This window comes from Larus michahellis, chromosome 1, assembly GCF_964199755.1.
Source record: "Larus michahellis chromosome 1, bLarMic1.1, whole genome shotgun sequence".
Classification (NCBI taxonomy): domain Eukaryota; kingdom Metazoa; phylum Chordata; class Aves; order Charadriiformes; family Laridae; genus Larus; species Larus michahellis.
In genome coordinates, this window is record NC_133896.1 from 139,758,807 (window position 1) to 139,880,932 (window position 122,126).

At 39.5% G+C, this 122,126-nt stretch overlaps 2 protein-coding genes across 5 annotated transcripts; one reads left to right on the top strand and one right to left on the bottom strand.

The window, feature by feature from the left end:
- Positions 1 to 64,790: 64,790 nt before the first annotated feature.
- MOSPD2 (motile sperm domain containing 2) lies at positions 64,791 to 103,818 on the bottom strand. Its single transcript, XM_074606013.1, has 15 exons — positions 103,668 to 103,818; positions 103,412 to 103,478; positions 94,345 to 94,500; positions 93,484 to 93,570; positions 91,503 to 91,657; positions 86,149 to 86,209; positions 84,874 to 84,912; positions 83,814 to 83,938; positions 78,440 to 78,610; positions 75,462 to 75,574; positions 71,056 to 71,152; positions 70,144 to 70,240; positions 69,351 to 69,480; positions 67,327 to 67,429; positions 64,791 to 66,860 (listed from the first exon to the last, which is right to left on the bottom strand). Exons 1-15 carry the CDS (start codon positions 103,674 to 103,676, stop codon positions 66,714 to 66,716), a joined length of 1,557 nt encoding a protein of 518 aa, XP_074462114.1. The 5' UTR covers positions 103,677 to 103,818; the 3' UTR covers positions 64,791 to 66,713.
- Positions 103,819 to 103,897: 79 nt separating this feature from the next.
- FANCB (FA complementation group B) lies at positions 103,898 to 119,265 on the top strand. 4 transcript variants are annotated; one of them, XM_074572888.1, is made up of 9 exons: positions 103,898 to 103,987; positions 104,873 to 105,909; positions 106,851 to 107,003; positions 107,508 to 107,600; positions 111,862 to 111,990; positions 112,877 to 113,043; positions 115,141 to 115,595; positions 116,458 to 116,695; positions 118,799 to 119,265. In XM_074572888.1, exons 2-9 carry the CDS (start codon positions 104,974 to 104,976, stop codon positions 119,217 to 119,219), a joined length of 2,592 nt encoding a protein of 863 aa, XP_074428989.1. In that variant the 5' UTR covers positions 103,898 to 103,987; positions 104,873 to 104,973; the 3' UTR covers positions 119,220 to 119,265. The 4 variants fall into 4 exon arrangements, 3 of the variants coding, with proteins under 3 accessions (XP_074428989.1, XP_074428987.1, XP_074428990.1); XR_012585267.1 differs by lacking the exon at positions 103,898 to 103,987 and adding an exon at positions 117,891 to 118,245 and having other exon boundaries at positions 104,712 to 105,909; positions 118,799 to 118,883; XM_074572886.1 differs by lacking the exon at positions 103,898 to 103,987 and having other exon boundaries at positions 104,712 to 105,909.
- The last annotated feature ends 2,861 nt before the right edge of the window (positions 119,266 to 122,126 follow it).

Consider the following 122,126-nt stretch of genomic DNA (forward strand, 5'->3'; position numbering starts at 1 on the left):
CAGTACTTTTTTTAACTCCCACTCTTCAGAAGTAGAAAAAAATCCCACAAATTGGATGCATCACACTTTCTTACTGTGAAATGTGGTCTCCATTTTGTTACCTGTAGAATCTATGATGAAATCAGATCTTTTCCTCAGAATACAAAAGAGATGCAGGATCAACTTATTTCTATCTATTGGATGTGAACATTGTCTAATATCTTACCAATGATCCACTTTAAACCACCGTCGTCTTTTAAAATCCTCTTTATTCAGATTACTGGACAAGCATGACAGAAAATAGAAGAAAGTAATTCTGAAATCCTTCTTTGATCTACTTTCAAAACCAATTTGCAGTAAGTTAGCTCCAAATTGATTTCTGGAGTAAATCATCAAATAGACAAACAACATCAATCGATACCAAGTATTAGAAAAACTTCCTAATCCAATTTATAAAAAGATTAAGAGTTCAGAAACACTACAATTTATTTTATATTTGTCACTATTAATAATAAATCATAATTAGAAATAAATTATAATTCCTAATTTCCTACTATAAAAAGGAAATTTTTATAATAAGGTTTTTAAGAGTTTGAACAGCAGAAGACTGCCAGTTGCTTTTAAAAAGGCTGCTTCTGGTTCTGCTTTCTGTTTTTCTGCTGCAGTGCTAATTAGAGTAAGTCAATTTTTTCCCCTTGATGACACACATAGTCATCCTGTTATATAGCATTACTTGGTTGGTTGTCCAAAAGGCTGCAAATGTAATGACACCAGCTACCATCAGACTGTTTTGTACCAATTTTGAGAGCGCTTGATTTATGTTTAGATTACATTTGTTCATATGAACAGGTTTTGTGACCCTGTGGTGTATTAATGTACCAGTAGCATCTGCAACTGCAGCATTATTAAAAAAAAAAAAAAAAAAAAGCAGCTCACATCATGAAGAGTTATCTTAGCAACAACAGATTGTGCACTAGAGTAATGCGACGTTATGTTGAGATAATGAGATGTCAGAGACTTTATCCAGCCACCCTGACATGGTACCAGTGAACTCATAGTTTTAAGCACCAGTCAAGCTTTCAGCTTGCATCTGTGAGACTCTTCCTTTGGCTCAGTTTTAAATAAGACAAGGGTTTGCTCTTCTACCTGTGATCTATGTTTTGTTATCTGCCCAGCTGATAGGCCAGAACTGCTCTGTCTATAGTCTAAAGAATCACTCCCTGCAAGGGGATGGCCTACCAAATGAGAATGTCTTGCATTACCGGGACATCATGCAGCATGATTTACAGCAGGTTATGCAATAAAAGTGAAGTAGAAAGAAACTGTATGTTAGTATCACACACCAAGTGTAGACTGGGTCTGTTGTGCCACATGTCGGTGTGGTTCTTAATAAGGAAACTAAGAAGAAGCTCCATCATGGCTACACATATTTCATGTTTTTTTATGATCATACAGTGTGTTCACAGCAATCCTTTACGCTTGGTCTACCAGAGCACTTGCAGGTGGCAGTGCTCAGCGCTCCACTGCCTGGCACTGCCTATCTCAGTACCTCAGGGAGCCCTCAGCCCTGCTCTGGGTGTCCGGAGTTCATAGGCAAACCACGGTATATCTGGTATCCTATGAGTAGGATCTGTCTCAGCTAGCAACTAACAAAATGAATGAGAAAACTGGCTGAAGCAAGAAATGTTACAGGGAGGGATGTGGCTCCTCAGGACTCAGATCCCAGCTACGGGGACTCATGGCTTTTTGCAACTCAACAGGAATCTGCACGTTATGCAGCCCTCATTCACAAAACACATCTGAAAGACAAGAAGATGCCACAATATTAACGCAAGATGTGAGGAAGCCAGCAGGATGTCTAGAAGATAACTAAAAGGATCAGAACCTCACCTTCATCCATAAGGGAGTCCAGGGTACCATGGCTGCAACTGTACCAATGAATAAAATTGTCCAAAACCTAACATAGCACAGCTTCTGATGCCACAGCTATGCTCTCCAACGTTTCCAAAGACAGGGGTGCTACATCCAAACTGCCTGTGGAAAAGGTCCTTGGAAGACTGACTCCCTGGCCCTGTTTAGTTTGTCAGTATAGCTCCAATCCAAGTGGCCAGGCATTCGGCACAAGCTAGTCCAAAACTTACCCTGCTAATGCTAATCTGCTGCTGTGGAGGTGGTTAACTGTTTTATAGGTCAGAGAGAAGGAACATGCAGATCCCGAAGACTGGCTGCTTGAAGACTCACATGGGAGACCTGGTTTACAGTCCCTCTCTCCTCTAAAGATTAAATGATTAAGATGTTATTATTAAGTGTGACTATTGCATACTAAATATTTATCTTAGCCAGGGCTGGATGCCAGATGTCACCTTTCCTAGTCAGGCACTCTCACTTTATGTCTTGTTAATAAAACAAAAGAGACAGGACTCAGGCAATTCCATGCATTAAACATGCAAGCTCTAAATAGGGCTCCTGAATATTATATACAGTACTTTTGAGGCATCTGTGAGCCTCAGGTGGAGGAATGAAAGTTTAAGTCACATAAATAATTAACAGAGTGGACATTAATAGAATTTACCACTACTGCAGTTGTGCAACAGAGTGGTTAATGAACAGTCTTGTGAAGGTGAATGTATTGGCATGACCTCTAAAACACAGCCTCAGCATTTCAAGGGATTAATGCATGCTACTTATGAGTTCTTTCTGTGTCGCATGTCCCTTTCACATCCTTATCATTGCCAACATGTAAGCAAAATGCACTCACTTTCCAGTCAGAATGTTCATTCTTGCCAAAATATTTTTATATGCTCAAAAAAGCACCCATCTATGCCCAAATTACTTGTTCTGGATGAAGGAAAAGCAACAAAACATAAAAGGCAAGAGTCCAGTCTCCAAGAGAGAGCTCTGTTTGTTTTCTCTACATGCTAACGATTTAGCTCAGCCAAATGGTGAAATGATGGCTATGTCAAACGGTTTGAGACCCAGAAAATGCAAAGGTGCAGAACACAAAAAACCAAATGTTTCTTAAGTTTCTTAGCACACACACACACACAGTACATTTGCCAATCTCTAAATTTTATTGCAGTGATTTATGGAACAAGAAGTAACTGCTTGTCTTCTTCATAGTTCCCTATCTTTAATATAGTTCTCTACTAGAACAGCTTTTCCCAAAGGTAGCTTGCTGGTGGGATGTACAGAGCTTGGATCATTATTTATGCCTATCTGCTTCTTACTAGATATGCAGTATGGTTTCAAAGCTCACTATAGGGTTTGATTTGTAAGGTGCCTCGCTGATGAGCAGTAACACCTCAGCTGCGGTGCAGGCAAGTCACAGGGCTGTGGGTGATTTGCTGTGCGGCTGACAAAGGATTTCCAAGTAATAACTGCCACCTCACTGCTCAGGGGAAGGGGAGTCCCTGCTTCTTTTTTGAAAGGTGGAAAACGTCTTGTCCCATGTTTTTCTGGAGAAAGAATAGGTGTCTTCTCTACTTACCTCTGTAACAGGGAGATCAGGCTGCGGTGCTTGGAGTGGGATGTGGAGGAGGCTGATAAGAATTTCTTTGTCCTCATGTGTCTTGCTATGGTCTGGATTTCCTGAGAAAAAGTGGTTAGGCACTTTCTACGTGGGATTCCATACCTCCATGAAACTGTGTTTCAGGACCTGATAATAAGAAGAAGTTGTAAAAACTACTCTTCCAGAGTACTGAGTAGGATGAGCCTGGCTTACAGGAGTGGTTTTAATCTCCTGTCTGTGGTTGTTCGTTCCCTTCACAGTTTTGGGGACTGGAGATCAAGGGGCTGATCACAACCTCATGGAAGACAAGGAAGTTTGTACTTCTCGCTCTGGCATATGCTGTTGGCCTCAGAAATGTTTAAGCCATAGTTCACAAACTTTCTGCTCTTGTGTCGCAGGCAGTGCTTCTCAGTAAACGTTCGTCTGAACTTCCTGAGTCTATGAGCGTTCAATAACTGCTTTGTTGGAAGCTTCCTTTCCTTATCTTTAAACACAGAGTGAGGACTCCAGTTATAAAAGAGGAGTACCTCATTGCAAAAATGTAAATGACAGCAGCAGCACTGACAACAGGAGGTGTTTCCAACATGCCACTCCTTCTATCTGATGGCCCTTGTCTGGCTGATAATATCAATGGGGCCATCCTCATGTTAATAACACAACGCCCCCTAATACTGGCATGTTCCTGTATGCTTGTTGTAACTACTATTTGGGATACTACTCTTTTTTATTTGACTTTTATAAACAAAGTGCTTCGGAACTCCTCCAAGCAAACATTCCAGTCATTTCACCCAACGTTTTAGGGACACACTCATCTCTGTTAAATTATAATATTATTAATCACAGTTGGTAATTCCTTAATGCCAATTTAAATATCCTCTTATGATGACTTTACCTTAAAAAAGAATCAGTAGCAATCTTCACTACTTCCTACCCTGTAAAGAGCTACTCCTTTCCGTGGAAGTATTGTATTTCAGGGCATGCATCTAGCCTTCATTTCTTGCCAGGAAAGTTCATACTACACAGAAATCTGTGAGATTTATTTTCTGAATCTCAACTTACTCAGCTCAGTGGATGTTCTAGCACATTTCAAATAGGACCTGTAGGATATAATGCAACAATAATATGCTGGTTTGCAGTTAGTAGGCATCTTACAAGGTCTCTAATTGCTTCTGGTTTAGCCTCTTTGGAAAATTGCAGATATTACCACTCTTTATGGGCTTTCTGTTGTGACTAAAAATGAAGAAAAGGGATAAGATAAGATTTCTAATACAACCCAGTAAATGTAATTTTGGCTACATCATTACGAAGGAAATTAACTAGAAGGAATAAGTACATTCTTCTTTTCTAATGTGTTTTCTAACACATGTTCAGTACATTTGAGAAGATCCAAACAAGATCCACAGAAGGTATTTATGCCCTAATCTCCATTACTTTAACCAGGGATCAGAACATGAAATAGGAATCCACTACTTTTGCATATTTATGAATCTGACTTATAGACCTGAGTATTTTGGGAGAAGTGTCCAGAGGTGGAGAGAAAATCCATGACCTATGGTGTAGAATTAAACACATAAGAACCCATTCACAGGGTTCTTCAGATTCCTTTCAGGTTTCTCCAACACCAAAGGCCAAAGCCATTCCCATTCTCAGTCACCTCCCACGAGCCTGTTTCCTATGGGTACTTTGCTTATTTGTTACCACAGGAAGGGCAATGCCGGTAATTTAGGCATTTTGAGGACTGCCATACACAGGAAATGTGGGTACTGGCCATTACCTTGCTAGCTGTGACAGGGCTGTCAGTGACCCGTCTCTCTTAACAGCAGTGGTGGGTTTGAGGCTGTTCTTTGGTTAGACTTCACCTTGGAAAAGCACATTATGGACCTTCCCTGATTAGCTGATACAACACAAAAGACAATTTCAGATATTTGTTCCTCAGCCATAGTTGATATCAGGACATTGATGCAATGATTAAATGCAAATTCTAAGGATGACAAAGATTTCAGATGTCATTTTTGAGGGACATTCATCTACTGTGGTATCCACGAGCAATCAGCTTGGTTTATACTGCACTCTTCTCCTGAAATTTCTCTGTGAATCAGCGTGCTTATTCAGCCTGAATAATTAGGAACATCAACCTTTGCCCATTCTCTGCCAGGTGAACTCAAAATAGTACTTAAAAACACATTTCCTTAATTAAAATGTTTCCTAATTAAACCCTAAATATTTGCAGGTCTTATCAGACTCCAATATAAATATTAATGAGGTGTAGCTTGTGAATGCACAGAATTTCAGAAAGCAGTTGTGACTTTCAAATTACCCAGTGCGTTATCTGGTACACAGTATTGATGTATTAATTTGCAGACACACCTCCCGGGTTTGCAGAGTTATTTCTGCCACTGATAAACCTTTAGAGGCTTAGACCATAAGAGCTCTGCAGCTTACGCTATATACATCTTCCGTCTTCTTGCTCAGCCTCACCTTCAGCCCATTATTACAATGCAAGGTTACTGCGCTGCCTCAAGATTACTTTTCATGATATATTCAAAGTAAAATGCAAAATCCTGAAGCCAAAAATTTCCTAATTATGTCTGGGAGAACCTAGCAGCATTTGACTTAAAATTAAAAACACTCAAACACATAAAATCATGAAGTTCTCTGAATTCATTAACTTGCCAAGTTCCTAAGGCACATTAGATCAGTTACCTGTTTTCCTACTGTTTCAAACACAACAGAGGAAAATAAAATCTATAATATGGAAAGCACGTTATAGACAAAACACTTTGGTTGATGAGAAAGCCCTTCTGCCTGAATGCTCTATTTTGGTACTTTTTCCCAAGACTTGAAGAGAAAAGAGGGGATACTGCAATCATAATCTAGTGGGAGTTGTCAGCTCATCTAATTTTTTTTCCACTGTCTGAAGGAAATTAAAAATAATAAAAAATTAAAAACCTGATTCTGTGTAATAGTAATCCTATTTGTATAAGTTCTTGATTCCAGAGGTAACCCTTTAAAGTACTATGCAGTTCCCACTGGCACTCTGTGGTGTGGTGTGAGCTCATGTTGTTTGGTCACGAAGCAATTCTGTTCCCATGAAATTCCACATTATTACATGCACATATTTATATGCTGATCATCGCATGCCACTGAAAATATGCTTTGTACTTTTCTCAGGTGCAGAACTGGATAAGCCCAACCTAGATATACAGGTTTAGCAATGTCCACCACGCACAAATGGAGCTGCACTGTGACATTTGGCACCCCGTAGCAGACACCCCACTTCCCCTCTCAACTCTGCCATTTCAGATGAGCTCCCTCTCTGCAATCCTTTCTGGGATCCCCTCCCCATGTCGCTTCCTTAACCTTGCATCCCTTTCCTGCGGGGAAGTTCCGCTGAGCCTCCCTGCCCTCCCAGAGGAGCACCTGGGGGCACTTCCACCGGGTCTCTGCTATCCCTGTGGGCAGGTGATGCAAGAAACGCAGGCAGCATCTTCAGTGATGGAGGATCTACGCCCAGATCCATTCACCCTAAGTTTTGGCACCTCAGTTAGAAAGGTGATCATCTCCAGCCTTCTCTGTAGCCAACAGAGAGAAACAGGCAGCTCCAGAGGGTGAATTAATTGACCTGAAAAGGAGGAAGCCTGAATTTAGATAGAAATTTAATCATATATTCTGTAGAGGAATTTGGCTTTAAATATGTGCTATAGGAATGATTAAATAAATTTCTAAAAAGGTCGGTTTGTTTTTATCCTTAGCCTGAAGAGATTAAAAACTGTAATTTCTAGTTAAGTTGTCCTAGGAGTCCACTGACTGGGGATTTCTGTGGGATGTCAAATCACAACAAGGTATCTTCAGTTCGACCTTTGGATATTTTGTCAAAAGAAGAAGAGCACACAAATGGAGAGAAGTAAATGGAAATTGTTGACATGAACATGCCCAGTACTCCGCTTTATTTCACTTTGTTTAGTACCCTTCCAATAAAAATATTTAAATCTTTTTAAAGAACAGGATGAAGCCAGTTACCCTGTGTGGCATATGCCAGCCACAGTCAACTGTTCAACTCTGTGGGAGCAAAAATGTCTTTTCAAGCAACTTAACCTCCCATGTCTGTTCTACAACCTCCAACTTGTAGCAGTATGACAGTGATATGGAAATTATGTAAAAATTTAAACCACCTAAAAAGTCTACCTTAAAATTCTAGGGCTATAAAATTCTTACTAAGTTGTACAATATAAATACTGGATATAGAAGAAATTTGTTTTGGAATAAGCTTTCAGAAGCTTATCCTCAGAAGGATGTAAGAAGGTATGAATATTGGCTTCAGGCTGACAAACCACATGCTTGTCACACATGCATTTAAGCTGCAGTAACATTTGTTCACTTCCCATGCCCAAAGCCAACGCGTGGTTACTTGGTCTAGTGTAGCCTCCAGTGAAAGGTTTAGCCTCCCATTACCGTATATTTTCCCTGCAATGTGCACAGGGAGGCAGGCAGTGGTTCAATGCAGGCACAGTAACTTCAGACCTGGAAGCTGGAAAATACATGGGTTTTTTCCTGGCAGTGGTACATCCTGGGTGAGGCTCTCACGACTCCCAGCAGCGGCTGATTGCAAAAGGCTCTTGCAAATCAGAGGTGATTGTCACAACTATGTCACTGAGGGGCATCCTGAGAAACTATACATGCCAAGTCAGAAAGCTTTTGCCTGTATAAAAGTTCCCTCCATGCTATCTTGGACGCTCACCCAAAGTCTATCTGTGCCTGTACAGCTTTATCATAAGCAGATCTTATCTTCTTCTCTTTTGTACCTTAAAAAGCAGCACTGATCACCGTTGGCTAAATAGACACACAGAAAATTGCAAGGAGAGGTTCACAGGATCGTTTATGTTTGGAGGGACTCTAAAGGCTGTGTATAGGTTCTGCTCTTAAGGGGTAGACTTAGATCAGGTTGCTGAGGCTCTTGTCTAGTCAAGTTTTAACAGTCTCTGTGGGTGAACATCCCTGCAAACCATCTGGGCAACTGGTTCCGGTGTCTGGCAACCCTTGTGGTGCAAAATGCTTCTTCCTACCGAATCAGAATTTCCCTTGCTGCAACTTGTGCTCGTTGCCTCTTGTCCCACTGCCACCCACCTCCACCACCCAGGCTCAGCCTTTCCTATAACCTCCCTTTAGACGGTTGAAGACAGCAATAAGATCTTCTCGCACCCTTTCCCCTTCTCTGATTAAGAATGAACAAACCCAGCTCTCCCAGATTCTCTCGTAACCACAGGTTCCCACTGGCCTAAAAAGAGAAACCTGCAGAAGTTACTGAAATACCTTGTTGGCTGCAAGCAGCGGCTGGGCACAGTAACACGCGATTCCCCACAGCAGCTGTAATTTCAGCCCAGCACCGCCTTCCTTTAAGCAAGATGTCACTGCAGTCAATGGATGTTTCTCCAGACGATGGAACGTGGAAATAATTCAGCCAAGCAAAAAACAAGCAGCAAACAAGATAAAAAGCAGGTATAAATAAAACAGAAATATGCAGCTGTCATTGGACACGCGGCTGAGGTCTCTATCAGGTCAATGCTTCAGGCCCAAGTCTGCCCAAGTCGTTACAGTTTAGATATATATGTCTTGTAGTGAAGTGGGGGTGGAATAAAAGCATAGCTGGGATTTGCCTGAGTAGATGGAAGCCTCTCATACCAGGTGCATCCATAGCCCAGCTGCGAGTGTTTATCAGCGCATCCGCTGCTGTGCGGTGCAAAGGTGATAAATTAGAGCACCAGCAGATGCAGGGATACCCTTGGTTTCCTGTTCAAACCCATACAAACGCTTGACAGGTTTTCTGCCCTATTTCCTTCCCCAGGCACAGCAATCCAGTAATGGTTTCTCGGTACTCAGGCTGGGTTTACGTTTGTACCTGTGGACACAGATGATGGCAGCCCTGTGCCTCAGCTCTGCCAGCAGTCTGAGGCTGCTGGAGAAGGAAAATGAGGAGTTGGCACAGCGGCCAGTTAAACCAGCACTTGCTCACCTCAGAAAGCCCAGGCAGGGGAAATGCAGTCATCTCCCTTTTCTTTTGCAGCACTGGTAGCTGCTGTGTTTAATGTGGAGAAAACTGTGTCTATCAGGGTATCAATACCACTTTCCGTGGGCTTATACAGCTGGCAAAGGAGGGCTTAGCTTTCTTATACAGCTGTAAGAAGGAGGCTGCAAAATATGTTTGACACTCAGTATGGAGAAACAACTATTTTAAGAGTTATAGCCATAAAAGCCTTTTAATACTAATAACCAGGCAAGTTGACTCACTGCTAGAAGCTCTCGAGTGATGTCCAGAGGAAGCATCATGAAAATCCGTCACCCTCCTGGATACCCATCCATGGTCCATGTCTGGCAGCAGCCCATTACTCTCAGGCTGTCCCTCTCAGCCCCAGCAGCGCCGGTCGCCTCTGCCCCGTGGCCAGCAGCCTGTGGCTCTGCTGCTCGCCCAGGGGCTGGGCAGGCGTGAGAGCCCCACACAACCACCGGCAAGGAGAGCAGCAGGCTGGGAGCCAGGACACTTCCACTTTAAATTTCAGCAAATTGCTTTCTCTGGAAGATTTGTCTACAGGGCCTGAATCTAAAATGGGAGGGGCTGATTTCAGGCTTTTTTCAATTTCTAGCCAGCCTTTATTCAGGACTGAATTCCTATCAAGCAATGAATAAGAGAGTGAGACGATGTGTTTTGCTCACATTTTCAAGAGTGAATTCCATATAGCCAGCAAAGGAGTATCTCAAGACCTTAAGTGTCAATTCATCCTCCAGATCTTCAAATCTGATTTTCCCCTAAAATCTGCATCACCTCATTAATCAAACATGTAACCTTTTACTGTCTTGTTTTAAACTAGATACTATAATAAATCCTAGATTTAGAGGATAAAATGAGCAGAAAGCCCCAAGACAGTAATTCCCTTACATGAAAGAGTGTGAAATTACCTTTAGCAGCAAAGATCTCTCATTACTGCACTGCTCTGCTGCAGCGCGCATCTAGATTTTAGGCCACAAGGAACAGTAAAGTGAATTGAGTATATTATCATCAAGACAGAATTATCATCAAATAAATACAGTGGGTTAACACAGCCAGGAATAGACCCGTGTCCCATCCAAGTGCAGGAACACCAGTATCTCTTTTCCAGGCTAATCTTCCATGCCCAACAAATGTGCAGTCCTGGTCACTGCAGGTGCTGGAGTCACCCTTTGCCAGTTCTCAGATACATCTTTTTGTGACCAGTGATGCTGATCTCTGAATGTCTGGGCAAAATAATCCTGACAGTCACCATCTGTATTGTTTTTTTCTCCCTCTTTCAGGCTGTAAAGCAATTTAGTGCAGCAATAGTGATTTTCAGTGAGGGCTGTCTAGCAAAGAGCTAAGTTTTTAAGTAGGTACCCAACAAGATTTTCAAAAGTGCGTATGCTCCAAACTCTCCAAGATGTCCATGGAAGTTAGGCATCCAAGGTCCTGAGCATTTTGAAAGCGAGACTTTGGTTTCACACAACTTTTAAACACTTTAAATACTTTAAAACATATTATTTAAAACACATTATTTAAACACATTTTCCTTCATTACCCCAAGTCCAACCTCCAGCCTCCAAATGGCTCCCAGGCACTCCTTGGCACAAGGTATTTGGAAATTTAGTTTTTTCTAACTAGGTTCCCAAAGGGCAGCTGATGTAATCCTCATTTCAGCCACACCGTTTGCTAATTCATCCCTTCTCTTCTGCAATTTTTAGTGATGTTGCTAGCTTGAATTTCTGTATGTGAAATCTTGGCTTCACTGAACTGAAAGAAAATTGTTTTGACTTGCAGACAGCAGGATTTCAGTCCATGTATCTATTTGCCACTTGACCCAATCTCAGCTGGGCTTCCCAGTTGCTATCAACGTTTTCAGCTACTGCTCCATGATCATCAGATTGGAAGAGAAGTAGGACTAAGAGGTGTATAAATCTCCACAGTCACATTGCTTTGAAGAATCACAAGCATACAACCCATGCCTGAGCATTACCTGTTTGAAATGGGAAAGCTGGCAGTCAGAGTTGGCTTGCTGAAAATGACTTGCCTATATTTTATGCAGGGCATTCATTCCAAGAGCTGCTTTGCCAGCATTTGCAATCAAGGATTATTATTTATGTAGCCCAAGTGTTTAGGAACACTGATCACAGAGGAGGACTCTGTTGTGGTAAATGCTATACAAAGATAGTAAAGACCTTATATCTAGCCCAAGGTCTTTGTAACACGGGACAAGTGATAATATAGAAATGCAGACAGTCTGGAGAATACAAAGACAAAATAAGTCAATATTGGTCAGCGTATCTGACAGCGATGCTAGCACACTGGTAGTCAAAAATCCATCAAGCATTTCTGTATAGTTCAGGACACAATGGAGAATTAAGGAGGGACTTCTAGGAGAACATGGCATGGCTTGGTACGGAGGGAGTATCCCACATTTGTAGAGTTGTGCAGGTAAAAGGAAAAAGTATTGTTTGAAAATATAACAATAATAACCAAATTATAGAAGCTCCGATATGGAAATCAGCTTTTTAATTCTCAGCGAGGGATAATACAGAAGTGAAGTAGGCCAGAAGGGACCTTGAACTTGTGGACAAAAATGCTGTTCTCTATATCTGAGAAAAAGTTACAGGAAGTGGAGCATGCCCCTCCCGTGCAGTAGCTACAACTTCATTCTGGCCCTCACCCAGATCCTGCCTAAGCCTGGCAGCCCCAGCTCCGTGCCTAACCTCGCGTTCCCAGCCAGCCCAATGCCTCAGCCCCACCTCTGTCCTCTGCACCCTGGCAGATACAAATGGTTGGGCAACAGGGTCAAAACCTGGGGTAAAATTATTTTTGCAACAGCATTTCTGTGTGCATACAGACAGAGCAAGGCTGGGCGTGCAAGAGCAAGCGGAGCATATTGCAGGTGCTGAGAAAGGAGAGCAGCGTTAGCCGTGTGCATGGGCAGCAGCAGACAGACTCAGATATCCTCTGCAGCAAGAGCCCATGATGCTGAAATAATGCTGGGAGTGGGAGCCTAGGGTGGGATTTGGCTTGGAGAAGTTAGTAGGTAACAGGAGTATCTGCTGTTCGTATGATCACTGAGAAAACAAATTGTGGAGGAGGACATAGGAGGAAGAGGGCCGAGGCTGATTTTTGCTGCGTTGAGCAATAACTAATAATTGAACCTCCAAAGGATCAGAGGAACCTCCAAAGGATCAGAGAGATAAACACTGGAGATGTTATTCATGCGTGTGAAGGCAAGTCTAAAGTTGAGGGCTAGTGATCAGACTACTGTTAAGCTACAAAACATGACTCATATCCAGGAAAAGTTCTTGAAAAATTAATTACATCTTTTCATTAGAAATTCAATAATTCCATTATTCCCTGGAAGTAAATTATCTTGGTGGAATTAATTTTCTGTATTGACTGTTCTTTCTTTCTGAGAATAGAAATACATGTATTTAAGCAGTTTGTATTCCAATGAAAATGATTCACCTACATCAAAATAAGGTTCTATAATCAAGTGTCCTGCTGTTACCAATTTCTATCTCAACAGTTGCTCATCTGATCCTCATCTTTTTATTTTCCTAAATTTAGTGAGCAGAGGGGATCAAACATCTTGTGTTTGATAAATAGAACATTGCTCACTGGAAGAAAGTCAGATTATGCTTTTTTATTAGACTTTCAAAATGAAGAGTGTATTTTGGTGTCCTTAGCCTCAATAGGTACATAGTGCTGTTGACTGACTTTCCTCTGAGTTAATAGAATTGTAAAATCGTAGAACAGCCCAGGCTGGAAGGGACCTTGAAATATCATCTGATCCAACCTTTCATGGGAAAGGGAGCCCAGATGAGATTATCTAGCACCCTGTCCAATCGCATCTCGAAAACCTCCAGTGACGGGGACTCTACCACATCCCTAAGGAGGTTGTTACAGTCAATGATTGTTCTCACTATAAGACATTTCTTTCTTATGTCAAGGTGAAACCTCCCTCTGTGAAACTTGTGCCTGTTGCCCCTTCTCTTTTCCGTGTGGCCCCTTGTGTAGAGAGCGCCTCCGTCCTCTGTGTAGACACCTTTAAGTACTGGAATCCTGTAGTGGTACTTAATAGGAAAGCAAAGAAAATAAAACTCTGCTTCTTATATTCATCCGTTTTGCAAAGAAGCAAGCTCTGGTTACTACTTTCCTCTTTCTTTTTAGGAATTTAAAAATAATTCATCTAGGCATTTTATAGTTAATAGATATACTGATAAAAAAAAATCTTTTGGAAAATCACTGTATGACTCTCGAGAGTATTTTTCTTCACATTCTCAAGTGGGTGAACAGACATTTTAGCTGTGTATTGTTCCTGTTGAGCAAGTGTTTTACCTGGATCCATAGAGTTGCCTCAGCAGTAGCCACAGGCATGTTCTTTGAAATATTTCTTTTGTATTTCTTGATAATATCTCATTCCAGATTTTTAACTGTTAGTATCAGTTAACTGCAGAAAACCTTCTTGATATTTCATTATATATCACATACACAGGATGTGTCAAATCGTCATCCCATCCTGCTCTCTCTACCTCTCAAAACACAAAGTAAATAGATATTTTACGAGTAACTATTCACAGGCAGGGAGATGCCAAAATCTATCATCTCAGCTAACAAGCAAGGTCAAAGGGTAAGTCTTCTGTAACCGTTTCACCACTTGAGTACCACAGTCACCAAAAGGCATTGCTGAAGGTCAGTGTCAGGTCTCATGATACACATTCCCATCCAGTCACCCACAGAACAGCTGATCGAGCCCATTTCAGATGCATGTTCATGCTTTAGGTCTGTGCACGCTGATCACGAAGTAAATGTGTGACAAGTAACAGGGAGGCTGTCTGCTGCCACAGCTCAACTGGGCTGATTACTAAGGAGTGGTGCTGGATGCTGCTAATGCCGACAGGCTAAGACAAACAAGAAGCCTATCATTCAGCTGAATCAAGTCTGCTCTGCAGATGGCCGTATATATTTTTGCAACTTATCAGAAAGATCAGAGATCGTTTGCAAACTGGTGTAGCTCTGGGAATGGCAAACACATGATGAAGATACAGGCGGTTATACAGGTAAGTGGATGTTTAAGACATCACTATGCATTAAATCATCAAATACTCAGTGAAATCATTTAAAATATATGTAACCGTTTCGCTGAGTGTATGTGTGGGTGTGCATCAATAAATCATGAAGTTATAGAAAGATTAATTTTGGAAGCAACCTCCTGAGGTGAACAAGTCCAGCCACCAGATTAAAGCAGGGCCAACTTCAAAGTTATGTCAGACTACTCAGGGCCTTGTCCAAGTGAGGTATGCAAATCTCCAGGGATGGAGATGGCACAACTCTTCTGTGTAAGCTGTTTCAGTGCTAAGCCATTGTAAACCCTTTTCTTCTTATCCAAGCAAGATTTCTCTTGCTGCAACCTGTGACTGTTACCTCTTGACCATGTACCACCATCTTTCCCCTTCAAGACTGCAACCAGTTGGCCCCTCAGCCTGCTCTTTTCCAGGCTACGCAAACCCATTTCCCTCAGCTTCTTCTCACACACATCATGTGCTCCAGTTCCCGACCAGTCTGCTGCTGGTCTCCATCCAGTTTGATGACGTACAGACATTGCATAGAAAGGCACTGTGCTGAGGGCATCTCAGGTTCCTGCCTCTGGAGAACGAAGCACCCCTTGTTGTTTGTGGCCGACAGTATGGTTGTGCTAACACCTTTGTCTTTGCCCAACTGCCTGGATAAAGGGAACTTGGGCAGTAGGTGAGGAACTGGGTTGGGTTTGTGACTAGAATGGTCAGAGGTCTGCGGTGATGAGCTGGCACATGGCGCACGTGTTGTTCACGTTCACTCTGCAGCCGTCACAGGACCCCTGTGAAAAGCACATCCCTTGTCCCCAAAGGGTGTCCTAATCAGAGCGTGTGCTAAGCACAGCATCCAGCCTACTGGGGATTTCAGGGTTTATCATTTACTCGACACAACAGGTGGCTGATTTGAGACAGCCTGGAGTCTATCTGATGAGACATAGCATCCTATTTCAGCTAAATCTGGTGCTGTTAATACCAAACAGATTAATTCAGTTTAATTATATTCTGAATTTCTTACCTCCTCAAGGGAGTGTAAAGTGAATCCAATTATGTTTCCTACATGGACCAGCTGTCGTGACACAGGGTGACTTCTGGTCGAAGCATTTATTTAGGATTTGTCGTTTTCTAAGGAGGGGAAGAGAGGAAAAACTATTAACTGCTGATAGAAGAACATACAGAGAGTTGCAACATTATGAACATATTTCAGGTCTTTGTACAAACCAGAGAGGGATTGAGGGATTTTTTTCCCTCTGCTAATCTGAATTTAAGCATTAAAGCAGACTGATGACAATATGCATCCATCTGCCAGACCTATTCTCAAAATAAACTCCTGCCACACAAAGTAACCCACAGCGAGATCAATCTCTGATCTGGATATAGATACAGATACCATGGATATGGAAAAGCTTAAAAATTTCCTCACATGTCATCTTTGGCTGTTTTTCAAGGCTTGAGTGATTCTCTGCAACTTGGAAGGGGGTGAATATGTCCCCTTTCAGTATCCTGAGAGTGAACTGGGTGATAATGGTCATTCAGCTGGAGAAGGTGATGCTTTATGGGCCAGTTCAGTCTGTACATGGAACCCACCTCACAGATGTCACGCATCCCACCCTGCCTTCGGATCAGATAAAGCATATCGTGGAAGTTGCCGCAGAGCAAAGAGGAAGGATCCCAGAGTAACAAGCGCAGATAGAGGGGAGTGGATCACCTACCTACACCTAGGCATCTAGTTCAGGTACTCTAGGGCATCTGAGACATCTCTGCTAGGCTAGCAGATGTGGCACAGGACCTACAGGGTGGTCTCCTGGGGCAGCAGCCCCAGGCCAGTCAGGACATGCTACAGCATTTCAGGTGGCATTGGACACCTTTGTGTCGGCAGCTGAATCTCATCCAGGATGGCACACAATTCTCAGACCACAGCATTTACACAGGTGTCACATGCGAGGAGGTACCAAGGGTAGTACATAGAGACACATGACACCTGCTCAGGAGTGCCCAAACTTGAGCCCCAGGTGACTGACATTCAGGCAGCTGAAGGCAGGCAAGAGGAACCTCATGCTATGTTAGCCCTGGTCATTTCAGGCCTGACCCAGCATCTCACTGACCACCTACAGCCCCTTCCAGGAGGCAAGCAGCTACTGCATCCTGCACCAGGGCCTGGAAGAGTGAGTTACCCAGAAGTCACTGTTTGCATTGCTGTGACAGTGGATATTTGCCAGAGATGCCAGGAAAGCTCAGGCTTGTGCAAAATGAATCTCAGTTGAAAGCCAGAGAGAAGAAAAACAGTCATTGCCGCTGGTGTGGATTTTCTGTGACTCCTGATCCTCATAGATAGCTTCAAAACCTGACGCTGCCTGAACGCGTCTGCTCTGTTGCCAATATTGAATTGACAGTTCTTGACCTTCTTTAATCCTTTAGGTTTAACTTTATTTACACTTCATTTAAATTTAATGGCTTCAGGCAACCATGGGCAGTCATGCCTTACTCTCTTTACAGTTTTTGTTATGTGCAAGGACTCTCTGTCTCCCACTGTCACCAGCCTTCCAGTCCCAGAGGCTCCTCAGAAGGATCACGAGTTCTGACTTCAGTCAGAGCCACTCATTGTAGCCACAGTCTGGAAAAACACGAAGTAGCTCCAACCAATTTAGCTTGCACGGATCCGCATTTGTTTTTTTAATGGACTCTCAAGCTTGACTACTCATCCTTCTCATTGACTACACATGAATAATACATCTCCCTCGAACTAGGTGAGATGAATTCCCAGCTGCATTCAGTCATCGTCTACCTGCCTCATGCCGGTGGAATACAAAGCATGCCCATCTATTTTTAACTATTAAAGACCAGGGCTGATAAACATATTCATGTAGGGACTCATGATTCATTTGCCATGGTAGCCTCTATTAATGGGAGGGGGGCTGCCACTACCGAATCAGCTATTATTGGGTGAGAGGAAAGTCAATGCCAAAACCATCCTGTATTGATAGCACATGAAATGCTGCTACTAGGCTGCTAATCCTTCAGCACATAAGAGCTGGTGTGCAAAGTCTCCAGCTTGAGACTTCCTGGGATGGCAGAGCCTTCAGCAGCATCAGGGTCCAGCTCCTGGGGGAGAATCCCTTGTGCCACTCCACAGGCCCATGTGATTTTGGGTATTATGAGTATTCCATATTGTATAGCACATGGTATATGTGTTTATATAGGCTACATTGGTATATATTGGTATATTCAGCTAGTGTGTGTGTATCCACGTATTTCCACGGCAGAAAGAGGGTAGTGAAGGGAGTACAAGAGGAATATTAGAAATCAATCCCCTCTTACAGATAGAAAAGGGTGATGCAGTGCTTCTGTCTTTTCAGGGATACACTGGGAAGTGTGATGGAAATTCAGAAATCACCCGTCCTTTTGGTTCCTCTGCAGCTTTCAGGTTGTCTGTCTTTGTTGCAGATCAACAAGGTTTTTTTCAGGACAAGAAGGCACTTACCTTTATACGTCTTCTGCACTTTTCCATTACTTTTCTGGATTGCCAGCATTAGGTTCATGCTATTATTTGCCAGTAGATGGGCTGGAGGCAGTACAAGTATTGTAAAATCCTCTGATTTATCCCAGGGGACACTCTTTCAGTGCAGCAACTACAAAAAATACCAGCAAAGCTGCCGTCACAGGGCCTTCTCCCAAACCCTGCCATAAGTTGGGGTTGGAGCCTCCAGCACTGTTAGAGAAAAAGTACAACAGCTCACAGGACCCTGTGGATTGCCAAAATAACACCAAAAGAAAGGCTATAGTCCTCAAAGGACAGGTCACGAATCTGACTACAAATTCTCTCTTTTTGCCCATACTCATGAACTGCAAGTTCTGTGCTGGGCATCTCAAAGGAAAACAAAAATATCATAAATAAATGATTACAATGATGGAGGAGGAATAAACAAGAGGAACAGACGAGTTCTTGAGAAAAATGTTTCCTACCAGCATGCAATGAAACGCTGCAGTGGGCACAAACACCTGCACGGCACCCAGCTCTCCCCAGTCTGGAGAGGACTTTCTACTCAAGTAACAGCAGAGGAGAGGAAAGCCGTGATTGTTTCATTAAAAGCAGGAAGATGTCTTCATTGTAAATAGCTTCCATCTCACAGCGCCGCTTCAAATGTCAGGGGCAGCGACGTGAGATCCCATGTGCCAGGCTGCACTGCCCTGGGAGCGCGGCGGGCATGGGTGCCACGGCAGAGGCAGGGTGAGCCATGCCATGCCTCAGACTGGTGTGCTCCACAGCAGTGCTCTCCTGGCACTGTGCAGCTGCTCCTGACGATACTAATTTATATCAGTACCCCATTTCCTAGCCAGTGTCCCTGCCTCACTAACAGGACCCCCTCACCAAGAGGCAGCAATGGGGAAGGGAGGGCTTGCATGCAAGGAAGGATGGTTTGCCAAGCAGAGACATTTTCCAGATGGCGGCGCTGTGAGGAGGTCCACAAGTTGAAGGCCTAATGACCTTATTACTGTTGCAAAACAAACATTTGCAGGTTATCAATAAATGAGGAGGTGAAACCTGTAAGCATACTGACCTAAATCCCCTGTGGGCACCCACTTCAGCTTTCTGCTCCCCTCCTCACCTGTGTCCTGTTGGCTCTGAAGCGCCCACCAAGTCAGACAGTGGACAGTTTGCAGGGGGTCCTTTCTGTGCTCCCTTTGTGCCAACCTATCTCCATCTTCTCAAAAGATACTTCATGTTGGAAATCACAGATGTCATTAGAGGCATTTTTGTGAATGTTATGGGTGTCATTATTAATTCACTTCAAGCTTGGAGTCCCTTTTCTGTAGCTAAATGCAAGTGATCATTATTTTCACAGGCTCTGCCAGTTATCTAGCAGCAGAGAGTTCTTTCATCTTCAAGGATCTCATTTTCTTGTATGATCAAAGGTATTTCAACTTCAAATTAAGAACATTCATTACTAACACTCTCCAACTCAGGTAATGTAGGTTCAGGAGAGCTTTTCCAGGGAAAATAAATTGACTGGTTTATGTACTGTGCTGCCACAGAAGAGGATTCACCCAATGCTATCATGCCTCTAAAAGCTCTGTATCTGTCTATCTATCTTATCTATCTGAATCTAGTTTTACAAACAGAATAATGCTGTTGTTTGGTGATATGCTTGCAGGCAATTTTCTTAGTATTGCTGGTGGTATAATGTGTGTGGTGCTGGAAAGTTCTGGCTCTACAAGAGCCTAAATTTCAACATAAATTAATATGATTTCAGTAATAACAGCTAATGAGATCTGACAAAGCAAAACCAAAATGCACAATGAAAGAGATGACAGGAGAAAGTGTGTCTGAAATAAACTTCAGCGTGACATAGTCATACTCACAGACTTTCGATGCAGTAAATTTGTGCAGCATCGTTTGTTCCAGTGGCTAAACTGCTGTACTGGGCATAGCTGACACAAAACTAATCTTGCTATCTGTACACTGTACTGCAGTGTGCGAGACGGATGGATCCAAAGAAAGAAATTCACTTAGATAAAATTAAACTGAATTTATGGATACCCCAGCTGAAAAAGTATTAATAGGAGAAAAAAAAAAAAAAAGAAAAAAAACCCAACTTAGAGTTTCTGAGAAAGAGATGAATGGTACGAGGTCTATTTTTCCGATGCTATGGAAGATTATCCATGCAATCTATAGAAATTAGGCATTTGGGTTAAAAGGGGAAGTGTTTGTCACTGGTGTGGAATTCCCCAAGGCGCAACACACAGGCTCTGGGGAGGTGCTCCCAGGTACCTCACCCGGCCTCAGTTAGGTTGCAAATCACCCAAGTTTCATATTTGCCTGAAGCCATTGCCCAAAGATTTCTGAATTTTCCTGCCGTGTGCTGTTCACGCAAAATAGTCCACTTTGGACAAGATGTTAACAGGTTGCTTAACTTCGTCGTTTGGAGCTCACTGAGTCTATTGGTCCTTATTGGAGTTGTTCTTCATATAAGGCATGATTTTGCTCTGGAGGTTAAATGATGAACCACTGGGCTTAAAAACACTCATCATTAAATAATCATTAATTTCTTTGCCTAGCTGAAGATTTGAGGAGAAAAAGAAAAGCTACAGAGAGGAGAAATAAATTCCCAGTGGCAGCCAGTAGCTTGCTGGGAGCTCAGCAATGAAGTCCAAGTCTTTCCCTCGTACTTTTGATAGGCCAGCCAGTCTCTATACCCTCATGTGTATGCATACACAATAGTAAATACTGTAATAAAAAGGTGGTCAAGGACCATATATGTCTTCTGTCCTCTTTTGAGAGAACATATCACAAGTGATAAAACGCACTTTTGTTTATTGCAAGCGCGCGTGTGTGTGTAGAAAAGCAGCAAGAAGTCTTTTTGAGGCTTCTTTGAAATTACATATATTCCCCTAATTTCCTCAGTTCTTCTCGCAGAATAGTAATGTGTCAGTTCCTAGCTCCGGCTGTCAGAAGAACAGAAAAATAAAGGGGGCTCTTTGCTTTTAAATCAGCAGATAATTCTTTTGGCAGTGTGCTACATGTTACCGTGCAAGCCACGAACATTTCTAAAGCTATCCAGTGTTTTAGAGGAAAAAGAGGCAAAGCACTGGTCTCTGTTTGGTGCTGCAACATCACTTCTCTGGAAGAGCCACATGAAGAATGCTGAGTATTTGCCCTGGTGAATGGGGACAGGAGTTCAGGTCGCCTGAGTCCCAGCCCAGGCTGTGCCACAGAGTCACTCCTCGCCCCCATCCTGCCCTTTGCCTCCCACAGTCTCTCTCCTCTTCACCACCAGTGGGAATTTCCTTGAGGTAGGAACCAACTCTAACATAGTTCAATGTTCAGCAAAATAAGCCTTTCAGTCCCAGGGACCCAGAGCTGTTGTATTACAAAAGCACAACATCACATCTCAATGCTGAGGCACATCTCCACGCCTGCCGCCACCTGCCCTGACATCCCTCAGGACCAGGGGCCTGCAGAGGGATGCCTGGCTCATTGCACCCTTCCACAGACCTCTGACAGGCACAAACTTGGGCTGGTGGGTCTGTTTCCTTTCCTTCTTCTGTACAGGAACCGGTAAGCCTCTATGCTGAGGAAGCCATTGTCATACAAAATTTTAGTATCATCTCGTCAGTGCTGGAGGTTTGAGGAGCTCCTGTTCCTACATAGCTTAGTGTTTTCTGATTTGGACACAGAAGGAACGCAGACACAGCTTTCACCAGTTCAGAAAACCCCATGTACAGACAGAAACCTTTGTACTGGAGGGCATCCTTTACCCCAGGCATGCTTGACGCTCAGTAGTAGACTCAATTAAGCTGTCTTAAAATCCCCTGTCAGAGACAGGAATTCGGAGCAGCTGGATATGCTGTTTAATTGATGTTATCCAGGGAAGCAGCACACCTCTATGGGTCCATCTTTCTCCTTAAGAAGTCGAGGAATCAAACATTCCTTGTGGATATATCAGCATTTTTAATAAACATGGTTTGAGAATAGTCAGCCTAATTTATGACATTTCCACAGCTGCCTTATTAGGAGGCTGTGGATCCATATCCGCATTCATCTTGAAGTAAAGATGCCTTTATCTCCGTGCCTCGTTAGCCTCAGGAGTAATGCCACTGAATTGCAACTGCGCAAAACCAGCATAAGCAAAACCAAGTGCAGAATGCAAAACAGCGTTGACTCACGAGCTGAGGGAGCAGATGCTTGTGTCAGCTGCAAAAACCTATACGGGATGAAGTACAATGCAAAGATACCCAAACCGGTTTGGGTGGTGGGAGCAGTTTACTGGAGCAGAGCAAATTGGCCAGAAGGGAGACCCATGCTGCACTGGCCGGGCTCTTTCTGGTACTCGGTGACCTTGCTTGGAGCAGGCTGGGGGGGTCCCTGGACAAGCCACTGCCATGGATATGCCACAACGGGAAAGCGTGAGGGGAAGCGAAGAAAGCTCCTCTCCAAGCTGGGATTCAGGACTTGGCTATTTCATCCATTTTTATAAATGTACCCAGAATGAATGATAAGACAAAGCACATTGCAGTCTTTAAGGCATCTGTTTTAAAGTATCTGCCAGAGTTTCTTCTGACCTAGAAAGTGAAAAAGACAAGAATAAGACTAACAATCCCCACTGCACAAGACTGTGGTTGAGTTGAAAGTATCTATGTTTTCAGGCATTCAGATGAGGATGATAATATATGAAGTAAGAGAAATAGGGAGAGAACACAGCTTCTCACATCTTTCATTATATGAAGCTCTGACATTTTCCACTATGGTTTTAATTATCTGTTTTTCAAATATTTATGTTTACCTTTAATGCCAGATCTGGATTTTGGAACAATTTATTTTCAAATGAGTCTGAAATTACCTCATAAAACAAATAGTGATGTAATATAAATTCTGCATCTCCCTGAAAGTTTATATAATTTCAGGGGGAAAAAAAATCATATTTTCTTGAAAAATGTAAAATGTATTTTCTTTTGGAAGGCAGAAATCCCCTCTGCTTATTAAGGGACCTTGTAGAAACACTTCAACAGTGCACGTGCTCCATTGATGGATTATGCCAGGGCATTATGAGTTCCGTGGCATTCTGATAATGGATTAGTAGTGTAAGTGACTGGTGCTTAAGTGCAAATTTTCCTTTATGAAAATGAAGGTGTGATATATTGCTCCAAAATATGGTACCAGGACAGATGTGCTAGTTACAATTGAAAGTACGGGAGGAAGAAAGCCCCTCGTGCTGTGCTAATATTTTCTGATATATGTTTAAAGGAAGTTCCTATTTTTAGCAAGCCTCCGGAAGCTGACAGTTTCCCTGAAGATATAATAATCGCATAACAGAGCCAACTCAAGGAAGAAAACACATTATTGCTCTTAGCTGGCATTGTTGATGTATTTCACAGCAAAGTAAGGAATTAAAATAAAGGACATCGCATGACCATATATGAAAAAGATCCATTGATTTCTATACAATCAATTCACGATCAGTACACCCAGACTGTGTGTTTAACAGAAAACACAGTGGGCAATGAGAGAAAATGACCACCGTGACTGTCTTTGTTGTTGCCCATGTTGAGTGTCTGCCTTTCGCTAGTGAGGTGGGTGCCTTTTACTTGGCTGAAGTGCTGGGATGTGATGGCTTCAGCAGCATCACCTCGTCCTGCCACCGGCTTCTTGCCTAGGCCAACAAACCTTCCCCCTGCATTCTTTGCTTGCTCTACTGGAGACTTTAGTCTCTTTAGGCAGATCTGAGCAGCTACGTTTTCTGCCAGGTTCATTTGCATCGAAGGCTAGAATCCACCAGCTGTTATATAGTAAAAAGGTCAGCGCAACTAACTTTGTTGAACTAAGTGTTTTCATGGGAGGCTTCCCCCTGAAGAGTTAGCACCGCAAAAATATCAAGGATACCAATCAGCTGCCCAGAGGGTTGTCTTAATGGCTAAGACACATGATGAGTATTTGGGAAATTGTTATCTCATCCTGAAATAACCTGTGTGGGACTACACGCTGATCTCACCCTGCTGAGGAATAACCCGAGGAATAGCACACGAACTAGACTCAGACCTATTTTCGCAAAAAGATAAAAATCCACCTGTGTAAGAATCAAGTCTGTCCCTCTTCCTTCAAGGTGGAGGTGGGTTTGAAGGCACACCTTCCCCGAGGCTAAGGAAACAGCAAGCATCCTTTGTTAGGAAGAACTAACACAGAATACGCTAGGACCATACGCATATGTGCAGCAGCAGTCTGACTAATGGCCGGCCCATGGCTTTTTTACCAGAGGGAGGAAAGGAGAATAATCTCATCAGTAGCCCCGTTTAGCACCAAATCATAACTGCTCGCTGGTGTGTCGGGAGAATATAAAGCAGCTGTGGATTCAGAGTCCAGTATAGCCAGCGCTTATGGTTGGAGGCAAATTCCAAATGCACAGCCGGCTGAGGTCTCTTTGTTGAGTTGTTGGATAAAAGGAGCAGCGCAGTGCATCTGTACAGACGGCTGACGCGCGGGCAGAGAAATGGACTCTGCCACGGACAACACACAGTGGCTCAAATAAACCAGCACTGTGATCCTGAAAGGTTTAGCAGTAGACAGCTAGTGTGCCTTGATCCCTGGGCCACAACAAGGCTTAGGTGTAAGTTGATAGAAGGGGGACCTTTCCTTCTGGCTGAATTGAGAAGAAATTAGGTACTTTTTCTCTTGTGGAGTCTGAACTGAAGAATAGTACTGCAGCCGTGAGAGTCTGAGCACCAAGTCTCTTGGGGAGAAGGGCAGGAACTTTCTCAAGCTCCAACTGCAAAGGCAGGGTTTGGGAACTGCATGGAGGAAGCCACATGCAGGGAAGCAGAGGGGTCACCAAGAGAGGATGGACTAAGCACTGGGAGAGGACCCAAAGAGGGTGACATGACAGAGCTCTTCCATACACTGGCTGCAGAGGTCGGCTCAGACCTAAGGAGCAAGGAAACCGTCCCTGCTTAGTTCTGTCATACTCAGGGGAAAGGATATTTTTTGCCAACTAATATACTTTCCCAAGAAATACCTTACTAGTGTTACCTTCCCAATAGAATCAGCCAGGACATACATACTGAATAAACAACAAAAATTAATTAGCTACAGCATCATAAAACTTGGTAAATTTTGTGCATTTTAGCAACCCTTACTACGCTAGCTTCTGTGTTTTCTAGACATGCCTTTGATGCCGCAGCTTCTGAAATGACGTAACCACTGACTGCTGTGACAACAGGCATACTTAGACCTTAATGCAGCTTGAGAAATAGTCATGGTGTCAGATTTTAGTTTGTACAAATTGACACCTTTCTATTAAAATTAATGGAGCTGCACAGCTTTGCATGAGTTGAAGATGCTGCCCATTAGTTTCAGTTTCTAAACAGAAAGAACAGTGCTCTGGTACAAAAAATGTCAGCCATGGGCTTTTTACATATTGCTTTCTAGTATTTTAGAATAATATGGTAAGGAAGAAGTGTTTTCTAGAATAACCAACATTATTTCTGTAGTCTAGCATTAAATATTAGGACAGTGCTGGACAATGCCATTTTTTCTATAGTAATCAAAATTGGTGCCTAAGACTTAAGGAAGAAAAATACATTGAAGAAGACATGCAAGTCCATTTGTACAATGAAGTCCTTCCATTTGCCGTAATAGATACCTTTTTAAACTTATCTGTATGCTGAGATCCTTTTTAACATTGCAAGCAGCTAATCAGAGAAACCATAGGGACGCTTTCTCAGTGAGTTTCTTATTGAAGAGTTATATTTTCAAAACCACGTTTTTTTTCAAACTCTGTTGGTATCTTCCTGACGATGCTGAGGCTTTGCAGAGAGAATTTGCTTTGGTGTTGCACCAAAGAGAAATATGGTCCACAAAGAGAAACACTTTTATAGTGTGCAGCTCAGCAATACCATGATATTTGTCCATACCTTACTGACTGTATCCAAAACCTTCTTTTTAACAACTTGCTATGTTCCTCACATGTGTTCCCCCTATATCAAGAAGCAAGACGTTGAGTTCTGAAGCAGTGCTCTGATAAGGCAAAAAAAGGTATATAAACCCTGAGCACTTCTTACAGGCATTATGAATAAGATTGGGAAATACCGCAAAAAGGTACATATTTTGTATTTCATGTATTTGCGTGTGGAAAGTTTAGCTGTCAAAGAATTAGGCTAAAATAGTAGACACATGGCAACTTTGTTCCCCAAGATACAAAAATATATTAGATATAGGAGCATATGTGTCGTGGGTCTTTCTACCCTACTACTTCAAGGTTATTTTTCTATAAACATTTTAGGATGGGGTATTTAAGAGTTGATATCTGCCTACCACCTTTCTACCCTATTTCGAAGTCATCTACTATGATGCTCAAGAACAACCCATCATAGCTATATTTCACAAGAGATAACCTGACAGGGTGGTATAAATTAGAACCAAGACCCCTTTGAAATGCCAGTGCACTGCTCCTTTTATCCAGATCAGTGGAAGAGCCTAATTAATTTGGCAGAATTTTTGGGTCCTCGATTACAACATCTGCTCTGATGTGGAATGATCCAGCACAACCATCTGTCTTTCACCATGCAAAGCAAGTGGCTGAGGGAAGATTTAATATTTTTCGACAGCAAAGGGTAGAAATAAACACGATATCAGATTTAAAGCTGTGTTCTTCAGACCGTCAAGGTTAACTACTGGAGTTATGCATAGACCAGCATATTGGATTGGGGAGAGGTGGTTTGTGCCAGAACATTATTAGAGAAGGACGAGCAGCAAATGCACTCTATTGGAGCTCATAGGGTTCATTACAATTTTTGTCTCGACTACCTAATCAGCATCAATCCCAATATTATGCCTGAGGCATGCCTTTTTGAGGCTCTCTTGAGCAAAATATAATCTTGCTATTCTAAATGTGGTCTTCACTGTGAAATTTGCCAACAGCTCAATATCAATGAAAACAGTGGGAAAAAAAATCTTCCTTCTCCCCATCATGACAGCCATGCCAGCAAAGCCCCCAGTGTGTATCTAATTATGCTGACAGAAGAGTACTTCTGTCAGCTTAAATAACCTTGTTCTGGGAGACAGCTTTACCTCTACCAATTTAGGGTGTTCCTCCTGTAGCAGCCAAGGTTGAATTACCCAGAAGAGCTGCAAGTCCAACGGAGAGGACATGCCTCGGAGATGAGCCTGCCACCATTTGTAGCCACGTCCCTCTACAGCAGGCTTCACTTTGGCTCCCTCGTCTCCAGGCACTAGTGGTCAGGTGTTGCGGCATCAGTGCATGTGGTTTAGTGGCCTGTGTCAGAATGAACAAGTGTGATTAGTCCTTCTTTTAGAGGCTCCTGGTTTCCAGAGGCTACCAAGATCTAACATTTCTAGTGGGAAAGGGTTGTTTGCACTTTGGCCAGAACATTTCCATTGTAAAATTACTGAAGAAAATTACCTCTCTGACTGAGGTGAAAACTTTTCCAACCTGTAGGGATAACTTCCAAGTACATCCATTCATTTCACTGATAAAAATGTTGACTATTCAAAGGGCAGCAGCATCACAGACAGGTGTTCTGCATTGATTTCATGACTTGCAGCTCCAGCTGCGCACTTGATAGCATATATAAAATGCATTAGCAATTTGGAAACTGCATCTTATTCTGCCTCTTCACTGAAGATGAGCAGTGGCTTTAACAATAGTGTTTAACATTAAGAATGGTATCTTCTTACCATCTGAAACCTTTGACAGCCAACAGTCAGGACACTGTGCTATGATGCCGAAACAAGAGGTAAGGTTGGGTTTAAGGTGAGGGAAAGCAATCCCACATTGCTCACTGGTGTATCAGTACCTACCATAACGTAAAGGTAGGGAAGCATTTGTTGTGGTTGTTGGAGGTTTTCTTTATTTTCTGTCTTTTCATAGTGCTAGCAGCTTTCCTAAGTGGCTGCTGGGGAAGCAACATGAGAAGATGAAGGCAGCAGCCTGCCACGGTGTGTTCACCGAAAGCCTTTGGGTTTTTTTCCTGTTCAGATACCCACTTTCTTGCATCTTGGCTCCAAAACAACGGATGTAGAAGCCAGTTGCTGCTGCACAGACCAAAGAAGACGACAGTAACTGCCATATACTGCGCCTTCTTAACGGCATTTTAGACATCACCCAAAGCCCATTGAAGTCAGCTCCTACTTACCCCATTGGCCTTTAGGGCACACAGCAAATTTTTCACACTCAACAGCAAGAGATAGTGTACATGTGCCCCCTACACACTCAGTCTCAACTTTCCCCTCCCCTTCCCAAAATAAGGGAGACCTTGCAGACCTTGCTGGTTCTTAAAGTGCTGGGTTAACATTCTGCGGTAATTTGTTTGGCCTGAAAGTCAGCTACAGTAAATGTGTTAGTGGGAACGTGCTCCTTTTATTCCTTCCCTCCCTAATGCCTCTGTAAAGCTGTGGTTTGCACGGACTTTAATTAGAAAAGAGGAATTTTGCATGCTTTCCAGCTGGGCTTTCTTGGATTTAATTGTTATTTTAGCTTTTATTTTTATTGATTTTGTAGCAAAACAAATTGGTATAATCCTCCAAGCCAAAATAGATATAATCCTCCAAGCCAGCAGGGAATATACTAATGGAAAGAGAGTTATGATAAAAATAACCTACTTCATCCTGGCAAATGTCTCCATCATTCAACAGAAGCTACCTGCTGTCGTGAAGACCAAAAATCCCTTATTTCCACAGCACTATTTTGATTTCATGAGCTCCAGAGTTTTCTAAAACTGACTGACACATTGTATTTATTTTTTATTTATTTTTTAAGAATGTAATTACACTGATTTCAGTCCAGACTTCAGGGTCGTTGCTGACTGCCACAGACTTCAGCAAGAACTGAGCTTAGCTGTTTTCTTCATTCTCAGATATTAAAAATCCCCCTTATCCCAGATGATCACTGGTCTTGAACATCAAGCTACACCTGCAGAAGAGGCTGATGTCTGCCTCAGTGGCCCATCTGGTAAGAATGAATGGGCTTCATTAAGGGACATCATCTGACAGGTGACATGCCAAAGCCATGACACATAGATTACTTGTGCCCGATGTCAGTTCTCTACACTGCCAGCTCAAATACACATCCTCCTCAGGACGGGGGTGATGCACATTGACACCTGGCATATGGCAACAAAGCTTCTGCAGTCCCAAGGAAGGAAAAGTGAAAACGCATATGTCAGCTATGGTGGAGGTAAATCAAAACTATTGGGAGACGACATTGTAGCACTGACAAAAAGGAAATTAACCTGTTTTTCTAGTGTGGATGAGAGACATAGCTCTAGGCACAGTGGGTAAGATCTTGCTTAATAAAATTTCCCCATGCAGTGAGGCTTCGGCAGAATTTAGGCATCCAGGCCCCAGGCAGCTTTCCAAACTGCCCAAAATGCACTCCTTTAACCACTGTATTTGCACCATGGGTGTGTATACACACACAGTCATCTGTCTATCCATCTTGCAGCCCTGGGTACCTGACGGCCCAAGTTCACGTGAAGAGTGCCCACTGCCTCAAAAGCCCAAAGATACTATTTTCCTCATTTTCAAACTGTAAGCAAGTGATCCTTATAATTACAAATAAATGATTTTTCATTTATAGGGTCGATCCCAAGCTGATACTGATAGCTGGTCTGATAGTCTGGGCTGTTGAAGAGGATTAGCTCTAAATCTGAATCTTTCAAGGCATTGCTTATAACTTGAATTGAGAAGAATCCGCTATCATCCATATTTACAGAAGGCTAACTGATCTTCTGGGCATGGGATCTGAGTCTGCTTTGGTTTAGGATAACCTTGGTCATAGTATCACATGCCTGAACAAATCCTGCAGTCACTAGGGTATTATGAAAGAGATCATTGCTAACACAGATTTACTCTCAGGTAGTCACTTATTTCTGGATCCCAAGGATCTGGCTGTCACAGATGGAGACCTGGACATACGTGCATACTTACATATAGGCATAAAGGGCTTCAGTGTCACCCTACAGAGATACCGGTTCTCCCAACTGATGGTAGGTGTCTGGATCACATAAGACTAGGTCTTAAATTCTAGGTATTGTACTACACGCTGCTGCTACCAAGGCAGGAATTGATGACCCCTGAATTTGCATTTAGAAGGGTCAATATTTTCTTTATAGTCCCAGAGAATTAATAAGAACCAAAGGCCCTTGCTATTAGTACTAGCATTGGTTAGGTCTTGGATATCACAGGTGAGGAGTTCAGCTCATTGTTAGAGCTTGAAAGACATAAAGTTGGAAATGGTGAATAGCTTCTGGCCAGTGGCAGTTCAGTGACCCTGTACCATTGTTACACCCAAAGTGAAGGTTGGGAATAGGATGAGGATGATGGACAGAAAAAGGTGAAAATGCAATATTGATGCTGGATCCTGCGTGGCCTGCAGGCCCACTACAAGAGCTGCTGCCAGCAGTGTAAATGGTGCATTCAGCCTTAGGAAGGGTTGGAGTTCAGGCAGGACAGGTATCAAAATTAGGGTTTAAGCTACCATGAACTGATGACATAAATTCGTTGACCAATCATCAAAAGTTTAGTATAGTTGGAAGGGATTATTTCCAGGAACAACAAATAATGTGCATTTAGGTATCTGGTGGAGAAGTCACACCTGCAATAGCGGTAATGCTGGAGTTAGGTTGTGTGTGAATTAGCACTTAGATTAATTTAGCGTTAGAGGCACCAGGGCCAGAAAACTTTCTGATAGATTTTGCAAGGCCTGCAGAGTTAAGGTGGTGATGGGCAGTGACAAATACAAGTGACTTTTGGTGGATTCTAAGAAGTCCTATGGCTAAGACTGAAGCTGGGGCTACACCAACATCACCACTGAGCTTCTGATCAGTCTGAAGAAGGAGGCTTGTTGGCAGATCATGCCAACATGATGAATGACTTAGGTTTTTGGAGATGGCTGTCACTGGTCTCTGGTACTAAAGATAGATTTTGGTCTGTGACTACATTCGGCTCTGGGCTACAGAAGCTTAAATGCTAGGTTTGCAACTGGATTAGCATGGGAAAAGGAACGTTAGCAAAGCTTGGATGAGATTTGGTGTGGGCAAATTAAATGGTGCTAACAGAGGTCACTGAGGTGTTAAAGATCAGGGCAGAGAGTGCATTTAAGAGAACACGTAGCAATAAAAGGGCTGAGGAGCTGGATTTGCCGCTGGGTTTTCCAGTGACAGATGAAAAGAAGTTTGTGTTATGTTAGTTTAATGAAAGGTCAGGCTCATATACTTACAGTTAAAGTTGGGAGTAGAGGAAGAATTTTTAATGACAAAGGCAGAAGACTCAAGGGTTATTTCTGGACTCTACACTGTCCATCAGAATGTCTGGTTGTAATAAAATTTTATGATATAATGTTACTTTCATTTTTTGCAAAGATTGCTAGACTCTGATGTTAGAGAAAAGGTTAGATCTAGCTTTAAAAACAAAGGTTTAGGACAGCCAGGAATTGAAGAATACAGTTTATAACTTGCTCCCAGGAGAAATGATGGAGTGTAGTCAGATTCTTTCAAGGTGAACGACTTCGTAGGAATTCACTGCAGAGTGGTGTTAGGTTTTGGGAGAGCAAGAGTCAAGGAGTTAGATTTACTATTGCTACCTGGCATAGCACACATTGACAGGGAAAAATGGCATCTGCGTAGCATTGATGATAGTCACCAAAGTGTTAAGGATAGGTTGCCAGAAGAAGGATTGCTGTGATTAAGTGAATTGGGAAACACTCTCAGTCCCATGAGGCCAGAATGAGGGCTGGGGCTAGCGAGGAGCAAAGGACAGGCAGACCTGCACTGAGGCATGGGTTAAAGAAGGGCTTAGGGTATGGGAAAATAGGAAGCGAAGATCCTGCATTGCTGCCTGAGCTAGTAAAAGGTGCTGGCAAAAGGGAGAATGGCCTGTGTTTCGATTTTCGCTGTGTCAAAGGGCTGGTATGCTAAAACTGGTTAGAGCTGCTTAGGCTAAGAATGTTCTACTGATGAGTTTTATTGCTGAATCTGACACATCACATGGCTAGGAGGAAGAACATAGTCAGAAATTGGTCAGAAATCAAGGCTTATGGATAATTTTGTGTTTGTACAGTTTCACGTGTTTATGATGTTAGCCTGGGATTCAGTTCAGGGATCAAATTGTCTGAAGAGGCAGTTTCATTGCCTGATCCTGCAACACTAGGCAGGGCAAAGAGGCTGATGGTTATTTGAGACTTTTTATTGTCTTTGACTATTATGGATAAGTTTAGGGCTAAGGTATAGTCAGAGGTACAGTTAGACTCACAGTTAACAGAAAGGGGCTAAAGAGTAAAGTTTCCACCCACGGTGCAGCAAGCACCATGGGGCAAAGCTGAGTGATAAATGTTGATGACCTTGAGACAAATAACATTTCAAATCTGACAGAGGCCACTGAACTGTGATATGAAGGCCACTGGGATAAAAAGAGGACTAACTGCAGTAGGATCAGCTGGTGTAGGAATAATTTTGTATCTGTTAGGGTCACTGGACTATGGCTTTGAAGTTAGTTTTAACATTTGGGAAAAAGCGAGGATTCAGTTTTATTGTTGGTAGGTGTTCCTAGAGCGTTCATTGGGGTTAGGAATAGGCTCATGACAACTGAAGTTGAAAAGCAAGGTGTTACGGCGCATGCCAAGTCTCTCAAAGTATGCAAAGGCTATAATCCCAAATAACACCTACCCTAAATCTAATGTGGGACCCTGTTAACTATCCTAGTTGATCCCTTCCACTTCCTATCCTGACTTGACTGGAGTCTAAAGGCTCATTAGATCTTTACCCAGGGTGTTCAGAGACTTACTGTAAGCCTTAAAGTATCGAGGATTTTGAAAAGATCTTAGACCAACAAGTCTGATGGGGCTTTTTTTAATTATTTTTGGCTGCATTCTTGGAGGCTGGTTGAGCTATGACAGCAGCTTTTTTTTTTTCAGTAGTTTTTCAAAGATACTGGGCATTAAGCCTTCAATGATTTATGGCTACGTTTCTCACTTCAGTCCATGGAGATTATAGCACTGCTTTTTTATGGGATCTTTTGAAACTAATACTACTGTCACCAGGAATGGGAAATATGTCTTGATTTTTGTGGGATTTAGGTCAGTATTCAGAATAAAAGGACTTGAAGGGCACCGTAAATTTGGGCAACATAATAAATGAAATAATGTTGGGCTTGAGTTTGTTAGGTAAAACCAAACAGTAATGTTGCAAGATTAGAAAATGGGGAAACAGGGTTAAATAATGGGACTTAGACAGATTAGGCTCTATAGCTGAAGGCTGTGGTTAAGGGCATATTTTGAGAGAGTATACACAGAAAAGCAATTCTGATCAAAGTTGTTCAGCTCATTAGGGCAGGCCAGGGGATTAGATTCCTATGTCTCATAATGTCTCATAATAGAAGCACTATTTTAGGATAAGGCAGATTTTAGATTCATATTCAGACTTGTGTTTTTTTAAACAGGATACATCAATATTTTTGGCGACATTATTCAGTTCCCCAGACTAAGATGAAGGGCTGGTTGTGGCAAGGACAAACAATGTTTTAGTAGCCTGGCATTGACTGTCATCTGTGGTTTTGCAGTTAGATTTTGATTTGGAGCTTAGGTTTGAGGTATGCTACTAACCCTTGATGGCATCATGTCCTGTTCTGATGATCTTGAAGGATAAGATATTGAGGAGGACCTTCTTTACTTCGAGGCGGGCAGAGCACTGGAACAGGCTGCCCAGAGAGGTGGAGGAGTCTCTGTCTCCCGCCTGGACGCATTCCTGTGTAACCTGCTGTGTGTGACCCTGCTCTGGCAGGGGGGTTGGACTAGATGATCTCCAGAGGTCCCTTCCAACCCCCACCATTCTGTGATTCTGTGATTCTGTGAATGCTACCCCTAAACCTAATGTTAACCGCTGCAGGCCTGGGCTGTTAAAGCAATGCAATTTACTCTTAAAATTTCTCTTGCCATTATAGATCATTCCCTTGCCTTCTGCAAAGTCTAAAAATCAGGCTAGATCTTCCGTCTCACTGTCCTAAACTTATTCTTAATCCCACAGACAGTTCCGTCACAAGATCCCTACAGATCCCCATCTGATGCAGAGCTGCCACAGAGCTGCCCATCAACCATTCTTTTCTTCTGGCACCAAACTTTACACAGGCTTTACATGACTTCCTGGACCCATTAGTTGTCTGGTATTGCTACTGTCAACACTAAGCCCAACCCTAAACCTAAACTTAACATAATTCACATATACAATGCATCCATATGCGCTGCACTGGGCACATTAGGATTTCATGTCAAAGGTAGATTTTGACATACACTCATTATTCCCCCTTTTTCTCCTTCCCCATCTGTGGTAATGTGGGGTAGACAGTCAAAAACAGATTGTAGCCAAACCCTGATTATAGATGAACAGGGGTTTGGAAGGTCCAGATGTGTAACCAAAAAAAAAAAGTTCAGAAATACCCTCAGAGCCTTCTACCTTTCTTGTAAATTAGAAATCAGGAACAGTCCTGGCCCCTATTTAAGCTCCAGTGAGTTTTCAGTGCCTAGTTCTCTTGGAAACAATACTTTATTTCTGTCTCATAAAAAAAAAAAAAAAAGGCTTGGCTTGGATGTTGGGACAGAGACAGAGTCCAGCTTGTGAGGAACAACTCAGTAGCTACATGGCTGCAAATGTGAGATAGAGTGCAGAAGCTCCGGTATCCCACATTAGCTCCAGGTGATATAGTGAAGGGCAGGATGGGGAGGAGAAAGGTGAAGGACGAGAAGAAGCAGAAATCATCTGAGTGTCATTGGTTCATTGACACTTGGATGTTTGAGCTTACTTCCTTGTTGTGTTCTCATCCAAAAATGTGAGGTGAAGCCAGTGGGTATTTCCACAGTGCAACAGCTCAACAAATGCTGGTCACATTATTTTTGAAACATTATTTTTTCTCCCATGATGGAAAAGGGAGAGAAGCTTTGAAAGAGAAGCTACATAAAGCTTGCTGCACATCTTGCTCAGATGATGCTCCATCCCAGCCAGGGTTAGATGGCTGCAATTAACAGCATGGTCTCCTTGCTGTACATGAGTTAATTCATATTTTGGAAGTGCAGAGGATGAAAAGAGAAAAAAATGACATTAAATCATGTTAAAGATGAGAGTATTTCAGATGAGGGTTGGTGCAAAGCCTAGGTTAGATTCCCAAAACCAAATAGCGTTTCCAAAGAGAATTGATGAAAACTTGCTGTCTGTCACCTTCTGGTAACAACTGAGTCTTGAACTCCACCAAAGGTCTGTTGGCTTCTTTGTATTACACCACTTCAAAAACCCTTACTTCCTTATTCTGCATGTGTAACCAGCACCAAAACCTTCCTTTCCATACTCCTTCGCCAACACATAATTTGCACTGCAAAGATCTATTTATCGTCAGTCACTTAAGACAAAAGCAGGAATAGTGGGTTTCTGCACTGCTATTATTTAGACTAGATGCTCGTTTCCCAGGTGAATAAGAAGCTGAATCATTGTTCATATGGCCTAATGGCAACTGGGAAAAAGGCCTAGGGCTCTAAATGTCTCTTGCAACAAAGAGATGGTTCCTGCAACCCCGATGTGAAGAGCGAGTGAGAGAGCTCAGCAACGGTGAGGCAACTCCCTGACCCATGTGGAAGTTGCTTCCAACAACAGTGACCCAGACTACAGAAGGAAAAAAAGCTCTGCACTGGATACTTCATTATTGAATATTTCCCAAATATGAAAAATCAATAAATGGATTGTTTAGTAAAACAAGATTTCAGTTTTCATCTTTCTTACATATTTATTTGGGACTAATGACTGCTGCATAGCTAATGTAGAGAATATGCAAGAAAAAGCTGTATAAGTACTCTTGCTCTGCACTGATATACAAATTTTAAAAGCCCAGTGGGAATCTTTGGGGATTGGAGACCAAGCGGGTGGCACTGGCTGGAGGGCTTGGTACATCCTTTGGGTACTGAAAGAATATGTATGGTATGAAAGGAGTCTGCTTTTCTGTGTACTGTATCAAATGAAAACTGTCACTGCACCCTGCAAATGTAATACAAGACACACACCGCTTCTTAGTCCACTTCATATGCAGAAGGTTCCAGGTGGATGCCTTCTTTCCCTAGAGATGCTTTGCATCTTCTTTTCATTTGCTAACTTTTTGGCTTTGAAACAAAAGCTGTGTTTTGTCCTGCATACCTGAAATGGGAGACGACGTTGCTTGTGAAATGGAGAGTCAGGGGAAGTCTCTCTGGAGGACAAGGCATCCTCCTCCCCCACTGTGGTACAGGGTCTACGTCCTTTCTGCAGCAGACTCTGCATGCTGATGCATACGGATGGTGAGGGGTGCTGCTGTACTGCCTGATGTTACAGTGACAAGCTGTACGTGTGCACAGTTCATAGAATCACAGAATCATAGAATGTGTTGGGTTGGAAGGGACCTCTAAAGGCCATCTAGTCCAACCCCCCTGCAGTAAGCAGGGACACCTTCAACCAGATCAGGTTGCTCAGAGGCTCATCCAGCCTGGCCTTGAATGTCTCCAGGGATGGGGCCTCCACCACCTCTCTGGGCAACCTGTTCCAGTGTCTCACCACCCTCAGCGTAAAGAACTTCTTCCTCATGTCTAATCTAAACCTACCCTGCAGTTGACACATACCTGGTTCGTGGAAGCGTGTGCCTTTCTCGGGGCAGCCGGGAGGCACAAGCCATGCACCCCCTCCCCATCCACAAACATCTCTCTGCTACCTGAAGCAAAAAGCACTTTATAGACAAATTGCGGTGCCTTTTTCTACTGGTGGTTTTAAACTGTTGCACATCACCTCAGCTACTGCGTGGTGGGAAGCCAAATAAATCATTATACAATTAATGTAAGTCTGACACTCATGGGAGAAACTGTGTAATTAATTGTGACTAATGCAACTGTTACACTACAGAGGAGAAATTAGGAATGTTTTGCCACTTATTGTAACGAATTACCAGAAGGCAGCTTATTACCATACTAACTACTGTCATTTAGTCATCAAGTCACAAACTGTCTGCAGTCTGGTTTAGACATTTTCCACTTTAATGCACCAACCCCACTATGCAGATGCCAAATACTGTTTTGAAATTATTTAGATGAAATTCTTCAAGAATCCACAGATGACATTATCATTGAGGACTCAGTTCAACATAGTTCTCTCAAGAAGGTAAATTAATTTAATGACATTTTCTGTGACTAGAAGAACTGACCGGAGTTATTAACTATTTTATAATAGGGACACATTCAGAAATGGGAACATTTCCTTTGCCTGAGCAAGCAATAACCACACCCCAGCTTTTCTGGACTTACTGTTAAATGGATACTTAAGTGAAGACATCGATATTTAAGCACATCCCCAGAACCTTTCACTCAGATGTGTTACTTTAGCTAACCTTCAGACGAAATTTATTGCTGTGTGTACTAATCATAGCATAAAAATGATAGTAACTGCCGAGAAACGGCACATCTCTGTAATAAGTGATGTGAATCAACCCAACAGCTCCCCAAAACAGCTGAGGAGAGAGGAAAAGAGGGAGGAAAATAAGGAGGACACTGAATGCCAATATGCATGGATGGAGGTGAGAGCTCAGACAATTGCTGTGTGCCTCCCTGTGCTCCTCCGGGGACATCCCAGTCTGCTCCAACTACTGGAAAAGCTTCTGTAGGTTGATAATATTCATTTGTTGCTCCCATGGCTGTGCTGATTCTCTCGCTGGTGGGCCTAACAATAATATTCAAACATGTTCTGATATAGGAAATATTAATGAAGGCAGAAGCCTGTAAATGAACAAAGCCTTACAAGACAAGAGCAGTGGGACTCAGTCCTAATATTTCCACTTAATCACCATGGCATCTTATTGTACCTCATTATCACAGAGTGTCAGTGGATATCTGCCACAGAGAACTCTAGTTATGAAAGCATAAGCATGTTATTACTGTTTTAAAAGACCCCTATAGTGTTCCTTTTCTTTGTATTTTTATAAGACCATTTCTCCTCCTCCCTCCTCTCAAAATTCTATGCAGATGGAGACCAAGGGAGCCAGCTGGCCTGTAACAGGACATAATTTCTCATGTATATCTTCAGCTCCTTGTCCAAATCCATGACTCTGATTAGGAGTGCTTGAAATCTATATCCTGATACACAGGGTGCAATTTAGTTGCCAAAACAACGGACGTGAGGGGTCCCTGCCTGGCACCCAGCTCTTTCTCCATGAGGACATGAGTGTCCCACATGCCCTTTGTCGTGTCTCCACAATTCATGCCACAAAATCCTGGATACCTTGGCTCATCTCCAACAGCACCAGTTGTCTCCTTGTAGGCAATGGACTCTCACCAATAGTTTGGTGTCCCTGGGCAGGTGATACTATGGCAGATGCTGCTGGGATCACAGCCCAGCCATGCTGGGTATCTTTGCCTCTCCTGGAGGTGGGACCCAGCCTCCTTGGATGTCCATGCTTGCCTGGCTGCACAACCTTGCCTCACGCTGCCTTCAAAATGTTGTTTTCATTCCAGGCAGCCGTGTCAGAGCCCCAGCTCCCCCTGAACAGCTGTGGTTCCTCACCAAGAGCATAGGGACCAGTGGCCAGGCAGAGCAGGGTGTCTCGCAACACTGTCCCATCATCTGCGTGCCTTGTTGTCCATGTACCAATTACACAAGAGCACTTCAAACTAATTTCCTGCACATGTCTGTGTTGCACTTCACAACACAATCAAAGCCAAAGCATCATCATTATAATATATGTTAACAAAATAAATAAATAAAAACAATTTAGCAATAGTGTGGTTAGAGTTGTCATGGTCTAAGTGTAAAGGTAAATCTTTTCAGACCAATTCCTTTAAAATCAATGGCAATACAGTTACATGGATATTTGAAATATATCCTATGACTTTATTTTTCAAAATCTCAAATATGGCTTTACTATGGGTTGCAATTTTGCTGTTGGGTGAGCTTCCTGTTATAAAAGTTTCTGGTCATTTTTCTCAAGTCCAGCAGTTCAATCTTCTATGCATTTTGTATTTTCCTTGCCATGCTTTCACACCTGCACATCATTGAGGAAGATATCCAATATTAACAAAATCTTCATGCCCCTAGTTGTGCATACCAGATATTACTTCTACTGGACATGGAACACGTCTACCGTTGCATGCTGACAATGAACTATTGTCGGTCTGATCTCTCAGGATCAAAGGATTTATAATACTTTTTTGAGTTTGTGTAATATCTAATCTACCTCTTAGGAATATTAAGGAGCCAGGAATAGGTGAGACATTTGTCTCTCCATTTTCAAATTATGCTCATATTTGTTATGTTCATGACTGTCTGGATTTTTTTAAAGAGATCAGTATATAAAAAATTAATTATGCTTAGCACTTAGATGCACAGTGATGTGATGAGTGGTGCATGCAATTTCCAATATTTGACATTAGAAATGAAATTAATTTACATTCTTTGTTATTACATGTGAGTCACCAATCGACAAGTTAATTAATCTAGCCCAAAGTTTCACAAAGTTTGTTCTTCTCTCTCTCTCTCTTCTCCTTTTCTTTATCCTCAACACTGGACAAAGTTACTTGAAGGTTTTTTCGCTGAAGTCATCAAGGCTTTTCGCAGGCATAGTTTTGTGATGACAAAGACGTGCAGTCAAGACACACTGACATTACACTGTGCAGTCATTGTTATTTAACATCTTTGCTCTAGGCCTGGTGAAAGCAGCTCCTAAAAATGATAGCAGTTGTTGTTACAAAAGTCAGTGACATATCCCACAGGGAATTGCCTAGGAAAACTCTCCCTCTGATCCTGTTAATATAAATCAGCCTGACAATCAATGTCAAGGATGACTGTCAACCGCAAACTAGCATATAAGGGAAAGAAAGGCTTCTTAGGAAAAAAAAAGTTGAGATGGAAAATATAACTAATCTTGATACTGTACCTAAGGACAGTTATTGACAAGTCTAAAGTCAGGCATCTTAAGTAGAAAATATTGGGAAATGCAGCTTTTACTGCTGGTGTCAAATCCTGTTTTTTCTTTAGGGAATAAACATTTTCACAGACAGAGTTAAAACTGCATGACAGCTAAAATGTGGGATGGAGCAAAGTTTTTGTTTCTATTACCATGGGTTGTTTGGTGTTCTTGTTACTAGTTATATAATAAAATAATGAAATTATATCACTTTGTTTATGTTCAGTTGTCAAGGAGAAGGAACAACTCTCCAAACTATCCAGCATGCCTCCCAGCCTCTGTGATTAAGCCAATTGCCTTGCTCAAGATTTGTGCAAGCACCTCACCACCTGTATTACAAAATCCCACTCTGTAACACAATCCTTTATGAAAAAAAGTCCATTAGGAAATACATTCTCTCTTCCAAAGAGATTGCATGGCTGTAATGAGCACTGGTTGCAATCTTTGTTCTGCACCTCGTACACTGTTTCTGCTCCAGAAGATTTTCACTTCCAGTTGTGATGTTGTTTATGGCTTGTGTGCTAGATAACTCTGTAGCAGCACAGATTAGCCTGCTCCTTTGTCATCTCTCAATTCTATAAAATTTAATATCCTTCGATAATAATAAACACAGTTCCCAGATTTGCAACACTGTCAAAGATTTAATGTGAATCTCAGTAAGCAGAGATTCATCCAGATGTAGGATAGTGTATATCTCCAAGCAACAAGCCACAAAGGGTAAAAGAAATACAAAGAAGAAATTATGGCATTTTTCACAATATACCTAATAAACAGAGGGTAAAAGTTTGAGCTTTGAGACTCGTATTTCTATGCCTTTAATCTGAAATCCAATTGCTGATGCTTGTGTATGCCTGTATTTTCAGATTATGAGTCTGTCTTTTGGGCTGTCGTTGTAGAAGACATTGAACCAATTACTTATCTATGTCAACCATGAAAGGTAGCGCCTGCCTGGTATTGAATGATGCAGTGAACAGCACTCTAGTCTAGGAACCAGGGATCCATAGGGCAGGTGGTTACAGGCAAAAAATAACTACATCTCTGTTGGCTGCGATAATCTGCATATGTCTGTCTCCTAGAGACTGTGCCTGCCTCTTCCTTTGATCTGGGACAAGGGATGTCTCATCTCTAGGCTCATCTTAGTCCTTTTCTCCTTTATTGATAAGAGGGCAGACCGCATCCAGGGGTGCATCAAACACAATATAACTAGTCGGTCGAAAGAGGTGATTATCCCACTGTACAGAGTATTGGTGTGGCCTCACCTTGTGTACTGTGTGCAGTTCTGGGCCTCACCATTTAAGAAAGATGCGAAGGTCCTTGAATGCATGCAGAGGAAGGCAACAAAGCTGATGAAAGGGCTGGAAGGAATGTCCTACGAGGAGCGGCCGAGAATTCTGGGCTTGTCTAGTTTAGAGAAAAGGAGGCTGAGGGGCAACCTCATTGCTCTCTCCTTCCTGAGGAGGGGAAGTGGAGTGGGAGGTGCTGGTCTCTTCTCCCTGGGATCCAGCAATAGGACATGCAGTGATGGTTTAAAGATGCACCAAGGGAGGTTTAGACTGAACATTTGGAAACTTCTTTACTGAGAAGGTGGTCAAACACTGGAATAGGCTTCCTAGAGAGGTGGTCGATGTCCCAAGCCTGTCGGTGTTTAAGAGGCATTTGGATGATGCCCTTAATAACGTGAGTAGGACTAGGGAAGTGAATGTTCCCCTGCACTCGGCACTGGTGAGGCCCCACCTCGAGTACTGTGTCCAGTTTTGGGCCCCTCACCACAAAAAAGACATCGAGGTGCTGGAGCGGGTCCAGAGAAGGGCAACGAAGCTGGTGAGGGGTCCAGAGAACAAGCCTTATGAGGAGCAGCTGAGGGAGCTGGGGTTGTTTAGTCTGGAGAAAAGGGGGCTGAGGGGAGACCTTATCGCTCTCTACAACTACCTGAAACGACGTTGTAGCGGGGTGGGGGTTGGTCTCTTCTCCCAAGTAACAGCTGATAGAACAGAAGGAAAGGACCTCAAGTTGTGACAGGGGAAGTTTAAGCTGGATATTAGGAAACATGTTTACACTGACAGGGTTATTAAGCATTGGAACAGGCTGCCTAGGGAAGTCGTTGAGTCACCATCCCTGGAGGTATTTAAAAGACGGGTAGACATACTGCTTAGAGATATAGTTTAGTGATGTTTTTTGTCAGAGTTAGGTTGATGGTTGGACTAGATGATCTGAAAGGTTCCTTCCAACCTAGGCAATTCTAGGATTCTGTGATTCTATGTTTTAATTTTTCGTCAGCCTTGAATTGCTCAGGTAGCTGGACTAGATGATCACTGTAGGTCTTCTCCAACTGAAATAGTCTTATTCTAGTCTAGTCTAGTCTAGTCTAGTCTATTCTAGATAGCTGAATTATCTGAGTTAGGGTCTTTTACCGAGAAGTTGTTGGCATCTTTCACAGCAAGGTTTTCCTGTTATGTGTAAAGATACTTGATAAAGGAGAGCAGAGCTGATGTCAGCTGTCTTTAATATGCTTTTTACTGTGGTGAAATTTAGTCAGTAAGCCTAGATTTTATTTTCTGCCGTCTTTCACTCAGTGTTTGAAGACTGCATTCTTATTGACACAGTACATAATTTTTTGAAGTTTCTACATTTTGAAGTTTTGAATTTAGTTTCATCTTAAAGATTTTAGAATATCATAAAAATACCTTGCACAACTGTCATTCTCACTTGTTTCAAGGTTAGATAGACTTCGTGCTACTTGATCACCCACCAGTCATCTGCACATCCTTCATGCCAATAGGACAGTGGTCAAGACTGTCCTCATCAGAAAAAGCTGGGAGATTCACCCCCACTTATGCACTGGAAAGGAGTTCAGCTTTAAATTACGCTCCTACTTCAAGCTTGTGAATCTAAAAATGACCAATGACTGTAAAATGCCTAAGCAGTTTGTAGAGCAGAGACCACAGTCCAGTCCTTCTCCCCGGAAAAGGATGGGGAAGTGCTCTCCACAGTGCTTTCACCATCAAGCTGCTGGCAAAGACTTTGGAGTTGTTTCTCCTCTGTTTTTATTCTGCAGAGTTGGAGATAGATACTCTTGGTATGACAAGGGAACTTGCTCTTTCTGGTGTCCCATGAATTTGGGGGTCCTCCTTCATAGATCTCAACAACTTAAAATAAACCTTCTGACTGTATTAACTGACTAGACTGAATGCTCACAGTTTCTCATTGTGGGAAGACCTGACTTCACCATCTCTTACAAATATGTTTCCTAGAAGAGAGGAATTCTTATCAAGTTTCAATCAATTAAAGTTTTGCACTTTTCAAAAGGTTTCAAAAAAGTCTAGTGACAAAGGCGATATCTGGGAAATGTGGGAGCCGGAACACAGAGATGAAATAACCTCAGCGAGGTCTCACAAAGAGACATGGTAATAGATGCAGAGGTTCCTGATGTACAGCCCTCTGGTCTGATCTTTTGGTGACAGTGCCTTCATCTTTCTTGACCCAATGTCATTTTCAAAGTACCCTATGAGTTCCCTCTCTTCTAAAACTAAAACCTGTCATATCCTACACAAATCAATTAAAATTTACACAGGAACACAAGACAAAGCCTTACTGATACCCAACGACTATTATTTTTTTACAAAACCACTGTTAACCCATGCCCAATGAGTTTTACCTCAGTTTTCCCCTGTTATTTTTAAAAATGATGTGTGAAACTATGCTAACTATTTGTGTGAGTAGTGTTGCCCCAACCTATAATGCTATCTGGACTAGTAATGTCAACTGCATATTTTTATTGGCAGTCCAGACCTTATGTCAGTGGCAAATGAGAGCCTTGTAAACCCTTTCTTTCCTAATCTTTCTCTGACTCTGCACATAATCATGCATGCACAAAATGTTTAGTCATTTTCTTTATTTCCACACCTGTAGTGGATGGGGTACCTGGACTACTCCTTTCCCCCCACCTTTCATGACCAGAGGGTGTTATACACATGTCTATGTGATAACAAGAAGTTTATTCAATAGCCCTCTTTCCCTTGTTGTCATCCCTTTTTCTTATATTATTCATGTCTAATTTTATATTTGTTACCTGATAACTTGCAACAAAACCAGTACTTTTAAAAGGCTGTGAGATGTCTGAATGATGAATTATATGCATCACGATATGGCATTTTCCACAATTTTATCTGAAAAACTAAGAAAATTTAAGTGTATTATGTGATTTACATCACTTTACTCCTTTTGAAGCCCTATTTTAGCAGAGCGTTAACTCCTTTAGCCACTAGCTTGTTAATAGCTCCTGTTAGCTGTGATTTCCGCCTGAGCAAAATGTGGACACTCAAGAAAAGGAACACACTATCAGACTTCATTGTGTAAATACAAGTCACGGGCTGTCAGCCAGCCTGTATAAATACTGAAGGATCATTAAAATGATCATTAAAGGTATCATTACAAACAAACCCAAGGAAGTACCACAACTGAGCCTTTATCTTAAAATTCAGGTTTAAAATATTCCTCTTATCCAAGAATACTTTCCATCGGGTTTTTGATGAATGACAAATATTTCTGAATAGAAAATTAAATACACTTTGCTTTCAGTCATCAACATCAAATTCCGCCACATTATGAGTACCAGTGAGGGAATGACTGTCCTTGTCCCCACTGCATTTGACACAGTTTTCATTCTGCAGTGCTTCCCCCCTACCACACACAACCCTTTTATATTTCTTTTCCTTTCTTATTTCCCCATCAACTCTGAGCCCAGCAGCTGCTTTTAGTAGCACTTTTAATGGCTGCTTTGAAGTATGACACTTCTATTATAAGAGCTAAATTGGGAGCCATTTAACATCCCCTATTTCATTTTTACTATAAAAAATTGAGTTAAATGCAGGGAAGCGACAGTGAAAGTCATATGCAGACCCCCAGGGGACTGATTTTATTGATGGCTGCTCTGTGAGGTGTCAGTTCAGTGCCACCTCTCCCTCCTGACCCAGCTGGGGGACGCAGGAGGTGGCTCTGGCCATGTCCATTGCCTTGGCGCACCTTGTGCTGCCCTAGCTGCTTTACTGCGTGTTGTCCGCATTAGTAGTAAAAAATATTTCCCAGTTAAACTTGTTTCATCCCAGGTGGCCTAGCACATTGCTTGAGACTCCTTCCCTGTCTCAGAGCACTTCCCACAGCATCCTTCTGTCTCCAATGAAGTGTCTGCTTGGAGTGGCCAGGCTCTGCACCTCACTCTGACACCGGAGTCGAACCTGAGGAGAGAAACTGCTGCGATCCAGCACCGTATGGGAAGCCGCTATTCAATTGACAGGTTTTTTGTGTTCAAATATTTGGTTCTCACTGTTTTGCAGTAAATCCTCACTTTAGGGTCTGAAATGAATGACTATAGCAATAATCCTGCAACTGTCTTATCCAGAGAACAATAGGGGGATTGTAAATGGAAAACAAAAGCAATGCAAAAAATATATTGAGTGGTCACTAATTTTACCAAAAAGTGCTGTGAGCCATAACTTTTATTATTACAGCAAGCAAGAGGAAAAACATCATTGAAGAGTCATAAAGATTTTTAAAACACTGGTAAATAGCTGGATATCTCTGAGTAGGAGCAAGGTCTTCTGAAGCCTAGCTCAAAAGAAAGTCTGTCTAGCAAAGATTAAAGATTGCCAGGCAGCAGCAAATAGCTGACAAGGATCATAGAAGCCATTCCTAAAGAAAATGAACCATATGTTCCGGAACCTCCAAGTGATAAAGAATCCACTAGAACAGTAATGTGACATAACTCCCAAGTATCAGTGCAAAGGACTCTGCTGTAATTTTCCCATCCTTTGCCAGGCTTAGACAGGGTCATTAGGCTGCTATAAACACTTATGTTTAAGAAACATCCTTGAACACAACTTTAAAGGAAAAATACACAAGGAGGTAGAGGAAGTCATAGCTTGTGTTCAGCTTGTTTCTAGCCGGATACACTCTTCTCAAAGTATCATACTTGCCAACCAAGGGCAAAACATCGCAGGACAATCAGAGCGAGAAAAGCCATGAGCCTGTTTAGGTTACAGAAGCAAGATAGACTCAATCACCTCATGTCTTTCTAAATCAGGTTTGATCAAAATACTAATTCCTGCTCTTGAGAGACACATTTGAGCAAACCTCCCTGATGAGAATATTCTCTAGAGAGTAAAGCAATCAAGTTCCAGGCTGGAAAAAGTCACAGATTATATATTGCAAAAAAACATCAGCAAAGTGCAGCTACAATGCAGCACACATGATACATACATATCTCCAAAGCATATGGAATCACAAAAGAAGAAATACAAGGATGTCCCCTTCTGTTGGCAGAATAAAAATAAAGTACAGGTGGCATGACTGCCAGCTTCATTCAAAAGGGAGAACTATTGTTGCACTTCCTCTGAGTTTCTACTGATATCAGATCAACTTTTATAAGATTTGGGCTTTCCAGCTGTGAGACTATTGCTGACTCCCGTCAAACGAAGGTCATCCCTTTGCTAGGGAGACATCACACACGTCATCTGTCCTGCCTTGACAGCTGTGGGCCTGGGAGGCAGCACTTGAAATCCTTCCCAATGATGTCTTCAAGTTTCTTGCTTTTCTGAAGCAATGGAGGAAAGCTCACATATCTGTTTCTGCACATATCTGTTACATTCGCATTCCCTCATAATTTCTGCTTGTGGCAGTGCTAGGTTTTTAATCCAGGAAGAGGGAGCGGTGGCCTAATAGCAACATTACCAAGAGTGAAGCATTGCCACTCAGTGAACGCGACCAGTTATAATACCTGATCTTGGCATCCTAGACTAAAAACCTTGCAGAGAGGTTTGGAAGAGGCTTCTCACATCTCCCCAGTACATCCCCAACATAAGAAGTCCTCTTACTTCTGTAGCGGCAACAGTGAGGGGAGGAGAAGGAGGAAAAAAGACGGAAAACAAATCTTGAAAGTTGAGGAGTTCACCACTCATCTCTGCTGGAGAAGGAAAGCCAGGTGCTTTTCATGCTCTCCCCAGCTTTGTCTCCACTCATCTCTGAAGGCTTTTGAAGGCTGTACGTGTCTCAGTGCCACACACAGTGCAGAGAAGGCCTCTTGGCTTGAGTTAATGGTATAAGGTGAGAGTGAGCTGAATTCTTACTAGAAAGCTGCTTGTGCCATAGCGAACAGCAATATGAAGTCCATCTTCAAGCTTGCCAGGACTCTGAGATCAAAATGTTCTTCAAGCACTAGTGAAAGTCATGCTAGGAAGAGAGCTTTCATGTTGCTTTAATATTATCAGAGATTTACTCTTACCTACTTAATGCGACATCCTGAAAAAAGACTTTAATGTGCTAGCTTGAGCAATAGTTTTACTATTTCCTCTACTGATTCTTTTCAGAAGTACTATACTGATTTTTTAAGAAACTGTCCAAGAGTATTTTCATGGAATAATGAATGTCTTATTGTCATTTAACATTAGGGCCATTTTAACATTATTGGGGTTTAACCCCAACTGGCAACTGAGCACCAACACAACTGCTCGCACACTCCCCCCAAGTGGGATGGGGAGAGAATCGGAAAAGTAAAAGTGAGAAAACTCATGAGTTGAGTTAAGAACAGCTTAATAATTGAAATATTATAATAATAATAATGATGATGATGATTACGATGATGATAATAATAATAATAATAACAACAATAATGAAGAAAATAGCAAAAGAGAGAGAAATAAAACCCAAGACAGACGAGATGTAAATGGAAAAACAATTGCTCACCAGCAATCAACCCATGCCCAGCCTGTCCCCGAGCAGCGTCCCCCCAGCCAACTTTCCCCCTAGTTTATATACTGAACACGATGCCATATGGTATAGAATATCCTTTTGGCCAGTTGGGGTCAGCTGTCCCGGCTGTGCCCCCTCCCAGCTTTTTGTGCACCCCCAGCCTCCTCTCCAATGGGGTGGTGTGAGAGGCTGAAAAGTCCTTGACTTAGTGTAAATGCTACTCAGCGACAACTAAAACATCAGTGGGTTATCAACGTTATTCTCATCCTAAATCCAAAGCACATCACTATACCAGCTACTAGGAAGAAAATTAACCCTATCCCAGATGAAATCTCAGGATTTTTAATCTCAGGATTAAAAATTTCATCAGAGAAATTCTTAAATACATAATGCTGCACATGGAAGAGAATGGGAGGGCGTGGGATGTCCTCTTCCATATTGTATGAACACATTCAGGGGAATATAATCCCCTTGGGCATGAAGAGGGCAGGAATGACTCCTGTAAGAACCCTGGGAGCTGTACTAGGAAACAGCCAGGAGGTCACATGAATATGGGACTTGGAGGCAGACCACAGTGACAGGTGTGAATTCCCCCCACCTGCTCTGTCCTGCCCTGAATCAGTAGGGTGGCTGCCACACCATGGTCGGGTGCTGCAAGCTCATATGGCCAACTATTGAGAGTCCTTCCAAGGGATGCTCGTGGATTTACTCATGAAGGCTGACACAATCTCTCTCCAGCAGCAGGACCTTGGGAAAAGTGATTGAGAACACAGAGGTCCTCTGCAGTAGTCCAGGGCTCCCCTAACCCTGTGCCTGCTCTGACTTCTGGCAACTTTCATAGATCTCTTCAGCTCCTCTCATGCTTTTGGGTGTTGTTGGTCCGGATCACTAATGCTCTAAATGCATTTCTGCATCTGTATTTGTACTCAGATAGAGCTTTATATTCAAGGTCTAAAATAAAATAATTATTCACTGTTTTACATTTTGGCAGGCAATACTCGTTGTGTTAAGCTCTGTCCGGACTTGTTCTCCATTTTAAATTTTATTATTTCACTCTGAATCGCTTAGCTCGCTAAAACCTTAGCCTCAGAAGGAGAGAATATATTAGTAAGCACTGCTTTTAACTGCATATCTGCTTACTTCTAGGGGATGTAAAATGAATAACTGCATTCAGAAAATGGCTTTGTAGTAGCCTATGTGCAAGAGTTGCTGGTGGTCTGTCCTGTGCCTCCCATGTTCTGCAAAATTGTATGGAAAGAGCAATAGTCTGTCCCATAAACAATGGGCACTACTTTTTTTCCAACCAATTAGCATTTTTATTTTGACTGTCTCATGTAAATTTAATAAGAAAACCCTAAGACCACACAGAATAAGGAAGTCAAGATACAAATGTGTTTTCGTTTTATTTGTTATTTTTAATACTCAACTGGATGCTTTATTGCTCCTGTGTTATAGATTATGGGAAAACCAGGTTGGTTTTCTTTGCTTGGATGACTGTTTTTATATATGTTTGCAGTTACTGCTTGGATCCACCTGTGTCTGATTAAGACCATCAAGTAACCATAGCATCCAAATACATTCAGATAACAGGATGTGCATGGCTTTGCAAATAATGATGTCGAGTTGTCAGAGAAAAGATCATAAACCCTAGAACCGTAATATTGCCCTTTCTCAATGTTTTGATTTTTATTTGCCTCCACATTGTTATTAAATTCGTATGAACTTGGATGATATTTCAATTTGATGAAAACCTAAATTATAAATGAATCCATGCAGCTGGAAAGAAATCATCTCATATAAGTGTCATGTTTGAGGTATTGAAATAAGGGAAGTTGAACTCTCTCCCAAATGAGGCAAAATTATTGAGACATGTTCAGTACTATTTGTAATACATACTAATGTAAAGCGACTCCCGGTGGCTCAGGCCTTTTTTCATATGATACTTGAACTGGTTGCATTTTCCTTCCTTAGATTCCATGTAACTGATTTTGGGTCCTTCTGTGGAAAGAAAACCCCACCCTTGCACTCATCCCTATGTACCAGACTGACCACACTTACAGCTATCTGGCCGATGCAAAAATCCTTTTGGAAGGTGAAGTTCAGACAGAAATCACTAATTCAAAAGCACTCACTAAATCAATAACATGTTTTTTCTGCTGATGGAATTGGTTTTCCCAGCAACACCTGTAGTAATACTGGCAGCAACTGTAAATCTCAATGGAAGGTCGGTCATTATATCCAACCCCTGACCAGCCCTGCGCTGGTGTCCCTCTGTGTCATTTTTCTTCTTGGCCATTTTTTTTCCCCAGATTTTTTCCAGGTACCTCCTTTATCCTCCTGCCAGCTGAGGACCTACAGGTCTCAGCCTGCATCCCTGCGTACAAAAGGCCCTCACCACTGACTGGTCCCTGGGCTAGCCTCCTTCACTACTGCTCCTGCCGTGATTCCTTCTCCCCACCCTGTCCTCTTTCTCATTCTTTGAAGAGAAAGTATTTTCACCATCACTTAAACCCCGCCAATGCCTTTGAACTTGTCTCGTTGCTAAAACTATCCTGCTAACGGTATTTCTCTCCCTTGTGCTCAGACGGTCCTTGCTGCCTCATGGAACAGCAGGTCATACAATATAGGGCTTCAGCTGCCCACACAAGCATGTTACGAGTGGAGAATCGTGACTGTCTCCAAAGCTCCCAGCATCACTTGACCCGCTGCCATCGCTGCAACCCTGTTACCATTAAAATTCTGACGGGACCTGTTCCCACCAGCCTCACCATGGGCTCCCAGGGGAAAGACCGAGCACAACACAGCAGAAGCCCGCTGATGTTGGTGACACACATTTCTGAGCTGGTCTACAAAGCTCTCCAGCTGCTTGGGGAGAGCCTGGTTTACATCTGACAAGAGTGAGAAAAGGTCATGTTTTGTGTCTGGAGCACTTTGCATATTTCTGCACCTCTTAGATGGCAGCAAGCCAATGTGAGTCTCAATTACCAGTCTCTTGAAAAGGGATTTGAATGCTTTTCGCATATAATAATAGCAGAAATAAAGAAAGAGTGGTGTCATGGCAAAAGCATATACAGAGAGATTGCCATTTCTGAACTTTTCTTTCTCTGCTGAAAGACAATGCCAGAAATCACTGACATTTACGCTACCAGAGTCTCGTGAAATGGGTAAAAATAAAGTACTCACGCAAACAGAAGTGTATAGATAAATAGATAGATAGGCAGAAAGATAAACAGATAGATAGACAGACAGATGTATGCATATGTGCATGTATAATCATGAACAACATGTATGTAACAGCCCAGATGTTACTCTTGATTTCTAGAAAACCATGAGTTGATATGAGAACAGCAGGGCTTTTCTCATGGTTGGAAGGCAAGGAGACTCCTTAGGTGACAAATGTAAGACAGGGTAAGACAGATTATTCAGAGATGCTGATCACCCCACCTCCAGCAGCAACAAAGCATGCTGAGATACATCAGCTTCCATCCTGGGCCTGAAGACCTCCATGAGCTGCTCCATCCTGGCACAGGCACCAGCGATGCTGGGCACAGGTGATGCTGTTTGCAGAAGAAATGGGAGCTCCCTCTTGCCTACTGTCTCCACTGGGAGCACAGGGGACATCTGACACAGGACAAAGTGTGGTGGCCTCCTGTGAGTTTGGGGTGGGATGCTCATGCGTACCTGGCCGTCAGGGACACCTCCAACAGAGGAGCATGGCCTTGGGCTTGTGAAAGGTGCGGGTTGTACAACATGGCAACAGCCTAATAGCACAGTTGGTGTGTCCATACCATGATATGTCTGGCCCTGCCCATGTATATGTCTCCTAAAGACAAAGAAAACCAAGTGCTTTCTTACGGTAATCCAATGTAACCAACTGCAGCAAGTTATTATTTTGTTAATCAACTGAAGTTTGATGATCAACTGATGAAGTTGCAAACTTCATTCACTTGACTACACCCAAATTCTCCAGCAGCAAAACTCCAGGTAATACCATCATGGGACTTGTCACAGTGTGAAGACATGCAATGTTATGGCCAAGAGTGGTGCAAGTAAATATGGTAAAGAAAATAAACCACGCTATTTCTACCCCTGCTAAAACATGGAAATTAACCTCCTGTGCAAAACTATCTTGCACTGGCTACAGTTTACCTTCAGCTTCTCCTCTCTAAATCTTAAAGGTCTCTGCTGTCTAGCACCTCCTAAAATAAGGTTGATTGATAGTCTCAAATATGTCGCTATGACAGGCAAACGGTACTTGGTTCTAAACTTTTCCTAAGGGGAGATAGATACCTACAGATACCAACTGCATTGTTTGCAAGGGTTTGTTTTTATGGATGTTTAAGTCGGGTATAAAACCTATACAAATGTGTACACAATGAAAAGAGAAAACAAGAGGTTAAGTTGAGCCATTACTTCAGAAATCCAAAAAATCCTCTCTCAGGAAGAAAAAAGGAGCCTACAGGCAAGGGCATGTTGCATTCCAAAAAGCTGAAATAGCACAAACACACCAAGAAGGTGTTTTCCCTGGAGCACACTTCATGGCACAGAGGATAAAAGCTGTCACACAAGGCTCAGCACCGGGAGGGGAGGGGGATGTCCGTTGCCCCTGAGCTTCCTGACCTGCCACTCTGGGGTGGACAGGAGCGGATGGACACCTTCCTGCTGCCTGGGACACGCATCCTGCATGTGCCTGTGGTGCAAGGGTCAGAAGGATCTGCACTCTGCCTGCATGCAGCCCCCACATAGGGCATTTATTCTTTCTTCTCATGTGCAGGCAGATTTCTGCGCCTCAGTGTCCCCATGGAGGTATGCATATGCCCGTTTACCAAAGCCCGTGAGTGGCTCAGTCCTTCAATATTGATCCCCCCACCCCAGCTCCTGAAATAGGGAATTACTAGTCTCTCCTCTGAGCGGATGCACAGAAAGGTTAGGGGAACTACAGGTCCCCTGGAGCGGAGCATGGACTTTAATCCGGTCTCCACGGACCAAAGACCAGTGCCTTTGCTGGTGGGCCAGCTTTCCGCACTGTAAAACCTGCAGGTACTCACTCCTGACATTGCAACCCAAGCTCTCAGGGATGGCCACGCCGCGTCAGACGGGTGGGTGGTCCCTTCATCCTGGCACCCTGCTTTTGTCACCACCCACACCTCAGGCAGTGAACAGAAACTGTTCTTTTCTGCCTCAGAGTCCTCAGGCTTGGATCTACATGAATTTAAGGGAGAAGAAGTTTCATTAACTCCAGTTTATGCCTCCTATCGTTACCTGTTGTAAAAAAAGAAAGTGGTTTATATTGCTGTGTGAAAGTCTGCATGTTTTTCACAAGAGAAGAAAGTACCTTTCACTACATGACAAAAGACAATCTTTCCCCTGGAGACTCACACTGAGCTCACAATGGAAAAAACAAGTACCTGCGAGGAAAGCCAGCTTGCTTATCCACTCTATGTCTTCAAGCAGCTTGCAGCCTTCAGCGCGTTGACTCTCCATCAGAAACTTTAGCACTGGTTTTCTTAAGTTTCTAGACTTTCTGAGGGCTTTTTTTCTTTGACAGTCAACAAATGTTGCAAAGGACTACTCTCTTCCCCAGCTTGTCATTTCTACAAATCTCTCTGAAATGAAATGCCTTCACACAGGCTTTGTTGATACAGCAGAGAGCAGTATTTAAAACATCCGTGAAACTCACTTGCTTGGCACAAAGAGTCTCCTGGTGGATATTGCAAGAGTACTACTCAGTTTTGGGTTTAAAACATTTCCAGTAAAGCAACTGAGTCATGTTTGCTAATGACACTGGGTATCCCATCTGTGCAAATCCCATCTGTCTAATTTAGATCAATCAACCTAAATAATATTACTGGCTGTCATGCCTTTGAGAGATTTTCCCCATTCTTCAAACATGTCGGAGCCCACGGTCAATGCTGAGCTGAGCAATGGGACACCCAACAGTTCTTCCATCATACCAGAGTTTTTAGTATCACACTGAAGAATAAGCAGGTCTGCACTCATCAGCCTCATGATTGTTGTAAATTATGAATAGTGCTTATAGACAGCCAAGAAATCTCTGATTTGTGTTGACAGACCACTGGACATCGTGATATTACTCGCGTATATGCAAGTGTAGCCCCAGCCATTTACCAGGCCTGTGGGAAGGGGAGCTGAGGAACACTAAACCCAGGAGGTTCTACTTCATTAGGGAAAACTTCATCACCTGCAAAAATATTTTCTCTTTTGTGGTAATAAAATGGCTATTGTATGGAATATCTACATACAATGTTTCTCAGATAAAATATTGATAGAGCTTAATCCTGTCTTTTTTGTTTTATTTATTAAGACTTAAATCTTTTTTGTGTTGTTCTTCCTATACAATCAGGCAGCAAAGCAGATCTGAGAGGACAGTTCAGATTTGCTTCTAGTGTGGATGTGGGAAAATTGCTGCTTTTCACTGCAGCAGCAATGTTAGGAGCTACATAATAGTCTGGAACCGCTCCCTTCTTCCAACTGGCACCAGTTTACCAAGGCAGGGGAAATCACTTCCTTCTAATGTCAGCCTGGTATTTTTAAGCTGATATCTTTGATCACCCTCAGTGTTTGAAGATTATCATAACTAGCAATTACAGTGCAATTTATGTAAGTCTGACGCAGAGCTATTAGAAAAAAGACCGCAGGCAAATCCCTGCCTGGTTTCTGCTGGGCTCCTTGTTCCATGTGCCTTCTGCCTCCTGAGCTACAGATGTGGCCAGCAAAGATGCGCCCGGTGCCATTCTCCCCTGTCCTCCTTGCCAGCCTGCAGCACGGGTGCCTTTGCTTCAGCATCACCAAGTGTCCCTTGAATGAGAGACGTGTGATAGAGGTGTTTATTATTTTTGTTTTCCACTTCTAGAGAATTTAAGTCCTTTACAGTCAATAGCATAAAATTGATTTCCACCCCTCCAAAGCTCCTGGAGTGCCACCTTTACCCAGGGTCCTTCAGGTCTAAATTCTAGCAACATACTGACTTATATCAATAAAATATTTTCTCTAACTCAATAATATTTTGACTCTGTTATCCTCCAGCACTTTGTAGCAAACTGTATTGGGAATTATCTATCAAATTCTTCCACAGCTTCTGGCAGAGTGTGCTATGAGATTTCAGATACCTTCTGGAAGGAAACCCTATCATAAGTAACAGTACAATATATCCTTAGACTCGAAGACAATATAGATCCCTACTCTGAAGATTTATGTCTCCAGATAGAGTTTGCAACTCATCTTCATGTTGAAGAACTCTATATTTCCTGGAGGACAAATACATCCATTTAGAAATTTAACTCAACAAATTTTAACTGAAAATACTTAATCTAATTTTTAATATAGAATAAAAAAAATTGAAATGTCATTTACTTACAGTTTCGGTCATCAGTTCAAAGAGATTACTTTTTGGTACCAAGTAAGTGAAGAAGAGCATCAGTTTTACTTTATTTTCATTTATTTTAAAACTGAAAAATCCCATTCATATCAGTAGCTGGATGTGAATAGCATCAGTATAGGCACAACCAGCTCTGGTAGCTACTACTATTTTCTTTTTAGCTGAGATGTGTAGAAGGCTCCTGCATCAATCCAATTTGCACTACTCAGAGTTTTTGTTATGACTTATTTTTCCTTTACTGATCCATTGCAAGCAAAATTGTAGTCCTGTACCGACATGGTTTGTATCTAGTCAGTCTCTTTCCTGATGTCAGGGAAATACTGACAAAACTGGAAATTTGATCACTAAATATTACCCGATTTATCCGTTTACTTCTCTTGAGGATCAGTACAGTATTTAGCCTAAAAATTGTCCAGCGTTGTAAATGTATGAAGGTCATTTTTGCTGGCATGACAGAGCTGTATCTGAAGCATCATCGCACTTCCAGACTGAAATTTGTTTGGACGACAATACAACAGCAGCTATCCCTCTGGTTAAGCCAGGCCGTGTTTTCAGAGCAGCATAACCAGGTCTCCCGCCCATTGGCCCAGACACGTTGGCAGGAAAGATCCTTGCATTTACGAACATGGTTGAAAACCCCTAACAAGTATTTTGCTTTGAGCCGCCAAATTTACCTGCAAGGGCATCCACATGTACACCTGCCTGTCATTACATAGGGGTGACTTACAGGTGACTTTGCTAGTGAAGACAACATTTTCACAGCATGTTTCAAAGCAATTTTCAATTTGGCTACCAAAGCAATTTCCACTTTTTTTTTTTTTTTTTTTTGGCTACTTCTGCTTCCTGGAGGGTGTTTCGTTTGCTCCAAGAGGACAGCGAAGCTACTCTGTGCTATCGCACAGCAAACATGAGAAGGCGTCTGTCACTCCTGTGCCCCACTTGTGCGAGTCTGGAGCCATCAGCCTCAGCCCTGCACAAGGCCATCAAACATGTGGCTCATACTCCCTGCCCGTGGTCCTTCATAAGCAGGGGCCAAACCAGCACATCTGCTAATGGGCATCTTTCAAATGCAAATTTCACACGTGCAGGCAAACCAGTACTTAGAAAAATACCTGTAGACTCAAAGGAAAGTATGAGTTTTTCTTGCACTGTGCTTAACTCAATTCACGTGTCATGGCTGAATACCCAATCACCCAGAGCTTTGACACAAATCAAACGACTATTTTGGAGATTTTCAGTCTTCATTGCTTTATTATAATATAAACAGAAGAGGAAGAATGCTTTAGGCAAGGCAGATTAAAACAACAATTTCATCAATGACTGCCTTCCCTGAGTCACTGGCTTGCAAAGCAGGTCCTTTCCTCCAGTCCGCCTCTCACTTGAGCAACTTTTTTTGTGGTTTCTTTGGGTCCCATCAGACAGAAGGAACGTCTGCTCCATCCTCTACCCACCCTTCCCAAGGGCCTCCAGTCTCTGGCTCCTGCCGCTGGCCCTTGCTGGCAGGCGGCTGTGGGCCTCCCAAAGGCATGCTGGGCTTCTCAGGGGTCACAGCTTTGTGGGTCATGCAGGGGGTGGCTCGGGGGGCTGAGGGGACCCTCCCCTTCAAGGCTGTAGTGAAAGCTGCCTGGTTTCAAACTCTTTGAAACAAGGAATTTGTAACTCTATGTTGGCTATAGATTGCAAAGTTCAGGTGAAGCCATTCTGAGTGTGTTTTGAGCCCCCTTTTCTCCCAAGGTCTGGAAGACATCTGTTTGAATATCTTATTATTATTATTTTTACTAGCAGAAGGTACCAGTTTTTTGGCTTAGCACATGTTCATCAGTGATTGTTACTATATGAGAAACTTTTTTTCAGTTGTTTAAATTTACATTTCACAGTTTAGTGCCAAGCCACAGATCATAGAATCATAGAAGGTTTAGAGTCTGCCTCCACTACCAGACCAAAAATTACCCAGCTTTGCTGTGTTTGGTTTTGTGAGTGCCTGGATATCAGCTGTCTCCATGTTCTGGTCTGGGGAAAAATAGCGCGTGAGGGTGAAGCAGCCACTACCTCAAGCTGACAAATAGCTGCAGCAACAAGAACCAAAGCACAGATCACAGCACATGAGGCTGGAAGACCTGCAAGAAGGTCATCAGAGAACGTACACTTCCAAGCATCTAGAATGGCTGCTGTGCTGCTGGAAGTGATAACAAATAGGCAATGGAATCCTGTTTCGTTTAAAACTTGAGACAACTGCATAATTTCACTTAATACCAGTGCTTCCTTGTAGGAGAAAGAACTTGCAGTGCTGCCACAGGGGAGGTATTCAAGTTTGAGTGCCCCGATATCCCCCTCCTGCACCTTTCAGAGCTCGTGGAGCAAAGCGCGCATGGAAAGTTTTCACTCCTCCAGACAGCTACCTGCAGCCTGTCCTCAGGGAGGAGGATGCACCGTAGGCATATTTGAAACACCTATCCTAAAGAGTCTGGTATTGCAAATCGAGCTATAATTTTATTTTCTTCAGAGGTTTAGCCGTGCATCTCTCCCATTCCTGATGATTCATAAGCAGTAACCTAATGCAAAAGCCAGGAACGCTTCATTAGCAAAAGGCTGCAATCCTGTTTTGCTAAAGCATGACTCAGATCTAGAAAAACTCTACCAAAGAAAAAGACGCTTTGGTAAGTGGATGTACAGCTCCCTGAGTCTCAGTGGTAGGAACACTTCAAAAAGACACTTTGGAAATTGATTTCCTTCTGGTAGATTGCGTTGTAACCTAGCCATGAGGTTTTTACCCAAGAGATAGCATGTAATCCAACTAGAAGATGACTGCATTTTTCCTTTATTCTTTGCAAGTTCAGATGCGCTTAAAAAGAGAAGTTAAAAGGACCCAATCCCCAACATTGGGCAGTACCGTGTGTGGAAAAGAAACCTGGCCACCATGCAAACAGCAGAGATGACACAGTCACCGACACATGTAAGACCATTTGGCCTGATATTATCAAGTCTGCTTGCAAAATTCAAAATGAGGTCAATCTGCAATACTTCCTAGAGTGACGGGGAGCTGAGGACTGGTACACGATCAACTACCAAGAGACAAACGAGAAGGCTTCACCTTAGCCAGATGGTTTTTTGAAACGCCTGGGTCTGCTGATAAACCAGAAGATCTCACATTCCGCTGCTAACAAGACAGTCCTGCTACAAATCTTGTACGTTTCTTCTGTGCTGATGGGTCAGTATATGATGGGGAACAACCTGGATGTAGACATTTGGAAATCAGACTTGGAAAATAAAGTGGGGATGATCAAGCCCAAATGGGACGGAAAAAAAAGTAATAATCATGTTCTGACTTTCAGCTGACTCACTGCTTTCTTTCTCTGCCCCAGCTTGCTTGGAAGACTTTTGGTTACATGACTTTCCAATTCCACATTTCTACTGCTAAATTATATACAGCCCAGCAAATAGATGTTGCAAGGCCCTCCCTTCCCCGGCAGTACGAGCTGTAAGGCAAGAACCCTTCCATGCTATCAGAGCCACTGGCACGCTGCTATGTCAAAGCAATGAGAGCACATGAAGATGATGTAAGTTGTGCTATATTTATGCAGTCCAGTTAAAAACAACAGCAGCAGACCTTGAAAAAAATCTCTTTCCTTTCTTTTAGAGAAGAGCCTATGGGGTCCCAAGGACTCTGCCTCTTATAGGGCCCTTAGAGCTGGAATTGATGCTTTGTCTGTGTTAATCCTTCCCATTGTTTTTTCTTCATCCCACTTATGGTTCAAAATAAATGCCTGAAGGTGCATTCTTGCAGCAAAGTTGGTAACGTGTATCGACTTCGTAAAACCTCTCCTTCTTTTGTAACTGCAAGAGTTCTCAAATTCCTAACAGCTTAATTAACTGAATTTATTATCCCTCCACAGCAGTCATCCATATTGGAGTGCTGGCAGGAATTATTTACTTGCTTTGAAAAACTTTTCTAGTGTTAACATTCCTTTGCAACGTTGATGCAAAATTCAACTTTTTAATGTATTACTGAAGACCTGAACTCTCTTACTTAAAAAAAAAAAAAATACTACACAAGACAAACCCCCCAAAATTAATATGTATTACATTACAATCAAACTGCAAAGTTTTGTGAAGTCCTTTAAAGTATAAGTAGAGCATGTCACAGAACAATAAAGTGCTTTTTAATGGTATGTGACTTCCCACTGCTCTTGTTACCTGAGCAATAGGTGCAGAAAATACTCATTCCAACACCATGAGAAGTGATTGTTGAAAGTTTTTGCTATCATTTGTCTAAAAAAATCAAACACTGAAACGTATGTCAAAACACACGAATATCACCTGATCTGCAGTCTATGTCATGTCACGCACTGTAGTTTCTCAGCTCTATGCAACAGTTACTCACTTTGGTAGAGCGCAGAAGCACACAAGAAGACGCCACATCACTTGTTGCGCATGCGCCGGCTCTTGTTATCCTCTCCAACTCATCCAAAATGGCTTTCGAGGAGAAAAACTATTTCTGAGTTTTCAAGCAGATCCACATGCCCAAACCAGTGAAAAGAATTAAATACTCTCCCTCTGATGCTTTTGCAATTTCTCCTCAATTTGGAAACTTGCTGGAGTAAATGGATGCTCACTCTGAAGACTCAGAACAGAGTGGCTGTACCAGTGTCACGAATGTAGATTTAGGATCCTGCCAACTATGTTGCAAGCTCATCTGCATCAATGCTCAGTGTCGTTCTGCTCCTTTGTGGGTTTTCAGAGAACAGATTTAAACTAGAGGAGTTCTTGGCCCAGCTACGACCCAAGCCTTTACCTCCTTTGGAGCCTGTACCAAACTACTGCTAGTTTGGTTAAGGTGTCGAGTGCATCCATCACAACCAGTTCCCCATATTCCTGCCCTCCCCCCATATACCAGTACAAGGCAGCCAGCGTAGGAATATTGGAGTGTACTCTTAGTATGGGCTAGAAATAAATGACTTAATACCTACTCCAGACTCCAACACACATTCAGTGTGAGGGGTAGGAAGAAAACATCATGTCAACCACAACGTCCACTAGAACAGCAATATCTGGGTTTTCATATACATCAACGTATATTTGTTCGGGATCGTATTTAAAAATTGCAATGGAGTAACACGAAGGAGCATGGCTTTCCTGAGGTTTCCCATCAAATTCCAGACTGGACTGAGAATCCATGTTTATACATACTTCTTGCAGAACAAAGCCCATCAAACTGTGAACTCAAGAAGAAAATACTACTTTCCTTTAAAAAGCACTGCAAAATCTTTTTGTGAGTCATCGCCATCAGCTGCAAGTTTAAATTCTGAAAAAATTATGAGAAAAAGGAAAATATGGTAAATGCTACTTGTGTACAGGAAATTGCACTTCAGGGCATGGGGATTATAGTAATTCAGATGCCAGGAGGTTAAGCATCAATCTGTAAGTGTTAGTTGTACCAGATTAATGAAGCATCTGTGGTGTTTGCCCAGATTCACTTTTCCTTTCAGCAATTTATCAATTGTAGCATTCTAGAACATAAAGGCTTAACAAATTCTGTTTATGCTTCTTTTTTTTTCACACTACTGTTGTCATCTATATTTATTTGAATGATGTTCCTCATTTCTGACATTTTCCCTGGGGCTTGAAGAGCAGGTGTTCAGATATAGCTCCAAGCTGTCAAAGATGAAACTGGCAATGATTTTAACAGATACAGCGATGAGGAAATACAAGGAAGTCGTAATTTTGAATAATTAATCACCACACAGGATTTGTTAGACTACATCATCATTACCCAAAGGAAATCTTAATTCAGATTTCATCATAAACACAAGATGGGATGGTGGTCATGGTGGGACTGATACTGGAAACCTGGATTTGAGTTCTCGTGTCCAAAGCATTTCTTTGCAAATCTAAGGAAACCACATTGGCTCTAAACCAAGATTGCTTTTGTTCCCACTCCTGGGTTCAAAATTAGGGGCACACGTGCTCTAGAGAGACCGCTTAGATAGCCTGCTGTGAGAAGAGGACATCTTTACGTAGCATTCCTCCACCTCACCCTCCAGACTGTCTGGATAAAAATGATAGGTGGGATGAATCTTTATCACCTGCTTTCTCATCAAGCAGCAATGCTAATTTATTGCATCGCTACTTCACAGTATACACACGTGTACTGGAATAAGAGATGTAACCTGTTATTTGTAGTTGGGTTTGTAACAGAAAGTACATACTCAACTATCGGTTCCTTCTGGTAAGTTCCAAGAGGCCAAGTCTTTTGACTAAAGAGAAAAGAGGCACGGTGGCTTAATCTTTTTTAATAAATAATAAAAAAAAAATATTCCTTGAATACTTTCAAGGAAATCACTGCTGCTTGCACTTCACACCATCAAGTATGGGCATAGCTCACGGGTGAATCAAGATGAACGAAACACATAATTTACCATCCTTCTAACAAGGTATTTTCAACAGGAAGCAAAACCTCCCAAATTATTTTGGGAAAAACTCCCAAGTGACAATAAAATAATGAATACATTCTACTGCTGACCACAGGACATGAAAGATAAACAGAAGTTACAGACATTTTTTTCAAGTTTTCCTGCATTCCAACCAACTCCAATACAGCGCTAATACAGCACAACCAATATGAAGAGAACTAAAATTGAACAGAGGAAGTATTATTAACAGATTGAGAAACCCTGAACTGACGTAAGGAAGAATGCAGCAGTCCTTTGGGTGGGCTACTGCTATACTTTGGACTATGGTGAAGACTACAATAACTGGCAACTGATAAATAGGGGTTTTTTTCCCCCTAAAGGCTTTTGGGTTTGGGACTTCATTATTAACTTCAGCAACCCCATCAGAACGAATTGCCTACTGCAATGTAAAAAACCAACAAGTGCTATTAGCTGCAATCATACAGCAATAATTGAGCACTCTTCAGCCGTTAGCCCAGCGCTTCTTTCAGTGTTTAGGAAAACAGAAGTGACTGAGCGCAAGCCAAGTAGGTGTAGGCTGGTGCTGCAGTCTTGTGAAGGAAGTAAACCAGGAGCTGAAACACTTGCTGGTAAAAAAATCTGTTAGCTGCTTAATCTTAGCTCATACAGCTCGGGGATTTCAGTTCTTCTGCTCTGAAGTAACAAAGCAGTAACTGCACACATCTACCCGGAAACTCCCTAAACCAGTCCCAGCCAAGGCCGGCACGTGGAACTTCACTCCCCTCCTCTACAAAGAAGGGAAAACTCTCACCACTGCCACGCTTCTGGAGAGGTGGATATTTTTGCACTTGATTTTTCAAGCTGGGTCTATGCGCGCTACTGTAGGCATTCACTATGAAAGTGGCGAAAGAAAGAACAGCGAGGTCCAAACTGAAAAGCAGGACTGAAACGACTGATCACGCTGAAAGCGGGAGGTTACGCTTCTCACCGGCTGCAGGAAACGCAGAGCCAGGGGCTGCTGACGCTGAAGTGTGCCCAAGAAACTGGCGTACTGAACAGCATTGTGAACTTGAAACATTAACTTACAATCACTTACCTGTGTTAACACATACATGCTGTAATACCGGGTCAGTAATCCCTCAGTGAGCCATCTTCCAGGAACCAGGGAACAATAAGCCACGCACTTCAGAAACTGACTTGAAATGTCTTCTTTAACCTCAGAAAAGAGCATTCAACCTGCTCTTCCTGGCTAATTAGAACTGATTAGCTCCTCCTAAACTGATGCATGTACTGTAAATACAGACCTCTGCATGTCTCAGATGCAATACCCTATGGAACTACTAAAAGATCGAAACCAGTGAATTCTGACAGCCACCTGTGATGTGTTTTGCAGAACAGCATTGTTTGGTCAAATTTCAAATTTGTTCTATTATCCTTACTTGAATACAATAAAGCCATAAAAAACCCCAGACTAACACTGTCCTTTATTAACAGAACGACATTTATACCCTTATGCTGCCAGTCCAACTGCACAGCAGTAAGAGAATTCCCAAGACAGTGACTTAAAATGCTCTCTACAAAACCCCACGCAGTCAGTATCTGCCATATAAACTAACATCTGGAAGAGGGGACAAACGTTTGAGAGAACCTGAATACAGACATTAGAGACAAATCAGTTATGGTAGAGAATCGCTGACGAACTACAAAGGCAATTAAAACCCCCTTTTCCTGGCCCTGTTGCCCCCTGCCTCCTCATTTTACAATATGTCTAAAAAATACTATGCTTGTCTGTATCTGTTTTTCTAAAGAAGGGGGAGAATTCTTCAATATGTTAAAATATTACAATCAAGATTTTTTTTTTCAAATTAGCCCGCTCCAATGCACTTTTTCCTTAAGACTTAGTTTTTGCATCTAATTAAAAAAATCTCACTATGGCTGTGCCCTTATGCAAAAACTCCTGTTTTCACTATTAAAAAATATATACTTCCTGTGTAAAATAAACTTTTGCTGCTGTTTTGATACCTCTTTGAGCATTCAAATACACTGTAACATTAAACCAGTGCAAATAATTTTAGGGTTATCAACATCCTTGCCCGTGAGTGGCATCACTGGAACACCACCTTCTCCTACGGTCCAGAGCTATCCCACAGGAAGACTCTGGAACCGGAGAAGAGACAATAAACAAAGCAATACCTATTAAAATACTACGAAAAGTCTTAAATTTAATCTTTTACTTAACAAAGTAAAAAACTGAGGCTAAGAATAGGGCACAAAAATTTGTTGCTAGGAAAAGAATATGTGCTCTTTGGGAGTATATACTGCTAATTTTTAGGATTACAAACACTGCTGTCTCTTAGTTATCTGTAAAAGCCAAGATTAACTGCTAATCTACGATGAGGGAAAGGAAAAATAAACCTTTAATCTTGATAGTTCATGTAATCAAATCCTATTTTGTGAATTGTCTAATTTCTAAAATGCCCCGGCTTTATAAGCTGAGTTTCACGTACCGTGAAAAAAAACCCAAACCCAAATTGAACCCAATCTTTCGTCTGTTCTCTTGATTTTAGATATCATGTCAAATCACGCCACGGCTGTGCAAACTGTAAATTCAGTGAGTGTTTGACTTAAAACCTTCCAAAATGGACTGGCTGAAACCCGTGTTTCCAAGGGTAAGCAAATAAAACCTGAACTGCTAAAACTGGAGACTGGGAAAATACTGACTGGTCACCATATTTTGTGATGACAGAAACAATGAAGTTCTCAGAGAAGAAAAATACCAAACAGACTACTGTCTATTTCTATTTAAGAACACATGTTGTTATTTTGCCTTTTTTTTTTTTTTTTTGCTTACATGTATTTTTCCATTTACTGTGTGTTGTTTAAAGAACAGTTAGTTTTACCAATATACATATATTTGTATCGGGTGGATTTGTGTTATGTGTGCCATGGTGGTGTTTACATGCCAATACCATGTGCTACCTTATCATGTTAGGCACTCTGCCTAGGAATTTATGATCATCTATTTCACATTTGTGTCACAAGTATCGTCACAACTTCTATTAGACAACAGACTATGGGCCATTACCATATTGACCCCTCGTTCATATTCACTATCTGCAGACTAACAAGAGAACCAGAACCTCGGGAGATGTAGCTATTTTTAAAAGACTAAACATTCAAGACTACATATTTGCTCATATTTATTTTGTAACCGTATTTTTCTAAAACATATTAAAATAGAAAAGATGTTCATCTGATTCATCATACAAAGAAAATACCAACATAGTAATAAAATACTGAAAATATATGAAAGCACCAAAACATTAAAATATTTGTATTGGCAAAGACTCTAAGAATATATTTCCTGCAATTTTACAGTAAAGTGCTATTCAATCCACTCAAATTAAGGAATCGGCATTTTAATAGCATGGTTATTACTACCTTAAGGTTACAAATTACTTCGTTACCTTCCTCAACAAGACAACAACCCATTTTTGTTGGAAGCAAGGCATTTGAGTTGCATGCACATGAAAATAACCTAAATAACACTTTCATAGTAAGCAGTGAACAATATAAATTGTTAACTCATTAAGAAAACAAAATACCAAGAAGCAAACTGAACAGAAATGAGATTAGTGAAAAATTAAGAAAATGCAGATGTGGCAAAACATTGTATAAATTAAGAAAGGACAGAAGGCTCTGCACCAAACAGTTCTGTAGACCTGCCTTTTACATGGTAGTATTTTTAGTAATCATATTGCTGCTTTACCAGTTAATCAGTTTAGTAATGCATTTTTTCAAACTGCCCTTTTCTACTTCCTACAAATGATACTACATCTACAACACACTGGAAAGATACCGTAAGCAAAGAGACAGAAGCAAAGTATGACCTTTATTTTCCCTCAATTATCTCTTCTCGTCCATTGAAGCCAGCAGACAAAAACTAAATGACCTGTTACAAAGCCAATTTGTAGCAAAAATTAATTCCAGTAAAGAAATTATTTTATATTTTTAGACCTCATCAAGAGTGAAAATTTTAAATGTATGAAAGATACCATCAGTCTCCTCTTAAGTGTTTATAATTCTAATATACATATTTACAGCAATGAGTACAAAGAATCCTCGTTAGGGTAAGTTCTCACTAGCTTCATACACCATTTCTACAACAGTTTCTGAGAAATGGCAGATAGAACACTTTTATGATGCCTTCAACAATATTTAATCTTCCAACTTGGCTTGCTTTTTTCATAAATTCATCTGTAATTTAAGCATATTGCACATCTCAGAATGAGTTCTCACACTGGCTATTTATTAGCCTTTTTATGAACCAATAATAGGCCATCAAAAGTCAACTCTCACACTCCTCCAATTTGAATAAGAGTTGCTTTCAAAAAAAAAAGGAAAGAATATAAAGAATAGGAATAGTGTGTCATCATAATTATTTCATTACTATCTTTGGAATCAAACAAGGGTTATATTCCTGGTCAATATGGTTGTGTGTCTGTTATTCGGTAGGAAATATTTACAACTTTGCATTCAGGAAAAGCACAAAACCAAGGAATTTAACCAATGAAAGCAATGAGCCTGAATTACCAAAATAATTACTAACAACAAATATCTTCCTTTATATGTGCACATACATAGATTAGATAAAAAAAATCTGCCCATACTACATAATTTCTGTAAATTTTCCTGAATGAACAAGTTAACCTTTATAATACACTGAAATTGACTGCTTGCACCTTCTACAAGAGTAATTCAGCATGTAAGAATGAATACGATGGAAAGGAATGAAATATTGTATTTGAAGTAGTTGAATAGAGAAGAAAAAAAACATAAATAGTTTTAAATTATGTTGTTGTATTTGGTTTCCTCCTTCAGTAGTATTTATGGAATTGTACAGTGAAAATAGGTCCTAGCTCTAACACCTTCTCATGAACTGTTCTAAGCGTCAATTTTCAGTAACTTCCTTTGTCGGTCATTTGTTTCTTCTTTTTTTTCAGCAAGTTGTATCATCGTTCATTGTTGTGGGCTCACAAACCTCATTTTGGCTGTTCCAAAATCCAAGTGCACCATGATAGGCAGCCCAGTGCAAAGCAATTCCTTTTAGCTTCTCTGGGTATACACCAGGTAGAAGCAGAAGGCAACGACAGTAACTGACAGTATTGATAAAACAGCTGACAACTGCTGGAACCAGAGGCAGCGATCAATCTGCTCTTGAAGTCTTTTATTAATTTGCAGTAAACGAGTCAGCTGAAAATAGAAATAGTTTCATTAAATTAGAATAACTAAACTAGTAACTATAAGCACAGTAAAAAAAAAAAAAAAAAGACTTCTCTTAGCGATACCTTTTCTATCACTACCTACGTTAGGAATCTGTTCCGCTAAAGAGGCTTTGAATCTTAGGAGTTATAGGTTATGGATGGCCTATATTGTCGATATCAAGCAGGTGACATCTTTACACTAGGAAGCACAATACCCCAGATGTGTAATATACACAAAAGGAATTAGCAAACTGCACCGAAAGTAGTATTTTGTTATACTGTTACCATTTAACAAAATAACTAAATCATTATCACTGATTTAGTTACTTTCAATTGCTGAGCTTTTCAAATAGTATAATTCATGAAGTACCACAGAGGTTTAGTACAAATTCTTTTCATCTCTATCATATTTTATAATTTTGTTCCATATTCAGCACAAAGGAATACACTATTACCTGTATATGTAAATCTTCGTTGGTTTTTGCTGGAATATGAAATGCATTCTCTTTTAACGTCAGAGAAGAAGGCTTACTACTTTCTACAACATGACACCTCAGCCTGTGAAAGAGATAAAGAATATGCACCAAAACCCATAAATTTAATATAACTTTGTATAATTATTAGTAAACAGTCCATCTAACAATTATTATATGCACTTTATCATCTGTTCTGGTTGATTAATTTTCTAAACGACTGTTGCAATGATAGTCTGAAAAGGCTTCCTCAGTCCACTAATTACATTTTGACACATTTTGACAAAAAAAGCAAGATCAAAATTACCTGCGTGCTCAGTTAAAATATATCTTCATCATTTTAAATTCATAGCACAGGATGCACTGGATTATTTTGTCAAATACTTACTACCAGAGATGCAGCAATCTATTGAGCAGCAAAGAAAATCTAAAGGTTTTCTTTCTGTTTTAAACCTTAGTGACAACATTCTTCACGGAGTCCACTTCTTCCACAGTTGAAAACACAGGAACAGAATTTCGTAGGAGTGGAATCCTACGCCATTTATAAAATACAGAGCAGAAGCTGCTCTGATGCAAGTCAATTAGTGTGGGAATACATTTATTTGCTAAAGAAATGGTTAAACTGAGGCGGTGGTATTTTTCTATTTTAAGGGAAGAGAAATGCTAAAACTTCTCTGGCAAGACAAAACAAAAAAAGGGACAAATAGCTGTAATAAAATCTAAGTAGATTCCTCAGATGAAGTACTTGCACATATAGTATTAAAGAGACAATAATTATATTCTCCACTACTTATAATCTAGTTTTAACAAAAAGCAAAGGTCAGTTTTGATTCATGAGTAATATACATACATAGCACACTTTGCAGGTGATAAATTTAATGTATAAAATAATCTGTCCCTATTGTTTCAGGCTCTGTCTTAAAAAAAATGCAATATTTATGCAAGGAAGCTTGAGGTCACTCACATGATGTAGATGATGTTTAATAGGGAAGTCAGGGATAAACATTTGAAGCAAAGATAGAGCAAGACTTAGGCATCAAGTCTCAAAAATACTTTTTCCATGTTAATTTTGGCCATGGGGAGGTAAAGGCAGCTCCAACCCCCCCCCCCCAAACCAAAAGCCCCCAAACTCTAGGAACAATCTAAAGTAAAAATACAGCCAAATTACTTTTTTTTTTTTTTTTAAAAGATGAAACAGCATCTCGATATCATGGCTCTAAGGCTTCTAGAGGAAAGAAAACTACAAGGAACTTTTCCTAGAAATGTACAGGGATACAACTAGATGTGTGAACAGATGAGAGAGAAGAGTAAGAAGAGTAATGGGTATATATAAAAGAGTGTACAGGAAAATGTATTTTCCTAGTATTATTTGATTTTCAAGACTCGCCTGGATGCAGCCCTGAGTAATGTGCTCTAGGCAATCCCGCTTCAGCAGGGGAGTTGGACTAGATGATCTCTAGAGGTCCCTTCCAACTCTGAAGATTCTGTGATTCTGTGATTTTTTCACCATTAAATATGGAAAACACACATAGGAACATGTGATAGGTTTTACAGAAATTTTCTATAAAATTATGATTTTTCCCTAGCAGAAAGGGGATATTTCTTAATATAGTCTAGAAAACAGTTTTATATTTGTTATGTCTTCTTTCCTTGCTTGTTTCTTTTTAGAAAAATCAAGTACCACATTCTTATTAAAAAAAAAAATATATATATATACTGTCTGTGTGTATTGCCACATCCATTCACACTTTTTCCACTTAACTCTTAACCAGCACAAGAACAACAACAATAAAAAGAAGAGCATGTGCAGAATACTATGACATTTTATGCATTCAAAACACGTCTAATCACTTAAACCAGTGCAGACGCCTCAGCAACATACTTCAGTCAGTAAGCACACAACTGGGTTTGGAGAATTCTTCACTGATTATAATATGCAAGTACTATAGAACAGCTAAATGATAATCGCTAAAAAAAGCCCTGTCAACAGAAATCCATATGCTCACCTATGTTCCATCACTTTGGTCCTAGGGACTTCTTTCCAAAACTGAGTCAGTTCTGGTATACCTGCTCCAGAAGACTGGTCCATTTCTGCTGCCATTATAAGGAAACGATCCTGCAGAGAAGCTGCAAAACCTGCCCTCAAAGGAAGAAAAAAGCAAAAGTGTGCTTGGATAAAATGACAATAATAAAAAGCGTATAGAAGCATTTTTTTAACGTAAGTGTTTTAAAATGACAGCTTGTTTATTGCAGGACATTGGACACTGACTTATAAGAAATAAAAATAATGAAATCATTTTCTTAAGCTCAACAATGTTGATTACAGTTTTCCCAAAATTTTACAGTTGCATTTTAACAGTTCTAGTTTCGTCCGAACGAGTCACACACAAGGACAAGCCACAATTTTGTAAAGAATGCATTCTCCAGCAAATTCACCTGTCCTTGCAACAACTTAGGAAACTAATTTACTGCAGATAAACTCCCACTGTAACAGAGCACAAGTGAGACAGCTGCTGCTGCAACTTTTGTTTTTTAAGACAAGAAGCAGAATGGGTTGCAGACAACAGTTGCTTATGCCTAAGTGGAGTAGTAAATCAGTACAGGCAGTTACTCAAATGCTGTCTGATATCCATGTGTTTTTACAAATAGTAACACCCTCATACAACAGTCAGGTAGACATGGGTGTCAGTCAGTCTTACACCCCAGCAAGCACACACAAAGGTTAGTATCTAGAGCAGTCAGCCTGTTAATAAAACTTGTCCAGACTTCTTAAAAATTCTACTGTAAGATTTTACTTACCACCATGAAGAGAGACTATTATATCCAACGATGTGCCAGGTTCACAACTGCTGTTACTGGGTTTAACTCTGTATTTTTCAGGAGCAGTTGTTCTCACCTATAAAGAAAAAATACCAAACAAGCATATAGTAAATGCATTCACAAATATGACTGTTTCATAACCTCCCTCACTCTGTAATAACTATAATCACCAAAAGCTTAAACATTAAGACACAGTAATACATATACTCTTTAAAATATTTTATTTTGTAGGACTAATCTGACACTGGTATTTCTCTTCTTCCTCCCTCTCAACCACTTCTATCTTTTCTAGCACGCGCTATTTTTCTCTCTTACATACATGCTTAAAAAGAGCCAAGAATATCAAATGGATTATGTTAAAATTCTTCATATGAAAGTATGGAAACTTTTAGTTAGTTTTGTGTGCAGAGAACACAAAAGATGTGGTGAAAAAACGATCAAGACGCAAGTCAACTCTATTTCTGAAGCAAACATGACTGCATTCGTTCCTTTGACGGTGCCATTTGCAGATGGAGCTGCATCACTTTGGAGCATTAGCAACTTGTTCCCAGCTAAGACTTAAAAAAGAGAAAAATTCTAAAAAGATTACTTTTCAATGCTCAAGCCTTTCTTTTTTTCAGGAAGTATTAGACTCACTAAAGAATTAACTATCACCATAGCTCTCTTCCAGTCAGTGCTCCGAAGATTTGTCTTACTGATTATCCCCTTTTGGGCGGTACATAATAGGCATAAATTCAGCCGTATGTCTTTGATCTGCTTCAAACATCACTACAGAATAAAAAATTTAGACTGAAAAGCGGGTTTAATAGTATTTCTTCCTCCTTACCGAAACCAAGAAAAAGTTACACATTTAGTAAAGTAAACCAGGTAACACATAAAATACTTTCTTACCTTAAAAGCCACTATGTTTTTAGTGACATTTGTGAGAACTATCAAACATTTTTTCTCTCCAGTTTCTTTGGATCCAAAATATAGTTCTTCTGCTGGGCTAATAAGAAATTTAAGAAGAATTAGTTTCTTGAAATTATCTTTAAAACACATCACAGAAAAAAACCCATCCACACCTCCAGGAAAATAAAATACTTTCAACCCTGCAGCTACAGTCACTTTTAACAGTTTTTCATCAAAAAAACCTGTGAAAACAAAATGCAGAAATTTTGTAGTGAAGCTCAGGGTTGACTCATGACCACAAGTGGACCTGGCTGCCTCAGCTGACTTCTGCCCTTGACTTCTTCCATCTGGAAGAGTGTGGCCATCTGCAACAGCAGGAATAGCCAACAGAAATACACAGTCACTTCAGCCACTGCATCTTACAGAGGTATGTTATGGGAAAGCATCATTAATTTTAACTTATGCTAACATTAAAGAGTATAAGGCGTGACAGACACCCCATACATCTATCCTTGTAATGGGTATAGTGCACACATAAGAGGAGCTGTCAGGTACCTGCAAGTGGCAGTCGGTTCCACCACTACAGCTAAATTCACTTGTACTTATGAGTCAGTCTTCACATACTTCTGGTGACACATGCATAAATAAAGTTATTGCTTGTTTTTAATATTCTTGTGCGATTAGGAGAGTCATGCATGAAACCATTTAACCAATATCAGAGTAACACAACTCATTTTGGAATAAACATTCAAATGAACACTACTAGGCAAAAAGTAGGGCATGCTCATATACCACAAGTTCAGAGAAAACTCAAGTGAAAAAATGTTCTCTTTCAATACGTCACATTAGGAGCACACAAAGAACTACCATACTATGCAGTACTACAGAACTGCATATCGTTTTGACAGAAAGCCTTTTTAAAAAAACGTGTTACATATTTTTCCCTTCTACCCTTTTCAGAATGCCGATTTCATGTTAGTTTGACCTCCTCCTCCAAAGACCTTTCATAGTACCCATCCTTCTCTCCTCTCTCACTTAAACAAACCAGTGTATTAGCTGAGAAGAAAAATCCCTGGTGCTGTAGGGCAAGTCTGAACACCCATGCTAAAAGAGCAGTCCGACAGTGACTCTGTGTGGGGTGCCCATATTTTACAATGCATTAGACAGTCCACACAACAAGATTTTTTTTTTCTTTTTGGTGGGGAGAAGCTAAGTGACACAGAAAGCAAGAAACTGATGGGTTTAAAACAGATTAACAGGGTAACTGTATCCCCTTCTCCTATCAGTTTTTTTTTTTTTCCTGTTCCCAAATTCTCAACTTAAATAACCACCAACAGTAGGGAAAGGAAGGATTGTAGTTACAAAGTATTTTGGTTATCTTAATACTGTACTATTGCAGCTGTGTGTTACACCAATTGCAAGATGAACCACGAATGAGACAGGAAAGCATTAACTAGCATCAAAACAAGCCACACAAAGAGCTCAAGGAAATATTCTGCCAGAGCCTGATCTTTCTTGTTCTACCACCATCTGCAGCTATTGACCCAAAAAAAACCTAAATAAAAAGAAACGGGGCTTGAGGGCCACTACTGTATGCCTGTTGTCTGTGAAATCAATCAGATCCATAGTGTTGGATGCGGGTGGTACGTAGTTTTGGGGAGGGTGGGGTGTTTTATTTTAAACGAACGTGGATGCTTTTCAATTTTTATAGAAACACTACTTTCTTTACTCTGATGTGCGTGGGGTAACCATTTCAGCTTCTACTAGAAATTCTCATCTCAACATACATCACAACATGAGCTAGGCTTCTGCCAGGCAGTGCAAGTAAACTGCTGCTTTTTACCTTACCAAATATATTCACTTATCGAGAAGGAAGGCCAATAAAGACCAGTCTTTCACAGTAAGGTATACAAGGCAAACACAAACATGGTCTAAACCAGGAAGAGGCAGATGACCAGCGAGTATGATTACAGATACGAGAAACAGAAGAGCACCAAGTACCAAGCTTTGGTCACACACGAGAGCCAACAACTACTAAGCAGCAGACAGGTAAGGAATCTCTCTGCCTGCAGGGCTTCAAGGAGGCCTCACCGAGTCTTCAGCAGCCACAGTTCAAAAGGCACAGAAAGGCTGCCGGTTCTTGGCAATTTCATGGTACCAGAGCTGCTACGGCTCAGGTTCCTGGTCAGGCTCTAGGGTGCTCCCTTCACAGGGCAATGCTGGCATCAGCAAGAATACAAGCTAATTACGCTGGCAGAGCTTATAGTGTTTGAGACAGGTGCCTGTGACTAGTTAAAGAGGCACTATGTATTCTCAGTTCAATAAATTTCAGTTCAGTGTCCTGAGAAAGATTCCAGGCAAATAAAAACTAGTTCTAGCTTCTATAGAGTTAGAATATTAATAAAATTAATAAACAGCAACAACTGTGCATACTCTCAAGAGTTTACTTTAAAAAAAAAACAACACAACAAAACACAAACAAACAGCAAGGACAACGGAGACACCAGAATTTTATTTTCCATGACGACAAGACTACAAGTATTAGCACACCTCTATACTTGACTAAGTTTACTTTCATGTAATTTACATGAACTCATAGAATCACAGATTGGTTTGGGTTGGAAGGGACCTTAAAAATCATCTAGTTCCAAACCCACTGCCCTGGGCAGGGACACCTCCCACGAGACCAGGCTGCTCAAAGCCCCATCCAGCCTGGCCTTGAACACTTCCAGAGATGGGGCATCCACTGAAGTGAGATTGATCGGCCTGTAGTTCCCTGTGTCTTCCTTTTTTCCCCTTTTTAAAAATGGGGGTTATGTTTCCCCTTCCCAGTCAGTGGGAACTTCAACAGACTACCACAACTTCTCAAATATGATGGATAGTGGTTTGGCAGCTTCATCTGTCGGTTCCCTCAAGACTCGCGGGTGAATCTCATCAGGTCCCATGGACTTGTGCACTTCCAGGTTCCTCAGCTTCAAACCTGATCTTCTCCTACAGAGGATAGTTCCTCGTTCTCCCAGTCCCTGACTTTGCATTCTGTGACTTGGGCGGTTTGGGAGAGCCCTTACCAGTGAAGACTGAGGCAAAAAAGTCATTGTGTACCTCAGCCTTCTCCATATTCCAGGTGAACAGGTCTCCTGTTTCCTTCCAGAGAGGGCCTACATTTCTCCTAGTCTTCCTTTTATCACTGACGTACCTATAGAAGTTTTTCTTGTTGCCCTTGACTTCCCTAGCCAGATTTAACTCTATCTGGGCTTTAGCTTTCCTAGTGTGATCCCCGGCTGCTCAGACAATTTCTCTGAAACTCCAACACTTCTATTTCACTGGTAGAACTTGAAATATTTTAAGAGAAAAAAAAGGTAGTTTTGTGTGGGGTTTTTGGTTGGTGTATTATTATTTTTTTTTTTTTATTTTATTTTATTTTTAAGAAGTGGATGGAAGAACACAGCTTCTTTTGTCTTGGGGACAGAAAATTTTACGCATTGTTTGAAACATCATAATTCTGCAGTCTATGCCTTTGACCTACCATATTAGAAATTCAGTCTATACAGAGGAGGTTTTTGCACATAACGGACTATAAAAATAATTTTAATTTCAAAATCAGGAAAATATCACATATAAAATATTTTTGATGCTAATGAGCATGTCATTATTCAAATTCATTCCAGAACTAATTCAGTACAGCACTTACAAAATTAGCTAAGGAATTACCTATAAATTAGATATTTTCTTCATTCATCTAATAGCAAACTGGAAGTGAAAATAAAAGTTAACATCTAAATCGACTTCTAAACAAGCATCTTAACCTGAAAGGCAGTGAAAAGAAAAAATTATATTGACTGTTTGTTTTTTTTCCTAGTTCAATGATAAAAAAGCAGATTCACTGCAAGACGTAAGCCTCTTGGATGACAAAAATCTTCTGAGCATATGCCATTTACCCAGAGTACTTCTCACACAAAATAAATTGGACACATTCATTAAGTTTAATATCCATCTTAAGTTAAAAGAATTTAAGCATGATTAACAATGAAAGCTGTTTTAGTAAACACATTGTTTTTAAGCCAATGAAATCAAACTGTGTCAAACGTCTGCTCTCATTACAGATAAGCATACGTTTAACAAAAACCAGTGGCAGACAGTTTCTCAGTATAAATCAAACCATGAAATGCTTCTTTATTCTATGAAATATACACCTACTAATTATTACAAAACGCATGCAAATAGCAACACCAAAAAATTCACTAAAAACACGTAAAACCAGAAAAATTGTTTGAGCTTTGTAAAAATCATTCTTGGAAGGATGTTTATAACTAATGTTTTCCTCTAATACTCTGAACTAGTTCAGTACTCAAGTGTCCAAAGCACATTGTAAAAAAAAAAAAAAAAGAAAATAAAATTATTATTACCTGATATGTAATAAAGGTCCTTTAAAAGTGGTTAATGCTTTCTTTGCATTTTTTGGTTTGAACTCTGTTTTGTCAGTTTCCTCTGATTTGGAAATTTGTTCTATAGAATTCATCTAAGTAGAAATGATAGTTATAATGATTAACTAGAAACCTGGGTTATACATGTTACAGAATCATGCAGGTATTTTAAAGAATATTAGGTGGCTTATTTCAACAATTTATGTATTTCAGACCAAGATTAATATGTATTCATTCCCTGAAGCTGCTTGAAGGCCACTGAATAAAATGATTTCTTATAGAAGTTAAATAATATATTAAACATGCATGAAACAAAACTTCTGCTTTGTTTTTTTTTTTTTTTCATGTAACTTCCTGATACCCAAGTTGGTTGTTTTTAAAAACTCCAGACATGTTATAGTACCTCAAATACTTATGATTAAGATTGAATTTTACGATTATGAAGCATTCTTCCATGGCAAAACTTTTCAATTAAAATAGACACCCCAATACAATCACTGCAACACTGAACAGAAAACACAATAACAATTTCACGCTTTATTGTACTGCAGTGTTGCTAAACATATCTTCACTGCTTTTACATGGAACTCTGAAGTATTGGAGAATTTAAAAGAAATAATCCTGATTTAATTGGTGCATCCAAAACTGCAGATATCTCGGGTTCTGAGGGTTTTCCTCTATTACATTAAGAAAACACAGGTCAGCAGGCCTGGACATCTTAGAAAAAATGAAAGAACTCTGGAATTCAAAATGCAAAATGGGGGGTGGGGGATATAGGAAACAGAAAGAATTGGTGACATCATGACTCAAGATCAGGTACCTGAAAAGTCTGCTTAGCCTTGTTTTTATTCCACTTAAAACACAGAGAGAAGACATGAAGAGAATTCCGTTTACGTAAATTTGAAGTATGGGAATGAAAGTAATACAAAATCTTATAAGAAAACAGCTTTTATAAAGAGAACCACCCAGCAATTTGATTCCATTTTTTTATAGTTACAGTTATAGCAAAAGGTTAGTGTGTAAATACACTGCACTAGTTATGTTTTGGGCTTTATTCTACATAAATCTAACTACAACTACCATAGAAAAATATTACTATAGTAGACATTTAAGGTGGAGTCCTTCTTGCCAAATGCAGGCATCTACAGGAGAGGCACTTACTAACCAAGTTTATCACTCATGGCTCCCTCTGCTCTGTGGAAAAAATCATCCCTTCTATGGGACAAGAAGAGGCATACATATAAATCAAATCAGAGGAATTCTTAGTGATGACAAGAGTCTGCATATAAAGACTGGGAGTGCAGTGAACCATAATGAAGACAATGATACCTCAAAGACCACTTGAAATCTTTTAGTTTGGAAGCTGGCCTTACTTAAAAAATATTTGAATATTTCTATTTAGATACAGTCAAGTAACAACAATTAAGTTAGAAATAAGAAATGCCAATCATTCTGAGACAACAGGGGAGTGTTTCTGAAAACACATTTCCGAAAAGGACATAATATTGAAGTGGCAAGCAATGGCGTACTTGCTGTGGAAGAAATAGCAAGTATTATTCTTAAATACATGAACAGAAGAACGGTGAGTTGAAGCAAAAAAAAATAATCTACTTCTTACAGAAATAGTACCATCAACAATGAGATACGGTCTGAAAATTTTTAATGTTAAAGGCAAGGCCTTATATGTGCCTTAATATTAATTGATACATAATGAGCATAAATGGCAATCTTATTATTAGTTCATTGTAAAGACTGAGTAGCAGCCTGATTATGCTGTATAAAAGAGAAAATACCATAAACGAAATTATTATTTTTTAAGAGTGAAAAGTAAAAAAATACTGTAAGCAGAAAGCTGAACTTAGCCAAGCAAATTAAAAGCTAACACTGAGGCTATTAAGCACAAAGCCAACTCTCACACTGAACAGGAATTCTCTACGTTTCTATATCTGAGAATCAGAGCTTGAAATATGTACTACAACCAAAACAAGCTACTGAGTCTAATGGTCAGGAGGTCACCATGGTTTTCTAATGCTTCCTTTCAACCTTAAAGTCAGTGAAATTATTTTTTTTTTTTTTTAAATAGCTGGCCAAATTGCACTGAAGAGCTGGACTATGTAAAGTGAGCTGTGTTTCAAATTATTCTGACAAAAACTTAAAACAGCAAATGAAACTCAAAGTGTAATATTAAAGCATTCTACTCCACTAAACAGAAGTTTTGCAATTAATCTTCCAACATTAATTATAGCACTAGAGTGGTGAATTTCAGATTTTTCCTGCTATTTTCAGGAGTGATATCCCAACAGACCATCATTGCACATTCCTTAATATCACTTCATATGGACTTGTATAAAAAAATGCCTTTATATTTCTGGATAAACACCACTGCAAGAAGATTATATTGTAAAACAGCATTGATGGATTAGGGATACAATTTCTCCTGAGATTAAATGAAAACTTTTATATATTGAGATTTTATCAATAATTTAAGAAAACAAATTTACATCCAGTAAAGTATATATATTTATCTGTTAATATTTTTTCATGCACATACTGACTTAAGCATCTGAGAAAACTAGATGTATTTTAAGATGCAAACCACTAGATAAAACAAGATTAAAAATAAACCAACACAAGAAAGACATAATCTTTAAAAACAAAACAGACTTTTTAAATTTTACCGTAAAATTCATTATATTCCAGAAATACACTAAATATTCGATAGACATTTTACACATTCAGAAGCATGAAACTGGTCTTAACAGACTAAGAAGCAAGGGTGAAACTGCAAGCATATTTTTCAGTTTTACTGTGTTCTTTTATCAAACTGGAGGTCAGAAAAAAGTTTAAAAAAAATAATCAATACACAAAGAAAAAGACTGACAAGAAACAAAAATTATATGCCTCTTGTCCCACTTTATAACCATTTAACTAAGCTTGCCTCAACCTTCAGAGTTAGATACCTTTTTCTGATTAAGGTTTTGTTCTTCATTCAGCTCCCCAGTCTCCTTGGTATCCGCATCTATCTCTTCTTTACTTTCAGGCTCATCTTCACTAGCAACGGGCCCATTTTCACATAAAGGAGTTTGAAAATCATCATCAACCAATGGAGGATAGCTGTACTTGAAAGAATCCTAAAACATACGGAGATTTTTAAAGGACCAGTTATTTAGGAGGACGAGAAAAAGTGCCTTCTGTAGTATTTTTTAAAATGCAAATACAGTCATTTTTTTCATTTCACATGACTTGTATATTTCATTTATCCATTAAGTTGGCCACCTGTGCAGAAAGCTGACACTACCAACAGTTTTTATTTTATCATTATTTTATCACTAATAGACTAATAAATACAGTCACACAATGAATCCACTAAATTGTAACCACTGTTGTTATTTATAGTCGCAGCAGAACTGCAGAATCTGGTCTATCGAGGATCAACATTCAGAGTCCTAATGCTGAAGTTTTGTTCTTAGTCCTAGGAAACATGGTTTAAAACCTATGACAGCTATTTCTAAAGAATGTTCCAAAAGTGATGAAAAACTTCAGTTGTTCTTTGTATTTTAGTTTCACAATCTCCACAATTAAAAGAAAACAAAAAAACCCAACCAAACAACAAAAAACAAAACCAGAAAACAACCCTTAACAATCCCTAAGTTTAACCTAGTGTGTGGACCTTTAACGTATCCTGCAACTCAGACCTCAGTCTTTGGAATGCTAAATCATTTTAATGATCATACTCTAGATACCTAAGTAACATAGAGGCAGCATATTTAAGTTCTCGATGCTTCTACAGTGGGGGTACCTCTTGTATTGGAGGACCAGTGAAAACAGTTTTTGCTAACTAGAAAGTCTCTTAACATTCCCAAAATAGTTATAGCACATCTAACGTTAGAAACAGCGTTTAAACAAGGGTCTCTGTTCCTACTGCATTTTCAAAGTTTTAAACCCCAAGTAAACTGAATTAATTTGTCAGCTTTTCCAGTGGAGGAGGAAAATGACATAGCTTTGACTCTTGTGAGGGAAACTCAAGCCATGCCCACAGTTCCCAAACTATGCTACCAGCAGGAAGTTAAAGAAAGTGTTTCAAGAGAGCTCTCCATAAGCAAGTATGCTTTCTCTAAGCATAAAGAATAATATGATGTTAGGGGGAAAAAAAAGAAACCCCAAACAAAACAGCATACTTCCTGCTAATCTATAATCAAGGCCTAAATCTCTCCTATTCTTCAGGCTGAAGCAACAGTCACAGACCTTTAAGTGAATGAAACAGGTATCCACTGGCTTAAGCAATATCCTATTAAGGGCCTAAAGGACAAACTTTAAGTATCAGGAACAGACTAATTCACCATCAGAAAAGACTCCAGAGTGCTAGCAACCCTACAGTAGGCTTGCAGAGTACTGACATCCTCCATTTGCAAATACAAGGCAGAAATAGCCACCTTACCCTTAGCCAAACTGATAAACAGCTTTTTCACTCCTTTCCAGCAGATGTTGAAGGGCATATGAAAAAGTGACCTTAATAAAGAGATGCTAATTTTGCTACACATTTCACTTGGCCACATTAATCCACGACGCTGGACAGCTTCAGGAGCTGAGCAGAATTTCATCACTGGGACAACTTAAAGTACCACACTTTCCAATCACAGTCCATAAGTTTCAGTGACATGAGCTTATCTACCAACAGAGTGAAAACCTCAGACAGATAAACAAGACAGATTTATTCAATGCTTGATATGTAGCATTGAATAATTATATAGACTAATCATTTTCTTTTACAGCGGATGTTTTTACTGTTTGGCAATTGTGGTAGAGACATCTTAATCATTGTAGTGATGTTTTCTAAGACTACATGCATACAGTGGCCATGAAGTCACATGCAAATGCTTAGTGATGTCTTAGCTTCAGGCCACTGACCTATAAAATGTCCTTCCAAGAAGCTATGGGCTACCAATTCAGATACCCAGGTGAAGAGCACAGCATTCTAGTTGCACACATTGTTCAATATTGGCACTAGTGGAGAGAATCTTTGATTTAATAAGGATGGATTGCCCATCTCTGACAAAGGAAAACTGGGCAAATACACAAACTAACATCCTACTGCATGTACGTCTTGCATCAATGTGTACACTGTATGTACATCAACCTTGCACAAAATATTATTGAAGAAGCAACAAATCTTCCTGGACAGCCAAAAGCATGTATGCCTTAAGATTTGGACTGTTCCAGCATTAACATCAACAGCTGGAACAGGTAGAATGTGGAATACAACAGATTGGGAATCCAAGAAAACACTAACTTAGTATACATTTATTACTAAACGAAAATGATTCACGAGTGGCTTTCGAGCACCTAATCATAATTTTCCAGATTAGCTTGCTCCTAAATCTGTTTGGGGCAATTTCAACAAGTTCTACAAGACAAACCGACTACAAAGAGAGGGACATCTGCGCAGCATGGAAAAGAACCACTCAAAGCCAGGTACATGGTATGCAATCCCTCTTGATTAGCAGTATGGTAACAGTCACAGCCAACAGACATTGATGAGGACTTGGAATATAAACATAAGTCCTATTTAAAGTCCTGCAAAATCTAAGCTTCTGTTTTCCATAATTATTTTTAATGCTTTTGATACTCTGGAGACATCTTTGTGCATTGTTGTCTAAAACCAAGCAAGTTATGTTCCTCCTTTCACAGCAGGTTGACAGTTAATTGAAGGATTTTCATGCTAAGGAAAACTTCAGATTCAGCCTTCGAGTGACCCCAAGCCACAGCGAAACCAAAACATACTTAAAGATAACTTCACTGAGATATGGAAGCTTGAAGGCTTCTGATGGAGACAGAACAGTTCATTCAATCCAAGCAAAGTAACCATTGACTCCGAGTTCAACATTATTAATTCTATTTCCAAAATGGATTTTTTTTTGTTAATTACAAAACTAGTCTCTAACATTCCTCTTGCATACCTAGATTCCACTGTACTTATGTTCTCTGTATCTCCCCAAAGAAACTAGCCAAATGATCTGCTCCACTACTTGTTTATGCCTGGCAAGACCTGGCTCTTCCAAGACAAATCCTAATAGGGGACACAGGAGAAAGAATGAGTCTACTTATGGCTACCGTATAAAGTACAAAGTTCTGAGCAGATATGCTGTGCTCTTCACCTGCATCATGCTAGTTGCAAACATGACAATCTGTTCCTAAATGTGTGGAAATCAAAGACGACAGAATGAGAACTGGAAGGAGGCAAAAAAAAACCCAAAAAACAACAAACCCAAACCCCAAAACCAAATGCTTGAGTGGAGGGAATGAATTTGTGCAAGTCAGATACTGCCTTAAAAAAAACAGGCCTGACAACAGTAATACTGGTGAATGTACTCTATCTTCAGAGACTCTAGCTGCCTCAAGTGGAGCCATGGTTAAGCCCATCAAGAAAAGCTAAATTCTGAGAAAAGGTCAGTAAGTTGTCTGTCTTCTGTTTGAAAAACTCCTTGCTTTCAGAGAGATGCAAAATACTGTTCTAATGTATGCACTGAAGAAATCTTTGGAAGGAGGATCTGGTGCATAATTTTGGAGTCTAAGTATTTGCCAACAACGCTTCCAGATGATGACAGTTCTGAGGTTAAAAGTTCAAAACATCCATCAAGTGGCTAAATACCAAAGAGACTCAGTAGTTAGACAAAACATCTCCTGGTTCAAAATACATGCTTTTAACATGCAGAGATTAATCTGTTTTTCTGAAATTGTCAAAACCCTTGGAGTCCTTTTCAAGCAAGTGTACTCTGATTCTACTAATTTATTTCTGTCACTGCAACTTACTACCACAGGCAAATGGTTTGGATAAGCTGCCTCCATGTGATTCTGGAACTTGTTAATGCTCTTAGATGGGCAACATGGAGCCCACGTGCTCAACAGTCACTAACCGGCAGTGAGACCCTGTAGGTCAGACCGTGCAAGACAAGATAAACGTTAACTGTGTGCTTAGCCAGGATATTTAGCAAAGCCACAAGCTTCTTTCTTTAAAGATTTAATTAGCTATCAGGTAAGATGGTCTAAAAAGCAGACAGGAGATGCTCAGCTCTAAGAAGGAGGAAAAGAACTTTCCCCTCTATTGCAACAATAGGACACCACCATGGGAGCTAGGCCCAGAACCACTGCTCCACACCACTCGAGTCCTTACTGAAGCCACTTCAGACATCATCAGCCCTTCCCCCAGTGCCCCCTCCTGAAGTTCAGCAATTTCAGCTTTCTCTAACATGAGAAAGTTCTTATATGAACCTGGGCAGTTTGGGCAGCAATTTTCCACAGAGAAAGACAATATAATCTTTTCCTCAAGAGTCTCGTGCAAAAGCACTTTTTAAAGGCTGCTACTTTCCATCAAATTAAAACAAATCAAGGTAAATTAAGTATTTAAGTTCCCAAAACAAGTTGCATATGTTCTGGCTACCAGAACTCTACCTTGAGTTTATATACAAAGGAATGCTGCCTCTCCTCCTATGGCTGAAGCAGTCTTCCTTTTCTCCATATTGTTACTGCCATAACTCTAAAAAAACTTCAGGAAAAAAAAAATATTGAAAAGAACAAGTAAAAATAACTCCTCTACATTGGGCTTATTCCATTACCATAAATGGTCTACAAAAATTTTAAACGAAAAACATCCTCTTTCTGCAAATTCTATTATAAAGATTATGCAAACTGATTTACTAGCTTTGTGAAAAATGAAACCTGTTGTACAAAATCCTTGCGCAGTTTTGATATTTAGATTGCACTAAAATAGGATCCAGGTTCTGTCAAAGTGATACGGGATTGTAGGATACTCTTGGGAGCTCTAATATACTCTTAAAACCAGAAACTTCTACAGCCATGTTTTAAAAAGCAGCCCTAGAGACAAAAAAGGAAAAATAATTGCAATATGATTGTCTTTACTGAATTATAGCTTTGGAGCAGGATGAAAAATCTCAGAGGGCCATGAAACCTATTTTCTGTTCACCGAATTTGTTCCATAAACCAACACATAATCTCCAATTTATCAGGAGGAGGGGAGAAGTAGAAGGAAGAATGACACTTAAAATGGAGTATCTTTTTTTAGAGGTCTGAAAAAGTAAGTGGTTTCCAATGACTTGAAAGTGGATGAATGATTCAGAAAAATTATTTCTGTACTTAAGACTGCCAGATATCAAATTCTCATGAAGTTAATCCATTTTATATTAATGTGATTTACAAATTATAATGGCAGAACAGCTTTAAGAAATTTCAAATTCCAACTCTCAATCCCACATATGTGATTTATATAAGCGTGCCTCAATATATCACAAAAGGACCATGATATATTAATATACTTACAGTTCCACCCATGTGAGGTGGCAGATACTCTCCACTGATGTATTCCTGTACATCACCCTTGTTTGTGAACTTCAACATGCTTATTGCATCTGGACCAAGCCAACCCTTCACAATTTTAAAAGCAGCTTTAAAAAAAACACAACAAAACACAAAAGGTATATGTAAGTTGTCAGGAAGCGTTTTTTTTGCAGCGTATTGGTACACTTTATGGAACGCAAGTGAGCTACATCCCATAAGATGCAGCAGGATGTGCTCTGAAAGTATCTATTATAATGGGAATAAACAGTGCAAGGAAAATAATATTATTTAGAGAAAGTATTTTATGGACATACACTTTTCTATAGATGAATGCAGACAGACCACAGACTTTCATGGAAAGCGTATCTTTGATTTAACAAATGACAATTTTTTTGTCTTGGAATTTCGCGCAGGAAGTACTGAGGAAGTAAAAGCATTTGTATTTCAGAATCTGAGTAAGGGTGTTTGGGAAAGATATGTATACACTCTTCATAGTTGAAATGTTTTGCTGCTTTGAAGGACACTTGTTTAGATCTACAGAGTATTTTCAAACACCGTAGTTATTTCAGTTATGGTAAAACATGAATATACAGAAAAATATAAAGCCACATAAAAATATGTATTCATATGGTGAAATACAGGAATAACATGCTTATCCTGTACATTATAATTAAACATAATTACTGAAGTACACATATCAAAACATATGTAACGATATCAGTGTTGGGCATCTATCTTAAATTGTGATTCTAGTTTTTGGCTGGTTATAGTGTCCATCATTTCTTGACAGTACTCCTAAATCATGAACAGATCTAACTTTGAAAGGACTACAGTTGGAAACATTCAAGGAAAAAACTATTTATCAGGGTTTCCCAAGCTTTAAAGATAACAGGATAAATACAGATGCAATCTAAAGTATGATCTACACAGAGCAGAAAAACACTTCCTATTTACGCTACTAATTTTAAAAGGCTATCATGATCTTAAAAAAAACCCCAAAAACCAAAAAACAAAACGCCTACCCCAAAACCAAACAACTCACCATTCATTATCCATGGCATTTCAAAGATCACTATCTTTGCTGAAAAGAGAAAAAGAAGAGGAGATAACCTGAACACGAAGTATTATGTATTTCTGTGTTGAAGAGGCAGCACAGCACTAACGGTCATGTAAAAAGTGAATACTCATTTTTAGAAGCCTCCATGTTCACTTCCTTATAGAAGGAATTTTGTATAATTGTTTTTAAAATGTATAAACCTATTTTTATTACTATATGAATACATTAGCTATCTGCTTGGAAAGCAGTTAATAAACTGTTAACACTGTTTATATACTTCTCTGGGATACTACTTTTCTGACATAATGTTACTTATAAGTAATCACCTCAAATAAGGCAGACAAAGGTAAGATCTCAACCTGAACTAGAAAAGCAACTACTGAATGGAGAAGAAAGCTTAACACCTATATTCAACACCTCTTTTTCCCAAAGAAGCCAATAGTGAGTGTCTTTGTAAATCTACATTTTTTACAAGCTTTCTTTGTTCTAGCAGAGAAGTCTAAAAAGTTAGTACTTTCACTCAGAAGTGTCCCAAAATTTTTCTCTTCAAAAAACCAAAACCACAAAGGTTGTGCTTACCTTTACGTTGGATATTTGATCAAAGTTTTAAACTTTGATAGCAATCTGAAATCTAATATTCAGAGTTCAAGCAGCTGCTGTACAGAATTTCAATATTCACAGATACATTTCTACCTAAAATTTGTAACTCATGTAAGATGAGCGGGCAAACAATATTCAGTGCCATCCATGTGCCAGTTTGCCATCCATAAAAAAATTAGCAGGCAATAAGCAGGTTTTTCCAAGTGTGCACACAAATATGCCTTAATCTGTTCAGAGTAAACCATTGCTCCCAAAAAATTTCTATAGCCATTCATTCTTTGTCCCCTGAAGACTCCTAAAAGATACAAACTGTCATGCAAGTTTGCAAAGCTTCTACCCAAGTAACAAGGAACAAAAGAAACAACAAGCCAATTCAGTTCTACTAGATGCTTATATTAATTTTTAATCTGTGAAAACATGTCTGAGATTCTTATTTCATGCAATGCCAGTTGAGTTTTGATGAAAATTTATTTGCAATATGAAGTTGTGCTTATTTATGAGCACAAAAATATTCTGAATCTGTAACATCCCAGTGTTCCATGTAGTTACCACACGAAGCACGTGGAAAAAGATTTAAAGTCTCCCCCATCATCTGCAATGTTATGAAATACTCTTGTTACACAAGTCTACAGTGCTTAAGAAGTTATATACAATACTTACTGAGGAAGTTTGGGTAATAATCTGTAAAACAGTTGACAATAAACCGAACAAAATCCAAGTCCTAAAATAAAAGCACAGAGTAAATGCAATGGAAATCAAGTACAGGCTTAGTTAAGCCACGGCATTTATTGAATAGCACAATATACTTACATTGTAATCGTCTATATTCAAGTTTTACCCATACTGCAAACACCATCCAAACTCAATGCAATGCTTTTCACTTCATTAAATTGCTGCAGGATGGTGGTCAAAATTAGCTTTATGATGTAACAAAGCAGTCAACAGACCTATTATCAATGCAATAAATTAGGTGTCTGAACTACTGCAGAGTATCAACAGGATTTAAGCTGTAATGGAAAGATACAGGAAAAATAAACCTTTAACCCTAAAGAAGCCTAACAAGTTATCTTAATGCCTTACAAGGGAGAGCACTAAGCATACGAAAATTTCCCTTCAATAGCTTATCTTGCATATTCTTCAATGTATTTTTTTCTCTGGAAGATCCTGAGTGCAGTAGTAAGTTTTCCTTTTAAGAGAATTTTTGGTTTTAGTATTAGTTTGTAGTATGCAGACAAATTGTGGGCAGAGGCAGCATTCAAAATTGCTGCTTGTATACCACGCATTTTCAGGGTGTTTCCATCCAATGAGCAGCCACACAGAAACAGTACAGTTGCGAAATCCAGGTATAATAGAACTGACTACACAGTAAAGGGCAAAAAAGACATTTTATGAAATAAGTATAGATAATGAAGTAAAAGATACCTTACCACTACAAAACACTTTGGTTAGGTGGGAAGCCTGCCATGAGTACTCATACTTCCCCCAGTCCTAACAGAAGGGACCACTACTACAAAGGAGACTTTCAGAAATAGTACAAACTATATTGCTGATGGAAGATCCAAAGCCTGTCATAACAGTAGAAAAGCTGTGGGGAACAGGATCCTAAAGGGATGTAAACACACTATCACAACGTTTGTGGACAGAGAGAAAATAACCAACACCCTGTATAAGAAGTTTACCCACAACCTGAAAGCTGTATTAGTAGCTTCAGTAATTAAAAACTAACTGAAAGCTTGATATCTTTAGAGGCAGAAGGTAGCCTTTAACAGAAGTATTTATCTCAACTGGTTATTGCTTGTACCAAATGTAGTATCTTTCACTTAACAGCATAAACACAGTGATAGATTTCCAAGCAATGATTAGAATCTCCTGTGCATTGACAAGGACGCTACTCTTTATTCGGCAGCCTATCCAAAAGCAGCACTATCAGATATTAGGAGGATGGATCCAGCATTTTTATGGAAGTCTGGAATAAGAAGTAAAGATTTCAGCAGACCATTCAATAACTGCATCTATTCTAGTCACCTGAACTGGTGCAACAAGGCATGAGCTATCAGAATTACCTGGCTGCCAGTGACAAAAGCTGCCAGTGATAGACGCTGACATAGTAGATGTCCATAACAATGGAACGAACAAATGAAGCATACTCCAGAAAAGAACTAAGAAATCCAAGTTCTTTTAGGATAATATTTATCGTTTACTCCGCATGGCTACAAACAGATATTAAAAAAAAATACTACTGTTCTGTGATAAATGTACTAACTACAAAGCAAGACTGTACAATGGGACACTTATGGAGAGCACTTGCTGATGTTGTGTCTCTGGGAGTCTCAAAGACACTGGAAAGAAGTTGCTGCAGGATATGCTTCATAAAACCCAAATCAAGGAAATTATTACAATCCTTTATTCTCGTTATACAAAACCATGGCTCCAGTATTATCTTTAGCAGCATGGATAGATAGCTCTCAAGGCACAGGTAAGAGCACCAACCCTGCCTTGCAAAATTTAATTACACCATATGTCTCGAAATATCTTTTCAAAAGCTTGTGGCCCTGTACTGCACAGCTGCAAGGTCCTCCTAATGCAACATTAACCATCTTGCCTAGAAAAGGTAGAAAGCAAGCTTTTTATTTTTCTTATATTTAAATGCATTCCTGATATACAACAAAAAAAGAAAGAACAATATACAAGTTTTAGCCATTCCTGTAAGAATAATCGGACAGCATGTCATTCAATACAAAAAATTTCAATACTCTATAGAAATAAGGCTTTTTTTTAACCTATAGACAAACTATGAGATTTTTAGATATTAAATCTATAAATATGTAACGATAGGCAAGATCTTAATCCTGCAGTCTAAACCAGTTTAGATTCTGCTCCTGAAAGTGGCTAAAAATTTACTTTCCACTACTGAACTCAGATGAAGAGAATGACAGAGAACTCTGTAGATTTTCACCTATTTATATTGAAGTTACTCAAATGTTGGCTCCCCCCACCCCTCAAAAAAAAAAAAAAAAAAGCCCGATTTTAGGTTGTCTAAGTTGAGCATCAGTAAAAATGCAGGAAGTGATATTGTTCTAATCTTCTAACAAAGCTTTTACAAAGCAAATATTAAAGATACCCGTGGTAAACTATGAGTATGCATTTATGCTTTCCCTGTAAAGATACTAATAGGTAGAAAACCAGACCTAAAGGAAGAGATATTACAACATACATTCACTCCTAAATCTAAATAAGTTTAAAAAACACAGTTCAGAAGAGGACCTCAACCAGTAGATAAGCTGCAGCTTCATCCTATGCCATTAAGCAGATAAAATTCTACTGTTAGGAGTAATATATCATTCAGACTGTATTAATGACAACTGTAGATAAAGCTGTACACAAGCTGACATGCAGACTCATACCCAAAATGGATCACGAAAAAAACCAGATCTGGTAGATTTAAAGACTCACTGTAAAGATGTCAACATAAAACAAAGATTGCCCCTGGTGCACTTAGAACGAAGTAGATCTAGTGACCCGGATAGTAACCAGAACATCTGCTCTATTAACAAGAGCAGCTTTTGAATCAGGAGATTTTAATAAGACATGCCTGAATCCAACTAAGGAACAGTCTTAGGAGCAAAATGTGTGTTAAAAAAACTTCTAGAAAAATACACAAAAAGTCCAGATGACAGCATGCAACCAGTGTTGAGAAGGGAGAAGAAAGTACCGGGATCAAAAATGCCATGTCAAAGCAAGGGAAGCGAAAAAGAACTACAAAAAAGAAAACCCACAGCATGCAGTTGTCAATTCTTTCTGCAATTGCAATTTATTTACAGTAACTCCATAAGGAGCAGTTTGTCATTTTGGTGCTCATAGAAGTGCAGACACGTAAAACATGAATACCAACAGACATCAGCAAAAGATCGCTATCTCAAGTTTACTACAGTAAATGCTAGAACAAGTGAATCAAATGTATTTCATTGTATGTTTTGTGGGCTGAAATCCATCATATCAGAAAAACTGTTACCCAGGAATATATACTAAAGCAATTGCTTGCCTCCTGAAATAGACAATAGCACTTCTGCATTGCAAGAGAAAAATACCTTACTGAGCTGAATCTCTAGCTCAGAGTAGAATAAACCCCACTCTACATGCTACAATGTTCATGCTTCTACACTATAAATTCAGTATAGTTTAGCATCCTTCAAAGCAATGCAGGTGTATGGATGCCAAGTTACAACAGGTTCAGATAGTGTGCAAGAATCACTGAAGCAAAAGCAAATATTGAGTGTCCTCAAACACTATGAAACTCCAGAGATCATGCAAAAACCGATACATGCTTTGCGAATGCTTTAGTGAAAATTAAAAGACACACAACTTCTGGTTGTCTAACATAAGAATATTCCATGGGGAGGATTTTACAGGAAATTTTAACATTTCACAGCAATATCTTCAGGATCAGTTTATGAAATATTATGGCCAAAGAAACAATAAATAAAGCTTTTGAGAATTCAAAACCCCACAAATCATGGTTTTTAAGTCTTTCACTTTTCCACATAGGCAAAGGACTTAAGAACAGTTAAACCATCAATTCAGGAACAGTTCTTAAATATATTTAAATTTCATGTAATATACATGAACAATCTGCTAAATTCCAGTGAGTATCTAAACTTAAAAATTCTCTGAAGTTTACTTCAGGCAGGGAATTACCCAATCCTATGTATAAGCACAATAAATCCCTAAGTAATTCCCAAAGTAGACTACTGACTTGACATATGACTGATCGGTACGGAATTCATTTTTTTTATACTTACTTCCAAATGTCTAGAACATGGAATTTCAAGTACTTAATTCATAAGTGTTTTTAAAAATTGATGAAACTTTGAATTTTGTAAATTCTTATGTAAGTGGGAAATAAGTTTTCTGGAATAGTTTCCAAAAGTAGTATAATTCCTCTTGGCTTCTTTAATGATTCAGTTCTACAATTATGTCCAAGGCAAAGGTGAAATCCTACTCTTCAAATCTTTAGAATTTTCTTATCTAGTTGCAAATTTTTGAACGATCATCACTTTTACAGAAGTCACTGAGCTACATGCTCCTCCTTCATTTTGAACAGAAATTCATAAAGAACATCTAGAAATGCATAAAAACTTTTGCTAAGAGAAATGTCTCCTCCTCTGAATGAAAAGTTGGAATCTCTTGTTTATGTAAGGTCAAGCTTGGAGGAAGTAGCCTTCAGTAAAACTGACAAGTTGGACAAGGAACTGGAACAGGGGGTGAAGATATTATTCCTGAAGAGTATAAACTCGAGTCTGATAGGCACGCCTACAATTCAGAAGTCTGTCACATCTGTTTATATTTAAACACCCTCGTTTTTTCTGTATCCTTACATGGCAACAAGCATGCAGACTTCTTCACCATATTAGTCTCATCATTGTAATAACATGTTTTGTTAGTAAGAGAAAAGACAGACTTGAGCTATATCTGGTTAAGATGATTACTGAAAGCAACACCTGCTTGATGAACTGCTCTTCTGCATCCAGCTAACTTCCCTTCACAAGAGAATTCAATGGGTGGAGAGAGATGCATGCAGGGACTTAAGAAATTAACACAACCTAAATATACAGGGACAGCATACATAGTATGCAGGATGGAGAGGCAGGACGAGGATCAGAACCGTCAACTGAAGATGTTGACTTGTAAGAACAGATTATCAAAGATCTCAGCCGCTGCATGTAAAGGTTTTAATGCTTCACCATTACCCCATTTTTCCATACTCTAACTCAACTATGATACATAGTCACTTTGGCTCAGTCACCAAACTAAGAGTTTTCAGGTGTGCTGCACAAACTTACAGATTAATATGTAACAAAAGCTTTTGGAAACTGCCCAAGTCACATGAAGAAGCCCTACGCATCACTGATAGGAGCAATTGTTAAGTTATTTAGGTGACAAGGACTCCCCTTTTCCTGGGGACGTAGGTTAAATAATTCAGAAAGTAATCAGAAAAGCACAATAAAAATACTTACTATGTGACTGATTCCAGTTTCAGACATGTCAAATACCACTGTTAAGGGCTTTCCATGATCTCTTTTGGCATAATGTTCTAACCAAAAAGCTACTAGTTTCTTTTTCTCAAGTTGCTGTTTAGGATCTCTTATATGATGTTTCACTCTGAACCAAACTTGAGAGAAGAAACAAAAACACAGACAACAATTGAAAAAACAGATCCAAATTAACAGACAATATTATGCAAATAACTATACAGGATGTACTGAAATTTATTAACACCTCTCAGTTTGTATTCTACATTTCTACTGATTTTGTGGCCACTGAACAGACAGAAAAACAGCTGCATAGCTCCCCCTTTCCTTGCTCACATTTTTATACCAGAACTTCCTAAAAACTGAAAATACAAATAATTACAGCACAGAAAAAGCAGTAGAGTGGAAAAATACTTTTCATGTATTTGAAGATTCTAGATTGTAATTTTGTAATTTCAAATTAAATCACATGGTCCACAGATATGGTATTTTGTGATGCATATATTCTAAGTATTGTTGTGGAAATTTATGTTTCTTTTTCTGCTTAGGTTTCCTACAGCACTGTAGCTGATGTGTTTTGAAAAAAATATTTACACAAACATTATGAATTATATAAAAAGCAACAGACGTTTCTAAAATAAAATGAAAAAATCCAGAAGATGAGCAACATTGTATAAATGAAAACCCAATACATACCCTTATGGAATAAGAAACAAGTCATATAGAGGGAAGTTTTTCCACGAAAAGCAGCATATTTCAAAGTAACAGACTTTATAAAAACATCTCAAACCAAATTACTGATTATACAATGAAGTGATAAAAGAAACACTTGGGGCAGCAATGTGAAGAGCAGCCTTCATTTTTGGTAACTCTACCAAAATTAGACAAGCCCTGAAAATAATTGTAGAGGTACTCTAATATTTTTCTCCCTGAAACATGGAGAATCTCACTAAAACCCAGATTTCTTCTCCATGTCTTTTACTTCCGATTGCAATTAAAAAAATATTTTATGGCTTGTGTAACGGAACAAATTTTTTCTTTTTTGAACATAGCATATTAACTACATGGTGTAAGTTCAGAATTTCAAAAACATATCCATATTCAAACACAGAACTCCCGTGAAAGTAACCAATAATTCTTGAAGAACTTCTTTATACTTTAAAATGTCTGTTTTACATAACAGACTGAGAGTAAAGCATGTGGCCCAAGAAACACGTTTCTCAAATGCTGACTAACCAGGAACTCTTTAACTACAATGTAATCTGAATTCGCATACCAAGTCAGACATTCTGACCCAATTAACATTCACAGAAGAAACAGCTCACCTTTGGAAAATTGAGACATTAGTTATGTTTCAGTGACAATAAAATCAGAAATCATGATTTACTCGACTTACACATTCCTGTCATGAAACAATTGCATAATTTTCTCAGTTGAAGCACGGATGCTTCTCCCCCACCCTCCAATCTCACCAAATTGAACCACCCAGTATAATCACGCTCAGTGTTCTAAATGCTATAAAAAGCTATCAACACCACTTATCCTTGAATACTTACCTTGAAGGCTAAAAGAAAAATTGTGAAGCATAACAAAGCAGCAATTTTTCATACAGCACAGATAACTCACAATGATAAGAAAAGGGCAGTTTGACAAAACATAGCCATAGAAAATGCAAAGCTGCATTTTTCTGGAAACAATGCACTTCAACAGGAAAGTTAAAATCTGCATTATAATTAGGACAAAAGTTTATGATTTTTGAAAACTGATGACAGTTTCCTCATTCCAATTCGTTGCACTTCTGTGATCCAGACAGATACTCAGTTACCAACTTGCCATAAATTTTAGTGGAAAACAGTTGCCAATATGTACCTATTTCTATTTTTAAAGTGTTTATTTTTCAAAATAGATGCCAAAATGCTGGAAACAAAAAATAATGATCAGTGACTGAAAATATTATATAACTTACATAATTTATAGCCCTCTTTATCATATCCATGCAGAAAGAGAGAACCATTTTCAAATAACCATTTTGGAAGGACAGATTCTGTCAAGTCTGCAAAGACAAATGAAAATTATTTCAGTACTCACTTAATAATCACATTTTAACTTAACAGAAGTAACTAAAAATGCAGAAGTCTAGCAACAAAATACAAAAATGTCTTTATAAACCACTTTCCAAGGCCTTTACTAAACTAATATAAATATTGAGCTCATTTGAAATCTTTACTTTCTTCTTCCTCTCATGCCGTAGAGTAGGATCTATTTAGGAAGAAATAAGAATAAAAAATTGAAAAAAAAATACTGCAAATGTTTATTTTTGCTCATATTTGCAGCCCCTCTTACTCTGTCTAATTCAGGTTGTGAAGTCCTGTAGATAAAACTCAACTTCAAAACGTTCTCACAGCACAAATCTGTTCTACCTAGGGTGTCAGACCAGTGCTACTATGACAAAAAACAGCCTGTTTTTTGTCAGGGTTTTTTTGTTGTTGTTTGTCCCCCCTCCCCTCTTTTTTTTTAAGGACTCCATTCTAGCAAATGCACAAAGAGGAAACAACAGAGAGCTGCCTTCCTTTCTTCCTCTTAAACAACCTTTCAATAGACACATAGAAGCTCAACAAAACATTGAGACAGTACTGATCAACATAAAAAGCAAGAGTCCTCTAATTTTATTTTTTTTTCCTCCACTGAGTGGCAAAGTTCTTGCTCATCTCTCTGCGGTACTTACAAAACTTTTAAAAGGCGCTTAATGAAACTACATATAGAAGTCAGGTGTAATTCAATAGGAAAGCAACATACACCATGAAAATCATTATATAACATAGCTTACCATTAACCGTATATTCTTTCCTCCACTGAAAGCTTTCGTCAATCATCTTTAATGTATCATCCACAACATCATGACGCCAAATCAGATAATTTTCAACCCATTTATCGTCTTGCTGAAGTCTTTCCACATCTCTAGAATCGTATTTATCTGATTTATCTAGCAAACAAATCAATTATTGTAAGAATATAGCATTTGGTATGAAAACATGAAAAGGAGATTTGTCAAGTTTCAATATAAACATTTACTTGGTACATAGGATTTCTTTTGCAGTCTCAAACTTAAGCAGACAAAGCATAGCATGAGAAATTGATTAAAAACGTCTATCTCCTGTCATGATATTTAGGAACACTACAAGATTACACTCACCAGAAAAATATTTTCTGTGAATCATATTCAAAGAAAAAACATAAGGTGTGTGTAGGGCAGGTGTAATTTTTCTAAAAACAGCTTTCTATAATTAACAGAATATAGTCTAAGAATCTGTGTACTGAGGAATGTATATATTAAGCATATAATGAAGTTCAAGCTTGAGTTCTCAAACCTACAGTCATCAGCATGTCAGACCACAAAATGTCAGAGAACAGGTGTCAAAATGACTATTTTTGACCATACACTATACATCATCGCATTAAATAAAATTGCTTTTTTAAAAAAAAAAATTACACATTCTACACTTGTTATAAATTGTTACCTCACTGAACGCAAACTACAAGCAATTCTAGAGCAGTACAAAATCTCCAAGCTTCAAACTCTTCTTGTGTCAAGTTAGCAACAGGATAACAGGTTAACGTCTTTTAGGAAACAGGAGCTGCTGCTGCTTCTTACTTGTTTTTTTTTTATTACTATTTTTAAACGGGGACGTTTGTAAAATACAAATGCCTAAGTGGACCTATTTTTATTGTAGAAATGCCTAAACAAAGGCTCAGTTTTTAGATCAATGCTCCTCTTTGTCTGAGAAATCTGCGTAACTGAAATATAAATCAAGTAAGAGCCCATGACAGAAACGGCCTTCTGAAAGCAACAGACACTTCACTAACTACTAAAAAAACCACAAGATCTTAAACTACTCACTTAAATTTATTTGTGATTAGCATGAAAAACGTTAAGACTGGTTAATAAAATAGACATTAATTTTCACATACTGGAAAAACTATTCCTCTGTCAGTAGCAATAAACTCAAAAGAACTACTGTCAGGGCCATCATAATTAAAATGGCTATTTAGAACTGTGACTGGATGGTTTATGGATGCATATTTCAATTAGACATCTTAACTCTGAGGAAGATGTTAAGAAAAAGAAACCATTTAATTCTGCTAATATTTTTAGTTTTACTGGCCTACATGGAAAGATATGACCTATTTTACCTGTTATTCAATTGATACTTTTTCCTGTCACAAATCAGTCAATATAACTGTAAGAATATACCCATTTTAAATGTGCCCATCCACTAAGAGTTATTACGGTGGCACTCCCACAACATATCTCTTCACATCCAACTGCTTCTCACATACATTATCTACTCAGTTCCTTCTTTATTTGGCTTCAATTCTCCTTCCCTTGAATCCATCCCACTACCTTACCTTGCTCCTTAGCCAAGCCTGCAGTCAAATCCCACTTTCCATAATCTTAGTCTTTCTCCTCTCTGCCCAAAAGCCTCCAGTCCACTAAAAACTCTCTCACTTTTTCAGTTCCTTTTCTCATCATTTCCATACTTGCACCAAACAGCTCATTCCCTATGTTCTGACTAAGCCCAGTAGAGTGAACACTCAGCACAAGACTAAAATGCTGTTTAACTTCTCTGTGGTTCTAGATCAACCACAGATGGAACAAGTTGCAAAGAACCTGGGTATTAAATTTTGTAAAGTCTCAGCTGCTCATTTGAAATTTGATTATTCCCCCAATGACTTATGATTTGGACAGTTTTGCCTGAGAAACGCTAGCAGTACCTAGTTTCAAGTTAGAATCATAGAAAATTAACATCGGAGAGGATTTCTGCGGGTCAAGTCAGTCCTAACTCCTGTTCACAGTGAGGCTAATTTCCAAGTTCAAACAGGTTGCTAAGCAACTTTTTTTTCAGTCAAATTTTGAAAACTCAAAAGGGTAGAAAGATTTCACAGCCTCTCTTCGTGTAACGTGCATTCCAACCCAAACCCCCTTCAGCAATACTGTCACATCCACAGTCAGATAGAGTAAGAGAACCACTGGCTTCTCTTAGCCATGGTATACTAACTATTCTATACTTTGGATTATTCAACATGGTATATTGGCTATTCAAGCCATATCTAGCCACTCATACCCTCAGCAAACCAGGGCTTTAACATCAGTATTACATGTCTCCGGCACATGAGCTACCTTACTTCAACTTGGTTTAATAATCTGCAACACGCACTAGCTTCCAGCTAAGACTGACTGCAGTTAATCAATCAGCCAAGTATTTTTCTGAGATCAGTCCCATGTATATCCTATTTGTATAAGGGATTTGGATACTGCGTAATTAAAGAGAAAAACCACACACCAGCAGGTAAAACTAAGAGGATAAGGTTTCACACTGTCAGAATGACAGAATAGTGCATCTTGTATCAAACAATAATTTAAAAACCATTCACATATCATTACGTGGAACATGCCTCAGAACAGACATTTCTGGGCCACTAACAAATTTTCCCAAACTCTGAACTTAGATAACATTAAAAACTAGAAATTTAACTTTGTGAATATTTTAAGAAAATGAAAGTGAGAGCCGAATGGAGAAAATGTTTTATCCTAACTTTCAACATCAATGAAAAGCAAGCTGGATTCAGAGATAGGGACAGTCCAAAAGGATTAAAATATTCTTCCTCTCTTCAGCAACTAAATTCAACAAGATGACACATGTAATCTGGGTTTACATATATACTACAACACACACTACACCAGGAACTAGTACAACCCTGCCTCCACAGGCACTTGCAGGATGCTGGTATTTCAATCAGGTGAGCTTAACAAGACTGATGGAACAACAGGATTACTGACTACTGTTTTAACCTTACTTGATTTATCCAACTCGTGCTACAAAATAAAGTTTAGAATGAGATTGCGAACCCAAAAGAAAGGTGCTTTACCTCACTCATACAAAGCAGAGTGATATGAAATTGCTGGAGTCCTTCCAATAATCCAGTCATTGAAAATATGTCCATTCAGAGGAGGAATTCCTCTTCAAATTTGTACATTTCCCATAATTCTATAGACATCCGGAAACTTGTTTTCAAACAATGCTGTGAAATAATCTAAATGTTTCTAATTTTAAATCATTCATGGACCAACACTTGACTGCAGTTACTGGATTATTAGCAATTTCTGGAGTTAAAACAGAATTAGTTAAAAGAAAATAAACTTTTGGGGCTCTCAACACATAATGTAAACATGTACAGCGCAACAACTAACAGGCCAAAAAGGACACAGAAGTTGGTTGAGGGGCACCCAAATCCAAATTGAGGTGAAGCTATTACCTGAAGTATCTTACATCTGACAATCCCCAAGCCTAGCCACTTAAGATACTTGTAAACATATACTGATGCTTTTCTCACTAGAAAATTAAGTGCCTGTTTCTTCACACTTGTAGAACTGCCACTAAGATGCTGAGATGCGAAGTTTAGTCACCCTCTACTCAGGGAGATGGACATCCTGTAATTATGTCCATAACAAAAAGGAATTTCATAAGGTATTTGGAACACGCATCGCTTGCCCCAAAATTAACACAAGGAACAGCATTCACAGCTACTTCTGTTCAGAAAGAGATAGTGAAAGCCACATATAACCGCAGTGACAGACTTTCGTGAAATATTTCAAGGTTAAGACAACTGTGCAGAAGCTTGGAAACCTGCTTCCTCCCTCAGCCCAAGAGATTCAAATCTTACTGTATCCAAGAATAGTTCCAGAGAAAAATAGGATGCTGCAGGACTTTTCTCTTAAGCTGGTAAGCAGTGTGAAAAGTTAAACAAGACTCAGATCCAGAAAAACATGAGAAAGCATAATCTGCTTAGCAAATTTGATATTTACGAGAGCATTAAAACCAAATTCTAAGTTATATATGAGGGAGTAGCAGTGGCAACAGCTAGGAGGAGAGGACAAAATTAGCCCTCTCCATTGCCTCAGCTAAAAGGTCTCCAGGAAAACTTGAGTGAGCAAGAAGACTGACCAGGTCTCAGGCAGAACCTTAGAGTTTTCGGAGTTCATCATTTTATTTAACCTTATTTTAAAAATAGCTACTTACAGTTACTTTCATTTCCTCATTAAACATTTGGGGTCAAGGGAGAAGACTGGGAAAAAACAGAAAAAGTTCTCTTTGAACAGTAGCTTCTTCCTATTACTCGTCTTCCTTTTTGTCTTGCTTAAGTGAGGAATTCTGTTCTTTCTATGACCATATTCTGACCTTTTAATAGTCGTATTCTTCAAGCTGTGAAACATACAGTAAAACTCTACAACTTAATTACTATCTTCCAACATAAAGAATCCTGTAGAACACAAGACAACAGCTCTGAAAAGAATTCCAGAATCATGCAGAACCAAATGAACACAAATTTCACTGCAACACTTTAACTGGAAGTGCTCATGAAATTTTTTGACGCACAAATTGTAATATGCCTTCTCATCACTTTTTTTTTTTTTTAAATGCCATCTACATTTCCAGGAGACCAATGTTGTACTGTTGTGTTTTCTTTGGGCATTCACGCTTTAGGAAAAATAATAGAAATTTGAGAACATTCAACAAGAATACAGAAGAAAGATTACAGGACTGAAAAACAGGCAGCACAGCTAAGTCCCACACTAAATTAACCCAGAGAAGTTTAGAATTCACAACATGTAAGAACGACTCCCCCCTTCAGGAAGAACTCTTATCTAGGAAAGAAATGTTACAAAACAAGTCATACACAAAGCTAAGTAGGGATAGGAACTACATACCTTTGAATACAGGAAAAAAAAAAACACCAACAAGCAACCAACAAACAACACTTCATTGTACAAAAAGTAGGGAAAAAACAATTTAGCAAAGTATTTCAAGCGTTCCATTACACAAAGCTTCTCATTTTTAACTACTGCCTTAAGCTATTTATTTCAGCCAAGAAGTCTTGGGTCTGAAACAGCCAATTATTCCTCTGACCTTGGCTAGAAAGAGGAAACCCATTTTAATTGGCTGTTGATGCCTAACATGTTAAACTAAGTACTATAACCATTCAGGTATGTGCCTTCAATTTTTAGATGAGGAAATCAGCAGGAGTGAAAACAAATTAGGAAGGTCAGTAGCCATAAAGGGAAGAATAGGGATGAAGAAAACAAAGCTATTTCTGCCTAATAAGGAGTGAAAAACAAAATGAAGTGACAATAAACAAATAAAATATTTGACTCTACCAGATGTGATCAGTTTAAACTTTTAGCAAAATTGAACACTTTCAGTGACAATAAAGACTACTTTCAATAGAAAGCTCAAGCATTAACATCACATATCTTTCTATAAAAGTATGGGGTTTATCCTGTCCATATGTTTCCTTATCTTCCTTTCCTTATCTTATCCTTCCAGAATTTCTTATCCTGAAAGCCAAGAATCAGGGAAAATAGATTTTTTTCAGAGCATAAACAGACATAAGCAGATATCCAAAACATTACCTTAAGCCATATCAGTATGTTTTTTTGAGGATGCCCCATAGGTCTATTTGCAATTGGCCAATATTATTAGTAAGACATGTTTTACTACTGGCTTAAAGAAAGTCATGATGAAATCTAATCTTTTAAACTGGAATGGGAAACGTCTCTTGCAAAATCTTTTTCTGAAGATTAAGCTTCGCCTAAAGGAGAAAGGAAAAGGATGCAAATGGGAAGGGGCAGGGAATACAGGCAATAAGAAATGGTAAATATGCAAAAGGAAGCGTGGAAAAGACTTGCTGAATGGAAAAATCTACCAAGATTTGATTACAAATAATTTCCACTGTAACATTAAAATAGAAAGTAGTAGCCCAGAAATAAAAGCTAATGTTAGAAATCCTCTAAGGAATGAAAATGCCGTGAAGAAAAAAAGACTGTTTGCTAGAAAACATTGTTAGTACCAGTCAGTACTAGAAAATAATCTTTTGTTTTCATCGTTCCTGTCACCACCCAAATCATTTACATCACCAACTCTCACAAAGAATCCAAACAGAGAAAACAGCCTACCACATCAGACAGTGTTTGCTAGTCTATTAGACTAACAGGAACTTTTCGGTATTGGAAATATGCCTTTTAAATGCAAGAGTTTTAATTACTAGGGATATACATTCCCCGTAAGAACTGAAGCTGTCTTTCAAACATAGGTAAAAAATTTACTGAGGAGAAAAAAACACCACCACAAGACCTCAGTTACCATTAAACACCGCTTTGCAGATCAGATTGCACAGTGGCCAGACTTTCCTTTCAGAAGCCCTCAATGGCCACATTTGCTGAACAACTTCAGCAAGAAAGTTCGTGTTCAAACTTCGGGGAAATGAGCCAGTAAGGTTCTCTGCCACTGCATTCTCCAAACTGTATCTGTCAAAATAATCCCTTAATTTAGTCACATAAATGAAACAACTGTATAATTTAGAAAACGGATTTCTGGTGTTTCCAACTGCTGAACAAAACTTTTCCCATCCTACCTTCAAAATTGTCAAGACCGCAGTATTATTTGGTTGTAACTTTTATGTGAAACATTCAAACATGTATTAGATGTGGCAGTTTAATATTAGACTTTTACGAACCAGTTATACAATAATATATTTTTGTACAATCTATTGTATTCTGCCAATAAAGAATTTCAACCAAAAATCAAGATTTCAAAGGCCCTCTAAATTTTCATTTCACAATAAAAACAAACATTACTGCACGACCATCACAGCATTTGTGACCATTAGCAATTCCTCCTGCATGTCGGGGGGGGACACCAGTAACTATGAGTTCCATAACATGGAAGAATCACTTCATAACACAAACGCCAAGTTTCTAAAATAATCAGGAACACTGTTTTCCTCAGAGGGAAAAATAAAACAGTGGCAGGTGCACCCCCCAGAAACAAAACTGCCTGAAAATTTTAGTCAAATTTTAACACTTGCATCTCACTTGTAAATGGAATTAGATTCATCCTGTAAAGGCCCACAATTCTATGACCACACTGAACTTTCACAGAAAGTATCGGTTTCTCAGTGTGCCTTGACAGTACCCTTTCTTTCAAAAGCAGATTAAAATTAATGGATAAGAAGCAATCATTTGTAGCTCTAGAACACAGAAAGCCACATGTTTGGGGGTGTCTGCATACATGCACCTCGACACCCCAATTCAATTAAAAGAAAGCATAAAAGAATACATTTTATAACATATACAGTAAAGGCTGAAGGACCACAATAAAACTAAAACCCTGTGTTTTTCACACTTGAAGCGGGCATGACAACATTAATTTGCTTGTGGCATTCCTGAATTTGAGGGAGGGATTTAAGAATATTAATGAAAAAAAACCCTAATCCTATTTTCTTGAAAGGGCTAAGAGCCCTAAACCATGATCCAAAAACGGGCTTATTGAGAAAATGTGTTCAAAATACTGCAAATAAGATTACAGTTTACCTTGCAACAGTATTCAATCATTTTAATGGCTCTAACAACCAGCCCAACAGAGGCCTCATTACAGCTAGCAAAACTCTGGAATTCCAAGATTGTAAGGGATAGTTCAATTGAAAGGGTAATACTCCCTTTCAGCAGAAACTGTCCCAAAGCAGTTCTAGGCTTCCCAAAATCATTTTTGTATGAGTGTGACTCCGGGATATTAGAATACAAAGCAAGATGAATCACCTGTCACAGAAAAATAAACAAATTAACTGAAAATATTAACAGCCAAAAGAACTTATAATTTAATATGATCCTCCACTCTCTCAAGCCTGAACCTTAAGACTGCCAAAGACGTCTTTATTCACACAGAAATACCAAACGGTAAAAATAAGCTCTTCTTCAATACACTATTCTAATAATTTTGTCATCTTGCCAGAAATACAGGTCATCTCCAACCAAGGCCAAAGCAGTTTCCTTTATGACAGTTAGCCGAGCAACCATATGAAACCAAGTTTTATTACCCACAAGATCCTCAAAGTTTGCAAAAAAAGTGCTATAGCCAATCACAAAGAAGTCACAGAAGCACGTAACCCTTATGTAAAAGTGGTAACTAGGTAACCTCAATAATTCTGATTTGGGACATCAAAGCAAGGCATGTGTTTGCAAGATTGAGGCTTATATTAAAGGAGATGTACACAACTCCTAAACTACTGGGCTCTTACTCTATTTGCATTAAAAATTGGATAGAAGCATGTTTTCAATAGAAAGTCTTTAGACAGTCATAATAAGATGTACGGCTTACTACAGCTGTTAGCATACTCTTCTACTATATATTCTTCTATTATAAACAATGCAAATCTACTTTGAAATGAAAGGAACCTCCTCTAGGCTTACCCTGGCATTCCCTTTCCCCTAGGCATCCCCAGCACCTCCTGGCCTTCGTTTACAAGTTTAAAAGCATCTGCACTTAGGAAGCGAGCTGGACACGCAGCATGATTTTAATTAAGGCCAGCACAAATTTGAAATGCAAGTTACTCTAGAAAAACAACTCAACTGTTCCCTTGACAAACTGGTCGAGGTCAGAATTATTTTCTTCTCCTCGTTCTCCCCCACCCCCACCACGTTTTAGGTCCGAAAAGCACCAAGCACAGCAGCGTCCCAGTCCCCAGGCTACAGCCAACCAAACATAACTGTGAGTCAAAAGGACCCAGACCCTTGCCCCGACACGTCTTGTTACCCAAGACAGCGACCCAGAGGAGAAGCACCAAGAGCCAACGCAGAAAACCTCTTGCTTTGTGCATCACCCCCACCCGGCAGCTTCGGCCACCTGAAGGAAAGGCACCCACTCACCTGGGAAAGCGGGGCTACAGGCAGCCCCCAGGGGAAAAGCGACACCGGGCAAGCCCCAGAGACCGTATCCAGGCAGCCGGCCCCACCGCTCCCCGCCCACCCCCATCTCCAGCTCCACCACCCAGGCGCTCACCTGGCAGGTAATCCGCCTCGAAACGCCGCCTGGTCTCGCTTATCAATGCGGCCTTGTCCTGCCGTTGCTGAGGGGAAATAAGAAACGGGAGAGGAGTGAAAGGAAGGGACAAGGCCGGAGCCCGAGACGGCTCCGGCCCCCCACCTGAACGGCGGGCCCAGCCACAGCCCGACCCCAGGCCGCTGCCGGGGGCGGCTGGCGAGAAGAAGGAAGGAAGGAGGGCGGGCGGGCGGAGGACAGACACCCGGGGACTCACCTCAGCCATGGCCCAGCGGAGCTGAGCCGCCCGCCCCGGCCGCAGCAGGGCCCGCAAGCGCGAAGGGGGCGGAGCCAAGCGGGGATGGAGGCGCCGCGTGACCCTGGCGGAGGGCGGGGCCGCAAGCACCGAGCCGGAGGCTCCAGCGCCGCCAACCGGCCCGAGGCCCCGCCCCTTTCCCCGGGGTCCCGTCCCTGGCCCCGCCCCCGCCCTTCCCTCCCGTCATGCTCCCTGAGGCGGGAGTTTCGGAGCGCGCGCGCCCTCTACTCGCTTCCTTCCTCCCTCTCTCGTCCTGGAGCCCAGCCGGCCTTGGGAGCCTGGTAAGGCCTCGCCGGCGCGGAGCCTGCGGTCTTTGTTTCCCTCCGGGCCGGCGATCTCTGTAGGAGTTTGCGCGGCCTCTGCTGTGCTGGGCGGGGAGGGCGTTGACGGCTGTCAACGGTTTTGGGTAGGGGAAGCCAGGCCGGGGCCTGCTGCCGCCTCAGCCTTTGGGCCGCCGCCGGCGTGACGAAAGGGGTGGTGAGGCCCGGGCCCCCTCAGCTGCCCGGGCCCCCTCAAGCGGCGGAGGGAGGCTGCCCTGCTGGGGCGTCTGAGCCAGGCGAGGGGCCTCGCTCCCTACCCGAAAGCTGGGTAGTGAAACTTGGTGAGTCGGCTGCGGTTCGCTCTGAGCCCCCGGGGACTTGTCTGGGGGAGGGAGGGAGCCTTCTTGGCGGCGAAAATGACTGGTCTCTTCTTCAGAGAACTTTCTCCCGAGGGAGGCTTTATAATTTTAACCAAGAGTGAATTATATTTATTAATAAAACCTACACCTGAGTGAAGGCTCTTAAATTTGAGAATTCAAAGCACTGTTGCTTTCCAGTCCGCTCAGTATATTTGTGGAGCTGACAACTTGAATTCAGTCACACAAACAGCACGTGTATGATTTGATTTGGTTTCTTTCAATTTATATTATGATGTGTAGCTATTGATGAGCTAGCATTGAATAAATGCTAGAATACCTTTCTGAAATGTTTCTATTAGTTACTTAAATCTCTCAGTACGAAGTTGCTTAACTTCATTTTAATCTGTGAGGTCAAAGCATATACTGGCCTCATTCTCAAACGAGTCCATGTCACCGCTTTGCAATGTATCGTTTTTCTTATTCTTAAGAATCAGTTCAACTAGTCATAAAATGATTTAATTTTTTTTTTTCTTGTTCACTTTTGTAGATGGAAAACGCCCAGATAGGTTAAAAATTCCACAGAGAAATAGTCCTGACAAAAGTGGAGATGCATACAGTTTTCTTGTAGAGGAATATACATAAACAAAGATGCTTCTAAGTGAGCAAGAACAATTCTTGTCCTACAATGGCGAAGTCCTTATATTTCAGCTGTCAAAAACAAAACTTGTGGAGGGAACAGCGGATAAAACAATGAATTTATGTGTCAGAAGAATGGCATTCAACAGAGACACTAAGATGTTTGTTCAGAAGTCTTCTGGAGTATTCAGCATGCGTGCCAGTCACTTAAAAATTGAAATAATTTGCTGTAGCTGTGCAACAGATTCCAGAACAGGGATTATTCTTCCCTGCATTTTGATGAAAAAGAAAAAACGAAACAATGTTGTCAAGTACCTTTTATTGTTGCTTCACAGCTCAAATCAATTTGAGCAGTCCTTTCATTTTAAATTGGATTATGAGCTGAAAGAAGACATCAGGTTGTTTACTGGCCCTTCAGTCTTGTGGAGGCATGCCAACAAGCTGTTCTACATCTCTTCTGACACCCGCACAGTTCTAAGTGCTCCTATTCAGCTTTCTTCTGTTGTGTGGACAGGTGAAATTGAGCAGGAAGGCACTGTTGTCTTAGGGATAGGAACTGCTTGTCTGCCAGAGAGTGAAGATGAGGATGAATTTTCCACTTCAGACAGAGCCATCTGGGGTAGCGAGTTCTTTGGATACGCAATCGAAACACAAAAAATGCTAACTGGCACATGCTTCATGCCTCATGCTTACAGCAGAGTGGTATCTTCTGTCTACGTCTGCAAGAAAGAAATGTTGAAAAAACAGCTCCGAATATCACTTGTTGCCATAACCCACAAGGATCAGCTTATTTGGTTCCAAGATGGTCTCCCTAAAGGTGTTTGTGAGCTTCCTTATGAGAAACCATGGTCAGTAAAAACAGCTGTAATCAGTAGCAATGATTTGCTATTTGTTGTGTCTTTTGCCACTGGAAATATCTGTGTTGTACAGAGGAGAGACAGCTTACAGGTATTTTTACCTTTAAATAGCTCCCTTTTATTTCTGTATCTTTTTTTTTTTGCATAGATTGTCATCTTGGAAATTTCTGGAACTGAAAAGCTACATGTCTTAAGTTCTATAGATTTTGTTGTTGCTTCTGTTCAAGTAACCTGTGTGAAGAATGAGATTGTTTTGCTTTTATTGCTTGCTTATATATCTGAAAATAAACCCTGGATTCTATTATTTAATAATACATTTTATGAATCTGAGCCAAAACTTCTGTTGCTAATTGAAAGCTTCCATAGTATGAGAACTTGAAATTGTAAGAAAGTTATGAGTGTGCCTACATAATTTGTGTTAAAGTGAAAGTAAATTGCTATCATTGCAAAGGATAAACTTCTCATTGGAATTTAAAAGCCTTTTGAGTCTCCCTTCGTAGTAACAAAAAGTATGGTTTCATGAAAATGACAAGAGGCCTTGCTTTTGTTTCCAAAACTCAGGAGATAAAAAGTTAACTGCTAGTCTTTTGTAATACTCTGTAAAGAAGGCTTACATAACTCAGGAAATGAAAGTTTGTCCTATTCAGTCATCAGCTTTTCAAACATATTTAAGTGTGCAATGCAACAAAGATATTTCTGAATGTCAGAAGTACAATGTCTTTAACGGATCTGCAGGTATTGCTTGTTCTAAATAAATGTTACAGCATTTAGCTGTTTGAGTATAGTGAAAAATTATTGCCATTTCTGCAACCTGTATTCTGGAAAGTGATCTTTAAAGAGAAATGGCTAGTTTTCCCCAGAGTTACAAAGGTTCTAAATGATGGAGTAAGAGTGAGAGCTTGAACCTTCTTAAAATAGTGCATTCCTCACCCCTGAATAAGCTGCCTCGATGAAAAGCAAGCTTCACCAAAATGAGATCTCAAATCCCAGATTTATTCAAATATATCTATTTTAAAACCTCTTCTACTGTAGGTGGCTTCCAAATGGCAAAACGTAAAGTCTGTTCTGGTGGATGACTTTGTTGGCACTGGAAGTGAGCAACTGTTACTGCTTTTCAAGGATGACTCCAATACAGACGTGTTAAGTGCATTCAAAATAACAGATCTTGGAGAGGTCAACTATGCAGTAAGTTCAGCTTGCCTTTTCTCAGCTACTCAGCCTGCACTTACTAAATTAAGAAAGCCTCAGCAAATCATTAAAGTATCGGTGCAAAGTGAAATTGGATGTGTGCTGTGAAATGCCCTGAAGTTTGAATACAATATTCCCTGCTGTAATCATAAAATAAGTTATCTGAAGAGATTGTTCTACTTCCTTGATAATATCAACATTCTATTAGGAAATTAAACTAATGCAGTTGAAAATGCCTCATGTATGTAGCAGGTTTTCTACAATGCTTACCTTTTGGTTAACAACTGGCCTTAGTGCTTTTTAATTATCTTCTGATAATTGGGTCTTTCCATTATGTGCTATCAAACTCTAATTGCTTTCAGAAGATAAGATTTTTCTTTTAAAATGCATACTGTGATTCTGCTGGTTTTCTGTATTTTCCCCCAGATTTTTATAATGCTGTACCTTACTTTCATATTTTTAATTAATTCAGGGGTTTGTTTTGTTTTGTTTTGTTTTTAGAGTGGTATTAATTATAAACATGATGTCCCTCCTGCAGAAGGATTGCAAGAGAATGGTTTGCTTACTGTCAAAGCCCTCGAAACAAGATTACAGGTTTGTACTCAGTAGTTCTACTTTCATATTTTCTCCAAATTACTTTTGTGTATCATTACATTATCCAAAGGGTGAGGTTAACGATACTAGTTTTATTGGATAAATGGTTCAGGGAGAAGACAATATTGTTAAGTATCCATTCTCCAATCAGTGGTAGTCTGTGTTTCAGTTCTCTAGGTTGTTACAAATGCATTTGGGTAATTGGAAGGGTCTAACGTAGTTTCAATTAAAACTTTGAGATAATGCTGAAACTATGCTGTCAAAGCTTCAAACAGTTATTTTACTTATAGATGTTTAAATACCAGATTAATAAAATTAGAATGTTTACTTCTTTTGCTCCACATTATATACTTTGAGATAGTGGTTTCCAGTGAGTGCTTAGGAGTGTCAGTTAATCTTGAAAATAAAGAAGAGGGTTATGGTCTGTTTCTTTATCCACAGACTTCAATCAAGTTGGCTTTTACTGTTTGCCCAAATTAGTGACCGTGGCTATTTCACTACCTGCTGATGTTTTTCCTCCTTTTACTAGCAGTTTTCTAAGGATAATTTTGCAAAGTACAGTAGGTGAAGTTAAAATGTATCCTTCTCTTAATTAGCACCGTTTATAAAACAAGCTGGGGGAAACTTGCCAGAATCCAAGTAGTAAACACCCAGCGTAGTCTCCAAGATATTCTTTTGCAGTATTGTGCATGTTGGCCTATACCAAATGGGTAATTATTGACAAAATAGGAAGATTATTTAAAAAAAAAAAGCTTTAGGAGATAACAAATCTCAAATTGAGTCAATGATGTGAGGCTATTTTTAGTTTGCTAAGAGTGATTTAAGTATGAGATAGGAGGTAATTATTCCCATCATTTGAGAATTAGTGGAAACTTAGGTAGCATATTGCGGCAGTTTTATCTCCAGCCTTTAAAAATGGAGCAAATTAACTGGAAGAAAAGGAGGACTATGACCCATTAGGAAAAGACTGAAAAAGTCTCATTCTAATTTCTAGTTCTAATTACAAAAGAGATGTCTAAAGAGATATTATACATCTTCTAAAAGATAAAAGCGGTTGTTTGGAGAACACTGTACGATAGGGTTTTTTTTTCCTTCCTGGAAGGCACAAGAAAGTAGAAGCTGGATTAATTTTGAGGACCTCTTGAGGTCCCTTCCAACCCTGCATTTTTACAGTTCTTCAGTTTGCATGTTAGAGGCCTATTGGCTTTTACGTGCAGAAGTGCAAACTTCCTTTCAAATGCATTTTGTTTCCTGTTTCTGGATTCGTTTGGATAGTCATATATTTTACAACTGATTTCTTTGCTGCCTTCTTTCTCTACTCATTATATTACTTTCCTCCTCTACAGAATAGAAATTAAGTTCAATCTCTTGCATTTGTTGATCCTTCTACTGTTGTAATGAAGATTGGCCGCCCTGCCATTGGCGGCTATGTGTTCTATCTAACTATGTTCTATGACTTTATTCTTTTGATACACCAACTGGCTTTCATCAGTACAGCTCTGTGAATCTGCATTAGGATCAAACGAATAGTCTGTTTTGCACATTCTGCTGGTTCTGCTGGGAACAAGCCACTGACTGGAGATTTCATGTATCATCTGCTGATAAAAAATTTTTCTTACAGACGCAGATTCCTTTGTAAGACCTTATTTATTTATTCATTTTAAGATCATTTAGATGGCTCATTTTCAAAGCTACATGCTAGCACAAGCATTGTAAACAAGTTGAAAATCTTCCTGTGTTTTAATGTTGTAAATCTTTGAAATTGTCATGCTAATAAATTTGGAAGTAGGTGTAGATATTCCTTTTTAACCTTACCTTTTCTTCCTTGTTGAGATCTCCATTGTTCTCTAGATTTCCCTGAAGAGTGAAGTATTCGTGCTGGTTTTGTCATGTGATGTATAATTGAATTTCAAGGATGATTGTTTTGATGCAATAGTGTATGGATCCTCCTGAGCTTGGGAATTTCCAAAGGTTATTTAGCCTTGGAGTGGTGTCTCTTGATATTTATCATCAAATTCAGGTCTTCTAGCAATTTACAATCAAATCATGTTTTGAGAGTCTCTGTGGAATCTCATCTTTTAGGGCAAGATGAAATAGCATTTCTCCTTTTCTCCTCTGAAGATTTTTTCTTCAACACTCATTTTAGTATCTTCTGAAGAAGACTTCCTTTGGCAGAATACTTCAGTTGCATTACAACAGCTGAGGTTACAGGGTTTCTTATGGTTTTAGTTAGCTGTTCTGGCAGAAATACAAGTCAGAAGTATATTTTTATGTCCACTGGCCTGTTCTCACCCCAAGTATTTAACAGTTTTGTAAGGATTATAATGCCAAATTCTTTTCCCTATGATTATCTTGTTTCCTTTGACTTGGTTTGCTTGTTTTAGGGCAGGTATTTTTTTTTTTTTTTTAATCCTTACTGCTGATTTATTGAATTGCTGCAATGTCTTATTGTTTTGTTCTCATTCTGATAAAGCTGATTTGGTGGTGAGTAGAAAGTTGTTTAAGAAATGTTCTGTACATTTGATTTTTATTACTATTTTTAGTGTAAGTTTAAAGTTTTTATTTTTTGTCTGTTGCTGTGGATTGGCCCATTTTGATTTTGATGTGTTTTCATAAGGGATTTTAGTCATTTGAAAAACATAGAACCAGTTATTTACCGTATGAGCGGCTTCAGCATATAGATCTCTGAATTATGTTTCCCTCTGGCTTTTCTGTCTACTTTTTCCATTTTACTTTTGCTTTGCCCAGTATTTTTTAGTCTTATCAATCATGAATCTTCCTTTCTAGTTTCTTTCCTCTGTAAAAGTCCCACAGTTCTTGGCTCAGTAGTTTTACCTCTGTATGTATGGGTATTGATTTATTTATTTATGAATACTGCAACTTTAATTGCAATGTGTCAAAGCACTTGACTGTTCTACTTACTACTAAGCCTCTGCCTTAATTTGCTTTGCTTTTGACAGTGTTTCACCTGTCCTACTGTTCATGCTGGATTTAGTCACAGCTCTATTGTGTTTGGCTCTGGACTGCCTTGTTTTTATTTTGATGTTTATTTTCTATTTTAAGGTGATCTAGTTTTATTTCCTTAGTTTCACAGTACATCTTGGCATATGGCAGAAAGCATGTGCATGTCACTTGTTCCAGAGAGTTGATGGCGGGGTGCTACCCAGTCTTGGGTTTGCCATGTGGTGAATTTCAGGTCTCTTTCTTGTGTTGCTTTATGACGAAAAAGGGCTTGCAAAAGTCAGATTGGTTAGCAAGCATACCTCAGTGAATCTTTGGCCTTTTCTGCTGCTTCTCAGTCTGTGCTTCCCCATTTGTTTTCTGTTTCTCAGTGGTTTGTTCAGGAGTTGCTCACCAATGGGAGTAAGTAACGGTTTGGTATTCTGATGACCTTGATTAGGAAGGTATTGTACAACATCTTTGTTCTTAACTCTTCCTTTTCTTCTCCTGACTCAAGTCTGGCACTGTATTATTGCTTGGAATCTGGTACTTATGATCATGGTTTGATAGGTGGCAAATAAATTTTTTACAGAACTTATCATGGTGAGTGCTACTTGCTCTAAATGCCCTTTGCCGTTGCAGCTTGAGCAGAGGACATCACTTCGCTTACGTTAAGTGCTTTTTATTCAGGCTTGTCAGTTGGTTGTGATTGATCCTGATTTGGTTTTTAGGATTTTTTGGAGAGGTGTGGTGAGGGAAGTTTGGTTTTGCATTACAATAGTGAGCCTTATTCTCTCCTTGGCAACATCAGACTTCTCAGGATCTTGCTTTCCAGGGAATAGCTTTTGAGGAGCTTTCTTAAAATCTAAGAAGCTGGTGCTGCCATGTTTCGCTCGCTCTTTCACTGATACATAGCCTGCATGTGTGTCTGCAAAACTGTCAACTCTTCAATATATTTACTTGACCAATAATCAACAGAAGTCTTGAGAAGAAATCCAAACTGATGTCAATGGAAAAGTGAAGCAGGAATAATAATGAAAGGTCTGAATATCTACATAATTTGATAAAATTTACCTTAGAAGTTTATCTTAAACTCTAGGTTTAATATTGAGAGGTCAAGATTCTTAGATTGATATTTTGGCAGCAGAGTAGCCTGACTTGAACATTTTTTTAGAGGTGTTACTTGAGGAATGCCAGGATCTTGACTTAGGATACTTGCATAAAAATGCAAAGCTGAAAAGATATCTTTGTAGCTTCAATATCAGTTCTTATTTGCAGTATACCTAAGCATAAGTCTAATGATTGTTTTTATCTTTTACAGGCTGGTTACACCTCTGTTCGAGACCTACAGCAGCATTTAGGACTCAAAAGGAGGGTTATTCTTGAATCTTGCAGAGCATTAATAGATCTTGTTGAAGAAAGAACCCATATTCTACCAACTGCAAAAGAGGTAAAATGCAGAAGAGAGTACAGATCACTTCTGAATTCTGCTGAGCCATTTGTAGAGTGTGCCTCCCTCAACCACTTTTTACTTTCACCAGTAGGGATTGCCACTGTCAAAACTCATTAATCTGCTTTTTAAGTCTGGTTCATTACCCTAACCTGTCAACATATGTAGATAAGAGTAAATTTAGTTATCTTTACATGAAATTGATTTGCACAATAACTCCTCACAACTGACTTGTATGGAGGAGTAACTTCCAACAAAGAGTTAGTGACAAACAGTAGGGAGAATGTACAGTCTCAATTGGCACGGTTGCCTAGATATTTAATATGTCTGTGATCTAACATGTTCCGAACAAAGAGCTGTCATAGACCTGTGTAAGCAAAACTGATTTTATAGTGGGGGCAGAGTGAACTGTGGTCTGAGAAGGTGATGGAGATTGGGAAAATACCTTAATATGTTGCTCAAAAGAAGCTTCTGAATTTACTTGAGCTGGAGGAGTTGGTCTCCCTTTCAGTTAATGTTGTGGTCCCTTCCAAGTCAGCCAGGTTTAGACAACAAAATTTCAAGAAATTAATGTAGTAATACAAAATAAATTCTAGTACCTTCAATCTTCTTTAGCCTATTAATTGTATGACACGGCAAGATTTATACGTGATGCTTACAAGGAGAGAATGACTTGTGCTTTTCATGATATCATGTTTTTTAAGAAAAAGCAATTCTGTCTCTTGAATCTATTGTAGAGAATAAACTAGTTTATATAGTTTCCATTTTATGTATCTTAAAAGCGCTTCCTGCAATCGTTTGTGGTAAAACGTGAAGTAATGCTGTATAAAAAGGACTAATATCTCCAATATCTCTTAATTTATCTAAAAAACCGTTTTTCTGTAAGGAAGGTCTTGTCTCTCTCTGGGATGATGTAGAAAATCCTCCTCATTCTCTTAGTAAAGAGGCATCATTGGCGTCTAAAGTCCCAGAGTACTTCATAGAGAAATTGTGGCAGCGTGTTGTGGGTGACAGCTTGGTAATTGGAGTAAAACTAACTGAATCATTTTACTTGTAAGTATATACGTCTATCTAATAATTTCATTGAGTAGTTTTATAGAAACTGAATTTGCAGGTTAAGCTCTGCAGTAGCAAGAGTGGATTTTTGAGCTTTGAACATTCTCATTTTGAGCATCTTTATATAAAGTGTTTCAAGCGTGTGTCTTTGTCAGTATTGTTGGTGCTGCTTGTCTCTCTAGCACTGTACAAAACAATATCTAAAAATCAGTTGTGTCAGTATAACAGCATCATTACTGGAGGCTTTTTACAACAGAGTTTTCTTTGACAAAAATTACGATTCTTTATAGTCTGTGTTGACATAGCTATGCTGATATCAGTATATGATGTAGATAAAGCTCTGTCTTAGCTATACAGTTCCTGATGCCTTACTGTTAACATCTTTCCATTCCTAAAGAGCGATTTGCTTAAAGTGCAAAAGAAAACATTTTATATTCTCTGATCACCTTAATAAATACTCAGCTTTTGAATTGAGCTATGCTACAGTCAAGTATCCAATCAAATAAAATATTTGCTAAGCTTAGGTATTGTGTGAGTTATGTAGAACGATCAGCCATATGGTACTTAAACCTTCAAAACAATTTGCTTATTCTTATTATTGTCTTTGGAATGATTTTTTTTTTATTCTGTTCATTTCAATTGCTCAGTTCTAGTTGTAAATACTACTTATGTAATTTCCCCCTTACAGGGAGAGAATTAATTTGGAACACAGTTTAAAAAGGCAGGGTTACATGAAACATAAATTTATGATGTGCATTGTGTAACGTAAATTTTGGTAGAGTCAGAACTTACCTTTTGACCTATATTCCCACAAGTAGTGTAGCTGAGACTGTGTTAGGGTAAGCTTAAAGATTACTGATGCCACTGAAAATCATTCAAGTGGTTGTGAGGGACCTGACCTGTTACACCCTTTGGCCATTCTGCTGGAGCTGTGGGTATATTATTTCTCAACTGCCAGATTGCTATAACTTTACAAGAAAGTTGACCTCATCTTCTTGACAGCCTCTGAGGCAAGAGATTGGTTTTGTCTGTCCCGTGTTTATTCTTTTAGTTTTGATGATGATGACTTTGCTTTTGAAAATGAAATAATTAATTCCTGTATAGCTTCAGAAATCCTCAGAATTTGGAACCATTCTTTAAAACCCAGCAGCAATATTGCCCTCTCCCCCATTTTTACAGTTGAGAAAAAAATCTGTGAAGATGAAGTCATTTGTCAAAGGTTCCCTGGTAGGCTAGCAGCAGAACCTAGGTCTTCTGGGCTCTAGTTCAGTACTATATGCAACGACCTGTGTTTATGGGGGAAAGGGCTTGCTTTCTCTCCACCCTGAACACTGTAAGTCTTTATTGATTATTTTTGTGCTTCCTACCAATGCAAGATTGCAGTGGTGTTTTAAATTGCATTTTGATGGTGGTGATACTTCTCTGTAAAGAAAATTAGACATTCATAAACTTTCAGATGTCAGTGACATCTTGAGACAGAATTGATTGACAGAATAAAATATTCATAAAGAGAGGATCTGAAACAGTAATATTAGGATTTCATTGAAAGAACCCTGTGTTGAATAAGTAAAGTACTTCATACATTTCAGGAAATTACTGAATGTTTCAGGTAATAGTATTTTAAACCCTTTATTTTACTCTCCACATTCAACTTTGACTATCTATAAAACAATATGTAACATCAGAAGAGCTTTTAGTCCTCAAAGAGGGCAGAATTGATATTTTCTGTAATTTTTTAAAAGAAAGTTAAGTCTTTAAATTATAATTGTCATAGAGTATCTGCATGGGTTATGTGGAACTTCCAACATTCTCTGTGCGAATTAGACATCCAAATTCTTTCAGTTGAAATGAGGCATCTAACTCCTAGAAGCTCTTAGAAACTTCAGTCCACATTTTGAAAATCTTTACACTAAGCTTAGATGAAATAGTCATTTGAAGAACTTATTCTCTTTGCACAGTCTGTGACTTAACTTGGAATGATATTGGAGCTTCTGGTAGTCTTAATTGTCTGTATATATCTGCAAAGTTCTGGTTATTTGTCAGAAGGCAGAATACAAACTAGAAGTGCAATCATCTTATATGGATTTTTCACAGGTCACTGAGTGATGTCAGTTTATCTTTAGTGATGGATCAAGACTTCTCTTTGATTTCTCCAATTATTGAGTGTCAAAATAAAATCATTAAGTTGAACAAAGCCTTCTCAGCATTGTCTGTGTCTTCGTGTCAAATTGAGCCTCCTCCAAAAAAGATGAAATTGGACTTGCATAGCAACAATGATCTGAAAAAAGAGATTCCTAAGAGATGTTCAAGGGTTCAGCTGGACGGAGCAAAGACAGTCATTGCTGTTACCAGCCTTGCACCATTATTGGCATTTCATCGTGTACGTTGCATAGTTCTTCTGCATACGAAGAAAAAAAACCATCGGAATGATAGTTTACAGGAGAGCAAAAAGATTACTGTACTCTGTGGGAAAATTCTGTTAAGTCTGGAAGATATTTCAAATGGAAAATATTCAGTAAAGATATTAAAGGATAATAGTTACTGTACAGGTAAATGGATTGATATTTTTTTGATTCATAAATATATGGTTGATTTTTCTGTTTACTCTGGGTGATTAGCCAAGCTAAATTACCAAGGTATAATCACATCTGTGTCTTTGAACATGAACTGCATAGATCTGTTGGGAATTAAAAACTGTGTGAAATGCAAGACGGAACAGTTTTCAAAATGGAAAAAATGTTAAGTGAGTTGCTGTAAGCAACTACACACCAGCTAGCATGGGTGATTAAGTGTATCTGGAAAGGTTAATTTTGAAGATAAGCCTGAGTACAGAATGCTGAAGTCTGCGTTCTTTCTATAAATAAGGTACCGTTGATTATATGCATAGATATTATTTTTTTTTATTACATACTATTACCTCTTAAATAATACCAAAGTAATTGAAGCTTTTCCTCATCTATACACCTATTAAGGTCATTTATTTTCCTTTCTTTTAATATTCCTGATTGAATTGATTTTTGAACTGGATTTCCGCTCATGTAGTGAAAAACCCTTTTGATCGTTTGCAATGAATTTTAATTTTTTTCTTCCTTTAATGCTGTATTGTTGGCTAAAGCCAATATGTCATCTTACTATCACAGCAGGCTTTTAATAGTCTTCTTTTGTCAAGGTGATGTTTATTTTTAGACTTTTCGTTATATAGGTGGGGCTCTGTTAATCAGCTAACTATTTGGTTGACAGAAGTATGTACAAGAATTTAGGTGAGAAGAAAATTCCCAAAGAATGCCAGAATGCAGGTGCATACTCTTCTCATAAAACTGGGAATGTCAACCAAAAATCTATGCACATTTAATGCATGCAACATCTTCAAAATATTTAGGTCAAATATGTTTTTGCTGTATTTTCTTGCAGGTTCCATGGAAGATATACTTGCTGTCCTTGCAGTGTCTGTCAGATTCTCCTTTCAGATTGTGTCTTCTGACTATACATTGACTCCAGTAAATTCATGGCTACTGGGAGAAATGGAGTGCACACCATTTAAAGAATGCCACGACAACGTATTCTGTCATAAAGCAGGAAATGTCTATGGTACAGTTTTTAACTGGACCCTGAAAAATCCTTTTGAAGGAGTTCTAACATTATTTTGCAGGTAAAATTGTTCAAAAACTGTAGACTATATTCATCTTGCACACACTCTATTGTATCTTTACATTATTTCTTACTGGTACCACAAACAACAGCCAAAATCATAACCAATAGGCTTCCAATAGGATAATATGATAACCATCAGCAATAACAGAGTTATTTTCAAATCAGAACTATGGCAGAACCTGAACTGCATTGTTTTAACTTTCTCTAGGCTAGAATATTGAATTACAAATAAGTCTAGTCTCCATTAATATCTGTTTGGTACTACTTGTTTTGTTCGTTTCACAGTATCATGATTTTATATTAAGTTTTCCTATGTTATTCTTAATGTAAGATATAATTTTTCTTCCACGTGTGTTGATTTAAAAAAAAATTCCTTAAAAAACAAAAACCCAAACTGATACATTTATTTCCTATCTACCATGATTTTGAAAAGGAAATAATCTGAAGAGTTGCAGTGATTTCCTTTTCTTATATACATTCTTGGACAAGTGGCTATAAAATTTCCTAAAGCAGGACGAACAAGTTAGTAATACTGCTATAATTTACAATTTAGCTGGATAAGGCTTGCAACATAAAAAGTATTTCTCAAGTATTGACAAATGTTCGCTGTCCTGAAGAGTTCAAGCTAAAAAAGAAAAGAAAGAAAAGGTATATCTCTTAAGAGTTTCTAATTTATAGTGAGGTACAATCTTTTACTCAAATTAGGAGTTGTTTTCCTTCTTTTATGTTAGAGGAAAGGCTGAAATGTTTAAGAAATCAGTCAGTAAAATCTTAAGCCTCAAGACTTTTGGTTCCTTTTGAAAAGTTAGGTTACTTGATACTATTCACTTTTGATCCAATTTTGCATTAATAGTGAGCAGTATGTTTATGGTGTAACTATGTACTTTCTGTATCTTTTTTTGCCATTGTCATGGTTTGGGCTGGACTGGCCACTGAGACAAATGACAGATTCATTTTTGGATTGATCTTTTATCCAGCTACAATATTTCTGTGATAGGTGGGAGCTACAGACTATTCTTTTTTATGACCTTTCAGAACCAAAATAAACTATGTCTGTTATAAGTAGCGGAATGTTAAGATAACTAAATTGAAATAGAAGTACTTTAAGGAAAAATGCCTTTCTGATCTGTGTGAGAAAACTAGCTACTTAAGGGTGCTTGTGGGGTTTTTTGGGTTGATTTTTTTTTTCATAGAATCATAGAACGCCAGGTTGGAAGGGACCTTGAGGATCATCTAGTCCAACCTTTCTCGGCAAAAGCACAGTCTAGACAAGATGGCCCAGCACCCCGAACAGCTGAATCTTTCTTGCTGCTCCACTGTCGGTTGGGCTGGCTCCAGAGCAGCTCCCATCAGCAGCTTCTTGTTTGTTTGGTTTTGGTGGTGGCGTGTTGTCTTTTTTCTGAGATAATTTTTTTTTTTCCATCAAAAGACATCTTCCAAGGAGTTTATCTGGGCAAACACTGGAAATAAGACTGGACAAACTCTGCATTCTTCTTAGCATGAGGAATGTGTCACTATGTCATATATGCTACACTGGTATCCAAGAGTGTAGGTTCCCTGATGATTACCAGCACTATTTTATCTTGGTTTCTTAATAATTTTGAATGTCTGATTTTTTAAGTGCAGCTTTCCCTCTCCAGTGACGATTTAAAAAAGACAAGCTGTGGGCCACCTAATAGCCATGCTGTACATACCTATCAATAATGACAATCTATGAAAATAAGTGACTTCTTTCTGCCCCTAAATGTAGACCAGACAACACATTTCCTTTGTGCTATTACACGTGGCCTTCACATACAATGAATTGCTTCTTAAAGAAACAAGTGATGCACAGGTAACCCTAATCATGGACAAACCTTTTAGCATAGAATATTTATGTTGCTGAAGTCTGCTTAGCGTCAGTTCTTTTGACGTACAGTGGCTAGTGTGCATGCCATTAGAAAGCCCTTGCTTACTCTTGTATGTACAGTACACAGAATACTTAAAACCATAATCAGCATGTTTTTCCCTGTTTGATTTAAAGTAGCTTTTTTTTATTTTCCACTATATAATTTTGAAGATATAAGGTCGCTTTAATAATAATAATGATCTTATTTTACAGAAATCTGACTGTCTTGTTCCAGTGCCTTCACAGCCTTACTAGAGTTCTTCCACCAAGCTGTGATGTAAAACTCCTGAGATCTGGAAGCAAAGGTGCACTTACTGAACAGTTAGCACTGGCTTTGGAAAAAGAAATCCTCACCTCAAGGAGTTCTTTCTTCTCAAAAGAAAGCAAAGCTGAAAACAGTTTGACATGGGATAATGAGCCTGGCAAGAAAATCAGTGATGCTCCTGTGGCTTCTTTACTGGACAGTGAGGAAGGAGTTCAGCAATTCAGAAAGAAGCTTCAGAATGAACGCGAAGAATGTGTGCTGAGTATGAATCAAACAATGAATGGTGCCCTTTACCGGGAAATTGCTTTGAAAATAGTAGAAGCTCAGATCAGTTCAGATATCAGTGTGTGGAGACTGAGCAAGTCCTAGAAATTACTCACTATGTTTATTTGAATAAAGTTCTATTAAGATTATACTATTGAATAACATTTATATTTTCATGGGTATTTATATTATTTTTTTTCTATAGCTCAGTTATTTCTACAGATATACTGGTATTTTGGTTGATGACTTGTAGCTGGTTTGGCAAGAATTTAATATTAAAGATAGCAGAGTCATTATTTTGTTACAGATTTCGACAATATTATTTTCACAGTATTTTGTAATAAGTCCTATTCCAAAAACCATAATTCTTGAGCTGTAAATGAACTATATTAGAAAAAACTTAACAAGCCTGTACTGTTTAAAATAGTCCTATTAAATTTGCAAGATGACTGTTTACACAGGTAAAACTTAAGGTTGTTTTAGAAATCTGAAGACAGCTATAGAAAGGAACTAAGTTAAGCAACCAATTTTAATTCCTAATTTGAGTATGGGGTTTGACAGATTCAAAGAAGAGGCAGCTTATCTTCGTGATATAACAAGTCATTTAAAAGACTTTTAATGATACTTGAGGAATAAAACTCTGATCATACTTTGCAGCCTTATCTTCTAGAGCCCACCCTCAGACCTGAGAGATTTTGGTATGTTTATTGGAGCTGGAGAACCAGATCAGTCCTCTTACAAAATTTCAAGAACTCATGAAGATTCGCTCTGTAATAAAACGCCTTCAGGTTTGAGAGGCCCATTCCCACCCAGAATCTAGTGGTAGGGCTAATCTCATTGGTAAATCCTGGAGGAAACCGTCCTTCCTTGGATGATAACCCAGCTTCAATGTCAGAAGATTTGTTTGCTCGTTCCCTGACTCATAAATGATTGACTGCTGATACTAGCTGCTCAGTGGTTTTGGCCTATCTCAAGTATTTTAAATAATGGGCAACTCTGCCTATTCTTCCCATCTCTGGGTTGATTGGACAAGCTGCCACATATGCATCCAGGAAGAGACTGCAGGTACAACTTGCTGAGGTAGTCACTTTTTAATAATGTTTTTCCACCATTTTTTCAACTTTGTGAGGGGCAGAAAGCTTAGAAAATCCCAAATCACAATAATTTGCTTCCTTTTTTTCTCTGCTTTATGTTAAGAAACATTCCTAGTCCACTTTTCTAAAGTGGTCAATTTTGCTTTTCAGTTTTCCTGTAAACAAAATTTTAATAGTTAACATCTGCAGCGTGCACTCTGACAATAAAAGTTTGGCAGGAAGAATGAAAGCTATTTATTGACTCAAAGGAACACTGATGCTTCAGAATATTTCTGTGTCTCTTTTGTCATCAGAAAGTTCAACTTCTGTATGTATGTCCTCCAGAAGCATTAGAGTGGTGATGTTTTCAGTCTGAGGTATCTTCTCATGTTGGCAGCAGGAGTAAACCAATGCAAACCTAAACAAAACACCATCTAGAAAAACAGTAAATGAGAGAACACTGCTTGATAACTTCAACCCAGTTTAGTAGTCTCACTTTTGAGATACTCAGAGCACTAAATGTCTCCTTTTGGGTGTTCTGTAGAAGGGAAATTTTGTATTAAGATGTCAAGAATGCCTTAAGAAATTGTCACGGGCATTTACTGGATAAGAAAGAATTGTTAAGAAAAAAATCTTTGTTAAGCTGCTGTTCTCTTCAGCCCATAGTCAAAGCTTAAGAGCTCATTGTCAGGGCTTGGCAGTCATTGTCAATGGAATTTCCAGAAGAAAGTTCCTGATTATAAACGCTTAAATGAAGCGAAAAATTTAAAAGCTCTATCCTGTAGCTTGCAGCTAAGGGCAAGACCTTGGTAAACCAGCTGAGCAGAAACTTTCAGAACAACAAAGCTGCTATGCAGCTCAGGGCACTTGAAGGAGTTTATGCAAAGTGATGTAAACAGTCCAGCAGTTTGTTTTGTTTTGTTTTGTTTTTTATTTGCAGTACTGTAGCAGCCTGGTGTCATGTTGTAACTCTGTCATATGTCTGTCTGTGTTTAAAGAGAAACTTCCAGTTGTGTTTGAATCCCTTTATTGAACTAGTAGAGTGGGACAAATGAAGAGAAGCTGCTAAGGAGAGAAGTTGCCAGTTTCTGTTTCCATGAAGCTGTTACTTAAAAGAAGCAAACAGTGAAATCCCATAAGTGTAGAAGTGAAATTATTAGAGTAATAACACATACAACAACATGTTCCTACTAAAGAGTCTTTCCAGAGGCATGAATGCTTAGTTTGTATATCATCAGATGAGATCATTAAAAGCTTTCCTAACAGCTCTGGAGTGGTTCTCCAACTGACGAGTAATGCATGATGACGTTGCACAACTTTTAGTGGTAGTGATGCAACTGGGAAGTGTATTGCATATGCACGGCAGATACTTTTCTGTGCCAAAATGTAAAGTCTGCTGGAAATACTTGGAAGGTTTATGCCGGTATGGGTTTTTTTGGCCAGGATTAGTGGAAAAATGGAGTGGGTTTTAACAAAGGTTCAGGCTCTCTACACTCTTATCTTCAAGTGGCAGCAGCAGGAGTTCTGTTTAGAGGTATTTGCTTTCCTAAACTTGCCTTTCAGCGGTAAAAGCCACTAAATGTGTTAACCTTCAGTTTATTTGTCTATTGTGATTGATTAATCTCAGCACATGCTGGTGTTCAAATGGAGAGCCCAAATTGCACGGACTAGGAGAACTGGTTAGGCTGGCTCACTATGTTTCTGTCATGAACAGTGGGAGTCCCACTTTCTGAGCTTCCAAGGAAGTCTTGGAAGTGAGTTCTTGCACAGAGTGAGTTCTCCAAGTACTTTTTTGAGCAAGTCTTTTGGGAAATGAAATCAGTTAGTGGCAGAAGCAGTCCTACTTACTGGGGATTAGTATTGCCAAGAAATAACTGATAAATAGTTGCATGTTTGATTCTGTAAATTACCACAATAGCCGGAAGTAGTTGAGAGAGAT

Coding starts and splice junctions, on each gene's coding strand:
- FANCB (XM_074572888.1), top strand. CDS start 104,974: ATGCTTCTAAGTGAGCAAGAACAATTCTTGTCCTACAATGGCGAAGTC. Junction 107,004..107,507: donor TTGGAGAGGTCAACTATGCA/GTAAGTTCAGCT, acceptor TTTTGTTTTTAG/AGTGGTATTAATTATAAACA. Junction 111,991..112,876: donor TTCTACCAACTGCAAAAGAG/GTAAAATGCAGA, acceptor TTTTTCTGTAAG/GAAGGTCTTGTCTCTCTCTG.
- MOSPD2 (XM_074606013.1), bottom strand. Junction 94,501..103,411: donor CGAGGCGGATTACCTGCCAG/GTGAGCGCCTGG, acceptor TTTGTTTGCTAG/ATAAATCAGATAAATACGAT. Junction 70,241..71,055: donor AAAACATAGTGGCTTTTAAG/GTAAGAAAGTAT, acceptor TTTTCTTTATAG/GTGAGAACAACTGCTCCTGA.